Here is a 144,179-nt window from a genome sequence, read left to right as displayed (position 1 = left end):
GTTAGTCTAACTAAACCAAGCCTGATTTCTTATGGAGAATCTGTGAGATACATATGTAGTGCTCTGGGTTTGAATTTTGTAACACTTTTCTTCTTTGGGCATTTACATTAGCTATGGCCAAGTCTCTCATTCTCAGAGAACAAAGAGTTGATTGGAGAGTGGATGGCACACACACACATTGCATTCAGCCTACCAGGAGCTGCTGCAGAACTACTCCAACCTACATTAACTGCTACAATGCCTCTAAGATGAGTAAATATGGAGCATCTGGAGTGACTTTTGAAAGCATCATGTCCCACTTAAAAATACTGATTTACTGCTTCCTCCCAAAACAACATCCAAGCCTTGTTGTCCTTGGAGTATAGGAGTGTTTAAAACACATATCTGGGGTAAATTCAACTTGTAAAAATGTCTTGTACAATCAACTCAAATTGTCACCCATACTTGACAGATCAGAAATTACCTGCAATTATGCAAGTTTGGAAATTTTGGGCAACATCAGAGTATATTCTGAGTGACCATTTCTGCTCAATATCTCTGCACATCAGGTTGTGTATAAAAATCATCCATGTAATGGATGACCATTAGTTCTCTGACACAATAACAAGCCACCGAGCTATCAAAACTCATTGCTTTCTCTTAGCAAGGCAGCTTTAGGTCAGCAAAAGTAAATGCAGGGAGGTGAATTTGTGAAAGGTTTTCTTTCCAGTTGTAGGTAAATGGTTCTGGTAATAGACAGCCAGCTGTGGTAGTACCTCAAAAATTTTGAGATAACCCACCACACAATTTATATTCTGAAACGCATTAACTTCTGAACATGGCTCAAGAAGGTTCTCAGCTCTCCCCGTACTGCCCATGAAGGGTAAATGGCAGCACTCACCCAGAAAGCTGAACACTTGTGGGGCACAGCCACACTCATGCATTGGGGCTATAACAGGCTGCATCTGGGCTTACTTGACTGGTTACTGGAGGGGAAGGCATGGGGCAGCTCTGAGCCTTGACCAGCAAACAGCTGATTTGGAGGCTTTGGTTGTGCTGCTAAGGCTTGGAAACGGGAGGGGTTGATTGGAAGTGGTAAGTGATTTACATGGATGTCATGGTCATGAACCCATGGTGGGTAATGGGAAAATTATACTGTTTTAGAGAGGGGTGCTAATGACTGAGATCTCTTTGTGAGGGGGAAAACTTGCAATAATGGCTTAGCCTGTTGAAGCAATGATTTCAGTGTTTCTGTGTTTGGCAGAATGAAGGAAGTGCATTCATCATGAATGTCAACAGGCAAGTGCGAATCATCAAAAGCTGGAAGGTTCATCCCCTGGAACAGAGATATCCAGAAGTGAATGCTATTACATTAACTAATGGCAGTCAGCCAGGCAAGAAAAACTAGTTAATGTAAAAGGTTCTGTGACGACAGTCAATGTAGTACTGGTACGGAAGTGTAGGCTTAGTTTTTAGTAAGATATTGTCTTGGCCGTGGTAGGAATAGAGAGTATGACATCAGTTCCTGCTTTTTGGTGCCACTTTGTATAATGCTTACACAGTGTTTCAGATTAGGTGGACTGATTGAATTCCTGTGAAGGAAGGCTTATTTTCTGGTGTTGGATGATGAATCTTGGTTGACATTTTTGTTATTTAATTTTAGTTGTGAAGAATGCCAGAGTAACAATGAGGGGGGGGGGGGGGGAAATGTTTGTGAAGTGCAGGCAGTGGTAGGCAAAGTGTCCAGATATTGTCTTCTGTGTTTTATCTCTCTGCTCTGGAAGCTGTTTTAGAGCTTGAAAGATAGTGCAGTCTCCATAATCATTGCTAATCCAAGAATCCAGTATGTTAAAAAATGTTATTTATGCCATGAAATTGTTTCAAAGATTAAAATGTCTTATGTGCCAGCACAGCAAGTTTCCCTCGAGGTTCAGTTAGGACTGGATTTAAATGGCCTTGAGTCCAGCTAATTGCAGGCCAGTTAGCTTTAACCATGCTGAATCTGGAAAATTGCCTCTTTCAGGAAGTAACCAGATTCATGCCTAGAAAACCCCATTTGTATTCTGCTCTGGGGGGTGGGTATAAATCTTTAGTATTCTCATTAATCTTTTAAGCTGGTGAACATAAACATCTGGAAGCTTGCACTTTCAGAGTTCTGTAACAACATCTCCAACTGGTTATTTCACTTCTTTTGTCTATAATATTGCCCTTTTCACTCCCTGTGTATTATTCATATCTTAAATTTAATCACCAACCCACTAAAGTTAAAATCACTCTACACCTGAAATATAAACACCATCACACTGAAGTTGAGAATGCATTATGCCTTATACATAATTACCGTTATGCTGAGGTAAGGTTCCCACCTTTTTTTGTGAAGCCACAAAAGATTTTTCTGGTTATCGGTGCCTTTTCATACCTGCGTAACAAATGCAACCTTTTGCAGTTCTTCTTCTTGTACCTTTTCAGAGGAAACTCTCCCACACAGAGAGAGTTTTCACATTTCCTGCTCAGTCTTCATGGCATCTAGGGCTGTGCTGCCTCCAACTGCTAAAATCACTCTGGGTGTCCTTCACATTCCCCAGCAGAAGCACTGTTGTGCTTTCTTATGTTAGGCAGGGAATATCTCCAGCAACGAACCAATACAGTGTCCTGCTTTTCTTGAGCCAGCTCATCCTGGCTGGCAGCTCTTGTCTGCATTTGCTCCCCAGACAATTCAGTGATTTCAGTGGTGAACAAAGACTCTACTATAGGTTGTTGGCTGAGTATTTCTACAGAGAGCTCTTCTGTATTGTTGGGGTGCATGTTATAACAGAGTTCCCAAGAGATGGAACAGTGTACAGTGGCAGAGTTGCAGTGTGCCAGTGTTTGCATGAAAAAGGATTGAAGCATCCTTGTTAGAGGGGCACTGTGTCAATAAAGCTGGTCTAGTAGTTTGGACTTTTTGTTGAATTGCTTGATCTTACCTGAAAGTCTGTAGACCAGTTGAATTCTTATTCTGTCTTCGATTTCTGCAGATGTTTGCTGTTGGTTACCCATCTTTTATGTATGTTTTCTGAGCAGTATCATTCCTTTTTTGCTCTTGGTTCTCAGGTCTGTTCAAGACACTAGCTGAGCATCAGCTTTCCTTCAGGATGTCTTTGAATAGTGTAGTTTATTACTGACATATATTAGCCGACTATCTTGAGTTCTGATGTTGCCTCCCTACATTTCTTTCACAGCAATGAATTTTGGGAGGATGAAGATTGCAGGATCATGCTTCTAGTATATTTTGTCACATCACATAATAAAACCCTGGTTCTGAGGGGAAAAATAACTTAACACTTCAGACACATAGTAATCACATTTAAGGGTCCTAAAAGGTACTTATTTGCAATATTTACTCAGTGTATATCCAATCAGTATCTAACGTCTTCAGATGATGGAACAGAATTGTGTACTTTGAACATTTCTTAATTTAAACTTTTTCATGGAAAGCAGAAACAAGTTACACAATGCAAAAATTAAAATGAACTTACGTCTATTAAACAGTATTTAGTATGGAGTATTATTCCCAGTATTTTCTCATGCTTTATATGAAGGTAATATGTACACTTAGTGCTTTTTACAGAAAGCTGAACTTTTCTCTGACCTTTGAAGTACCTGGGTTCAACAGTGCATAAATGGAGTGAGAAAAAATTATTTGAATTTGTTGTCTGGAAATAATTAAAAACAGTAATGTAGTTCTAATGCTGCCTTTGTTACAGGAATCACAGCGGTGAGTGTTACATCTCACCTTATGTTATCTTCAAGAAGCCTTTCATGCTTATGTATTTAATTATCTAGCTTTCTTTTAATGTATTTGTCAAGCAATCTTAAATATATTATTGCAATACCATATCTGTAATAGTATCTCCACATAAACAAATGTGCTTTTTAACTACAGCATTGAGAACTCCCTCTGGTAGGATTCCCAAACTGCTCTGCAGGTTGCTGGCTACAGCAGACTACCAAAACAAATTTCTTACCATGATCAAGGTCAGAACCAGGTCAGTCATTCACAGAATATTACATCTCTGTTTGGAAGCAGGAAGCATTTGATATTTGATTTCCCTATGTGCCATTCTTTGATGGATTTTCCTTTTCTTTCCTGCAGAGGGAAGGATCTGTTATGTTAAAACTGTTATGTGTATTTACATATAATGACTGATATATATTTAATACTGATAGTGTCCTGGAAAACCATTAAGGAAATGCATCTTCTGGATCCGCAAAAACATGTAATAGGCATTCTGCTGGAGTCTAAGGTAATTCTTTATGAAAAATATGTTCACATGAGGACAACGGTCATAGTGACTTACTTTGACATCAGGTATTTCAGTAAAGTCTCAATCCCGAAATAGACTTCTGCAATGATTTAGGAGTGTTCAAAGAGAGGAATGCTGCTATCACTGTAGCTGTAGCTTGTCTAATTTTGTTAGGCTAATTTGTAAGGGTAAGTCAGAGCTTTCCATTGTCTGTATGTGTACATATTTACAGCTATGGAAAGTGAGCCCCAGAATACTGGGGCTTAAAACTGAGCAATGTGTATGCGTGTATGCAACCCTTAAACCTTGGGTTCTAGAGTTTTGATAACACAAATAACAAAGTTTACTGAGACTCTAGGATTTGTATTTTTCATTTCATGGTCTTCTCACTTTTTTTTTTTTTTTTTTTTACTTTATAGTTGATAAAATGTTTATTTTGCATAGTTCTGTGATTTGGGATTGTTTTGCATGGATTCAACTACTTGCTTCAATTCCTCCCTCCCCAGCTCTTTAATACTAGGGTTGTAAGGGACTTCTGATGTAAAGAAAATCTGAAAACCTGAATGTGTTACATATATTCAATATGAAAGGGGGTACTTGGTATTCTGTGAGTGTTGTGATGAAATGAAGAAAAACTTTTGGTTTTAAGAGCTCAGAATAGAGTAAAAACCCGCTTAACTGAAATTGAATAACTTCCCTGACCTTGTCACATATAACAATGTGCTGTAGAAAGCCAAAGATGGTAGCAAAACATTTCATTGAACTTAGCAATGATAAACAAAGCTGTGGTAGGTCACATTCCTACTGTAGTGCAAGAGCCCTCCCTCATGCTGTCATGGAGCATGACAAGCATGACCAACGGCCAAGGGAAACTAAGACCAAAGAACATGGAATTTTATCATGTGCATAAGTGCTTAATTTTACTTGCAGACCTGTATGTTGCTCAGATATACCTGATGCACTAAGTACCTGAATACATAGGAGCATTTAGTTTGAGGTACTTAGGACCCATGCTTGGCAGCTCTTCAAGCTCTATAACCATAGCAATGGAGTATATTCACCTGAAAACAATAGTTGAAAATTTTCTGTGTGATAAAGTAGATTAAAAGTGTCAGGTTTTTTTTCAGTATAACGCTAAGGAAGTTTAGGTATCTTATCTGGTATCTTATCTGGTTTGCAAGCACCACATAATAGTAAAAAGTTTGCAAGGATGGATAACTGTTTATAGTTACTCAATGTGTAAGTAGAAGTTAAAGTATAATGGGAAGTTTCCATAACCACACACATTTTCACCTCACATGAGGTGATGGTAGGCACTGCTCAATTCTGCATTAGTATGCCCTATATCTAATGTAATACCTGTTCATGTGCACACAATAAGAAAGAAAAATAGTTTTCTTGTCATTCCTGATACAGACATCTAGAATGAAATAAAATAATCCAGATACCACAGATAAGTTTAAAAACAGTGCAATGATATGCTCATTTTTTGCCTTCAAGTCTAAAACTTTAGACTTCGCAAGATTCAGTTTAAGCATTTGCAGTCACTTAAAGTAGCAAAAGCAAAACCACAAGAAAACAAACACAGGGAAGCTTGCAGAAATGTGTATTTGAATCAAAGTTTCTTATTCTGTACTAATTTGATCTGTCACTTCTGATGAAAGATGGTGTATAGAAGCGTCTGGATAAGTGGAAAGTAGCTTGGAAAATATAAGTTCCCCTATCTTGCTAAGTGGGGTAAGGGAATGAATACAGATTGCATGCAAGAAAGGGGTGTGTGTAGGCAGGACATAGTAGGGAAGTGGTAGCTGGGTAATTCTGTGACTACGTCTGTAAGGGCCACAGAAGGAAGGCAACCTCACCTCCATAAATTACTCTGCATGTGTTTTTATGTGCATGTTTGCAAGGACATCTTAAATGCAAAAGCTTCCAAAATAACAAGATCTCTTTGACTATTTTTGGTTTAGACCTGGCTCAAAGCACTCAAAGCAAAGGGTAGTCAGGGTAGGCTGCAAGTTGCATGTACTCAAGAGAAGCTGTAGCACACTCATGTTTCAGACTTAGTTTCATGTTTCCCTGGACAGTACTAGGAATGAACCAAATGGTACCCAAGCTACTGTAAGTCATGTCATAGTTGATGTATTAGAGAGTAGCCAAATATGTCTCTGTTGCTTGTTCTTTCTGATCTGGCTTTGTTGTTTTTGGTTATGTGAGTAGACATACCAAAAATTCTTCTACTAGTTTGATGAAGTATGTAATCCAATGGTAAATTGTACTTATTTTGGCATTTGTCTCGTTATTCAAGATAGATGAAGACTAAAATGTGAAGTAAATCCTAATATAAAGTGGCTGTGATGGATGGTTGGCTTTCTTTTATTGTTGCTTATAGTCCTTTAACTGCTTGTCATTAAGGACTAAGATGGTAGAAGTGTGAAAATGCCTTGGAAGTTTTTAGGGCTCATTACCTTCATAGTTTCTTAGCTTCCAGTGTCCTGGGAAGATGTTAAAAATCTTTGTTCTTAGAAAAGTTAAAAACCTAATTTTAAGTAATTTCTTTGCAATCAGTTTTGCAGTTTACTAAGAAGCTGAGGTTGAATTGAGGGGTGCCAGACAATGTGCATAGCTATCTCTGGACAGTGAGTCTAACATTTACTTCTGCAAGTCTTTCTCTAGAATGGAGACTGTCATTCTCACAGTTATAACTGTGATTATCATTGCTTGCAATCAAAGTCTGAGAAGGTAGAGACTTAGTTCTGTTGAGGAAACCTGTAGGTGCTGGATTAGTGCAATAAATACAGTGGTCTTTCATCCAAACAGCCTCACTTACTGAAAAAAGAAACACATAGATGCACATAATGTACCTTTTTGGTTTCTTCTCTCCAATTATGCTAACAAGCTTCATGCTGAGAGAGGATTAGGGATGGTGGACAATCAAAGGCAATGCTTTCTTCTTGGTAAAAAGGTGTGAAAAGATATAGGCACTAGAGCTGGAGTTATTAGGTGTACCTGCAGGAGGCCATATGACTAAGGCCACAAGAGAGTGAAGAATTGAAAATGCTTAGTCACTATTCTAAGCTCTTCAATGACATCTTTAACACCTTTTGATTCGAAAGGAAAAGCCACAATGCAAATATTCCCCTGGCAGGTTCTGCTTAGTGTTTGTGGCTCAGCGGGGCTGTGACACCTGGCTGAGTAAAATTCCCAGTGGGAGACCTGCACTCACCCTGCCAGCACTGAAGGGTACGGCACCTGCAGGAGCTCAGAAGGCAAAGCTGAAGATTAAAGAGGCAGGAAGGTCCTATGGAATAAGCCCTCTACCAATTTTATTATGTATTCCATAGTGTAAAAGGAGTGAAATAAAAGGAAAAATCAAAAGAATTGTGTAAGCCCCTCTAATACTTCTACTATTAACAGTACTGTTGCTTCTTTGGAGCATTTCAAATAGCCAAAGCAAGATGGTCAGAAAAGACAAAATTTCTTGTTCAATTGCATTATGAATCAATTACGAATTTTTAAAAGGAAATGTATAGATGCTCTGGCTGCCTTGGTCTTTTATTTGGCCTTTCCTGAAAATATTTCACTCTAATTTCAATAAGTGAAATTTAAAAATTGGATCAATTTTATTTCTGCTTTGTTGATGGCTGTTTATTATCCCTTTTAAATGTATTCCTAACTTATGTGTGCAGCAGTTATTCTGGAAAACCTGAATTATATCTCAGCTGCTCTGTGACTATATGTAGTATTGATGCTTGCCTGTGAAACCCACTGGTCGCCAATTGAACTAATCATAAAATACTATGTCAACATCTCCCTGCATCACGGATATATATTAAGTTACATTCCACACAGACAATGTGAAATGCAAATAATGTAACTTAGAAATGGGTATCTAACACAAATGTTATTAATGTACCTCCCAAAGACTGCTCAGAGGCAAAGGTGACCACAGGGGTGGAGGTAGCTGGTTACAGGCTGCCTTCTCTAACATCTGTGTAAATAGTGGAGTGGTGGCCCCTTGAAGTTGCAAGGGCTGCAGTTTCAAATATTAAACTACAAAAAAAAAAAAAAAAAAGGCTGCTTGTGACTGTACTAAAGAAATTGCCTCTAGTATCTTTTCTTTTTTCTTTTTGGCTGCTGTTATTAAGAAAAATATCAGAAGACCACCAAGGAAGAAAGGAGCAGGAAAAGGACACAAGCATAATGAATGCCAAGATTTAATTGACACAGTAGCAGCTCATACTGCCTGTTCTCTTTGTGGAGATGTTATCCTTCATATGTTGATAACACTAATCTAAAGAACTATATTGAACTGACTCATACCTCTCTCCCCAATATTCTAGAAATAAAACATTTCTAAAAAAATAAAATAAAATTCCCTAAAGCCAAATATCCTGAATGTTCAACCACCTAAGCAGAATGTTTACAATAAATTTTGATCTGTAGGAGAGAGAGTTATCATTTAAGGCTATTTAAGTGAGAATGCAGGTATGAGGCTGTGTTAAAATTTGTCTTGTTTTAGTGCTTGAAGGATGAATGCAAAGAAAATGTGGTTGTGTATAGATGTAGTCTGCCATTTATATACAAAGATAAGGTAATAGGCTGGAAATCACCAGTTCTAAATTTCAACATTTCCATTTTATTTTCAGTAGATAGAAATGTCTGCACAGTATGTGGTCTTATGACCAGTCCAAATGCACAAATATCAGTAGTAACAAAATTAGAAAACTTAAGAACTGTTTGCCACTGCAGTCGGTCACATCAGCTTAAGATCAATGCCAACTTCTGATTATAATTAATCTAGGAGAAAACTGCATTTTACAGCAGAAATGTTAATGAATTTGGATAATGTGATATAAGAAAACAGTAGATTGTATCGGAACTTGTTTGCTGCGCATCAGAAGTACTGCAGCATTATTTTAGAAGCTCCCTTAAGTGAGAAGGCTCTGTAGTACACTGGAAATTTCTGTAAGGCAATTGTTCTTTCAAATAATGTCCAGGGAAAAACTCTAGAACTCTTTATCATTGTGGCGAAAGTCCTCTGCAAGTAGTTTAAGTTCACAGACAGTATTTTGAATATTTACCCTTTTCATTCCTAGTTTTCACTTTTTTCCTAAAATCTTATATTTCAGGGCAAGCTGTGTTTAAGTTCCAGTCTTGTCTGAAGCCTAGATTTTCCCATTGGAAGTGGGGAGTGGGAGGGAAGGAATGCAGGGACAGTAGAGAAGGTAGGGTACGGAATTGCTAATACCTCAGGGGTATGGTAATTTACTTGGTTAGTGAAGAAGTTGAGTTGAGTTTTAACAATGGGAGCTAGAAAGGCAAAAAATAAGAAAGTTCAAAACCAAGCAGATACAGGTATTTTATGATCAGCATACAGTTCTTCTGTATACAGTTCCTGTAAGTTCCTATAGAGTTCTTATAGGTGATGGTCTTCCCTATGACAATGTCAATGTTATAGTTTGTGTAAACAAACTGAACCCAAAACCCCAGAGATCTATTTTTTGATCTCTAATCTTGTCTTTTGGCAAATGAGGATTGATGAGGCTAACTACTTAATTTCAAGAACGTAGTTTCCAAAATAAATCCAATGCTTTTCTTTAAAAAATATTTATATTCCATATATTCTTTAATGTGGCCTCTCAGAGGAGGCCTGTGTAGTGCAGTACAGTGAAGATGTATGTGAGGAAGCTCTGAGCAGACATGTGGGATGACTTAAGTACATCTTCTGTATGGCAATATTGCCTCTGGATCCTGAACCAGATCATTTAACACTGCACCTTTCACAGCTGTCCTCTTTCTATTTCCTCAGGAAAAACATTTGAATCAAGCCTCACTGTAACTGAAAGAGTTGAGAGGTACATATGCAACTGAAAGAATGTCAGCAACAATGTATGCATGCTTGAAGATTTTGATTGACAAGCTGGCAGAAGATTGGTCAGAAATATGTAACTGAATTTTAGTGGAATATGTTTAAGACAGAGTAGGTGTGGACTTAATGCTGAAATGACTTATTGCTTAACATTAGCAGGACAGCTTTGCTTTTTGTTTCATTGTTTGGTAGCTCTGACTTAGTGAAGCAGCTCCTGATTAGGTGATGTTTTTCAGATGAAGGTTTTCAGGCCAAACTCAGAATGCTTCAGGTACATAGCTCAGATGTAGACATTCAAGTGAAGCAGTGTAAGATGTGAAATGAAATCCCTTTGTACTCAGGAGGGAGTTAGTCTAACCTAACTATTATGGCCATTGCATGAAAACTGGGTGACTTTTTTTTTTTGGAGGATACTGCTACTGGAAAGGTAATAGTGATTGCTGTGGTACGTGCTGGGCTCAGTGGTCTCCTGATGTGGTTCAGGACACAGGACGAGGAACACTAACCTGGACACTAAATGGGAGTAGAGATGCCTACTGGCCAGTTCTGGGTGCTTTAATGCAAAAGTATGTGCAAACCCAGGCAGAAATGTTGTGTGGGTGTCCGAAAATACCAGAGTAGTCTGTAGAATAGGCCGCTGGCCGAATTGCTGACTTGAGCTGAGCCAGTACAGGGACCTGGCAGCTGGTTTGTGCTCCCACCTCAGAGAAGAACTGGGGACACAGCACAGAAGTGCTCTGCCATTATTGCATGCCTCTTCCCAATGGCTTCCCAACACGTAAGAGGATTTTTTCCTCCTCACTCATGCAGCAGCTGCAGAAAGCTGGTACTAGATGAACTGCCTGCTTTCAGCTGAAGTTAGCGCAATATTTTCACAGTGGTACACTACTTTATTGACTAGAACATATGTATATTTTTATTGTATCAGAATTTACAATTTCCCAACATTATTTTAATTGGAAGTTAATGATGTATGGCTCTTCTAGTAACTAAATGAATATTTGAACTACTGCAAGTTGCTTTAATAATTGTTCAGCTAATCATTTAAATTATCAAAGATCTTTACTTGTGCAATGTCATATAAATGGTAAGAATTAAAAATTAATCAACTTGATTTACGTAACTAAAAGCTGCAATCTAATGGATATTGTTAAATAAGAAGACAGCAGTAATTATGCCAAAAAAAAAAAAAAAATTGTTCCTGTAGTTTGAACGATTATAGCAATTTCCACCGGGGGATTTTGCAGTCAGGTTCCAGTTCTGGGCAACAGTGATTAATATAATGGTTATTAATGAGAATCCATTTTTGTACATGGAAGGGTGCTTCAGTGTTCCAAAAGCAATGTGGTTAGCATATTAATTATAAAAGATAGCGTTGGACTGGTGACTAAGTAACTATATTGATTTTTTTTCCTCGTTTTCTGTGATGTGAAAGGTCAATTAGCCTTATAGAAACAATGGAGTCTTTCACAGCAGGAACCATCATTTCTCTGTGCTGACATCTTTTTAACCATGTACAAAGTTCATTAAATGTGCAAAGGTAGTAATGTTAAAAGGAAGAAAGTGATTGGGTCAGAGGTCACAAACCGTGGCAAGCTGACAGCCTCTTGTGGATTACGCTACGGGAGCTAAGTAATAGTGAGAATTGCCTTTCAGGTTGCCCACTGGGACCAAGGGGAATGATGTCATAAGCAGCTAATACTATCGGGTTAATTAAAAGGAATATTGACAGCAGCTTTGTTTGTCTTTGGCTTTGAATAGGATGCTGTTAACCAAGCATTTTATCGGGTTACATAACATTAGTGAATTTGTCTTGAATAACAGATTACCAAATCTTAAAATCTACTGTGTTCCAGTAAGCAAGTATTGAACGGAGCATGTCTGACACTTGTACAGCCTTCTATTTCACTGTGTCCCTCTATATGGTATGTTGTCAGATGTAACCCATTCAAGTCATTTTCCTTTCCACTGAAGCTGGCTCTCCCAGGTGTTAATGTCCAGACATTTTCACAGGAAGGTTACAAGCAGCTAAAGCTCTGCTTCCTGAGATATCATGGCTTGCTAAATATAACTGGAGTGCCCACTATCCTCCTGTTCATTTACTCAAGCATTTATAACACTTTTAAATTCTAGTCACTGTCTCATTTAAAACCATAAGAATCAAAGCATGGAAGGTAAAACAAATTCCAGTGTTGAGGACAACAGGTATTTAAATTTAAAACTTGATTTGTTATTGTTCTAATGCTGGCAGAAGAGCTGAGCAAAGTATTCTTGATCATCTTGGTGAAATTAATAACTTAATAAGCAGCACATCTGCTGAGATTTAAAAATTGTCACTGTTGCATGAAAATGGCAGGCTTTCATACTATACATTCAAGAAAATAATCCTACATTTTTAGAAGTTTTTAAAGTGTTTTTCTTCACTGAAATGCGGAGAACATTAATTATATCCTAGATGTAACTAATTTGCTTGTAGTCTTCATCTCAACACGTCAGGGTTTTTACTTCTCCATGCTAAAAAGAAAAGTTGATGTGAAGTCTCCTTGTAGCAATGCATCTGATTGCTTCGAATTTTGTATGATCGTTCTTTGATTTTAAAATGAGCTCAGAGCTGGCTGTGCAGTGAAGATGTACAGGTAGACTTCAAAGCTGACTTTCTTCTTCCATTTTCTGTTCTGACACTAATGTCCCTTTGGTTTGTTTTGCAGAAGCCTACAGTAACACAGCCTGAATTATCTGACAATGCTAGCAAAAAATGGAAGCAGAAATATAATTACTCTTCTCCTTTCATATCTTGGTTGATAAACGGTGAAGATGAAATCATTCCTTGCATGTACAAGAGAAGCACTTATGAACTGTATTTACATCAGAAAATTGTAAAAGCATGTGTTATTGTGATATAACCAGATTGCTATGAAATAGGGATTTCTACCTTTTAAAAACTGCTATGACTGCAAGAGAGCTGGGAGTGTAGGAGACTTTTGAAGGAATTGTACATCCACAGATTATTAGAACCCCCTGTTTATGCTTTTTAAAGGTTGGATGGCTTAAGTTCAAGAAGGAACAAATTTGACACCTGACAGAAGCTAACCTTCTAATAAAGAAAATGATCTTGCCTTTCTGTGCTTCTTCAATTAAATAGCTATGCAGTTGTAGACATCTGTTTTGGTACATTTATACTGTAGGGAGGGTGCACATTCTGCACATAAAGTTCAATTCATTAATGACAGCCATCTCACTTGCAGTTAACTCTTCTCCAATATCTTTTTGTAGCAGTGTAGATTAAATCTTTCACTGCACTACAGATAAGATCATGTATCAGATAACCATTGTCTTGCATGCTTTGAATGGATGGAATCTTACAGGAATGCCCTGCAATAACTGTTTTGTGCTGTTTGTATTCTTAGGAAGTTAAACCTCTCATCTCAGAGGAAGTGCCCAAGCTTTTCAGAGTTAAGGTTTACTGCACAGCACCCTGTCAGGTACAGAAATTCTGCCATTCAGTGTCTCACGCAGGGATTTGGGCAGAGTCTTGCCCAATGTTTTACAGTGGTATGGTAGAATAGATATCTCAGGGCAGGGCCCGCTGTTTAGTATCCTAATTGCTAATTCACTGTTGCAGGAAGAATGGCCTAAAACACGACAGACACTAATATGGTCAGATCATGCTCTCTCCTTATTACCCAAAAAGCCTGACTTTTATAGCAAACTTAACAGGGGCAGATAGTGTCTCACACAAGATTATTGGTCAAAAGCACTCAGACAAACAACTGCAAGAAAACAACCCCTTTGTGATTAGCAGTCATGTAGATCCCGTCCTTGAAGCCAGCTGCTGGCAACAATATTTTTCTGAATTCCTCAGTCGGGCGATGTGGGCATACTGTCATGGGAACTTTTCGTAGTCATCCTGGTAGCTTGGTTTGCTCAGCTGCAGCAAGTCATGGGATCTTTGCTGTTTCAAAAATCCCTCAACAATTCACCTGTTCTTTTATGAGGTGTGGGTGCTATATTGGTTGAGGTAGGGCCATCAAGCAATAAAACTTCCTGCTTCTATAAAAGCTAATAATAAGTAATATCTCTACTGATAACTCTCTTATCAGTAGAGAGCTCAACAGATATAAAGAAGGTGAGATGGAAAAGCAGCTTCTGTTCACATATACTGTCTCTGAGGTAAAGCAATATATGCAAGTTCAGTCAATGAGCACTGCACTCTAGAGAGAGAACTTGACACTTGTATTCACATCTTTCACAGTTCTTTTCTGCAAGTGACAACTTTTGACACCACTACCTGTGTGTGAAGGGTACTGATGGCCAGAGTAATACACAGTTACTGTCCTGGTAGTGTAAGGCTGGCACTTGAAGCATGTATAACCCCTCTAATGAAATAGCTCCATGGGTTTGCACTCCAAGCTTACGTGATCTAATTTGAAGGCAAGTGAGTCATACCTAGTACCTAAGCATGAGCCCTCATCATTAGTGTGCCTGTTATCCAGTGTTGTGTAGCATATCTGCAGGGGTGCAATCTTGCCTCTGGGTGTCCCTGATATTTGTGGTTACTGATTAGTTGCTGCCACAAATTCTTCCTGATAAATTCCACATATAGAGGCTAGAGCCTGCAGTAGTCTGTCGTGATGCACTGGAAGTGTATAACCTGTAGTTTCATCAGCATTACTGATTTGTATGCTTTCCTATGCTACTTTTTAAAGTTATATGTCTGACTTGTTGACCGAGATTTATGTACAAAAGCAGCATTGCCCAAACTTTACCTGCAGCACGGGTTATATTTAAAAGCTGCTGCTGTTTACAAAGCATGCTTTTGTCTCTACAGTGGATTTACACATGAATATCAAGTTGGCAGAAAGAGCAATGGGGTGCAAAGGATTATAAAGCTAATCAGATTAATTCACCTCCTCTTGTACTGATTACAAATGAAGTATATTTTCATACTTGTACTCTGAAACGATCAAAAGGTTTTGTCCTAATGCATGTTAATTTGCTACAAAAAGGGTGGACCTATGAGCTTGGTTGAGCACAGACCTCTGTGAGTTAGCACCACATGTATTCCTAACGTATGGGCATAAGCCAGTTCAAAACCATGAGCTATAGCTGCCAGTCAGATGTCCCAGTGTGCCTATGCAGTGCTCTTGCTTCCAAAAAAGCTTTGGTCTCACAAGTCACCCTCCTGAGCCATGGGGATCTCTGTGCTAGCACTTCAGTGGAGATCAGGAGTGAGGACCTGAAACAACTCTCCCAATTGTCCTGTTGTGTTGGAGCACATCAGCTGGATTCCTGGCAGGTGAAATGCTTAAATATAAGTCACATTTAAGTCTGATATATATCTGATATCTGTCAGGAAGACCACTTTGACATCCCATGGCAGCCTGACTTTCAAATAGTTTGCAGATTTATAGCCTTCAGCAACTGTGTGGATTCTGTGAGGGGATGTAGAGCTCCTATGCCCTGTTTGTTATTCCCTGCCATATTTTTGATGTTCTTTGAGAACAGCAGCTTTTACTCCTTTCTCTTCTGCAAAGACTTCTTGATCATGTAAGCTAAAGTTACCACAAATTTTCTGGAGGCTGTCTGCTTTATATCTCAAATATTTTATTCTATTTTAAAAAGTGTTTTTGGAGCAAATGCCTCTTGAGTAGAAAGCGCTGTTACTGAGAATGCGCTTCAATGGGAAGGTGCAAAAATTTAAACAATCTTAAAACAATCTTCTAGTATGTCAGATGTTTGCTTCCCTATGCATCTTTCTGTTGTCATTCAGGCTGATGTCACTGTTTCTTCACTCACAACTGCCTTATTTCAATGTTATATGAGAAATGAAGCAATTATGCAAACCTCCTACCCACTCTATTACAATGTCATGTGCTTGAGGACAAATGAACTCATTTATTTGGGAGAGATGACATCCCAACAGATGTGCATGGCTGGTGTTACCTTTTCAATAAAAGATAATGGTGTAAGAATGAAAGAAAACTTAGTAAGTACTATTTCTTTAAACTTCTGTTTTAGAGATGCTTTCCTGAGTAGAGACCTTATTGCAGAATGGCATTTCATCATCCAAACTTTCTTATTGAAGGTGGAAGGATTAAATAATGTATTTGAAGTTATTCCTGTGCCTCATGGTCACAAGCCTCTCCTTCAGTAAGCTATTTGGTGCCAATTATTCACAGTGATCAGTTATACCTACTGGGTTTTATTACTCTCAGACTTCTCTTGGTTCTTAATTGTTCAATAGAATATGAACTAAAGTGTGTTGTTTCTTTGACAAGCAGACTGTTTATTTTCCTATGCTTCAGAAAAGAAAAAAAAAAAAAAAAGTTGTTACGTAAGTTATGTCTATTCTTTATTTCGTTTCAAAAAGAATTTTGAACTGTCTGCAATAGCGAATCAAAGTCCTGATTTCTAATCTGATAAATTGATCTGCTGAATGTCTATATTCAAGCTTACTCTACTAGTTTGTATGGCTGTCTAATAGAGTCATAAAAGTTACAAAATCAAGTAACAAAAGTACATGCAGTGATAACCCAATAATGCCAGAAGTGCCCTTTGTCCACCATTATGAAAAATAATACCAGAAAATGGAGATTTTGAGCTTCTAGAATGCCAGACTTAATTGCAAATTTTTAGGAATTTTATTTTCTATCTTTAAATCTGAAAATTAGAACACTATTAATTACTTCCAGATAATTAGCCCTACATACCAAGGCAAACTCCCAGGCCATTCCCCTTGATTCAGTGTCCTGACTACAAGCAAGGCTGTTACTTAGAAGAAATGACTAACTTCTGGACTGAACTGCCCACAGGGACAGTTTTTCTCTAATCCCCATTATTTAATGTTGGCTTATATTCCACAGCATGATGTTAAGCAACTAAGATATATCATCGGCGGCAGGAACATCCCAGACCTGAAAAGCAAATTATTTAGGTATGTTTTCCACAACTTATCAATTTGCACTTCAATGAAAAAAAATAAATAAAAAAATTCTGCAACAAGTTCCTTTCAAATGTATATTGTGCTGCAGCATAACAGTTCTATAGGAAGCAAACTTACTCTTATTAAAGTCAGGCTTCATCTAATAGCTTTGACATACTTTAGCATGGAAAAAAAGTTATATACAAATGTCCTCAGCCTTTTGGAAAGGCTGTGACCTGCATGATACTTAAAAGTCCACAGGAGTATATAGGAATGAACACAGCAGTTGTTCTCTCATACTATGTTATTACAAAGAGAACTGGGGGTCAAATTGCATGAATGATAAATGGAAGGTGCTTGAAATGAGTTGGTTCTTTTTTGAACATTATACATTGACCTTGGCAGTTTTGACAATTACATCCATCATTTCTAAGAATCCATTCCAGAACACCCGTCTGTTCTCTAATGTGGCCAAGTAAACAGGATTTGTGAGTATATGAATCAAAGACTGATCTCCTGTGCCTATACACTGATTAACAGTTGGTTTCTTAGTGCAACTTTTTCATTCTATGAATTATGTGAAGATCATAATTCACCATGTCACACCTGTAGACAAGCATGTTGGAATGCTTTAAACTTTACTCACAAGTTCTCAGTAGGATCGATAGTTGACCTATGAGTTTGATAAGCAAAATGGAATAAAAACATTAAGAAGCACATTGTATAGAGTAAAAATGATGTTTCAATGCCTTGGTGTTCCTCATAGCAACAGAACTTGATGAAGACAAAAGATGGGACAAATGGGTGGAAAAACTTAGCTGCCATTGAGCATCAACATTCCCAGACTTGTAAAGTGAAAAGCTTTTCTGTTAGGAATTTACAGCTTATCCATCTCAGACTGACTGTGCAAACAGGTTCTGTAATCTTAAAAGAAGTAACAAGGCATGCTTATAAGTGCACTGCTAAATAGGGAGGTACTCCTGAGTAATGTTTTTTTCAGATCACTTCAATTCATTTGAAAGTCATTAAGCTGAATCAATGAAGCTGGCATGCAGCTTAGCATTACTGTAATACACAAAATCATCTCTTATGCATGCTGTATGTCTTTCAGTGTTTTACTACATTTCTTTAACAAAAAAATGGAAAGTGATGCAAGCCTTCCTTGAAGAAATGAAGGCTGAGATAACAGAACTTGCTCAGAGTAGAAATGGATGCAGATTAAGATTGAAGTCCCCACAGCAGTAACAACCAAGGCTTTGTCTGCTTGGAAAGGAACCAAGTAGGAGCCATCCACACATGAAACAGTAATGTCAAAACCTGCATCCACAGAGTTCATATAAGGGGATTCAGTTATAGTGTTAACTGTAAAATAGAGCTTTATCTCAACTTTTAATTCTTCTTTTCAGAGTACATGGCAAATCTGATGCTAAGGAGAGCACCAAGAAATAGGTGGATTGTTTGAGAGGGTTCTAAGATTTAAGCTTTGCTAAAAAGTTTTAACTTCTGTAATCTTTGGGTAATTACGTAAAAAATAATATTTAGTCTTTACAAAATGATTCAGAATTGGAATGTATTAAGAGAATAAAATCTTTACTCTGTGAAAACTCAATTTTACCTGCTATTCTTTCCTGTTTATTTCAGTAGGATTGCTTGTGCTTCTGTAAAGCATATTTGTGAGTCTACAAAAGAACCAGGCTTAAAATGCCTATAGAAAATGTTCTTGTTTGGGATACAAACCATAGAAATTTAAAATGTGAACAGTACGATGCCAATAAAATAACTTTTGTCCACTGATATCTTTGATTTGTGCTCATCCAGGTTATCTGTAGGTGTGTATTACTTTTAAAAACTGAAAATTTTGCTTTTTAAAACAAAGCAATTTTCTCAGTTGATTCTTATTTTAAGGTGGAACGTGCACTTAAAACTGAGTATTTAACTTCCTTCAGGGACACAATCTGACATAAAACTTAGTGACTCATGTCAAATATATTAAAGCATTCAGAATTGCCTTAATCAAAGTCAATTCAGAGCTTTCTTGCTGTTGTGGTTTAATCTGGCCAGCAGCTAAACACCACACAGCCGTTCACTCACCCTTCCCCCTCCCTCTCAAGGATGGGGAGAGAAACAGGAAAGTGAAGCCTGTGAGTTGAGTTAAAGACAGTTTATTAAGATAGGAAAACAATAATAATAATAACAATAATAACAACAACAATAATGATGATGATAGTACAACTACTAATAATACGTACAAACAAGTGATGCACAATGCAATTGCTCACCACCCACTGACCGATGCCTAGCCTAACCCCGAGCAGTCCGGCCCCCTCCCCCCAGCTAGCCACCCCTATATATTGTTTAGCATGACGTCAGATGGTATGGAATACCCCTTTGGCCAGTTTGGGTCAGCTGTTCTGGGTCTGTCCCCTCCCAGATCTTGCTGCACCCCCAGCCTGCCCATTGGCAGGACAGGGTGAGAATCTGAAATATCCTTTGCTTGGTGTAAGCACTGCTCTGCAACAATTAAAACATCGGGGTGTTATCAGCACTCTTCTCATCCTAAGCCAAAACATAGCACCGTACCAGCTACTAGGAAGAAAATTAACTGTCCTAACTGAAACCAGGATACTTCCACACTCATGGTACCAGCACAGAACTCTGTGAGGTCTTAGAGCTGAGCATCTGCTGTGAGTGGCTCTTGAACCACTCATATCTCAGATTCAGTAAGAAGTATTTCCAATCTCCATTTTTTCTTTGTATTGCTGTTCTCTTTTCATGTTGCTGTGAGAATGTCATACCTCACACAAAGATGTGGTATTTCAAATTGAGTCACTTATTAGCCCATGTGATCTCTTAATAGCTATGAATAGCAACATAACATTTCCTTGCCTACAGTTTAGGCTGGCTAATACAGATGCTGCCATTGGTACATGAACCTATTTTGGTTTTTGGTTCCCTATCTATCTTTGTGTATTACAATACTCTTTTTTTCCACACTTGTATGATGTGCCCTGAAGAAAAAAAAATTAAAAAAAAAAAAAAGCTACATGTAAGCACCCATGAGAGCAAGTTCTGGTATTAATTTCATGTATAGGAAATGACAATCTACTGTTATTAAGGTAAATGTCACAGTGCAGTAAACATTACCTTTAACCAAGTCCTCCAAGCTGTCCACCAGTTTGGTGCTTAACATATCATTATGAGGGAAAAATGGATTTCAGCTACACTTCAACGAAGACTGCATTGTATTCCTGTTTTTTTCAGTTTGTTTTAAATCAGTTCTGTAAATTTAACTTTTTATAGAAACTGCCTCAAGTTTCTAGAGAGAAACATTCTAGAGCAAGTTACTTGAAATATTATTTATTAGTTTTCCAGAACTGTGCTTCCTAATAGCAGCCAGCCTCCTGTCCTCCCTCTCCATTTCAACAACAAAAAAACCCACCACCAAAATAACCCACCCCTACCCTGGTCATGTGAAATGCAAGTCCTCACCTAAATCAATAGGATTCATTTATGTTCATATTTTCCTGGATATTTTGTCTTATGATATAAATATATTTGAAACAGTTCTTCTCCAGTGGTTTGTCTGACACTTGATCTCTTCAACCTCGAGTTACCAGTGACTGCATTAAAGCATTTTTAAAAAATTGTACGTTTTCTGCTGTGGGATGTTGAACTATCATGCATTCTTTCCATTCCTCTCTTGGGAAATAACTAGTAACATCTTAAAACATGAACAGCTAACATCACTGTCTGTGGAAAAAACAGCTTGCATGGTATGTCCCTGAAAATCACAGGACAGGTTTGAAGAGTCAGAATTTTCCATGCTACTCTGTATCATGAACAGAACTTTCCAGTTATATATTGCCTTGGGGCAACTTGAAGGAAGTATGCAAAAAAGTGACTTTCTACATAAAATCATCTTGTCTACCTCTTGAGGAAGAGAACTAGAAAAGAAGAATGGTTATTAAAATATTTTAAAGGCTTCTTGTTATTCTTTTCCTGTGGGGGGAGGGAAGGGACAAGAATAAAGATTAGGATTAATGAACTGCTCTTCTGTTGGAGCAGAAGGTTGCCTCTCACATAATCTGATCAGGTAGAACTCTTTCATACTGGGCCGTGACCCAGGAATTTTCTTTTTCACACATGGTTCCCAATGTCTTTAACTGCTGCAGTTTCAAAACAAAATTGGTAATGTTTATACTCAGAAGGTTAAAGTATATCGCTTTGGCTCTTGAGTATATCAACAACTGATACAGCACTTGCAGTTTACTCTAAGGTAGAACCAAAGGTGAGCAGGAAAATACACAGACCAAGGAAAAAGAAAATCTTCCTAACCTGACTGGTAATACCACAAGTGTACCTTCATACCTTACAGATGGTGGGAAGTAGCAATGGTTTTCCTTTCCACTCCTCCTGTGGCACTAAATGAACTATAAAATGACTCAAGTGGTTATGTGGCACAGAATTAGAGATTGCAGCAGGTGGTATCACAGGTGTGTGCTTAATCCCTGTTGACGCACTCTGTAGCTCAGAGATGGAGGGATGAAGATTCCCTGACTGCTGGTAAGAATAAGGGCAGGAGGAGTCAGATTAATAGCTCTTGCTCAAGACATGAGCCTATTATAGGGGATTATTATTAGTGGAATTAGGCATCTTGTAACAGACCATGGTTCCTCTTGAGTATTGTGTGACATAGGAGGCATCTCCTGATGTGTTAAATGAAGGTCTGTGGTGTTCCCTTTCAGCCCTCCCAATAAATGCAAAATGGTCAAATTTGTGTTGTGTCCCTCCCTCTCCCTGGACCAACAGAGGGATTGCTTCAGCAATTTGCTTACAGCTGGCTAATGCAAGCACAAAAATGTTCAAGCTGTGATGAGCTCTGTATTGTTGATGCTGTTGGTCAGAAGACGAACTCCTCTCCAACCTACTGACAGAGCTGTTGAATTTGGATTGTAAGGTTCCCGATTGGGAGCATCAGATGTTGGTGCATGAAGGACATGCATGGAGTCCTCCTACCAGATGGGATGCTTTGCTAATCAGTTAAATCTACTTTAGCTGATCTTTTCATAGCATGGACAGAAAACAGATTTTTGAGTTCATTTGAGTGGGATGGGAATATCTAGCAGCCGAATGCAGACTTTGCTTTAGAGTGCAATGGTTTAACTGCAAGGAGATATAAATTAATTCCCCTTATAAAGGCAAATGTATCTGTTTAATACAAGTGTATGTATCTTTTTTTTTTGTAAGGATTGTTCTCACATGTCTGCCTAGGTGAGCAACAACCAGATATAAATTCATTGCAGTTGGGTGTAAATAACTCTTACCTCTGTATGTTAAACTTTTAGTGATGGCTTCCAGGAAAATCTAAGTCTTTGAAAGACTACAATAATGCCCTGGTTTCAGCTGGGGTACTGTTAATTTTCATCTAGGTAGCCAGTATGGTTCTGTGTTTTGGGTTTAGGATGAGAGTAGTGCTGATGACACACTGATGGTTTAGTTGTCACAGATCAGTAACAACCAGTAACTATATTTGCAGAGGATATTAATATCATACAAGATAGGAATGGTAGCTCTGTTTTGTACAAATAAACTTTCAGTGGTGTAATGAAAGCAAGAGGAGAATAGCTCCCATGTGAATGACAGAAGTGTCGGAATTATGCCCCAAATCAAGAAGGAGGTATGTAACTGTGGCTGAGGAAGAAGTCAGGTGAACAAAAGACACATGTGAAGGTCAGCCCCTAAAAGCTCAATTGTGATGAAGCTCAATTGAGATGAAGTACAAAAGGATGGAGAAACATGAATTTCCTGTATCCATCAAAGGGAAAATCTGCTGTGAAAAAGGGTTTTAAATCTGCAGGCAGTTTTGGATAAGGAATGTCTGTTTTTCTTCTGTGGTCACCTATAGCTGCTGCACTGCTTCTGTTCAGTGTGCTTGCCTGTGTATGGGGCTGTACGAGGCTCTTGGGGTTGGGGTGAGCTGTGGCACAGCTGAGCTCCTGGAAAGTCCTGCAGTTTGGTGACTTCTGAGGCACTGAACAGGGTACTAGGTACTTAGCTACTTCTTGGCTGGGGCTGGGGATATCATCCTTACCTCCTCTGTGTGCCTACCCCATACTGCGTGGATGCAAAAAGAACGGAGAAAATGCCCAAAAACATATGTTAAAACATGTTTTAGGATTGAAATTTAAGTAGAGTCTGGGCATTTTAATCTCTAGGTCTGAGTGTTTGTAGCTTTACCTAGAGCCTGATTTATATAGATAAGCAATATGTGCTTATAAGTAGTCTGTTTTAAATGGATTGTGCTTTATTAAATGATGTAGTCTTGATCCATGCAGAAACCTAATAATAGGTAGAAACATTATGCACTTTAATCCAGTCTGCATAAATCAGGCCACATGAATGACGTTCTGTGCATTGAACACAGTGCATCACAGGGTGTTACATTAGTCACAACCAATCTCCAAAGGATGAATTTTAAACCCTGAATATCTGCATGAACTTAGTAACATCAGTACCTCTTCACTAATAATGAAGAATGGTAGTATCTCTTATAAATTGGACAATGTATCTTTAAGGGCAACTCTGCACAATTGACACATATATAAGTGCAGAAGGGCATGAATTTTTTGTTTGTCTTCTGAACTGGATGCAGATCTAGTCCAGCTTGAGGACATCTTGTCGTGCTAGTATGGCATAATGCTGAAGCATGCCAACTTAAAAACAGCAGTTACTGAGTTTGGTGCAGCCTGGTGATAATGTGGTTACTTGCATCTGGACAGGTGCAGACTGCGAGCATAGCTTGCAGAAGCTGAGCTCTGCCTCTACATCACAGTGTTTTAATTTTACATCAACACTTGCAGAGCCTTTTCCCTCTGCCTATAAAGAAGCACCTAATAAAGGTGGTACTTTTATTTTTGCTCTTTTTTATCTCTTTACTTCTCAAACCATGTAGTTGCTAAAAGATACAGTTCAGGTCAAAAGCTGAGAAAAGATGTTTCTTGTAATTTGTTTGATTATAGATGATCCGCTTGTGATGGTATATTTTTTAGTGAATAAAATAAAGGGACCTGCAAGTCATAGTCTCTCTTTTAATTGGTTTGAATTTTCTTCCTCTTTAGTTACTAAGGTCAAATTTCTCTTCTCAGTTTTCCTGGTTTGTAGAGTGGATGTTGTGAGGAAATGAACTAAAGAGGAAATGTGAATAGTAGTATATTTTTGTTTGTTTGTTTTGGTAGCACTTTATATCCTTCAAGGGAGTATGTAAGCATTTATTAATGAGTAGCAATCTTTCTAATTAAAAATTATCGATTTGTTGCTTCCTAGTCAATGGGAATTGGGTTTGCAGACAAGAACAGGAAGAGTTTTAGATATAGGGAATCTTTTTTTAAAAAAAAAAAAAAAAAAAAGGCAGATTCAGTAGAGATGTCTTGACATTCTTGACTTTATCTAATGCTGGTAACTTAGTTAAAATCATGTCTATGCTGAAGTGTTCATATATACATGACTAAAGTAATATTGGATCAACTCCTGATTGCCACTAGCCAAATATCTTCGGTATTAGGCTCGATATAGATCAACGGTTTTGGTATTTGGTGTCTCAGACTGGGTTTCATATTAGCAATTACCATCCTGGTACTTTCAGAACTGCATAGCTAAAAACTACCTTACCCCTGTGTGACCTACAACCACAATAGTGTCAATGGTTCTGAAAAACACCAGCTGATTTTGATGAAACCTTGGGTGAAATTTTGCCTGTGTACACTCCAGCTCCAGGTCAGTCACTGGGTAGACATCCGAATTAAGCTAACATGTATATAACTCTTGTTTAAGAAAGAATGAATGGTTTTGTGTAAAAAGGGCAGGCCTGATTTCCCATTCAATCTATGCATATACAGTCTGCTTTTTAATGTCTATTGTGTTTGTGTGCCTATATGATAATGACTCAATACAACATATGGGTGTTACTTTTTTATTGAATATATATTACTTGCATATGCATAGGGCTGGATTGTGCTAAATCCTATGCATAAAAGATCACTTCATAACTTTCACATCCCTTGGTAAGAGGCATAAAAAGGAATGTGAAGTGGATTATCTTTTTTTTTTTTTTTTTTTTAGAAATGTCTAGAGGCTTAATGTGTGGAGACAATTTACTGTCATATGTACAGCTATTGCAACATGAAGAAAATTCTTTGCCTATTGAATGGCACACCTTACATTAACAGAATAGTTTTCATACTTTTATGATGATACCTAACAACACAGAGTGTGAAGGGAAGCATAAACCATTACTTTTTTCTATTAACTCATTTTAAATGTTAGAGTAGCTGGAGCATTAAAATACACAAGGGGCATCTCCCTGCACAAGGATTTTCTAAAATTTGCAGGAAGAGGCAGGTTTTATCTGTGCCACTCTGGATTTGGTGAATGTTGTACGGTTTCCCATGTTACCTGAGGCACAGTGGTACTGACAGCAGGAAACAAAATTTTAGACTGCCTGAGCTGGATTTTAGATGTAGCATTTTTTGTAGATAAGTTTAAAAACACATTGGTCCAAGCCCCTGCACTGCCACTGGTCAGGGATTAGTACTGTGATGTGTTAAGCATTCTCATGCCAATGTAGCCCTGATAATTTGATATTCAATTTGATATTCCCTTTTGAAAAGAACAGCTTTTGGTCACTTTAGACTTTATGTACCCACTAGGTAGTGCTCTTTTGTTTTGTTTTGTTTTTTACTTGGCATCTATACATGATTTAACTACTGATTTCCAAATATATGGCATATCTAGAGCCTAAGTATATTTGAGCAGTCTGTTTGCACAGTAAGCAATAATTGCATAAGCAATATTTTCCAACAAGCTGCATGCCTAAGCTTTAAATGGCAACTTTCAAGAGTGGTCTTGCTATTGCTTATAGTACAAGATATAAGAATCCGTATACAGTTACCTTAGGTTAATAGCATATTTTACTGCGATGCTTAATCCCTTCAGTTTAAAATAGTGATTTGCTTTCAACCTGTGTGCACTGAAGACATTTTTGTCGGGGGTAGCTACTCAGCTTCTGCATTTTTGCATACCCTTCCTAAGCTAGATGATGACATGAAATTAATAATTTAGTCAGAAACCACTGTTGTAACAGTACGTGCATGACTCAAAAACAAATTCCAGGCAGGTTTCCTCTTTCAGTGAAGCAGTCAGTTACCATGGTGATGGGAAGTGTATAAGAACTAGAAGAGAGAGAATAATGTATGACTTCAAAGTACAACCCTTCCCACCAAAAATGTCACTGCTCCCCATTCCCTGGCAATTCCTCTATATTGAATAGTATATGCAAGGACATTGAACAAGTCCTAAAAAAGTTTATGCAAAAGCACAGAGATTAGCCCTATTTTCTATTAAGCCAAGTTTTGGTGTCATTTGTGTTTTCTAAATTCTTCCAGTGCGTTGGAAAGTCTTCTGCCAAAAACAACTATCTTTATTCAGAAATCAAATTACTGTAATACAGTGCTTGCTGAATTATAATATTACATTGCTCAGAAGAATAGTATAATTAATATACAAACAGAAAAGCACATGCCAAAAAGAAACAATATAGTTTTTGTTTTGGTACTATATTGTTCCAACTCTGTGATCCAAGCATTAGCTAAATAGAAGAGTTAATGATAAAACTATGAAGAGTTAATATTTAATCTTAAATTTTATGCTAAAATGTATTATTTGAAGGCCAATTTCTGTCCTGACTCTCATCTACAATAATGTCAGAGGGGAAGCAACATCATGCAAGTCAGGGTAGAGATTGCCCCCAAGAGAGAGGCTTTCAACAAAAAGCCAAGTAGGCCCGGAGCCCCACAAGAAATAGAGAAATGTCTGTGTACAAACGGTGGTGCCTGTAGGCAGTGGTAGGCATGCAATTGCATTCACATCTAGAAAATAAGCCATGGGCTCTCGGAAAGGTGGTATAAGGGTAGAGTACTTACGCTCTCTTCCGCTTTAATTCCTACCAGTAGTGGGAACAGATGGTGCATTACATCTCCTCCCCAAAACAAACCACCATCTGCACTCCCACCCACCAATTTCAGCATTGCAAAAGAGGCAGAGACCTTGGAACAGAGCTCTTTCATGCTGATTTTTTGTTGTTTTACTTCCGTTGAAATGATTTGCATAACTCTAATGGAACAGATAGTTGGTGCTAGAAAATAATCATGTTGTCTTCAAGAGAGGGAAGAAGAAGTCTCAAGGGATGTTTGGAAGAGCATATTGAAGATGGATCCAATTCTAGAAAATGAAGTAGTCAAGAAGGCTAAGTTCAAAACTGTCTTGATGGAGCAGATATCACCAAGTAACCTATGTGGGGGAAAACACATTTTTATAAATCAAGCAATTTCCCTTGAGGGCACTTTTTAAAGACATGCACGAGAACACCAAAGAAGTCAAAACCATTCACCCACTCCTCCATATAGAGGTATCTCAGACTCTAAAAGAAATTCCCAAACTGAATAGATATGTACTCCTTTCAAACTCAAGAAATTATACTGACCACAACCACTCTGACTAGGTTAGAAGTCAACTGAGTCAAAGCTCATTAAAATTGATGTGCATATACCAAAATGAAATTATGAAACTTTGATATGACCCCAAGTGAGCACCTAGACTTCATTGTAAACAAAGATATTATACATGTACACATATTGCAGCGTTTGGGCAAAGCAAAAATGGTTTTGAAGAATATCTTTCATGTTCTGTTATGCTCAGAGTTGGAATTTTTTACTTCAGAAGTCTTTATTGCCCAGAACTATTTAGTTTTAAGGAATTTCTCATGGTTTATGTTCTTTCCATATATATCAATGTTTTCTGGTCAACTTGTCCTCTATATTTCTGGTTTTTTATGTGTTTGTGTGACACCAGGTGACAAGAAGTACAATAGTAGCAATAGTAGATGATTCATAAACAAATATTACAGGAAATGCCTAGAAAATAATTAGCAAGTTAGTTTTGTGGTTTTCTTTCTTCCGTTCTTGCTCTCTTTCTCTCTTGCTCTCTTTCTTTTTTGACCTTTATGCAGCTGCAAAGTCAAAATAAACATCAGAGGAACACTTGTCCTGTGTATGACAATAAGGTGCAGATAAGTTACTGGCTATTTATCAAGAAACTAATCATCCTCCTTGTTAATGTTTTCATATTGTTTTGTTTAGTGAAGCTGGTTTAGATGAATGTAAAAGATACCTGGGTTATGTTGCACAGTTCTGGGTTGTACAATGGGTGTAGAGCACCCTCTACTTTCTTTTGATCAAATAACACTACTGGGCTTGAAGAAGAGGGTGTGTAGGGGGAACATAGATGCTGTTTTTCTGCAGATTTTTGTACTGAAATCAGAAGAAAGAATTTGTCTATAAGGTTCATTAACTGTTGGCCTCTGCTGGCAGTAACCCATGTTATAGAGGCCACCGTTGTGACATCCTCAAAAGAACTCCCTGAAGGAGGCAAAGTCTAGAAGGAGAATATCTACTCTGAGGTTTCCCACCTTCCCTGAACTATATCTGCAGAGCCACCCCAGGAGGGGAGAATGTGGCTTTGAAAAATAACACCTTTGTTATTCCAAGTGTTAGAGATGAAGCAGAGTTTTCAGATGGCCCCAAGGTTTTTGCACCCTTCACCAAACACAGATGGAAACTGGACTCTTTGAACTGCTTTGAAAATCTGTTACCGTGCATTGCTGTGGGGCCTGTGAAGCAGCCATTGCTAACTTCTGTCTGCCTGCAATTTTTATGGCCATGTGATGACAACGGATTACATAGCTTCATTTTAGCAGCAGACAGCCTTTATATGTAAAAATGAAAAACAGAATAAAACAAAAATCCCAATAATTCTTTGCTCAAGGCAAAACCTTAATAGACATTGAGGTAGCATTTCAATGAATGAGGTGAATTTTGAAGTTAAAATGCAAGCAGTTTAGAAATCAGAATTTTATCTTAGGCAATAGTTGCAAAACCTTTATAACATTATGATCTTAGTACGTTGGAATCCAGAAAATAAAGATTATCCCTTATTTCTCTATTTAGAAATCTATTGGAATTACAGTATATAGTACCATGACTGTTCCTTGTGGTGTACCTGTAATTTACATGGAATTATTATGGAGGTGCTGAAAAAAAGTCAATTGTCAATTCATATAATGAAAACTTCTTTGACTCATCTGAATTGTTGTTGATGGTGAATAGCATAGTTTTCTATAAGAAAACATGTTCTCTAAGATTTCTGTTCCATCTTATTCATTATTCAGACCATTATTAATGTATGTGTTTATTTCAACTGCTCTTGGTTTATTAGAAAAGCTAGAGCTTTTTTTTCCCTGTCATTATTCAATATATTGAATTTAACTAGCAATAGATTGTCTTGTATTTTCATCTTTTTTATTCCAACAGTATTTAGTTTGCATGTTAGTGAATAAAAACAATCTATTTTTCATAGATATAAAGCAATTATCTCATTTTTCCAATTTGTATAGCATGACTGATTTCAGATGTATGAATCAGGAGATGCACCATGCTATAAACTTCATCCACTTTTCATGAGCATAATTACTTTGGGCAAATTCAACAGCATGCAATACAGCTGAATTAACTGACCGACAGAGAGACACAAACCTAGGCTATAGACAGTTGTATTCTTATCCATTATAGATATAAAACTTAGGTGCATCAGCTTTGCTAGTGGAGCAGCTAGCAAAAGGAGACAAAAGTGTGATGTTTTCTACATATTCTGCCTTTGTTGCCCAGGCAAAGGTCTTCGGCACTGCAGTGGGCACAGGATCATCTAGGCTGCACTTCCTCCTCCTTCAGGCTAAGGTCTTCGTCTCTGGATACTCATCTCTTTGTTAAGGCATGAGAATCAGCTTTCCATGAGCCGCGATCCTTTCTGAAACTTGATTTAATGATCTGATATTCTGTCTGGAAGGTGAATCTACCCAGAAAAAGAGACTACTGCTTTGCAGATTCTCTGTAAATTCCTCATCCCAGAGATGACCAAGGCTTTCCCTTCTCTCCACCAAAGACTCCCACCTGATGCTCCTTCCCCAGGAACTGGTACTTGCTCTGACCAGTAAGAGAGGCCAGTTTGGGTCTGCTACATTTCTAGGTGGCATTGTTTATTTTGAAATAAGTTGGTAGTGATGGCAAGTGCTGGGAGGCACAAAGGAATGTAATGCAACTTCCAAGAACCAAGGTTGGTTCAGCAGTCCTATGGCTAATTTCCAACTCATCACTGAAGTGACGGAATTGATCTACCCATTACCACAGCAAGGCAGTAGAGTTCGCTATAAAATTTCTCTGCTCTGTGTAACATATATATTATATTATAATATATATAGCATATATATTATATATAATATAGCTAAAAGAACAAAAGTGTGTTCTGCATATATTGCCACTGCATATATACTCATGAAATGAAACTTTATTCCAACTCGAGGAATTTTAATTACAAGCCTCATTGTCATAGCTGCATCTTACATGGAAAACAGCTTACAACAGACATATCATGTTTTAGAATTTTCCCTTTAGAATTATTTTTTTCTTTAATTTATATGATACTATACAAAAGAAAATTTTGTGATGAGATGAAAAATAATTAACATGCAAGTTATTCTCTTTCACTTGCTGATAAAGACAGGAAGAGTTTAAGATGAAGTGGGTCAGCTGGTAGCATGAGGTGTGGAGACACTGGGTCAGTGAGGGCAATTATAATCTTGTAGCAAATCTATAGTACTTGCTTGCCATTAGTCCTGCTGAAATTTCTTTATCTGCTAATTGAAATATTTTTTTCTACTTCAGTGAAAAGCACAAATCATTTTAACTCTGAAGAAAACTCAGGATTTTAATGTTTAATCATAAGTTTAAACCAATACTGGAAACATAAGGGATCGTACTTCCTTTATTAGAGGTGCTAAAAAAGAATATAAATTTTCTGTATATTTTACTAGAGACATGTAATCCTCAACAGAATTCTGATTGCTAATTTAAAAAGCTACGTTATCTAAGATGCATTCAAAGAAAATTTTCTGGCTCGCTTTTTTTTTTTAAACATTTCCTTAAAGAGTAAGGGTCACTAACTGATGCCAATAAAATCAATGAAGCTGTGTTAACAGTATTTGGAACGAGAACAAATACACAGGCAATTACGTCAACCCTTTCTTTTTTCTGTAGATTTTTTTTTGTACGCATTTTAAGTCTTATAGGAAATATTCTTAAGAGCTTGTTCATCAAGCATGAGGTAGATTTTGATCAGAAATTGGATCTTAGTCCTGAGACCTTCCCAGAGAGAACCTCTCAAAAGCAACAAAAGATTGAATAAATTTTCATTATACTACTAAAGTGTGTGGTAAAGTATTTGGAGTTCCTCTAGACTGGCTAGACTCAGATGTTCAAGATCAGTGCAGAGTCCAGTAGGAGGAAAACAGTGAACAGTTAGCAGGACTGTTGCTGAGTTTGCAACTGGATGAAATTTTCATAGGCTTCAAATGTAATCCTTGTAGGTGTAGTGGTGAGGGGTGGAGGTTGACAGGGTAGCATCCTGTGCAAGTGAGCGTGCACCAGTGGGCTGTCTTATTATGAAGTGTGTCAAGTTTTGTAGATGTACGTCCCCATATCAGTGGCTGTATTGAGAGAGATCTGAGTCTCAGCACTCAATTACCCCTGTACTTCCTACTGCTGATGTAGGCTGTCTGCAAATCCTGCTACAGGCACAGATCCCTGTTATGTTGCTAATACAATCGAATTATCTGCTCAGAGAAAAGTGATATTACACTGGAGATATTCACTCTTCTTTCTATGGCCAAATCCTTTTGTAGCTATGTAGCAATGAAAGATCACTTCATAAGCTTTTCCTTCTCTGAACTGCATGCATGCTAGTCCTGCTCGCCTTTGCAGTATAACTGCATTGGTCATGTCTAAATAGTAGATCAACTGATCTTTTCTCTCAGCAAATTACGCTCCTATACTTCAAGCAGGAAAAGTTACCTGACATTTTGCACTTTGGGTCTGTAAACATTGCAGCATACTCTGTGACAGGGGCAGACCTATCTTCTTCTTCAGCTCAGCTTGCCAGCATTTCTTTTTTTTTTTCTTTTTTTTTTTTCTTATAGCAGAGAATTATCTATGATACTTTGAAAGAGATTTTGGGCTAATAAAAGGTCACACTAAGGCAACTTGGCTAGTATTAAGTGCAAGCTGCTGAGCTGGATGGCTTGACTACAAAGGGACAAATGGAGGAGGCTTAGTTTAATAAGCTAATTGTATCTTATTAATGCACATAACTGCAATTCCTTTTCCATCATGAATATCTCATTCAGAGTAAGTTGATCTTGGTTACTGTAGCTTTGTTCTCCTCTTGGGCCTCAGCACAGAAATTGGAACATACAAAATGTAATATGCTTCAGACTGTATGCACTGACCCTTGGTTGACTCATGAACTTTCGGTGTCTTCCTGTATATGGGCCATGGTGTCTGCCCAAAGCAGACTGCTGTGCAGAAGACCATTGCCTTCTACCTCTTCCTTCACCCCAGAGGCAGGGATGGATTCTTTCCTTTGTACTATCTGCAAAGTGGCCCCAATTCTTAGTTGTAGCAAGAAGTCTGTGAGCACCTCTGTGGGATGTCTTCATTCATTGGCAGGAGTGGGGCTCATGCATCAGCCTGGCACTGTGTCAATCACTGGGCAAGAGAAGTCTCCACTAATCATTTCTCTTGAGTAGTTTGAAAGTATTTGGTATTTCTGCATTTGTATTTACCAAAACTATTTGGTACTGACTGCTGCTGCTAAAAGTGTACAGCTAAATGCTACTCATAAAATATTTTACTAGTCTGTAGGTATGTAACATGCCTATGCAGATACCTAATGTGGCATACACTTCAGATACATGCTAAATATATGCCCGAGGGGAGCCAGGAAATAACTGGAGGGGAGCAGGTAGTGTTTTTTTGACTTCTTCAGCTTTAAATGCAATGGGAAAGAAATTCCACTTTTTCAAAGGAAGTTATGAAATACTGTGTTCTATATTGTTATTTTCATGGAGAAACATTCATTTTGCATTGATAGATGACGAATAGTGACATTTGCCTCTTGGAGGTTTTCTGACACATAAGAGACAGTAGAACTGGTGGAAGCAGATTCAAGTCTCTTCTAACACTTTCTAATCAGTGAGCAAAATTCCCTGCAGTAAACGGCCAGTGGTGTAACATTTGGGGTAAAACTCTTTAGTATGTCTCTGTGCAAGATTTGGACATGGTCAAGAAATACTTTTTAGTACATGGATGGCAACTCCCCATTTTATGGTTTATCAACTTCTGCTGAACATGGCACAGCCATGTAAAACACTTTCACAGCATATAAAACACTTTCTGTACTTGCAGATGTCTGTGCTTTGGCTTCTCACCACTGAGTTAATCAGTTATTAACAAGTTAAAAGACTAGAATAAATGTTAGATCCTGATGCCTTATATAATCAGTCATGTAAATACAAATTCTCTGGGATTCTGCACTGTGGGGATGGGAAAGACATGAAAGCCTTAGCAACAATGAACTTGCTGGCTCCTTAGTAATCTACAGTGCTGTGTATGTAGAAGGTAATGAAAATTGTATTGGATACAATTTAAGAAAAAACAACCTATTTATAATTTTTAAAAAAAGAGGGTTATGCCATTCTGAAAATAAGTGTTTGTGAAACAAGTTTCTAAAAGGAACTCTGGTATTATAAATAAAACTACTAAACTGCTAAGCAACTTATTTTAGTAGTCGTAAAGAAAAAAAAACTCACCTAATTAAATTTAGGCAGCACACTGGTCAACCAAAATCATCAGGGAAGAGCAATAAGAAAAATCTTGTGAGCAGCTGTAATCAATCTGTACAGCCTAACCTGAATGTTTGTGGGGGGAAACAATGCAGAAATTACATAAATCTTCATTTCTTTCATATATTTTATATCTCTTAAAATGAAGGAAATCTCCTCGCTCATAAGGTTTTTCAAGGAGGAACGTTGGGTGAATAGAAGCTGAATCTATAGAAACTGAATCTATTGTGTGTCCTTTTGTGGCCTTACAGTCTTTACTTCCTATTTTTTTCCTTTTTTTTTTTTTCATACTGCAATTGTAGTTCAGCATCTCATTTTTCATAATTTTGATATTGAATATGCAGTTATTCCTTTGATGCACTCTTCTCTTGGAGTGCTACATCCTCAGCTGGTTGGAGCTGTTTAGCTCCTGTTGTTCCATCATATTCAGCTTTGTTTATTCACATCAGTATAGGATCAGGGCCTGGATCTTTTTTTTTATTTTTTATTTTTTTTAAATATGAACTTTAATGTTCTTAAATGTTTTGGCATATATTAATGCTAAAGGTCACCTGGCTGATTTTGTTATTTCTTTGCAACAACCCTTTGAAGAGTGTTAATTAATTGTAATCATTTTAGTTAATAAATTTCAGGGGATCATGAGCCTATTTTACATGCAGGAATTGTTTACTTTCAGGCAGTTCACAGAAGAAGTCAAAATTGCCTTAGGTTAATTGTTTCTTTATTGCAAGAGATTGTTTTGTATGTATGACACTGGTTTTATATGACTGAAGCTATGGGAAGAGTATGGCTTCCTGATACACAAGTTGGAGAAAAATGTTCTTTAACAATTGCTGAAATGGATTAACATTTCAGAAGGTTTAAAGTTTCCTCCCAGAACAAAAATTCAAAGATACAGAGAGTGTGAATGGGACTCTTATGGATTCAACTTTTCTAAAAACTCTTTTTTTTTTTTTTTTTATTGAAGAAAAGAAATAAATTGGAAAACAGGAACCTTCTACACCTTGATTTTTCTAACATTCAAGGATGCTTCACTTGTGCAACATACTACCCTTCCAATCCATATAGTAACTTTCAAAATTGGCAGATGTTCAGATATATTAAGCACTGAAATTCTGAGGGGAAACAGAAAAGGCTCCTGACAGAAGTATTGCTGGCTCACTAAGGGGCATGCTATTAGTGGAAAATGAGAGGGAAGGTAGTTAATGTGAATCCCAGATTTCTGGTAGAAAGAAAAAAAAACATAAGTATCAATAAAATGAAATTACCCGGGTAAAAAATCTTCACTTGTGGGTGAAATAGGATAAATACTGTGAGAGAGGGGGACTGCAAATTAAAGTCAGTTGAGCATAAATTTGACCAGATAATTGGAAACTCCACAGATGGAAGCAGGCGAAGGGAGAGAGAGGAGCAGCATTCACTTCAAAAAATGAGTAGAAATAAAGAGTACGCGCTGCCATGGAGGCAAGGAGGTACGTTTACAGGGGGTGCAATTTTTCATGCACCTTCCCTGCACCTGGGACTGCTGAAAAGGGGTAGTGTAGCTGCTAAGCCCACTAGCTGGCAGAAGCTGGGCACATAGGCCTGTGCCCTCCACTCTACCTGCATGTTCCCACTTTGAGGCATGGGGGTTGTTTGGCTTCCAGTTCAATACTACTTGTATGTGAGGGTTTTAATGGTCGAGAGGAGTGAAAGCAGCAGTGATTAGTCTGGTGAAGCTCATGTCGAGCCTTCAATGTTGTCCTTCCCTGCACGAGGCTTGGAGGGGGGGAATGGTTGTACCTGGGACTCATCCTGATCCATTTTCTCTTGGGCCAAACACCACTTCAGTCCCTTGGCTCAGAAGGGAAAATACATGGAGCAGGATTTGCAGGAAAAAAATATATATATATAAAAATTGTGCTCTGTGGAAAAAAATTAAACTGTTTTCGGTATGCTAACTTCCAGAAAGAAACAGGAGTTACAGCAAACTATAGCATGTTCCTTCTGAATTTGTCTGCCTCAAAAAATCTCAGGTGCCTGACTCATTTTATATACCTTTCTGGCAAGAAATTTGAGAACAATATAATTGTCAGTATGATAAATGAGAAGGCAAAATACTGTTCAGTAGTAGAGGACACCGGGTGTTATTATGGCCTATTGTTGCTATGAATAGAACCACCCAGACACCAATTAACATCTCATTGCTATGATTACTTGCTACAATATCTATTCCACTAATCAAACTTGCACCTTTTTAGTCCATATTTTGATTTCAAAAAGTTATACTAAGAACAGATTACATTTGTCTCAAATGCAAATAAATGTGAAGCTTAAGAAGCTAATTAAGCTTATAACCACTGAGAATAACATTAAAAAGAAAATTAAATTGCTTGGTTTGGAGGAAAACGTTTTAGGAAACATTTGTTGAATAAACATAAAAGAAGTTCTCTTAATGTACTCTTATGCAAATAGTGTTCTGTTTATATTTTTCCATATGTCAATCATATATAACTCATAATTTTTCCTTCACTGAAAGTTCTTCTTTATAGGAATATTTACTGTCAAGTATACAATATGTATTAAGTATGAAAGCTATATGACAGCAATCTGCCCAAACTTTCTGAGATATTCCTTTTCTCTCTCTCTCTCTCTCTCTCTCTCTTTTTTTAGTGGTCATAAAAAGTACCAGATTGAAAGCCCTGGAGGAAGGAAGTTTCTGCTTATGTATAGCACAAACATCAATAATGCAGAATTTTTGGGGCTGGGCTCCATCTTATGATGTGCTGTGTGGCATTGCTAGTCTAATAGTCTAATGCACCTGCATCTATTAGATCTGATGGATCTAATGCATCCATCATCTATCGAAAGTCGATGAGAAATCAAGGGTAGTTAAGCAGACTGGTAAGTGTTTTGGTGGGTCATGTTGCTCAGTGCCTTGAAAAGCTGAGCCCATGCCGCAATGCCTCAGCTGTGGGACTTCCCACTGGGAGCAGTCCTGGCTGGTGCAGGTGTCCTCTCTGCAATTCCAGAGAGGACGAGGCTGGGGAAAGCCTCCCTTCTTGGTGCCTACATACTGGTTTAAGATTTGTAAGCAGCAGAGTTGTTTACAGGGTGTCATGGCAATACAACTGTAGCTCTGACTTGTCCTGTAGGGTCTGGGTGTCCTGGATGAGCTGTGTGGTGGCCCTACCCTACCCTACCCTACCCTACCCTACCCTACCCTACCCTACCCTACCCTACCCTACCCTACCCTACCCTACCCTCTACTGGCAAGAGCTTAGTTCCTCTGAGCTGGACATGATGAATATAGGGAGGAGAATATTGTGATGGAAGTGATGGGTATGATGACATTACTGAGGCCTTGGAATTAGTATTTTGTTAATCCTTAACACTTTAGCTTGCTGGTGTTCAGATAGCATCACTTTCATTTCAAGGGTTTCAATTACAACTACAATATTTTGAATTTTGAAATGTGCCCCTGATGATCCATCACATTTTTTTTAAAGCTTTGGACATGGAAGAGCAGTGCTGAACTTGGATCTTGGATTTAGATATAATTTTTTTATAAAGCAGCTGACAGGTTTGCTGTATTAGTGTTTATAATACTTATTGACATCCCATGATACCTTTCCATAGCTGAGCAGAGTTTAGATTGACTCTGGGGTGTTAGTACTTGATGAAGGTAATCTGTTTTCTTGGCTGAAGCTCACAAACAAAGCAGTTAAATCCCCATTACAAATGGCTAAACAGGGACCCATTAAACTTCTTATAGGCCTGTCTGATTTCTATAGCCCCTGAAACATTTATAAAGGGCACTGTTAAAAATTTACAGAACCTTGAGATAGTTTCTTAAGCAAAGCTACTCTGTATATATTACCTGAAATATACAGTCTTCCTTTAAAGAATAAAATAAAAGTCAGTAATTTTTTTTCCTATACCCTTTGACCTACAGTAGCTGTTTAGACTTTTCATTCTTTATTTTCAAAGTTTCATAGAAAAATAAGTGTTACAGGTAGGAAAGACCAATTCATACTGAAGCTATCGTAGGAAGCACTGGGATTGGAAATTAATAATCAAACTGTCTTTGTTAATGTCTATTTCCATTATTACTTCTCCAATCACCCTTTTTATATAGAAGTCACTCTGGAAATTGTTGGCACCAAATTTATGATGAATATGGTAATACTGGATGTTTCATGCTAATGAGAATTCTCATATTAAGAAATATAAGACATTATTTTAATGATTCTACTGGCATCAAACCATGGAAGCCACAAAGTTACTTTTTATTGAGTAAATCCCTGCAGGCCTAAAATAATTGTGTGAAAACTGTTTTTTATTTTATTTTTCTTCCAGTAAAAGACAACCCCAAAATGAAATTATACTTTTCACTGTTTTGGCTGATGTTTTGCAATGATAATACCAGGTATTTGCAAAACTCAAAAGAAAGAAAATGTTTAGCACAGTGCTGGATTGGGGAGGTTGAATGAGGCCTCCCAATGCATGGCAATAAAGAGGTGATAATTAGAAGAAGGGAAAAAAAAAAAAAAAAGCCTTCATTAGGCCACAGATTATTTGAGTTGCATGGGCAAACTGTCAAATTGAGCTCACCAGGGATGACAGTATTTGTGAGACAGCCTGTACCTTAGTGTGTGGGGATAGTGGCATTTGTTTGCATAATGCAGACGTGGGACTGGGAAGGGAGAGGGGATGTCCAAGAACTGAAAAGCACTATTGTCTGGTTTGATTCATTATATTCTTGTTCTGATCATCCTTTCTAAGAGATTAATCTTCTGCTCAAGTAATAAAAAATAAAAAAAATAAAGTTAAAAAAAAAAGAGAGAGAGAGAGATTCTGTCTTCCTAAATATAGGAGGTGATGCAGAAGGGTAGGAAATAATAAAACCATTCTGTGTATATATTTTCTAGTTCCTGTGAATTTTGGTAATTTGCAGATGGTGACTTGTAAGTTTATCCACCAAATGTGAAGGATGGTTTTATAGACCACAGTATGTATTCTAAGACACCTCTAAAATGTCCAGAAAATTGGAATCTTTAGGAACTGTTTTTCTCCCTCACTGACCACTGTTGTTGCAAGGAACAGTAATAAAGAAGTTAATATGATAGTGTGGTTTTTATTTATATGGATTCTGAAAATATATATTAAGCCATCTATACCATCTGCTCCACCAGGGTCAAAGCTGCAGCTGTGCAAGCTTTAGGAGTAAGTGCTGTAGAATTCATATTTTATGTGGGATGAATTTGGTGTTTAAAGTAGCCTTTAAACAAGCAAGTCTTTCACAAAATTCAAGGATGCAACTGACACTTGTGAGTATATTCCTTCTTGTGAGTTTTTAGTTGAAAAATAACAGACCTCTTTGCCAGGTGTCTTAAGCAAGTTATTAAAAAATTCCCATCTGATCCCAGCTGAGATGTTAAAGTGGCTTGTTTACTTTTACAGTATGTAAGGGAACTACTGGTCCAAATAGCCAACTTAATATCCATCATCACTTAATAAGGCAGTCTTCCATTTGAACAATTTCTACCTGCCCAGCTCCAGAATATAGATCAACTAAAAACACATCCCTGTGCTGGATTCCTTTCTCTTCTTTTTGTGCTGATGTTTGTCAGTTTCTTGTTAGCTAAGTGCAAGACATTAAGGAATTATACAAGCCCTTATGGTACTTGTATGTGTTCCAGGTACTTTTTTCAGCCCTGTATCCTTTTCAAGTCAGACAAAGGACATGAAGTATAGGAAATTAGCAGCAGCAAAAAAGATCTCTTTTGGATACCCATGTCCCAGGATATTTAGGATGTCCCTAGGATGTCCTGAAAGAATCATCCTTGTTGCTAAACAGTTTGTTTTGAATCTTGGCTGTTTTTAATCTTTGTAGATAAAATGTGGCACAAGTTAAAGATTGCAGAACTTCACACAAATATTTGGTCCATTTTTATACTGTCTTGGCTGGCTAGTTTCCTAGAAGATCACATTCTCATGTTGCAATTACTTTCACATCCTTATTGATCCCAAATGCTTTTTTACTAGAAGTAATTTTAACTATGAGTATTTATGATCCTGTGCATCACAGCTGTATGATGCCGTATAATCATAAAAGCACATCTTCAGAATATGACAGAGTTGCATGTAAAATTACCAGGGATAATCTTCCACTTTCCCACAGACTTTGTAGTCTCTTCACTCCTAGATATCACCAAGTATGTCAGTACTTACATACATGACAGCCTATGCTTGAAGACAATTGTGAAAACAGGACTGAAAATACATGTAAAATTCAGAAATACTGCTGAAGGAGAGCAGGGAAAAGTAAACCTCACATACCACAGTCCTACTGTTCTGTCTGTTTAGCAGTTATGCCAAGTGCCAGCATGACATGCCAGAATGTTTCAATCATCAATTTATTATCATTATTACTAAATAAAGAATTTTAAATCCATGGCTGGCACCACTTCTTGAAATGCCATCTTACTAGCATATCTGATGAAGTGCTATTTGTTTGATACTTGCAGGTCATGCTTAGATTAACTTTTCTGGGAGCTGAGTTTGCCCTTTGGAGCATTATATTGGTACTGGTATTAGTTTGGAATAAGCAACTCAAGTCCTCTATGCATTCTTCTGCAAATCAAATTATCTACTACATAATTGTGAAAGCAACAGCAGACAAAAAAACAACTTGTCTGAAGAAAGAAAGTCATAAAGAAGGGTAGTAGTAAGAACTCAAGTTATGGCATTTCATACATCAGTGGAAGAGAGGAATGCAAATCTGGAGTCTGACCACAAGCACTGTTTAGTAAAAATGCAGTTGTAATTGCACTTGCTACAGGTCTGTCCTGCTCTTTTCCTCTTTGCTGAAAGTCTGACTGCAAGAGGTGCTCCTTGTTATGAGAAGTTATTTAAGGGCCACACGAGGCCTGCTGTAAAACCCCTCAGTTAATGGGAGGTGGTATTTTCTCCAGACACAAGTATGTCTCTAGTCCAGTGCCAATGAAGTAATGAAGATGTGTCAATTTAGGCGTTAAAAGCTGAGGATGTTCTATGGAGTCTGCTTCATGTGCAAGGCAGATTGTTTCAGAGTTCAATCCATTTTTAAAATGTCACGTCAAAAATTAGTTTTTAAAAAACAAGTGTTTGCAGGAATATGGTACAATTACAGCAACGCTTTTGGGAAAACTTCTGTACCTCTGCAAGGGAATTTCACAAGAACTGACAACGCTGTCCCAGAAGGTCATTTAGTAGTTTTGTCTTCCTGCTCAGGAGGAGGAGACAGCAGCTCAAATACTTGTCTTCCTGTTTAGGTTAGGGGCTAAATTGATAGTTCTTAATGTTTATTGTATTGCAACCTCTGAGTGGACAAAAATGGGTGTAATTGCTTTCTGTCCCATAGGACAGAAAATCCTGGGCCTGATTCAGAGTAGGAATATCTCTGCGATGTCATGGCCTTGGATATGCCCATCGAATGGCTGGGATTCCTTCTATGTCTGTTTGGCAAAGGTTGTTCTTCAACCTCCTTACAAAGCAAGAAAATCGTTTCCTACTAGTTCTTTCATTCACATTGCTCTTTTTCAATAGAAAAACATTGACAACAAGTTTCTACAAAATAGTTCTGACTAATGTGCTCATACACTTGGGGAAAGGAGAGAACAGAGTACTCAGTGGTCACCTTGCTTAACTTGTTACTGGAAGTTGTCGAAGGTAGCGTTGTGGGAATACTTATATAAAGCATTGTGTAAGTTATCCTGAATCTCTTGGTCATGCCTGCAGTGTTCCAGAATATATCTCAAGTATCTTAAACTGTTTATTTTCACTTCCATACCTTGATGATATTGTTAGATACTGTGGGAGTTTTGTGGGGGTTGTGGGTTCATCTTGCTGTGAATTCAGAGAAGCCACACTAAGCCTGATATGGCTACTGAATGAGTTGGGCTGGCTGTCCACCTCTGCCCAGGCCTCCAGGGAACTTGGTGGGCAGGTGCAAGACACCTTGTTGTTTCACGAGCCAGTGCCAAGGGCCAATGTTGCTGAGTGAGGTTTAACACGTGCTTGCCCAACCTTGAGTGTACTCAGTATTTATTTCCCTGTTTTTTCCTTTAGCTCAGACTATCCCTGCTTACCATTACCCCAGATAATGGACAAGTGTTTCATTTTTGTGGATATGATTGACTACTTCTTTTCCATTCTCTTGGGTTCTCTAAATATTTCAGAAGCTCTCAGAAGTAGGAGCAGACTTCCCATTTCCAAAATCATGACTGCAGGCTCTGTGAAGCAATGTCTCTTTCTCGTCATAAGGTATCTACTTGTATGAGAAATGTGTGGTTTTGGCAGGTGCTAAATATTACTGCTTAAATCTGTTACAAGGAAGCACAATTTTCTGTAACTTAATTTCCTAAGCCTAATGAACCTAGTAAAGTTCCTCTGATGTCTTCCCAAGTTAATATGATAAATCTAATTTATTTGGGGAAAAAAAAAAAAAGAAAAAAAGAAAAAAAAAAAAAAAGACAAATTTCCTCTTAATTGGATTAACCTAGAAGAAAAAAATGTATTGTTATGGAAATCTGTGACTAATAATTTCTGGGTTTAGCTCCATTCATTTACTAGCCTACAATTGCTATTTTTGTTTGCTATAATTTAACTAGAAAGAGTTGACTGCTGCATATATGTATTTGAAAAGTTTCATAGATGATACTGAATTACTTTCTTGTAATGAAATGTCACAGAAGATTTTCTATCCTACATGATTATTTGTATACTTACTGGATATTATATTCACCCATTGATTTTCTTGACATGTTATTGGTATTTTGTGAACAACACTAATAAGTAGATGATGTATTTTCATAAGCAGTAATATGTTCAAAGTAATTTTGCAATGTTTGGAAAATTGAATCACTGAGAAGTTCCATCAAAAGCTAAAACAAAACCATGACTGGGAGCAGGTCCTGGAAAAGTTCAGTAGCAAGACCAAAACATGAGTTTGTCTATGTATCCTACTTTGATATTTTGTGAATAGGGTATAAGAGAGATATATAGATAAGAGGGACACGATTATGTTTTGTTCTGGAATGCAATTCATACTCTTCATGGCATCATCTATGCTCCTGCTTTCCTGACGCCTGTTTATTACATGTGGAGAATTATGATATAAAGAGTGGAGCCAAACCTCTGAAAAATATATTACAAGGGCCAATAATGAGTGCAAATCCATGTATGACCTTTAGAGCATTCATGCAGCTGTCTCCACCCTCTGATGTGGCTTGCGCTGGAGGAATCCTACTGATACCTAGCATTTCAAAATGACTATGTATATCAAAAGGATAGGACTGGATTCTTTTGTTTGTACATCTCTACTGATTTCAGAATTGCTCAGAAGAAAATATGATTTTAAAACCATATGCCAAAGATCTTTCTAACATTCTTATATTTTAAAGTGACAGCTAGTGATGTCTGATAATATTTGTAAATGGTCCAGAGTTTTCCTGCTTTTTTTTTTTTTTTTTTTTTTTTTTTACCCTGACGTTTATATCTTTTTCAGCACAACAGCAGTTGTATGAAAAATAGACAATGAGCTGCAATAGTAAGGTCAACAGTTTTAGTATTAAAATCAGTTTACAGTATGTTTGCTTGAAGTGCACATAAATTCAAAGAGGCAATAAGTATAAACAGAATTGCTGATTTCTTGGATGCACTCCAATATAATTATAGCTATTCACCCTTGTGACTATTTGTGTGTGTAGCTTAAAGCTATTTGCCTGCCCTAAGGTACAGTAGCAGTATTTTTATACATCTTTGTATCTGATTGAAATGCAAAACTCAGTAAACCTGGCAAGGAAGCTAACAAGCTTAAAGAAATGTATGAGTAAAATTAACCAACAGATTGACTGTGCATTTTTGACATTTGTTAGCAGCACCACCCAGTTCTTGGTGCAGGTACCTCTCATTTGCTTCAGTTTTGAAACTGTGAGATATCCCTAAAGGATTTGTCACCAAAATAGTGTACTTCTAATAGGCAATTATGAAAAAAAAAAATCATCATCAATCACATTTATTGCAAACATCTCATAAAACAGTAAAACATTTGTGGCTATGGAAGGCAACTATGTTGCCATGTAAAATACTAAGATTTGCATATAAAGAACAGCAGGCAGCAAACAAGTATCTTTCCCTTTCTTATTCCATTTATACAAATGCCTTTGATGCAATGCATATATTTAATTTATATCAAAATGTTATAGCTGCAACACCTGAGTGATATTAACTGTCATTAGGTCTGGGAAGAAAGCAACATGACGGTAGCTGATAATGCTGCTGTCTTCAGGTAGGGTCCATCAGGCATGTTGCACGTTGTCACAGTCTGTTTGTCACCAAGGAGGCAAGGTTTTGTCTCAAGCTGATGTGCACCTGTCAGGGATGGGTTTTTTATTATTATTATTTTGCTTGTTCCCTCCCCCTGTGTCTTTTTTTTTTTTTTCACCAAGCATCATTCATGTCAGGACTTTGTTTTCAAGCTAATTTGGGGATAGTGGGACTCTGTGTTGTTTCCATGTGAATAAGAATAAAATGTAGTTGCTTGGAAAGACACAGCTCTTTTTGGGGAGGTGGGGAAGGGGGAAGCGCATGGCAGCTGTCTGTCAATACTGAGATTTGCTAATCTCCCCTTTAATCATATGTCCTCTTGCTCAGCAAATGCTCGGAAATCATTTTCTTGAAACTTTTTTAATAGCACAGAGTGTGTCTACTGTGGGGCTGTTTGATACGAAATGACTACTAAAATGTGAGATTATTTGTGTGTCAGAGTTGGTAACAACTGTGTTTATCTGGCTTTTTCCACAAGCCTGAAGATAAAATGAAGCAGGCAGCATGGCAGAGAAAAGAGAAATGAATGACATCACATTGTACAAATCTGTGGGATTTTTTGACATTTGACTTTCAACTATCATTTTAAAAATTCTGCCTTCTATTTACTTGTCAGAACTGGATTTAATTCTTATATCCTACAAGGAATTCGCTATTTTAAGATATTGATATAACAAATTGCTGAATGTTTTAGAGATTGATTCTTGCTGACCAAAATGGGCTTTCAGATTGGAAGTCTTTTTTTTTCTAGAAAACACCTGCTGAGATAGAAGTCTGACTGCTACACAAAGGAAATACATGGTTTGTTTAGTCTGCTTCTATCTAGCAATTTGCAGATGCTATCAGAAATTGCATTTTTTTAATGAAAATTACCTAAACATTTGGCAAAGACCTTTGGTTTAAATGGACTGAGTGGCCAGTGTCAGGCCAGTATTAGCATACTGATTGGTTGTTACTTCTGTCAGTCTTTCTGCAAAATTATGACAGGCCACACAGCAGGGAGCAAATGATCATTAATACTTCATCCTCTGGGACACAATAAACTGCCATTCACTTGCATACAAATAAAATACATAAAGCTTGTCAGACAAGATGACAGAAAAAGGTGCTTTTTCAAAATGATTTTATACTACAGTGGGATGTGATCATTTAAGATGTTTTTGTATTGTGCAGTATATGATCTTGGCAGCAGAATCTTTGAGTTTTTTCCATGTTAAAACAATAGTGATTAGTTCTTTTTCCCAATGTTTATTTTTGTTCATTAGAAGACAATAAGATTTTGAGCACTGTTCTCAGCTGTACAGTGGAAAGTTAACACTAAATCTTGCAGGCAGCAATGTTCCTGCTATTTAACCCAATCCCCCAAATTATGCATGTGCTTGTGCATGCTCTGTATAGGTGCATGCAAAGTCAAATTCCAAAACATACCAATTAGAACAAAGATTTCCAAACCAGAAGGGAAAAAACAAAAACAAACAAACAAACGAAAAATAACAAAACAAAACAGAAAAACTGTTCTAAACTTGAATATACAGTTTCCACATTTTCAGTAGTGGAGGAAAAAAAGTGTTATATTGTGTTATCCTTTTGGTAAGGTCAGAAAGAGCCTAGAATTTGAGGTATTTGTTTAGCCAGTGCTTCCAGTAATGCTTTTTCTGTTCTGGGAAGTGCACTGAGAAAGATAATTACTGATTTATGAGGAGATTTTGCATGTTCTGCCTATAGCGTTTTCTGTTTTGTTGTTTTTTGATGCATCTAGCAATGAATTATTAGGTGGTTATTGCATTGGAAGGTCTGTGTAGGGAAAGGGGCATAGGATTGCTTAACCGGGCAGTGTGGAGCCTGATAATCTCACGATATTGGCAAGTAATTCCTTCCACATTTACTATAAAAGCAAGTTTTCTGACAAACTCTTAGTGTTTTAACCCATTTTACTACTTCAGTCTCCCATGAGATATTTATGGGATACACTGAATATCACTTTGTGCAAGCATACGGTTGAAATATTTCAATTTCATTAAAAATACATTTTTTAAGGAAGCAAAAGATGTTTTATCAAATATTTTGACTGAATTCTGCAGGTACAGCGCTTTGTATCATACTACTGGATCCCATCTACAAAACTTCAAAGTCATACTTGCTTTCATACTTCAGTTCCAAGGCCTGTTAAGAAATTTGGACTTCTCCTTTGTCAAAATTGATTCTGAATTAATGCTTTCAGAGTTTGGCTTGGATTTTTTCTTCTCCTGGCCTTGATGGCAAGAAAGAGTATTACTAATGAATGTTCTCTCTTGACTGAGCTAGAAGAATCACTGGGAGTTTCACAAGAAAGCTTAGCAGATCCATCAATGTTCTCTTCTTGGGTTTCTGCCACTTCCATGTCCCTGTTAGTGTTATAATGTCGTCTACTTTAAAGACCCAATATGGCAAAGCATTGATGAATGAGAGTGAATGTTAGTAACTGAGAAACAAGCATAGGTGCCACTGAAAGTGTTGGTGAGGAATCTGCCAATATAATGTAAGAAGAAAAAATATAAGTGTTGAATCCATGTCACTGGTATTCTTGCATGTATGGTTGGGCAGAGAAGGAAAAGAAAAACAAACAAACAAACAAACAAAATAAAAATACTTGTACAACTTCTCTAAACCCCTTCTCTAAACCCTGGATTAAATTCAGATAATGGAACAGCAAAACTAAACAGCATTCTGGAAATATAGGTGGAGGAGTCTGGCTGTGATGGAATGTTTTGTTTGTTTGTTTGTTTATTTGTTTGTTTCCCCTTTAATGTTGATGCATTAAACACTTGTGGTTTATTGTATTTCTGTTATTTAGGAAATGCCTACTGATTTCAGGCCTGAATAGGAAAGTAAACCTCTTGTTTTGGCAGAAGATTATCTTTATTAAAGACTTAAAAAAAATAGTTATATATATATTTTCAGTTGGTTGGTTGGTTTGGTTTTAATGTACTAAAGCTTATCTTTACATTAAAGGGAATACTCCACAGGACAAACCATGAGACTGAGAGCATACTGGATACAGTAATGGCTACCTTGAATTCTGTATGATATATTGTTAAATATTGTGGTTCACATTGCTCGGGAATTGTGAAACCCAGTGATGAAATATTTTTTTGTTTTGTTTTGGCATAGTACTTTCCCTTCACCTTCCTTCTGGTCCTATCCCTTATGGTTTGTGCATGCAGAAGCATAAAAGTTAGGACTGATTAGCTGGCATTGGCATTGCAAAATCCCGAGAAAAATACTACTGTTAATAAGAATTGTGCATATAACCCCCTGCTAACTGCAATGACAATTCACTCCTCTGACTCTGTTAAACATTACAAAAAATAAATAAACCTGATAGCTCAATAATAAATAACTCTTCAAGACACGTTTTAAAAACTTTAAAATGCAATAACCTAAATCCTCAGCTAGATTGAATCCAACTCTCTCCACTGAGTTCAGGGCAGCTAAACTGATTTACAGTGGCTGGGGAATTAGCCTGTCGTGACTCAAACTGTAAAGTGTGCAAAGGTTTTGAGAAATTCAGTTGGAACACAGGCGGAAATGAATATGGGGGTTTCAAATGTTAAAACAAAGCATTGGTTCATAAAAAATAATACAAAATACTTAAACTACTGTTTGAAAATCCTTAACTTACCACTGCATATGTTCCAGTAATTTGTTCAGCCATGCATTGTGCTGTATTCGCTAAAGGAAGAAAACTTCTCATGAGAATGTTTTAAATGTCACTGAGGTTCAGTGTGGATCAGGGTGCAGGTGGCTCTACAAAGGCTTTGCTGAGGGGATGTTTATACAGTTGCTGCTGATGGATGATATTGATTGGGTAGGCAACTAATAAAACAAACCACCTCACTTTCATCTTTGTTCCTTCAGTACATAGAAAAGTGGTTTTAATTATTCACATAATCCATTTTAATGTTGTTTTTCTTTTGTTGTTCTTTGTTTGTTTGTTTCTTTTTTTAACTGTCATCCACCCACTGTCTTACAAGCAAGTCCTATTTATGTTTTTTGATTATTGAACAAAACTTGCAAGGGGGCATACGAGTGAGTACAGATAACAAATTTTTGAGAACAGGAGAGTTGGTGCTGCATTGCTGCTAAGGTGAGCAGATGTCTCCATGTAATAAGACCGTTTAAGTCAGCTTCAGGATGACAACACTTGACAGTGCTGTCATGGACTCAGCAAAGAGAGCACAACCTGTAAACACCACAGTTTGAAAGGCAGCACATGCCGATGCCTGTAAACCAAGCATTCCAGAGCATCCAAGGATCCACGCTGGAAGCAAGTACCATGCAGAGTGTGCCCTACCCCTGTACCATTGTGCTGTGACTGGAAGCAGATGTGGGATTGCTTGGCATCAGGAAAATTAGAGCTGCCTTTTGAGCACCTTGGACTTCAAGTCCTGTTTTTCCACTAATTACTTTTTGCCTGAAAATCAGAGTGCTGGGATAAGTCTTTTTGTTTACTGTGCTCTTGCCAAGCTCCTCTTAAAACAAGTGTTGTAAGTTTTTGTAATAATCTACCTCAAAGGGAGGGCATATGGATCTAAACAACTGCAAGTATTTGTTTTTAGATGTAAAAACCATGATACTCTAAAAATACAAGTCGCAAAGAAGTACAAGCAAAGCATTTGGTGGCAATACGTAAATCCGAGATGCTGTAAAATGTTGGCACCATAAAGCTGACCCAAACAGTCAGAAGAAAGTAAGAATATGACTTGGTTAGAAGACAGAGGGTGGATGAGATTAAAAATAAAATGAAATAAGATAAAATGAATTATGTGAATAATTAAATCTACTTTTCTATGTACTTGCACAGCAAGTAAAATGAGAAAGTATAGATGGGAGAGTTCCACAGCCAACTATTAGAAGAGATTGTTTGGAGAAAGAGCTGTAGTGAAGTGACCTTTTTTTTTCCTTCCTTTCTTTTTGAGATATTCCATTTTCCTTGAAGCTAATTTTAACTTTAAAACATCTGTGATTATTTTCTTTTTAAATCAAGTTGGGCTGTATGGGGAAGGGAGGCAGAGAAATGAGCCCAAAGGCTGTGAGGTGGGATCCCTCCCACTGCACAGGCTGCTGGTGGGCACAGTTCCAGAGGGAATCACTGATGGATGGCAGCAAAAGCTGCCTCACCATCTCTGTGACAAATATGGAAGTGAAAGAATAAGAGTACAGCTTTTCAAAACCTTATTTTATGTTTTCTTCATATTTAGCAGTCCAATCTTGAATGCAAGTACCAGTTTTGTGTATTACTTTTATGCTTTTGTTTCCTCTAACATCAGCCTGTCTCTCAGAAGTAATAATTTGAATGTGGAAGAAAAAGTTGAGCTGATTACAGAGGATGCATATTCCCCATCCCCAGTAAAATAAACTAGGAATCCATGTAAATGAGGCATACAGTTTATAATGAATTGGGCTGATCGCGATGATGTGTTTGAGTGTCTCTCTCAAAGTTCATTAACTTAATGTAATATACAGTGGCAAGAATGATACCTATGATTACTCCAATTAAAATGATAGTTTTGTGCTTTTCTGCGCTGCAAGTTAGTGCTGTGAGAACGTGAAACACCTCATAAATGCTACCCAGCTGCAAAAGTGACAAAGTGAGTCTGCCAGCTTTTTCTAGCAGCATTGGGAATAACAGGCATGGTAGTGGCTAGATTCTGTCATTGCTGAAAACTGTCAGTTCACCAAGCATGGTAAAACCAAGGCACTACGTCTGTAATAACATTGCTCAATAAGTCATTAAAATACACTAAGGAAAATGTGAAAACATATACTTTTAAATTGAAATAAAAAATAAACAGAATTAAAAGCATGGTGTGTGGATACCACTACAAGGAGGCTGTAAGCAAGGCTCACCGTCCTGCTCAAAAGAAGTGCAGGATTAAAGCTGTGCTCTGTTTTGAGCTCACTGCTTATTAATAAAGAGTGGATGGTAACTGAAGAGATGAAGAGACTGTATTGTGTGACACCACAGAGTTCTGCATGTGTGATGTTCCTTCTGAAGCCATAATAACCATTTGATTTCTGACCCTGAGGTGAATTTTGTATACTCATATGCATGAAGGAGGTGAAAGGATATGAGATATGCCCTTCTTTCCACACTGTGTTTTTAAAGGTGACATAATTGAGGTATAAATAAAATAACAAAGAAAGCTTTTTCATATATACATTACTATTTCAAACTGCCAACAGTCGTCTTCCCACTTGCTGGTATTTTAGAGTCCTGAATTTTAAATGGCACAGCTTTCCTTTACCATCTCCTATAAAATGCATTCAACAGAGAATGCAACTTAAGGGAAATCAGGTCTATAATCAGGTCCTAGGAACTTTGCTGGAGTTTCCTGCTCATTTCCTATTTGTTCTGTGACAATAAAGAATACAGAGCCCTAAAATTGGCCCTTAGCAATACACGAGGCCATATCCTTTCCCCAAAATTAAAATGAGGACCTTGTGCATGGTAGTTGCTTAAAGTGTCTGCCATTATGTGGAATGCCAAGATGCCATCCCCTGCTGTTTTCTATTCAGATGAATGGGAAACCTATGGATAAATTACCACTTGCAGCGTGTGATAGCGGACATTGTAAGCAGCTGTCACTATAGTTCTGTAATTATGCAAGTATTTTTCCAATATTATACAATTAGATGGCCCCATCTCTCTTTCTTTCTCTTTATAATGTTTTTGTGTCTTGATAATGTTTTTAAGTGCTCTTTGTCAAGAGCACTGAACTCTCTCCTTGTTCTATCAGTTACATCTCAGTGCAGTACAGCCAACACTTTGCTGATGGTCCTGGAGCTGGCACTCTTCCTGTACAAGGGGTTGTCTTCTGCTGCATTTACAGTACTATCTCACTTTTTTTTTTCTTTTTTTTTCTTTTTTTTCTTTTTTTTCTCACTGTGAGATAGTGAAAATCATCTGTCAGTAAGCAGTCACACCTTACCTTTGTTAGGGATATCAGGCAGTGTTGGTTGTTAGACAGATGCCGCTGGCTTAGAGCATTTGGTGGCCTAAATGTGATGTGGGAGATAGACCAAAAAGTGGCAGTACCTCCTGCAACACTCTGAGGGGACTTTGTACTACAAGGATGGGAGAGAAACTGGATGGTATGACACAAAGCCAGCTTTCTTAAAAGTAAAAAATAGAGTTCGGTTTTCAGCTATTAGCAAATTTTTAGTTTGTTCCTCAAAGTTGTTCAGGAAGTTATGTTTTACTACAGAATGCTACCTCTTTTATTATCATCTCTTGTTCCTTTCCTTAGGATGCCTATAATTAATGGTGAGATCATGAATACTAAAAAAAAAAAAAAAAATACATTTTCCCAAAGATTGTTAGTAAGAGTGGCTATTTTTTTTTTTTTTTTTTTTTTTTTTGCCACCTTTATTGTCATTTTACAATTTAGTATTTTTGATTTTGCCCATTTATCATGCATGGTGTTTCTGCAAGTCTATTTGAACATCAAACTGTGGAGATCTGAGGCCACACAGCGTATCAAATCTCATCCTCAACAGGTGGTCTCCTTTCTGAAGGGGTCTAAATATTTATTGTTTAATCATCCTAAAAAATCTGCTGATTTCATTTTCATCCTATATCTTTTAACCTAAAGAAACTCTGTTACATCAGAAGGGGATTTGTTCTTCGAGGCAATCAATCTTTTTTCTAATAAGACTAAAGTTTAAAATAATTTTAGATTCAACACCAAGGTTGCTAATTAGTGCCTGTTATTTTTATTTTTGTTTTACCTAAATTTGGGCTAAGTCACAATGAATATTTTATTTGAAAGGCTTCCTTCTTGCTGCCTTAAAGAAAATTCCCATAAACAAAAATTATGAGCCAATTTTGAAATTGCCTTTAATTCTGCTGTTTACAAGATCCTCAAACCCTGTCTCTTCAGTAAGCATGCAAAGATTATTAAGCTGGGCTCCTGAAGCAGCTGTACCAATTAACACGTTAACCCTCTCTATGCATTGACATGGCACCTGGCTGTGTGCTATATGCTAGTCAGCTCGAGTGCAGGCTCACAAGGGTTTTACTGAAACCACCGCTTTTACTGACCTGTGCTCATGGTGCCAGTTGCCCAGACATATGAGAAGCGAACAGGGATACTGATGTTCTAAATCACTGCACTTATAGGGACAAACATGTACCTCTGCCCAAAGCCTCCTGGGCAGTTGCACCTACAGCATGTCCTGCAGTGAGCCCCTGGGACTTCTGCTGGCTGTGGTGGGTATCACAGGAGCCAGGAGGCTGGCTGCAGTATGGTGGCAAAGCCAAATTAATGTGGCTGGGCATTGCAGAATGCAGGTTCTCCCACTTGTGTTTGATGTGCTGCATGAAGGCACAGGTGGATCAGGGCCATCCTGCTCTCTCCCATCACTGCTGCAGGTGCGTTTGTTCTCAAGTCAACAGCAAGTGAGGGAACACTGTCATGCTGTCATGTTATCTTTCTCATCTCTTTCCATAGGTTAATCCCTTGCTAACTTTGTAAATGTACTCAACAACTCATTTTGGGGGGGGCACATTACAGATTTATCTACATATTTCAGGGTACATAAATGGATCTAAAATAAGTTGCAGGTAATAAAACAGGATATGCAGTTTTTCTTTTGGATGTCTGGAAATGTTGACAAGGCAGAGTTTGTAGAATATCATTTTCTGCCTTTATTTCTTGAGCTTGTGCAAATATAGGACTTTTGAGAGCCTGATGAATCTTGATAACAGAGCATCATTCTAAATTGATAAATGAGAAGTACGAACCATGGTAACATAATGCCCCCTATGGTTTGCAAGGGAGTATGTACAACAGCATTATGAGGAATATTCCCTACATACTTTCCTTCAGTTAAATCACAATTACATATTATGCTCCTCAGCTACAGAGGGAAAAATAGCTGGCTGGATTTTCTTAATAAAGAGGTTAGATGCTGCTAATTTAGATGCTCTGAATCTCCTCCTCCTTTCTGGAGATTCAAAGCAATTGGGATCAAAAATGTTTTTAAGTACAGTAATTGCAGAACCAGTAGCAGCTGGGTGAATACATTTATGTACTGGACTGGGGTCTGAAGGAGGAGGTCACCTAAGGAAAACCAAACACCTGCCCCAGAGGGGAGAGGGTGCTCTGTAGTTGAGTAAACGGCCACTTGATGGCAACATTTTACCACGCATAAGTAAAGCCAGCAGAATTTGACAGTAGAAACTATAAACCTGGAGGGAAAAACAAACAAACAAACAAACAAAAAACACAGGCAAACAACAAAAAGACCGTATGTTTCCTCGAGACCCAGTTAAAAAAAAAAAAAAAAAAAAAAAAAGACTCCATATATTAATTCAGCACTGTTTTCCCACAGCCTTTGCAAATAGTAGCTTTTTATCCACCACATCTTGTACATGCCGTGACTGTAAGCACATTTATGTGTTCCCTCGTTAGAAGATTTCATTTAGCAAGTTAGTGTCTCCTTCAGCATGGCAACCCTTTTAAGCAGAAGAGGGCATAATATATTCTTGAGTTTGCAGAGTAGTAAGTTGCCTCAGCAGCAAGAGATACAGAAGATAATGAATAAATAATGATAGGACATTTTTCTGGTAAATTAGCTGTTTTCCATTCAGAGTTCTTTTCTTCTGGCTCCCCACATCCAGTCTAAATGCAAGTCTTCCCCCTTTGACCTCTCAGTTTCTTTGATTCCCTGGTCACAATAAGAGCAAAAGCAATGCTGCACTCGGGAGGGGAGCAGACATGTCAGATCTGTTGTGATCTGAAAGTATGGGCAAAGCCATCCGACCTGTGAGAAACACGTACATAAGTGTGCCATGGAACTGTGAAGGCAATGAGCAGGGACAACCAGCTGATCCAAGACCTGCAGCTCATCAGTTCCCTTGGATGCCTACAAAGTTCCTTTTGAACCTTCCTAGAGTACAAATGAAACTGATCCTTGTACAGTGGTGAACCAGCAGCAATTGGGATTCACCCACCAGTATCAATGGATGCACAGATACAATACAAACACAAACTGGCTAGTTCACATCCCCAGGGGGCTGAAGAGCATGTGTGTGGAAGTGGGTTATTCACGCAGGGTAGAAGTAATGTGGTTGCGGAGATGAGATGTCTCCTAAACCCAAAGTTTTGGGATTATGTCATGGATCAGTTGGTGATTCCAGATTTAATTCTTATAATGGCATTCCTCTGTTGCAATAGCTACTGGAGACATCATGTTTGTTTCAAATATTTGTCTTTGCAATCTGGGGATTGGGTAGGAAAGAAAGATAAAGGACAAAGAAGGAATGACAAAGAAGGAATGACTTGTTCTGTTTTGCATTTTGTCAAAACATAATGAAAATTATTTTGGTCCTCTGCTTTTAAGCTGAAATTCAGGTAGCAAACTGTAGTTGGACTGATTTAGCAGTATGTATATTTAGAACTTAAATAAATAAATAAATAAATGTCACCAATAGTCTATGGTATTAATCCTCTTGCTACCTCTCAGTTCCAGTGTGTGTCTGGAGTGGGGAGTGCCTCCTCTCCCTCCCCGCTCTTGCAACAGCCAGTTTATTTGTTGAACTGGGACTGAAAACACAATTTACTGCTAAATTTGCAATAACAATTACCATTAAGTGCATGGTAATTGTTATTCCAGCTACTGGTCCATGGGCATATATACAGTTAATATTTAAAATCCTCAAAAAGACTTATTCAGAAGGTTTGTGAAAAATGAGGCAGTTTTTCCTCCCATAATGTCCAGACCTCAAATGAGTTATGTTGTCAATGGGAGCTCAAGAGGTTATATAGTTTTCCATAATCTATAAAGCTTCTTCAGAATCATGTCATTAGCTTTCCTGTGGTAGCGCACAGCAGAGCTAATAATGCAATTATGGTTCATGTAGTTAAACTATGCTATTGATATTTTTTTTTCCCAGGAAGCCTTCATTTCTAGCAATTCTAATCATCTTCATTGTACAGCTGTATGGTTTCCATGTTTCACTATGAGGGAAATAAAATTGCAAATAAATAACATATTTCCTAATGTCTCTGTAAATGCCAGATTTAGTAACCATTAACCAAGTGTTGGAGTCTATAAAATGTATAATTTTTTGTCTTAAAAAAAAAAATAGAAAAGACCATATTCATGTCCCAGTCACTAGAATAAACTGTTATGCTGGAGTAAATGAGAGCAGAATTTCATCCAATATTTGGTTAATTCTCATTTGCTGAAAGTATAATTCATTATATTTCCAGGTTGTGTTATCCAACTTTTCCAGTATCCACTGTATTTAAAATGTAAGTGTTAAAGTAAATTAGTATGGTTATCACATGAAAATGGCATGTGTAAAAAGTTGTCTTTTAAATTCCCATTCTTTGGAACAAATCTGAAGAGTGGAGTCTTTTACCAGATATGCAATAAATGTGAGACCTGGCACTTATAGAAATGTGTTTTTTATTATTATTATTATTATTATTATTATTATTATTATTATTATTATTATTATTATTATTATTATTATTTTATTATTTTATTATTTTATTATTATTATTTTATTATTTTATTAAAGGAATGGTGCCATCTGTGCCAATCCCCACCATAGCAAAAATCTCAGTCCTGAGAAATTGGAACCCTCATTCAAAACTACAGCAAGTAGTGAAGAAGTTCACTGCCTCCATGGTCTCTGTCTTCCATGTTTAAGGTTGCTACAGGAAGAGAAAACAACAATGATGAGCCTCTGAAAGGACTGCCCTGTTTTCTTGATGTAAATTTTGTCTGTGTTAACTGTTATGTTTCTTCTTGAGTAAACTATCAAAGACGTTACAAAGCCTTTAGAAAAAGACAATGATAATAGGGTGTTAATCATTTTTTCCGAGGAAAGAACTCCTTTAACGTTCTGGGACATGAATGTGTTGAAACTAAACACAAACAATGCTTGCTATGAGGTGGCTGAGGAAAAACTCCAGATACAAGAGTAACCTGCGAACTAGGCTTCCTCAGGGGACTGCATGGAGATGGAAGGGAGCTGAAAATGCCATTACAAAAATAAAGTAAACATAGCCATTCTTTTGAAAAGTTGTTGTCTGTTATAACGAACTCTCCATGCTCTGACTCTCGGTCATTCCCCTGTGTGCGGCAGCAGCAGAGCAGCACCAGGTGTCGTGGTTCCGCTCGAGTGGGCAGCCGAGCTCCACCACAGCCGCTCTCTCACTCCCCCTCCTCAAAGAGGAATGGGGAGAAAATATGTGAAAGGGGCTCAAGGATTGAGATAAGGACGAGAAAATCACGCAATAATTAGTGTAACGGGCAAACCAGACTCAGCATAAGAAGACAGATAGTAAGATTTATTGCTCATTACTAACAAGCTAGAGAAGTGAGAAACAAAGGAAAGAAACCAAAAGCACCTCCCCCCCCATCCACCCTCTTCCACCTCCTCCCCCCAAGCGGCGCAGGGGAACGGGGGAATGGGGGTTATGGTCAGTCTACAGCACTTCTTCTCTGCCACTCCTTCTCGGTCACTCTCGTCCCCTGTGCTGTGGGGTCCCACCCACGGGATGCAGTCCTTGACGAACTGATCCAGCGTGGGCTTCCCACAGGCAGCAGCTCTTCCAGAACTGCTCCAGATATGGGTCCGTACCACGGGGTCCATCCCTCAGGAGCAAACTGCTCCAACCTGGCTCCCCTACGGGCAGCAGCTCCTGCCAGGTCACCTGCTCCTGCGTGGTCTCCTCTCCACGGGCTACAGGTCCGGCCCGGAATCTGCTCCGGCAGGGGTCTTCCACAGGCGGCAGCCTCCGTCGGTGCAGGGCCACCTGCTCCACCGTGGTCTCCTCCACGGGCTGCAGCGTGAAACCCTGCTCCACCGTGGTACTCCATGGGCTGCAGGGGGACATCCTGCTTCACCATGGTCCTCACCACAGGCCGCAGGGGACTTCTGCTCCGGCGCCTGGAGCACCTCTCCCCCTCCTTCTACACTGACCTTGGCGCCTGCAAGGCTGTTTCTCACTCCCTTGACTCTCCCGGCTGCTGTGTGTCGCAGCGTTTTTTTCCCTGTCTTAAATATGCTCTCAAAGAGGCGCAAAACAACATCGCTTATTGGCTCAGATCTGGAAAACAACGGGGCCCTTCCCAAACATGGGGCGGCTTCTAGATCTTTCTCACAGAAACCACCCCTATGACCCCCTGCTACCAAAACCTTGCCACGTAAACCAGGTTGTCACTGGGGATCCCATGAAGAGTATGTAGGAACTGAGGCAGCTCAAGACAAACCCAAGGCAATTGAGACAGAGAAAGAGCAGGAACAACTTTAAGGGTCTGAGCACCTTGTTACGGGCATGGAGCTGTTCCTTCCATGATGGCCTGAAGAGAGGTGCAGTGACAGAACTGGCAGTTGTACTAGTGAAGTTCATGTGTTTTCCCTTATTTTTCAATTGCTCAACTTTTTCTACATGTTCTATTTATTAATGCTATTTTATTTTTTTTCAGTAACTGTTGTTACTTTTGTTGTTCAGTAAAGTACAGAAAATATTCAACCTGTCAGTCTGAAATCTTTAAAGCCAAATTGTACATGCATATCTTCCTACTGGCCTCTCACTCTGGTTTGCTTGCAGATGGTGCTAGGTCAAAGAAACAGGCTGTGTCTGTATAGGACAAGTGGTTCTGAAACAATGAGCATCAATTTCATCTATGTAGAAGTTTTCTTCTTAGCTTATTTTGCTATAGCTTATTTTGCTAACCTAAACCATTGCCAGCTTGCTAATATTTTCTTCTCTCTTCTTTTCTTACATAATGAGGAATTTGCAAAATTCCTGGTAATTATTTAAAGTACAAATCTGTCACTTCTGGCAACTCTAGAACAAATTCAAAAAATTTTCTGTGATTTTTCACCAGTGAATGAACTATGATACAAGGAGAGATGAACAAGAAACAAATTTGGGAAAAAAAAAAAAAAAAAAAAAAAAAAAAAAAAAAAAAAAAAAAAAAGATTCTGCTCTCCAGATCTAGTGCTGCTTTGAGCAGACTAGAAAAATGTGACTTGACCAGTAGTGTATCAGCCAATTGGTGAGCACTGAATAGTTCAGGTAAACCAAGGTACACAACACATTCTGAGAAGCTAGTGTTCCAGATATGTTCCTAGATTTTTACCTGACACAATGGGATGCTCGTGAAAAACAGCAGTGCATAAGGATTTTTAAAAATCCATGTGTTATCCCATGGGTTGTCAGTTTTAATAGTAGTAAACAGTATGGAAAATAAAATTAGCTGGTATCCTCTAAGAATTATTTTTCTTGGTAAGCAAGCCACTGTCATCCCTTCAATAAGTAGCATGTAACAAAATAAATGCAAAAACAAAATATTTTCAAATTTTAAAATATGTGGAATAGTTCTGCTATAGCACTGGGTAAAATTTCTATATCTTGCTGCTAAATGGAGAAAGCAAATTGGAATGAGATCCTTAATTCCTTTTATTTTACTTATTTTACGGGTTGAAAAACTTTTTTAGAATTAAGCTCATCTAAAACTTATTATTCTTTCAGTATGCTAATTAATAGAGCAGGATCATGGATCTGTTAATTAAAATAAGATACCTCGGGGAAACTGAAATTAATTTTGATGTCCTAATAGAGTTACCATTATGTCATCAAATCTTGTGGTTATCTTATCCATTTCTCTTCTTTCTCCCTCCCCCCTCCCCCTAATTTAGTTTAGTTTAGTTAGTTAGTTGGAAGTTGGAATTAGAATATTGAATAGTGACTTCCAAAAATGCAGAGGAGATCAACTGATAATTTTGATTTGACCTTCATAGGGCTGCCAGGACTGTTCACCTAATAAACATCTAATGTGCTCTAAAGGAGCACGAAACTGTTCACCTCTAGGTCACTGGGTCTGTGCTTCCAGATGTTAATTTTTGAACAATCACTCCAGCTGCCTCACGGAGTCATGAAGCAATGCTGGTTTGTATGACAAATGGAACTAGAAAACCCAACCATCAGGCAATCATCTTAATGACTGCCAAAATTTACTGCACCTTAATGAAATGTCTTTCCTGGCTAGAAAGTGTCATATGATGGCAAATACTGTGGTCAGCTGGGTGTGGCTGTGTTAGTGATGTAGTTCAGTCAATGTTTTTAAGGCAAACTCCTGGTCATCGCCACAAAAAAGCATCCAAAATATACACAGTGTTTTCTGATAACAACAGTTCTGATTTTACCTAATGAATTTTCAAAGCTAGTGAAGAAACTATGAGTGATTAAGCTGTGGAAAAGCAGCATCTACATTAAGACATATGGTATCTTTCTCTATGGACCCACCTGGTTGACTGAGACTCTTCAGGAGGGACGTGTGTGTTTTGTCTCTGCGCTGTCTGAGACGATGATGTCATAGTCCGTGGACATGTTTCCTACAGGCTGCAGTACTCTGTGTAATATATACCCATTAATTGTAAAGGTGATTGTGTCAGCTTATGACAAACATAGGGATAGATCTCTGCGTTTCTGGAGAAGAGGTGGTTATAGAAAAGAGTTGTCCGTTCTTTTACGTCAAATACTGATAACAAGTGCAAGAAAAACAATTGTTGAAATATTAAATATAAGCAAATGGTTGGCTTGAAATGCACAGTGTCAGAACTACAATAGTGTAAATGCGTGGCAGTCTAATGAACTGAAAGCTTCTGAACATTTCTTATTAACATGGGATGTAGTATGAAAGCAACATTTTTTGTACAACAGAAACAATTACTTTGTGATAAATACCATATACACCTGTGCTAACTGCAGGACAGAAACAGGTAAATAATGATCTAAGGGGAACCATTACCTGATCCAACGCCTCTTCTAGTAAAATCAAACACAAATAATTAGATATAAAGACATTAAAAGCTAAATATACTATATTTCCTTTTTGATAAGCAAATTTTAAAGAAAAAAAATAGGAAGGCTTCTAGACCTAAATTCCTCCAGCCAAGCAGTGCTTGCCTGATCTCAAAGACTCTTTGATTTTAATAGATCTACCAAGGTGCTAACTTGCAACTTCCAATGATTTGTTCATCAATCTTTATAAACTTTACAGAATGGGATGGAGCAAATCTGTTTTTCAGTTAAAGGGAATGCACATACAGTCACTCAGTTTTTGTTACACACAAATTATTAATACCTGCAAATATGTAAGGTGTCCAGCACCTTAATACAGAGGAAGGGAGCAGGCTCAGTGTTAGTGTTCAGTCCTAGTAGTGAAGCAAATATAGGCAGCAAGCCCTGAAGCCTTCAACAAGGGGCAAAGGTTCCCAGCTCACAAACGTTCCCAGCTCAGTGTCTTGGCAGAATTTGGGTGCTGCAGTTCTAAGTCCTTAAAAGTTATCTAGAATTAGTAATATATAACTATTCGTCATAACTAATATATACATATATTATACTATATATATACATAATTATACATATAATTATATCATAGAATCATAGAATATCCTGAGTTGGAAGGGACCCTTAAGGATCATCAAGTCCAACTCTTGACACCACACAGGTCTACCCAAAAGTTCAGACCATGTGACTAAGTGCACAGTCCAATCTCTTAAATTCAGACAGGCTCGGTGCAGTGACCACTTCCCTGGGGAGCCTGTTCCAGTGTGCAACCACTCTCTCAGTGAAGAACCCCCTCCTGATGTCAAGCCTAAATTTCCCCTGCCTCAGCTTAACCCCGTTCCCGCGGGTCCTGTTACTGGTGTTAATGGAGAAAAGGTCTCCTGCCTCTCAACACCCCCTTACAAGGAAGTTGTAGACTGCGATGAGGTCTCCCCTCAGCCTCCTCTTCTCCAGGCTGAACAGGCCCAGTGCCCTCAGCTGTTCCTCGTACGTCTTCCCCTCCAGGCCTTTCACCATCTTCGTAGCCCTCCTCTGGACACTCTCCAACTGTTTCATGTCCTTTTTATACTGTGGTGCCCAGAACTGCACACAGTACTCGAGGTGAGGCCTCACCAGCGCAGAGTAGAGCGGGACAATCACCTCCCTCGACCTACTAGCGATGCCGTGCTTGATGCACCCCAGGACACGGTTGGCCCTCCTGGCTGCCAGGGCACACTGCTGGCTCGTATTCAACTTGCTGTCTACCACGACCCCCAGATCCCTCTCTTCTAGGCTGCTCTCCAGCGTCTCATCGCCCAGTCTGTATGTGCAGCCAGGGTTTCCCCGTCCCAGGTGCAGGACCCGGCACTTGCTCTTATTGAACTTCATGCGGTTGATGATCTCCCAGCTCTCCAACCTATCCAGATCCCTCTGCAAGGCCTTTCCACCCTCATTCGAGTCCACAACTCCTCCAAGTTTGGTGTCATCAGCAAACTTGCTCAAAATACCTTCTATTCCTACATCCAGATCATTTATAAAAATATTGAAAAGTACCGGCCCTAAAGTGGAGCCTTGAGGGACCCCACTGGTGACCGCCCGCCAGCCTGACACAGCCCCATTTACCATAACCCTTTGGGCCCTGCCCGTTAGCTAATTGCTCACCCATCGTATGATGTTTTTATTTAGCTGTATGGTGGACATTTTGTCCAGTAGGATCCTATGGGAAACCGTATCAAAAGCCTTGCTGAAGTCCAAAAAAATCACATCATCTGGTTTCCCTTGGTCCACCATACGGGTGATCTTATCATAAAAGGAAATCAGGTTAGTTAGGCAGGACCTACCCTTCACAAACCCATGCTGGCTGGGACCAATGACTGCTTTGTCCCCCAGGTGCGCCTCACTAAGTTCGAGAACCATCTTCTCCATGATTTTACCAGGCACTGACGTGAGACTGACAGGCCTGTAATTGCTAGGGTCTTCTTTCTGACCCTTCTTGAAAATCGGCACAACATTTGCCAGCTTCCAGTCTACTGGGACCTCTCCAAATTCCCAGGATCGTTGAAAAATAATTGAGAGAGGTTCCACGATGACATCCGCCAGCTCTTTCAGCACCCGGGGATGAATCCCATCCTGACCCATGGACTTGTAGGGATCCAGGTGGAGTAGCAAATCCCGCACACATTCAGGGTCGGTTGGGAGTTTGTCATCCCCACCGTCCCGGTCCTCCAGCTCAGGGCACCCTGGGTCCCGAAGCCCATCATCGGCATTGAAGACAGAGGCAAAGAAGGCGTTAAGCGTCTCTGCTTTGCCTATGTCATTGCCTGTGAGGAGACCTTCCCTATCAAGGAGCAGCCCTATGTATTCTTTAGTTCTCCTTTTTCCATTCACATATCTAAAAAAACTCTTTTTATTTTCTCTCACAGTCACAGCCAGCTTCAACTCTAGGTGTGCTTTAGCCACACGAATTTTCTCCCTACAAACACGAACAGCATCCCTGTATTCTTTCCATGTCACCCGGCCCTCCTTCCAGTAGCGAAACACTCTCTGTTTCCGCCTAATCTCCATTAGAATGTTCCTGGTCAGCCAGGCAGGCCTCCTGCCCCGCCTGCCTGACTTGCGATATTTAGGAATTGCCTGATCTTGTGCTTCTAGGAGGCATCGCTTAAAGAATGACCAGCACTGGTGGACATCGAGGCCTTCAAGAGCAGTTTCCCAGGGGACCTTGCTGACTAGTTCCCTGAGCAGCCTGAAGTCCGCTTTCCCCATATCTAGGGATGAGGTTTTGGTGGCACTTTTCCTTCTGTCACCGTAAATTTTGAACTCAACCACTTCATGGTCGCTATGACCGAGGCGGCCACCAATCACCACATCTCCCACCAGACCCTCTCTGTTTTCTAGCAACAGGTCTAGGAGGGCACCTTTCCTAGTTGGCTATTATATTATATATATATTGTATTATATATAATATATAATTGTACTACAATATTTTATATTATATATATTATATTATAACTATATATATAGTTATATTATATATAACTATTAATTATAACTAATAGCTATATTTAATTCTTTAAATGTTCCTCCCTTGTTTGTAGTTTTTCTCTATGTATTTTTAAATAGCACCAAAGGATGCTTGCGTTTGTGGATAAATATGATTAAGTCTTCTGTTGCTCCAGTCCTTAGTGAGGCTGCCTTAAATCACAGCTGGAGCAGTTTTTGACCAATATGTGAGTACTTAATAAAAAGATAAATTGAGATTGAATAAACTGTTAAATACATAATTTTAATTGTAAAGACCTATCTCAGTGCAAAACTTGTTTTCAATTCCTGCAGAAATATCTTGATGTAATCTACTAAAATGATTGTTTCAGAAAAAAAATAAAATAATAATAATAATAATAATGTGGTAAGAGGGGACATTGTGAAAGATATGGAAATTTGTACAAGAAATGGAAAAACATAAAACGCACTTCAAGCCACACTTTGTATCTTTCTATTACCTGTTTACTGCAATTTTGTAAATAATGCCAGGAAATTAGTTCTTTGGGGCAGAACTGCTTCAGGGAAATGTTTATTTCATGAGCAGCAGAACAATGAAGCCTGGTCCTTGCCTGCACGTGGACCTGCCCGTGGCACCATGGCAGCTCTAACTTCTAGAGGGAGCTCATGCTCTGGAAGGAACCTCTGCAGCTCCTCCTTGTGCCCGTGCTGGGGCAGCCCAGCCACCCTGTTGCCCTCCTGCCTGCTGCCTGGCACCGGGATCTGGCTGCAACTGGCTGCGGTGGGCAAAGTAGAGGGCTCCCTGGGCTGGGCTGCCCCAGGCCCTTACAAGAACGGGTTGTGGATGGCAAGGACTAGCCAGAGAGCTGTTTGGAGTTCTCACAAAATGCTCTGCAAATGTTTGAAACCTATTCCTTCAGCATCTATCTCTAAGTGTGTGTTTTGCCTGTTTTAGGCACGTTTTTCTTACTGCACCACACTTACTTTATGTGTTGACAGAAGCTTTTTTGTTGGTGGTGGTGGTGGTGGTGGTGGTTTGTGTTTTTTTTTTTGGTTTTCTGGGAGGTGAAGCAAGTCTTTTTTCATTTTCAAAGCTGGGTTAGTACTGTATCTGAGTTGCTTTTTGAAATTTTCTATCCATCGTTTTCAAAGTTATGTTTACGATATTTTCCCAGAGCTTTCCCTCTCCTTTTCTTCTTCAGAAATCTTGTTTAAGCTTTGTGTCTGCTCCCCAGGTTAGATCCTCGCTCAGAAGAAGCATATCTTTGACAAGGAGAAAGGAAGCAAAAACTTTTAGTCATTCCTAATCTTTCTTTCCAGTGATGTCAAATTTCTTCCCAGTCTGGAGGGATTTCTTTAGTGAGGCATTTTTCAGTAGCCAAATTCCTTTGTCAGTGGGCTGCCTTCTCCCTTCACGCCGTGTTTCCGGGGGTGAGCCCAGCCAGGACCAGCTGGGTAGGGCTGCACTGCCCAGTGACTTCCCAAATGTGCAATGACAAAATGCGGGGAGGTTTTGCACAGCCAGATTTTCACATGTTCCACTGGGAGACCTGTGGGATTTGAATTTACTAATACAGTCAATAAAAAATAGGTTCAGTGTTTTATTATTATTATTATTATTATTATTATTATTATTATTATTATTAGGAAGGTTTTTCTGTATTCTTCCTTCATAGATTCTTCCTTGTCCATATCTTCCTCAGCTGTACCCTCTAGACTTAAATCTGCTCGGATGTGCCCCTACAGAACATTTCAAACCGATAGGACCTGCAGTAACAGGATAGAAAATGGTCCCCAGCACCTCACCCTACTCCTCTGCACCCTCTGCTCAGGCTCTGCCATTTTTGCAGCCATGCATCATATCTGTCTGTGGCTCACAGGTGCGTGATCTCCATGACGACTTGGGCACTTGAAGTAGAAATATGAGCTGGTAAGTCAAGGTTACTTTCCATCCTCCTCCCTTCCGCTCAGTGCAATGCTGGTAATTACGTGTGATACTTTTTGGACTGGGCTGTGCTCATCCAGAGGAGAGTACAGACAGCGAGCTTTAATTCATCTATACAGTTTGAACACCTCACAGGGATCAGCAACGGAGCCCCACATGTCAAGGGGCTGTGGAGGGGCTGGCACAGGGTCGTTTCCTGGGGCTCAGTGATGTCCCTTGCAGGGGACACTGATGTGGAGCACAGAGAGAAAGCCCAGGGAGCTCCCCCGGCTCTGAGTACCAGGTTTGTTGACTGAGGGCCATCAGTAGGGAAATGCAGGTAATTAGCTCCTTTGTCCTTGCTGGATAACAGCAGAGGATACCAGCAGAAACAGAAACATAAATATTGAATTATAAAAACAGAATTTATATAGTCATGGAATGTATACATACATTATAAAGTGGAATTTCAGGTCTAAAGCATTCAGTTACCCAGTGGGTACATTGAAGTTTTGTCTCTGTATGCACAAAACACTTCCTCTTTCCATTGATGCAAATAACTTGAAATGAATAATGTTTTTCTTGTTTGTTAGCATCATCTCCCCCTGTTGTCCATCGACATGAAATGCAGTGTTCTGAAACATGAGAAAGGCAATACATTTCCTCCAGTTCTTTGTAAGCTGATACGAAGTAGACAGACACCTTCTGAAGTTTTGTGCATGCTGTGCTCTTTTTTTCTTTGCTGCAACAAGAAAAGTCTTTCCTTTTAACCTGGCTTACTTTGAAGAAGTAACTCAGGAAGCTTCATGGCCTCTCAAGGTAAGTGCATCTATAGTCTGTATTTTTAGATCATGTTTACAGAAAACTACAGTCTTGTTTCCAGCAATCAGCAGTCTGATGAAATGAGAGTTTCAGGCTAAAATCACAGCAGCCAAAGTATGGTTGTTTTGGCTTCCTTTAATTTGTCAGCATTCAAGAGGCTCCTAAGGAGACTAAAATCTATACTGGAATGTTATTTGAATAATATATGTTACAAAATGTTAGTATCTGCATTCAGTCAGAAAATGGTGTGTTCATGTGTTTGTTTTTAAACCTGTCAGTATAGGCTGTATGGAAAGACATGTATTGATCCAAGATTAAAACAGATTTTTGCACTATTCTTTCCTATTCCACTTTGAAAATACAAAATCTGCAAATGCTTTTCACTTTCAAAACTGCCCAGAGTAATATAGGAAAAATAAATATCTGAAGGAGAACTGAATTTAACCAGATTACTTCTATCTGGGTTCATTTTTGTCATGTATTGTCTTTGAGCTGCAGCCCATTGGGTATTCAGGGCTACAGATAAACACTATATGATCAGATATATAGTAGTATGCTGATCTAACAAGCCATCAAAATTCATTTTTTCTATTCTGACAAATACTAAAACTAAGCAGAAAGATACAAATCTGTTTTTTCTTAATGTGAATGCAACCCCACAGAGGTCACCCTGGTGTGACGTATGGAGGCAGATGCTGGCCCAGGGAGATCCAGCAATGTCTGTGTGTTTGCCAAATGTTTACCACCCTCATTCCCCCCCTACAACATACTTAAGACATTCAGCATTTTCAGTGCTTGAATTTATACAGCAGCAAACAGATTTAAGGGCATTGTTGTACTATTGGAATATATGTTTTTCCCTGAGGAGTATACATTTTGCTTATTTTAAGCCATATAAAAGAGTTCTGGTTATGTGTTTTTTAATGTATAGCAATTAACAGAAGTAACAATATATTCATGTTGTGTAAAATAGTGCTCGTAATGAAGGAAGTTGATAATATGCTTCTATAGGAGCCAGTAGCTCCCTACATTATGATTGTACGGAATGTTCACTGTATCATATGGTAACTTTTAATTTCTCCCATATCGTAAATGAAATAGGAAAGAACCACAATAAATAAATAAAAAATAGACAAAGCCTCAGAGTAGCTTAGGTTGTCATCAACATATTTACTGCTCAATTTTTGCATAGCTTAAAATTTGACAGGTAGAACTGCAATTTGTTGTCTTTTTTCTCTTTATTATCCAAGAATAACACAAGCACTCGGCCACTTCACAGCATTTCATGTAACAACAAGAGTTATGGCAGTAACAGAACCCTGTGAGGTAAAATGATGCAGAAGAGCATATAAAATATTTATCACCCAGTTATACATTTTTAAAAGCCAGCTACAAATTCAAAAGGGTTGCTTCTTCCTGTGGCCTCAGACTTTGAAGGAAAGCAGTGGCTGCAAAGGCAAATTAAGATCAAAATATGATTAAACGATGAATCAGCCACACTGGGTTCAAATAAAGCTAAAGGATCTCATTTAAACCCACACCTGCAAAATAGATCTTCAGACCTAGAGCCCAAATTCCTTCTGGACTTCAGGCTTCATTGTGCCCAAATATTGTTATGCAGGAGATAAAAATGATCAGTCTGAAGACTGCTTTCTTGCTGAGGCACAGAGGCTCAGTTTAATATGAGGACTTTCAATGTACGTGCTGAGAGCTTCAGCTGGCTCTTGCTTGTTCCAGCAGAGCTAGTGTTACTGAAGGCTGTGGAAAGATGCTGATAGTGAAACCAATGGGAGTGCAGAATCAAATGGCAAAGGATCTTGCTGCATGGAGAGAGAAGATGCCTGTGTATATGAGCAGATGCATGCATGGAGGTGCCAGTAACAGTAAATGCTTACATTACCTCCAGCAGCACTGGTCAGGGTAAACAGCATTGTGTCCTAAAGGAAGGGTTTGCAACAGCAGACGAGAAAATGCAGCTTACCGGTATCTGATCTCCTGTTAAGATTAATGAATAATGCACTGGAAGAAGCTGTAGACTGTTCATACCACAGCGGTAACATGTAGCATGGAGAATCTGAGATCCCTGGAAATTTTATCTCTAATTAAAGAGAAAACATGCATGCCCTTAAGATGCTGGAAGGGAAGCCAGCCCTGACAGGTAGCTGGGTGGACATCAGCACAGAGGCAGCAGTGCCAAGCAGCCCATGCTCAGGAGCCCACGGCCACCCCATGTGTGAGCATGGCTCAGCTCCAGCCTTGTCCCAGCATCTCTGAGTTTAGTTTTATCTGAAGGGGTCTCAGTTTGCATGCTCCAAGACAGTTTTGTAGGGTGAACTGGAGTGCTGGAAGTGAGGGAGCATCAGGAGATTAGCTTCAGACCCTTGCTCTTCATCTGAACTAAAATGCTGATGTAATTCCAGGCAGAATGTGACACTAATGTCCCAGTTTGGATCTGAGCAGCTAGCTGCTGTTTGACACTGCTCATTTCTGATTTTTTTTTATTATTTTCTCCTCCTGCAGAATCTCAACAACAAACAACCACAGTCTTTAAGGATTACCTCCCTGGTTCTTCTGGCCTTCCTGAACAAGATAAGCCTGTTGAACCCACAAGCCTCTGGAAGCAAACATCACATGCTCATAACTTGCCACCTGGTCTGGAGTATCTGAATCAGGTCCTGGATATTTTCAAATGCTAAAACTGTTCTGTTTTCATCATAGACTGATAAATTTGGGGGGTGGGGGAGTGTTTTTTTTTTTTTTTTTTTTTTTTTTTTTCCTTGTGAAGAGGGAGTTGGAGAAGGGGAAGCTTTTTGGTTGTCTGATATTACTATGAAATAAGGAACATAGGACTAATAAGCTCTTCCTTCATTGCTGCCATTCATTTTTATGGAAAACCATTTGTTGTACAGTTCTCCTTGCCCCCCAAACACAATTTTCTTCTCTCTAGGACTTGCTTTTTCGTGATCATAACTTTTATCCCTCTCATTGTCCTGCCCAGATTCCTTCCAGCTCCTTAAGAGCTCACTTCCAGGGAAACCACTGCCAACCTCCGTCTGACCTCAAAACTAGTCTGGTTGATGAAAACAAGCAGTGTGCTGAAGGAACTGTCACATTCCATCCTTTTGGGAACATGCAGGTCTTCTGAGCAAATTCCTTGTGCCCACTGGGACAGTGTCCTCAAGGTTAGAGGGAGGGTCCTGGGAAAGCCATATCCCAAGGGGATGACTTGGTGAGTGAAAGCCTGAGCTGGTTTGGGCTGTGGGGCAGGAAAGGGCTAGTGCCAAAGACAGAAAATTGCATGGAAATGGAAGCTAAGGTCACAGGCAGGGGAGGGAAAGGGAAAGGGAATGGTAAAAACATCTTAGTCCTGGTGCTAAGTGTGCACCTGTTCACCTTGCTCTGTGAAACCACACAGCCCCTGGAGCTCAGATCAGTGGTGGTCTGCAGCTCCATAGCTTCATCAGGTGAGCTCCAAAAGTTTCACCTATTCCTGATTTTTTTTTGGAAGTCCACCCCTGGCTACTGCTTTGACACTGTCTCCAGTTTGCATTTCACAAATGGCTGGATCCTGTCACTCTTACATACATTGAGTAACGCTTCATGCATCCCAGCTGGTATGTCAGAGGGAAGAATCAGGCCCACAGTGTAGTCAGATGATGGTGATACACACACTTCTGTTGTATTTGTGTTTAGGTAGTGCTGAGAAATGTTTGTTTCACTTCAGGGCTCTATTTCAAATATGCTTGTCTGTAGCTTGATTTAGAAACAGAAACTGAATGCATTTTATATTTGAAACCTAAGCCACGTAGATAGCTAATGAAACCAGGAGATCCTTCAGAAATCATCTTCGAAGTGGCGTTATGATTTTCATTTCATGGTGCCTGTGCACAAAATGATGTGTTGTCAATTACAGAAGTGTTTGTTCACAGACTGTCGAGCTACATTTTTTAGTCAAAAAGTGATTATGATAGTAAATACTTGCCAGGTTACATATTCAGTCTTCTGCATGAACATGAATTACACCTCAGCTTTAGCCATACAATGTGGGCAAGCAAATTCTATTTCTCCATTTTATAGAAGCTTTACATCTGACACAAAGACAAAAGAGCAAGGAGCTGTCAGAACTATAACTAGAACTCAAGACTTCATTCATGCTTGTTCTCAAGCCAATAACCATGTGCCTGTGCTGCAGCCCTTCCTAATTATTCTCAATTTGCTCTGCTGTCTGAAGAGAGTAAAGAGGGTGTGCAATGCTGAGCCAGCCTGGCTTCCTGACACAACCTTGCTTGCCCCTGAGCAACCCACTGCAAGTTTTCTGTTAAGGATTTTCATTGTGTAAGAAAAAAAAAATACACCTGCTTGCTGGAGAGTGGCTGTAGAGTGTTAAGCAATCTTCACCGAGGTTCAGCTTCTCCAAGGTCAGGTCTGGCTGTTAATGTGGTCTGACAGCATCCCCTGGAGTAAGGGCTAGGGGACAGTAACAAAAAAACATAGCGATTGCACCTCTTTGTGTTGCACTGAAGATTTCTGCTCACCAGGATTTTTGTTACTGATTCAAGCTTTGAATCCAATCTGCTGGAATAAGGGAGGTCCAAGGATGACTTGTGGGTCCATGTCTGCTGTGTCACTGCCTGTGATGCTGCATTTGTGAGAGGATGCAGTCAGCCTGGCCCTCACTGTCGCCCCTGCTGGCCAGGGAAGCTGTGAAAGGAGAACTCTCCCTTCTCCCTCATTCTATGGATTCTACTTTTCTAGATTACCTTTTTTTTTTTTTTTTTTTTTTTTTTTTTTTTTTTAAGTAATCCAGTCTTCTGCTCCCTTGTATTTAGATCTATTTAGAGATTCAAACATCCCCTCCTCTGATTTATGCCACACCTAGTGTTTCCATGCGTTGCAGAATGTTTTGGTGCAGGATGATGCTCATACTTGCTGTGAGATCCCCACATTCTTATACAAAACAGGAACTCAGGAGCCAAGCATGTAGTGATGGGTGAGAGGAAAAGAAAATATCTGTCCTGTTAAAGCCGGAAAGAAGTATTTCCCTCTGGAAATACACACCTGAAGCCAGCCATGCTGTGGAGCAATGCACTTGGCTGTTCAAAGCTCTTCAGAGACTGACAAAGTAGTGCTTCTGCCCTGGTACACTGATACCATGCTTTCTGTAATTACCATTAAAGTGGCACCCTAAACACTTTTCTACAAAACAGGTTACCCCAAAACCATGATTGACTTCCAGATCACAGCCATAGTTCTTGGAATTGTGCAGTGTCCAACCCAAAGGTCGTTCCTTTGCCCAGAGCAGGAATAGATGGAAGAGACCTAAGATAAATTTTCCAAGAAGATCAATGTTGTGTTGTGCCACTATCCAGGCTTAACCAATTTTGTAAGAAGTTTCCTTGTTTAGATTTTGTTAGACTGATCAGATGTAAATTTAATACTGACAAAACTAAATTCTGACAATTAGCTGTGTATAAGGAATTTAAACACATCTGAGCTCAAGAGGACCGAGACCCATGTAAACCAAAGGGCTTTGGATGCTTTCAAATGAAGTGCAGAATTCTCTTAATCCACAAGTGTCCTAATAAAAGATGCATCAGAACGGCTGCCTTGCAGAAACAAGGCAAAACAAACAAGCCTAACAAGTGGTACTGCTGTGTTGTCTAAATATTGCCTCTGCCTGGGACACAACAAACTAATACACAGAGCAAAATCACTCAAAGCTTTTAACAATACAGGCTCATTATTCTTCTTTTCCCTTTGAAAATCTATCTGGAGGAAAGGAATACATATTAAAATCAATACTAAAATATTAAAATAGCTCTGCCATCTTTAACCTGTTTATTCATTTTTCATCAGCAGAGCTCTGTATTAACTTCCCATGAGCTCTAAGGTTTCTCATATCTCATGAAATCTAAATGACAAACAGCGAATATTATTGGGAGAAGATTTTTAAGTCCAAATATTTTTTATTATTTCTGGCATGTGCATTCCAGAGATTAACGAAAGGGATACAGAAGTTTCTCTCTTACAAGTTTTTCTTTGCTGCCTGCACTAGCTGCAGGAGATGACTGGAATTGATAAATGGCTGCAACAGTTGGAATGTGTACCAGGTAAGATTTGTCAATTGTAAAATATACAAATGCCAGAGAACTGCGACATGCTGGTCTCAGAAGTCCATCACATGCTTTTTGACTTCAGCTGTGAGTAATGGCAAAACCCTGTGTCAGCTGTCTGATACCTACCAGGGTTTTGAGTAGAAGGAACTAGCAATGCCTAACATGTCAGGTAAAACATGCACAAAAAGTCACATAAAACTGGAAGGTGGGCTGAAATCAAGGTAGACTGAAATTAAGGTTTTGTAAGACTGGTGATTGTTTTCTAAGCCAGAGTATGGCAGAGGTACAATAAGCACAGAAAAGCTGTGTGTCATGGCAAAGAGTTTTTCTCCTGCATTTGTAATCATTTCACAGATGAGGACAGTTTCAGACAGTGAAGTGTAGGCTCTCCCAGCACTCACTACTTTGTTTTTTGTTTTTTGTTTTTTTTAAACAGCTGGACCGGATAATTATTCATCAGCAGGTGGAGCTCCTTGAAGGTATCGTGCAATACTTATCATGCTCTAATGGTGCTGGTACACAGGTATCTCCAGAAGGTTTTCAAGTCTTCTCCCCATCTTGCTGAAGTCATTGCAAAGTCTTCTGCTGACCTTGCGTCAGGTCTCTACTGTGGTGGTAGTACGGTGAAATGAGGAAAGAAGGATCACAAAGAGCCTCTGCCTCAGCCCTAAAACCCCTCTCTCAAAGTTATTAAAGATGAATTTTTTCCATGGATTGGAAGGATGGTTGTTGTCCTTAACAGCAATTAGCATATGACAAGTAAATAGATAAAGAAAGGTCAGGAAAAAAAAAATGAAGCATAATTTTATTTACATAGTTCCTCAAAATTTCAAAGTTTCAAGTTCTGCAAGTAAACAATTTTTTAAATGCATTTCTCCATCTTGAAATGTTTGTGGCCTGATTCTTGGGTATCTCCCAAGTTGTCACTGTGCAAGTTGTCACTGAAGTGGGATGGCCTCATATCATTATTCTTCACAGGTTAAAAAGAAGAAGCCAAAACCAAAACTCAGGACATGAATTCTGTTTTGTGATCTATACTTCAGTGTACAGCAAACCAAAGTCTTTGAAGTAAATGTTCTTTCAAAATACAGAGCTGACATTATTATATCATTATCATTGTACTTTGTGTAATTTCAAAACATTTTTTATACAGTCTCTGTTCATAGATTTTAGAATATATAAGGCAGAGAAGACTGAAGCTGTAAACTTGTATGCAAAGCTGAATTTGGTGAGTCTTGGCAGAGGCTACCTCTAATTCTAACATTACGGTACAGTAACACCTGACTTGTTTTGCTTTATTAGCCATACTTGGCACAGAAACCTGCAGCAAATATGAGATAAAAAACCATTTGGGACAAAGAGTTTACTTTGCAGTGGAAGAAAACGGTTGCTTTGATCGTAACTTGTGTTCGCCTATAAGGTCTTTCACCATAAGGATTGCTGATAACTCAGGCCAAGAAGTGATTACAGTGAATAGACCCTTGAGATGCAGCAGCTGCTGGTTCCCCTGCTTCCTGCAAGAGGTGAGTGCTGCCTAATTGCCTTTTGTCCGAGCATCTCACTGCATGTGCTCAGCATTAATTAAGCTTTGTGCAACCTCAGTGAGGATGGCAGGAAGGAATTCCCAGCCCCATCCCAGCCCCGGGCTGTGCGGAGAGCAGCTTCTGTTCTCACTTCTGCATGTGTCCAGGCAATATTACAAGTGAGAGGAGAATAAAAACCTTATACTGGCTACTGGGCTATGTTCTTACTTCTTTTAAAGACCATTCTTACAAACAGGCCTTAATTTAGAAGCAATTATTGTAGAAAAACAAACAAACAAACAAACAAACAAAAAAGGCTTCTTTGAGCGAAAAATACAGAATCAGATTTTTTCATTCCATTTTTGTCTTCTTCTCATGCATCTTTCTTATTTTATTAAAGTGTTTTATAGCATGACTCACCTACCTATTTTATTGGTGCTGCATCAGGATTTTAGAAAAAAAGGTCCTTGGGTAGCACAATTACTTCATGAAAAAGCCTGTAGGATACTCGCTGATTATAATACTTTTGCATTACATTGTATTACTTTTCTCAAATCTTACATCGGTGTTAGCTTCTGGTGCAGCTTTTGAGGTTTGCATTGTTCACTGTATATAAAAACATATATATATATATATATATATATATATATATATATATATATAAAAACACCATTAGACAGCCATTAGATATCCAGTTCATGATTCAGTAAAATTATACATAATTACGTTCAGTAAAAAAATATTTTGCAGTTATCTAAATGATACAGTATTATGGAAAAATACACTAATATAAGACCAGTTTATAAGATATTGCTTTGTTTTGTTTGATAGCTAGAAGTGCAGTCCCCCCCAGGTACAATAGCTGGGTATGTTGTACAGAACTGGGACCCTTTTCTGCCTAAGTTTACTATACAGAATGAAAGCAAAGAAGATGTCCTAAAAATAATTGGCCCGTATGCAACCTGTGGCTGTTTTGAAGATGTTGAGTTTGAGGTATGTTACTTACGAGTGGTAAGAATTTTAGTTACTGCTTTGAATGAATTTCTCACTTGAAAATCCTATTATTCTACCCTTAAAAATATTAAATACGCTAAAATAATTTGGGAACATAATTACAATGATGTATATCGGAGTTCCTGACTTCTACGTGCAGATTCCTGCAGGTGTTTTCTGAACAGGAGTGACAATTCTGCATCCATTTAACATCATTTGTCAGGAGAAAAGTAATTCTGAAGAGCTGTTGAAATATTTAGAGGGAGATTTATGAGATGAGAGGGAGAATGGGAGATGATTGAAGAAACCATGGACTGAGGTTTCTGATGTGAACAAAGCTCTTTCTCTTAGTTAAAGATTCATAAGAGTACTTCTGTGTTCTTCAGAAGAGTTCAGTAGGGAATGTCCCAAATTTCAGTATAGTCTGAGAAACTTGAAGATGGCTGCACAATCAAGAACATATCTGTTGGTTGTGGGGGACAGTGGTCCACAGCAGTGATACTACTGTGACTTGGAGCACATCAGAAACACAAAATGGGGGAAAAAAATCTGTTATAAAAGAAGAATTGGTATAAATTTTCACAATTACTTTCATCCACTTTTCCATCAGCTCTGAAGATGCTGATATCTCCAAATGTGTAAGAGAGACCCTTTGTTGAGTGCCATTCCTAAAAGTAAATCCGACACTAATAGAGTATTTCAATGACAAGAGCAGCCTGGCAACTATGGCATACTCTGCATAGTGGGGCAGTCATTAATTCTGTTAGGATATAATAAGTGCGTATTAGATTTCGTTACTTTTTTTTTTTTTTTCCCTATCTTTCATTGGTGCAGGTAAAAGTTCTCAATGAAATGTCAACCATTGGCAAAATTTCCAAGTACTGGTCTGGATTTGTAAACAATGTCTTTACCAACACTGCCAACTTTGGGATCCAGGTCCCAGTAGATCTTGATGTGAAAATCAAGGCAGTGATGATTGGTGCATGTTTTCTCATTGTAAGTATGAAAAATCAAGAGGTAGTTTCATGGAACTGGACAGCCTGCGGGAACAAAGGGACCCTTGCTGTCAGCTGTGATCATACAAAGGCATACATGCAGTGAAAAGTCAAACCACTGCCTGGAGGATAGCAGTTCACTGGAAAGCTTTTATTTTTTATTTTTTATTTTTCATCCCATTTTTAGTTTTTCTATTTTTGTAATATTTTGTTCACTAAACTTTTAAAATAGTATTCTATGTGTAGTTCAATATCTTGCATGACAGGATCAAATATCAAATGTAGCAAACTTCCCCAAGCTTCTTATCTGCTGTGTTTGTATGATCCATAACAAAGGTTATGGTAGCTCTGGTGGTAATTTAAAACACTGAGCCCAGTTCTTAAGTTCCAGGGGAAAATCAACCATCTAAAAATTAACTGTTCAAACCTGGTCCCCAGCTGGGACTCCTTGGTGGGGAGGGAGGCAGCTGCCTCTTCAATAACTCTGTTGAGTGTTTTGCATGTATAATATTCAGGTCATATGATTTCTCCTAAAAATAAAAAAAAAATCTCTTGTGAAATTAATTGTAAGAAAAGAATTACATATGAAAAAGAGAATACTGTTATTTTCTTAATGCTTGCTGCTTTTGTCAACTTTAACATATTAAGAGTAGCATGCAATGGTATCAGTCACCTTCAATATATACATCAGAAAACACAAAAGGACAAAAGTATGTAAATTATTCACTAGAAAGTCTTTGCTTTAAAACATCAACAGCTCAGATATTTAGTTTTTATTAGGTTAGAAATGTAACTTGTGGTACTTAAGATTTTTGGATTGTCCTCTGAAACTCTGGTTGCTCAGTGGCAAAACAATATAAGTTGATTGACTGACCTAGTTACTTTATGTAATAAAAGCCTACAAATATGACTTTTCATATTAATTGTTGTATTTTTGTACCTTCCTTACAATCACAGTTTGTTTATTTGTAGGACTTAATGTTCTTTGAAAACTCTCTGGATGGATTATAACAGGATGACAGAAACAATAAAATATGCAGAATGTGTTTCAGTAAGTAAAAATGAACATAAATTGATCTTCTTGCTTTGAAGACTTATATGTTAGATACTTTCTAATTCTTTTTCATTTTCTTCCAGAAATCCCTTGAGCTTTGGACATTATTTTGAACTGCACAAATCCTTGTTCCATACAGGAAAAGAAAGGGAGCTAATGATGCTGTTTATTAAAATATCTCTCATGTAAATAATAATTTTGCCATGTATGCATTGTAGCTAAACATATACTTTTCCCACAGAGCACTGTTGCTTTGGAACAGTGCTATTTTCTTTCCCTTTTGATGTTTCTGCATGGGAAATCATGAAAGATTAGACGAAGACTTGCAGCATCACTGATGAAAGTCTGTGTTTAAAGAACCCTTTGATGCTCTGTGAGTTATGCTACCAGTTACTAACCACATCAAGGTGTGTTGTGTGGGTTTTGCTTTTGCTTTTCATAATTTTAGAAGTAATTTTCTGATTTGTAATTTAATTAATAGCAACAAACTGAGTTTGAGAGCAACAAATATAAAGACATCACCCAATGTGAACTTCAAGATGGTATCTATTTAAGTAAGTTGAAAAAAAAAAAGAGAAATGATGTTTGCTAGTAATTTAATTTTACGGCGAAGATTTATTTAATGAGCAGCACCCAGAAATTAGTCTTCCAACACTAGAGTGGGGAACAAAAATTTCATTCAGAAAATCTGGATTTTCACTTCCTATACTGAAGGTAGGAAATAAGGTTTGAGAGAGAGTCATCCCCTATGTGCTAGAGGTGCACGAACCACTTAACATTTGAACTATTTGATTCTGAAGGAATCAGAAGGATTCCTTCAGATTCTGAAGTCTGAAAGATTCTTGTTCCCATGAACAAAATTTTTTTTTTTGTCCTCTTTATAATATCTGGTGGTAGATAACTTCTCATTCAGCCTTACCTGAGGCCACTCTAGAGCAAAATGCCTTCCAGGGACAGAATTATTCTTTCCCTTTGGCAAAGGACTATACAACAGCAGCTTTTTCTATTTCAGGTAAGTTTTAAATAGCTGTTCATTCCTGCAGTCACACCTCATAATATTGTTCCTAATCATTCACACCAACAGGCTTTTACTAATACAGGCATCCTGTCTAGGAACATCCATGATACACATAAAATATACACAGTAACATTTTTGTTGCAAAGTATTTGCTGTGCAAGGTTGCTTATGTCTCTCTTAAAAAATACAATGAGTCCTTCAAGAAGCAGAACAGCACCATAAAATACTGGTGGTAAAACCAAATGCTGTCATAATCACCAGTCAGGTTCACAAGGAGAAGATTTTACAAATCCCCTGGAATGCAGGATTTTGTAGCGTGAACTGGTAATTCAGTTCTTGTAAATAACCAAACACACCAACGGAAGGGAGAGGAGATGATGAATTATTCATAAAAATGAAACAGAGCTAAATTTATCAGGTGATTAATTCTCAACAAATATTTAGACTAATTTTAATTTAACGTTCATGGATATGAATTCAAACACAGTGAAGCCAGGAAGCAGCAACTAATATTCCCATAGAGAAATTAGCTCAGGAACGCTTATAGATTTAAACAGTATGTTTTAGATTATATACCAGACTTGGGTATTTATACAGAATCACATATGTCTTGAAAATAATTGTGGTTAACAAGCTCTGACAATCATCATTATTTGTTAACCGTTTTGTTACCAGCTCTCACTATAATTCCTAGCAGCACACCAGGCTAGAGCCATCCACAGTGGTGAGCTCCAGGGAAGCACTGCCATCTCCCCTCCCGGTACATTTACGTGTTCTCTACCTATGGGTTTAGTGGGCAAGACGCTCCCTCCTGTGGAAATTTATAGTTTTGCAGAGAGGTACAGATGACATGCCAATTTGCTCTTCTCACTAGTTACACACTGGTGTAATTCTAGTAAATTCAGTCCTTTTGCTGCTGACTTAATCTAATGCAGACTGAGGAAAAGAGCAATATTACTGTTTTAATTTATCCCTTTAAATCACCTTGCTACCTTAGACAGAAGTAACTGTACTGTAGCAACAGTGTTGGGTCTCATGTAACACCATGTTCTTGTACTGGTGGTGTGTGTAGCTGAACTCAGGGCCTGGTGAGAGCAGCTGGTCCTGGGTTATCAGCCACTCTTCTTCCAGTTTCCAGCCCTCTGATGACCCTTAGCAGCCAAAGACATCTTTAAACAAATGTGTTCAGTCCCCACTGAAGTCAATACAAAACAAGGTTGTCTTTACCTGCAGGTCTGAATTTGGCCATGAGTATCCACATATGCCCTGTAGGTGAATTATGCATACTTTTATATATTTTTATATATTGTAACCAGATGATGGTACTGTATTTCTTGTTCTTAGTGACATTGCTGCTGGTCTTGTATGTTAATACACATTATTTTTCTTTTTCTTTAAAAAAAAAAAAGAAAAGAAAAAGAAAAAGGTAACATGTGTAGGAATGTATGAATGTCCCTGTTTACAGCCAGGGACAGCTTTTGAGACATACAGAAACAGGCTAAGCCCCTGGATAAAACAAAGCAGAGGGGCTGGGGCAGCTCTTGCTGGCTAGGAGAACTTCCTCAGCAGTCTGCTTGACTTTGGTCCTAACTTCAGCATCCTGGTATAAATCTAGTGCCAATGCCAGCAGTTTTTCAACTGGAAGTTCCTTCACTTAAACTACAGTTGCCATGGGAGAGCAGGAATTCATGCTGCCAAAAGATGAAATCCTAAGTGATATTACGAAAGAAAAGTTAACGTACTACAAACATTTTCTAAGTAATAAGAATGTTCTACTAACGTTCTTATTAACACCAATGCATTTCATGTGATGGAAGCTACATGAACTCTTTACAAAACCTCCATTTCACAATTCCCCAATGCCATGAGTGGCACTCCAAAAATTTGGTATTCCCCCAAAGGAGAACAGATACTGTCTAAAGCAGAGTCATGTCCTGAACATCTAGAAAGAAACATGTTTATTCTAATGAAAGAGAAATTTTACTTAATTCAGCCAAGCGACTACTTTCCCATTTGATAGCTAGCTGTGGATCTGGGTAGTACATAATTCTTGTGTGCAGTAGGTGGCAGCAACAGTTCATTATTGGAATATTTAGCTACAAGTGTACCCGGGACACTGGTTAAAAGATCAACATGCTTTTAACCTCTAATTGATTTCCAAACTTAAATGGAGGATTTTTTCTTTGTTGCCTGATATTAAACCTTTGGCATAAGATGCTTGATTGTCTTTATTGCCCCAAATTTACAGATGAGTCATGGTGACATATTTTGTGACATCTGGTAGATGCACACGCAGAATCCAGTCTACCTTAAAGAGGGTTCTTTTGGTCAATCCAAAATCTATTCTGTACCTGGGTCATCTCTACAACTTCCACAGGTGGAGAGGGGAGAAGCTGCAGTCCCAAGGCACTCCCCACCTTCTGCAGAAACAAAGTGATGTGTCTAAAGGAAACTGCTTTGTGGTGGGGTCCCTAGAAGTGTGGGGAAGTTTTCTATTAGTGAAATTTGTCCATGTGTCGTATTATCATGGTCTATCACCATGTGCTGTAAAGATGGAAACCCTTGGTACTGCCACAACCCCAGGTGACACCAGTAACCTGGGAGGGAGCTGCTTTGTTGATGGAAAGAATGGCAACACAGAATCTCTGCAGGCTCTGAGATCTTTGGTTATCTAATAATTTGCGGTATATGAAAGTGCTTTTCTTTGAATTACTGTGATGCATATATTGAAAAACATCTTTGTAATTATTTATTTTAGAATTAGACAAACCTAGAAATGATGCAAAATAATCATTTTCTAATGGAGCTAAGTGGTAGCTCTCATTAGGAAAACCAAAATGCAACTTCTTCCTATTAACAGTCTTCTTCTTTGTATTGCTTTCCTTCAATTAGAATGATATATTCTCTGTTAGAATGACACATACTAGTTTAATTCAAATATCAGCTCTAGGTTTTTAAATGGTCTAGGTTTAAACCTAGAGGTTAAAGAAGTTTAAACCTAGAGGTTAAGCTCTAGGTTTTTAATATTTCTCTTCCTTAAAAGTATCTCCATGGTGGGGGTAAGGACTTTAGATCCTTAGGAAAAGTTACCCCATATTCTGTGAGAAGAGATTTGTTATTTTTTCTGGAATCCAAGATACTTTGCTAAACCTGATTCCTCTTAAGAATAGCTTCCTTAATGCCAAATCATTGTTGAGGTCCTCTGTTAGCAATTGCTGTGAGATGGACTTGTTTATTTGCCACTATTTTGTTCCTTCACTCTTCTTAAATGAAGCTAACAAAACAAGCCAAGACAGATACAATTTTCTGCTTTCTTTTCTGTATTTGTTAGGGTGCATTTGTAAGCACAGTACTAACCTCTTACAAAATAAAGGTCAGCTGGACAGACTGACACATGCCCAGTGACTGTACCCAAAAATGTGTACATTCCTTTGGAATGGACGTTCAAGAGGAAACTCTTGGCACTGCAAAGAGGAGGTCTGCAGGTGACTTCATTGTTGTGCATCTCCTGGGTTGCCATTGAAAATTCATCTCAATTCACAATTAAGTCTTATATTCCAGTCTCTTTGCAAAAATGGTAAAAGAGACTTCTCACCCTCATTCTCTTCCATTTTCTTCTTACTTGAGTTATCCTCAAATAACTATGTAATAAAAGACGTCATCAAGACCACCTGAGTTCTCACATGACATCCTAACTGGGAGGAAGGTTGCTGCTCACCTGTCGGACCTTATTGACTGTGCTTGCTAGTAAACATTGACAGGCTAGACTTAGTGTGCAAGAAAGCACAATGGCATTATGTAAAAGCAGAGGACAGAAGTGCAGGGAGCCACAGGGTGGCCCCACGAGAATGTCGCTGCCACCCAGCTGGCCCCAGGTCGAGGCTTCCCTTCCGCCTGCATTTTGGGAACACGAGACTGGAAAATATGGATGCCCTCACCACAAATGATCCATCCTTAACTTTCTGTTGGTCAGTTATAGCACGACTAATAGTGCTTTTATTCCAGTAAATGGCAGTTATTGAGGGGAAAAAAAATCCCACAAGTCATTTCAACAGGACATGTTAGCTCAATGCATGTTTCCACCCTCAGATATTACTGGCAGGGCCTTTTTACTCCATGCTGACCACATCAGGTAAGTGCTCTACTTACAGCACAGTTGTTTTGTATTAAAATAAAAACCCCAAGGTACCACTGGTAGCCATTGCTCTACACAGAAATACTCCTTTCTAGCTAGAAATGAACCTGGATACCTTTGTGTTTTCTTTTCTTTGTCTTTTGTTTGTTTGTTTGTTTCAGGTGAGAAAGAAAATGTTGGTGTGTATATGGTAAGTTTCAGTGTTGCTACATAAGTATTTTCCCAGTTGTTCATGAATTGCTCACAGAATCTTGGGGAATTTTTTGATAATTCTAATAAATGTGTTACCTTTCTACCCATGTCTCATTTTATGCCCAATGAAGAATTATATTTTGCCATCAGGAATCATTTTGTGCAGCCATCTTTAATGATTATGCCCCTGATATAAGGGCTATAAAGGACTGAAATAAGAAATGCAGGCTGGGATCAAACTAAGGATCATTTCTAGAAATGCTTCATATGCTGCATTGTGAGAAACACTCTGTAGCCAATAACTTAGGCTCAGGCGAGGATCTCAGTGGAGTAGTAATTTATTCGCGATTGCAATAGCGGGCGCCCCACAAGCAGGAGAGCGCACCTACTAGTTCCAAAACACAGTTTATATACTTTTTGATGGCAGGACTTTCCCCTGTTTCCCCACTGAGTGAGTAATCCAGGTTCACAATCTATCTGATGCTTCACAGACAATGCACGGCCTTCAGTTGCTGGCCTGTTAAATTTCAAATTTCTTTTGACACTTTTACTGTTTAAAGTGGTAATATTCCTTCACTTATCTGACTTAACACCGTGATTTTCTCCCAATTGCTCTAAGGAGTCCGGTTGTCTGCATTTTACAAGGTTGTTTGTTGAGCTTTCTTATCACTGCAAGCATATCTCAATACCACATTCCTTCCTTCTAAACAATGTAACTCTGCAAAAACATTTATATTCCCACAATTCCCCCCTTTTCCTTTTTTTATAAACCGTTGATTTTTGCAAAAACTTTTTAAACTATTTTTATTTTTTTTTTAAGTGTAATTTGGTAAATATCTTCCTCTTCTTCACTTTCTTTCCTCTCCATTTCCTCTAATATCATCATTTTATCTGAGTAGGGTGGTGGATCCATGGTCATTTGTTTCAGAAATGTGGTTTCAATTAACCTCTGGACAAGTCCCCTTACACAGGGGATAATGCAACAACCAATGGCTGTCAAAACTCCTGCTACTATGATCAAGGATGTAAATATAGACATTACCATCCCTTTCCATTTACCAAACCAAGATTCCAACCATCCTGTGATGGAAGTGTCTGCTCCTGAATTTTCTGCCAATTCATTGGCAAGGGTGGTAAGCCCTTGCAATGCTCTTGTTACTGTGCCATCTGGGGCAGTATTGTTAGGGATGAAAATACAACAACGGTTGCCCAGCATCACGCATACACCACCCTTCTCCGCAAGCATCATATCTAATGCTATCCTGTTTTCCCAAGCCATTTTGCTGACAGCATCTAGTTGTTCAGTGATTTCTCTTATCGCATCCCTGCTATAATTGATGAATCTCTGCTGATTATAATAGATATAATTAATCCAATCCACATTTTTATTGATTGTTACCCACCAGAACAGTGACTCAAGCCCTGCAGCAATTTGATTTCTGGCTTTATGGTCATCTGGAACTCCTCTAGGTACCCCAATAGAATCTATGTACACTCTGTCATCAAATGATATTCCTAAGCCTCTTTTACTTCTTCTGGGTATTTGTGATGTTTCTCTTTCAAATGCCAGGGTGAAGGGTATAGCTAATTGAACAAGTGCACAAGTGCCTTCCCAATTAGATGGTAGGGTGGACCGTAAGATCTTCCCTCCACAGTACCACCAGAGATCTGCCCTGGGGATCTCTAGTCTTGAGCAGTTTCCCGTCAAGTCCTTGGTAGCACAAGGCAAATTCTCCCAGATGCCAGGTAGCACTCACACCCTGCCGTGAGAGGCAAGCTGTATGGTTACCTATAGCCGTAGAGAATGCAGGGGGAACTGCGATATTGCTATCACACAAGGAACAGCAAAGAGAGACTTACAGGCCTCATTTCCCCAGGCAGTCTTTTTTTGGTACAATGTAATCATACATTGCATCCCCTGGGAATCCTTGGTCCACCCCCATGGGAAGGGCACTATCTGGGCAATCGGTCATCCCGAGGCACAAGCATAGCAGCAGCTACGGTTGAGACTCTGGACGGTATATTTGACCCATTCTATCCAGGCATTCACATCCCCATACCCTGTTTGAATCTCAAATGTTTGAACTGCCACATTTCAGAGGGCCTCCTGTTTTCTCTCCTGTTTTCTCCTTCAGTTTCTCCCTTTCTCTGATGGCAATAGAGGATCGTTTCCATACAGCTATTCTCAGTCTGGCTGTTGGGTCTCTCCCAGTTATTTGTTCTCTCTGCTCAGTTGTCGTTGGGCATTTAAATCTCCACAAGCTAACACCTCACAAACATCAAACATGACGGCTTGTGGTACATAACCCTCTGTCACAGTCACCCATATTTTGATGGGGTATCCCGTTTTTGCTATTTTCTGGTCATGCCTTTTCCAAGTTGCCAATTGACCAAGGCCTTCTCTGAGGCCTAGAATCACTAAAAACAAAATTAGTAATCGATTTTTCCCTGTCATTATTTTTAAACCTTAGTTTTCCAAATAATTATCAATACAAAGAATAAGATGTACACTACTACTATAACAACCCCCCTCCTTGGGAGCACTGCAATTTGCTATAGGTCTGTTCTTTCTCTCAATCACAAGTTACAGTCGTTAGTTACCTGTGAAAATAAAAGGTTACTTTACACTTCTAAGCTCTTCTCCTTCTCAGAGTCCACTATGAGATTTTTCTCTTCAATTTCAACTTCCAACAAGTCTTTCGTAGGAACAGCTTCCCAGATACTAGCGTCGACAGATGCCTTCACTCGAGTATAGTGAGTCCAAACTTTTTCCACAGTTTTTATGGCTATTTCAGTGGTTAGTAATTGTCCTTCCCATTCAGGCCGGAGTTGACTCTTTCCAGGTCCAAATCAGGACCCGGTTTCCTGGGTGATGGTGGTGAATGGGGAATTCCAAAGGTGGAGTTTGAGCCAACAACCCACAGGTCCTGAGAGATGACAAAGAAGAGGACAACCCCAGAATACAGTTCTTAAGAAAACTCTCTTGTTTCGAATTGTGGTATCTCATCCCTTCTGCCCAGATAGGGCAATCTGAACAGCATCTCATATGGTGAAATTCCAATATCCTTTCTTGGTGCTGTTTGAACCTGTAGGAGTAAGCATTTTACCCAAGGAAGTTGGGTTTCTAACACTAATTTAGTTAATTGCTTCTTTAATGTCTGGTTCATTCTCTCCACCTTCCCAGAAGAGGAGGGGTGCCAGGGGCTGTGAAAATCCCACTCAATCTCTAAGGCCTGCTTTAGCACTTGCAGTAAAGCTTTACACCCATCCAGTCACGTGGTCAATTAGGACAAACAAGTAACTCAGTAAAGTTTACCTGTATACTTTGGAAAGGTCAAATCCCTGGCTCTTGTCCCCCTCTAGATGGGTTACAGAAGACCTTTTTATTTACCTTTTGACATATGGTACATCCTCTACATATGTGCTTCCCTAAAGTGTATATTCCTACACAGACATACTTTCTTAGCACAACATCACACATTGCTTGCACCTCCCAATGACTCTTCTGATGTAAAACAGTTAATATTTGCCTCATTATCACTTTATTCAGCATTTCTCTCCCATCAGGGAGTATCCATTTTCCTTCAGACTTCATTCCTTAAAAAAATCTTTCTTTTAAAACTTTTTAGTTCTTTCTTAATTTCTTAATTTTCAACAATTCCCTGAATCCTCTCTGCATTTATTCTGTTTTCCTTCAAACATTAGATGCCTTAAATACCTGACTTCTCTTTCTCCATATTGTAATTTATTTTTCAATACTCCCAAGCCCTACTTTCCCAGAAAGTTAGATAGCTTATTAGTAGCTTCCTTCACAACTGTTTTCTCCTGTCCTGACAATAAAAGATCATCCACATATTTGTAACAGTAACACCTCCTCAGGAGGTTGGAATTGCTCCAAAATCTGTTCTAGAACTTGCCCAAATAAATAGGTGGCCCTGTAAACCCCTGAGGTAAAACCGTCCATCTGTATTGTTGCTTCCGCAAAAACAACATTTATATTCCCACAGCATGCATTTTTAGAATTCAATTGAATGTTTCAAGCTTTTTTTTTTTATTACTACTTCTGAATACAATAGAAGAATTCAAAGTGACAAAATACTGTTTTATTTTAAAAAAAGTAATCCTATTTCCTTTCATTTTCAGGAGGGATTTTTTTACTATTATACAGACAGCTTGCTGAGTGTATAGAATAGAAGTGAAAAAAAATGTTTTTTGATTTTTTTTTCCACCTTTTGTCCTATCTCTAGTTTCATGTAGTTGTAGTATCTGAGTTGAGTATCTGGGAACTCGGTAAGAGCCACAAGTAATGCCTTCCCTAACCTTCAGCATTGCTCAGCACCAGGGCAGCAATACCCCACCTGGAACTGTAAGTTTTCCTCCAACACAGGGCTAGGGTTAGACAACATTAGTGTTTGTGATGCAAGGGGATTTTTAAAATGTATTTGAATCAAGAACCAGATGTGCACTTTAAACTCCTCAGAGCTTAGAACTGTTTTGTTCTGATATTTATTTTGTTCTGGAACATTTCCACTTAAAATAATTGAGCCCACCATGTGGGAATGGCATCACTCCAATGCCCTAACAGTGCAACAGATAGATAAAGACAACGAGTTTAGTGGGATGCAGAACAATCAGGTTATTAATTGAATTAATAATTTAGCAAATACACTAATACATTAAATGGTTGCCTATCGGACAGCTTTATCACAGTCCTTATCGCTGCAGACTGTCAAGGCCAGCAAGATAATGCACCAGAAAAGTGAAAGCCCAACAGGAACTTGTGGTGCACAGTGTCTTTCATCCTTGTGACATCCTTGTGACACCTGCGCTGTGGATGTTGTCCCAGCGAAGTCAATGCGGTACCACAGTTCGATTCCTTTGATTTCTTAATATAGTCTAATAGAAAATTAGAGACACCTTTTATTTTTGATGATCTGCACAACACATCATTCCCAATGCCCTCGATCCACATGGACATTTGTCATAATTGTACTATCAGACCTGTGCTCACATAATTAAAAGCACAGTGGTACTGTGCTTTAAGGAGACCTTGAACAGGTGTTTTCTTCTGGTTTTGCTAACTAACAGCAAGCAGCGTGTGACGGAGAAACCTTAACAATTCAGGAAAATAATGTGAGGCCAAGAGACCAGAAAAAAAAACAGGGCTTGGAAAACTGACTGCAGAGAGTAGTGCCTGTGTAAACAGACAGGGTGTGTCTTCTGGCACAAACTTTGTTCAGAAACAGAACAGCAGGCTGATAAGCTGACGTTAAACGTGCTGGTGTTACACCTAAAGTTGTCCCTGATCCATAAAAGCCTTTTGTAAGCTAAAATTGTTTGCTTTTAGCAGCAATAGTTGGAACCAGTGGCACGTAGCAATTTTACCTTGATTTTTTTTTTTTTCCAGCACAAAAAATTATCTCCTCCTATGGTCATATTCACACAACTTCCACACTCAGACCAGGTGTGAGACTGTTAGTATAAGAAGGTGTGGTTATATGGCTGGGGGGAAAAATAGGCATAGGTGTGACCTGACTTCATATTAACCTGCTTGCAAAAGCAGCCTCAAAATACTTTGTCTCAAGCGCTTTGAGTCCTTTGTTCAGTCTACTCTTGTAAGGACCAGATTTGGCTCATTTTAGGAACAATGCATTTTATAGTTGAGCTGTCACCACCATAAGACCATTGTCATGATGTCAGTGAAAGGTCAAATGATTGTGAAGTTAGGAAAGAGGAAGAACCTGACCCTGATGAATCACTGCAAAACTATAAGGTAACTTTCAGGAAAGAGTGAGGCTATCATGGGAACTGAACGGGAAGGAGGCGGAGGAGGGTGCAGGGAGAATAAAATATTCCTAGCAAGATAAATAAACTCTTTCAACTAAGTGTTCAGTTTAATCATGTCTGTATAAATCTAAGCTCATTGGAAAAAATATGGTGAACCTTCATTACAGAATAAATGTCTGCTTGGTGTGGTTAGTTTTCTAATGCACTGTTGATCTGTTCAAGCAATAATGCTCTGTTACTTTAGACTTCAGAATATCACTGAGAGAAGACGATAAAAGAAGGAAAAAATGTCTTAAGAAAACCTGCAGAAGTGGGTGTAGGCACTGGCTAAATTCCTCCAGATCTGAATATTGAAGGTCTGCCTAAAGAGTGTATTTGGTTCCAGAAATCTGCAGGGCCTACCTGCATGGACTTGTGGACTGGCTCATCCCACCTCACCCACAGAGACTGTAAGTCTCTGATGATGACAGCAAAATGCTGTCTCCAGCAGGAGAGGGGGGCCCCTTTCCTGCGTCAGGCTGCAGGGCACCAAACCTCCTCCAGCAGCACCTGCAGACCTCCTTGCAGCAGGAAGCACCAGTAGCTTTCTGCAGGGAGCTCCCAACAGAACCTGTCCTGGCACGGGCATGGAGGCTGCATTCAGACATGGTTAGGAGAGGGCATCTCCTCCATCACTGGCAGCCAGCAGCTCAATTATGTTCGACAGTTGAATCAGGAACTGGCTGGCAAATACAATTTATAATGCCATGTGAGAGACCAAGCCAGAGCTGTGAGTGACAAATCTGGCAATTTTGGTTCAAGAACTACTAGGGCTAAATTTGAATCCCATGAAAACTGCGCTCAGGATTTCTAACGAATGGTCCCGGCCTGAGAGTGAGTTTTCTGCTTTGATGAGCAATTTCTTCATGTGAAATTCTACTTCCAAGGCAATCTATATGAGGTAAGAGAGTTTATTGTAATTGACATTGGTATCTGGGACTTAACAGGCTTTATGTCTGATGTAAATCTGCTCCATTTGCCTTATGTATTTCCTTATTTCCCTTTCCAGCTTCCAGACCTCCCTGCACTTCCCAGCTTTCTGTGAGCAGCAGTGCCTGGTCCTGGGTTCTTAACTGACCTTAACTACAAGTTCATATCATAAACCCTTTCAGATCAAGTGGCCCTTCTATCTTTACAACTTAACTATCTTCTTAACAAATGAAGTCCTCAGTGACCTCAGTACATTCTTATCAGATGAATCACTTATGAAATAAATCTTTGACTTGGACTTTATTGGTTTTAATAACATCTTGTGCTTAGCCTGGTTATGCGTTTAGGTATTGCAACATTCATCCTTGGGTTGATAAAAAGAAGCAAGTGCCAGTGTATTTTACAGAGCAATCAGAAACCAACCCCATTCGTGGTTTCACCTTCCTTTAGGATCTCCCTGACAGAGATAAGGGTGCAAGGTTAAGGACAGTGATGTAAAGGGCATCATATTTTTCATAATACCGAATTCAAAAACAATGCAAGGATCCAAAAGACTAGTAACTGTAAATGAAAGCAGGTGTGGGCAGGGTGCTTTGAGATATTCTTTGCTGTGCTGGAACAGAGGTGGGCTGGGGAGTGAGGGGATTTGCACACAGCTGCCCCTTTGGGCCATTTCATGTAGCTTTCAAAAAAGGAGATAGACAACAATTCAAGGCCTCAGGTGTCCCAGCGTAACTGAGTGGCCACAATTCCATGCTTGTGCACCTTAGCAATGTCAGATCTGGAGGCATTTGGCCAGCATGGCCCCTGCACGCTCCTTGCAGGTGGTGGGGTCATGCTGCAGGGAGGGCAGTGAGCAGGGATATGGGCATTGCGTCGCAGCTGTGAGGTTGGAGGTTGCCTGGGACAAGGGTTAAATGACCTTGGCATGTGCAAAAAGCTTAAAACAACTCTGGACAATTTAAATTGCCTGGAAATTCAGAGCACACGCTTTAACATGTGGAGCTGCATTGCCTGCCTGCGGGGTGAGGCGTGGGGATCTGGCTGCAGCTGGCTTTCTTGATATATTACTTAAGCTTGTATTACTTATGCTTTTTAGGAAAAAATCATGACTATGAAAACAGTGCCCATAATATCTATTTGCAGTAAGAGTTTTTCTTTAGTGGAAAACAGGATTTACACAAGCTGCGTTTTAAATTTGTGGTATCCAAGTTAATCCTAAATGTTCCAAACTGTAATGGCGTATTTCTTTGTTGAGTTGTTCTTTTCCTCTCTATACCCTGGTTTCTTACTCTAAAGCAGCTTATACTGGTTTGTATTTCAGTGCTGACATTCAAAAATGTGTCTGACTGTCTGCAGTAAAACTTTATCAGCTCCTTCCTCAGCATAAGAAATGGGTTTGGCACAAAAACATTTAGTAGCTAAATCAAGTTTGTTGTATTGGAACTGCTGTTCCATTGTTGTTCCCCCCCCCCCCCCCCCCCCCCCCCCCCCCCCCGCCGTTAACCAACTTGAGAAAAGATGGATAACAATGGATGTCCATTCACTCTGGGAATTGCTTTTCCTGTTTAGATGATTATCAGTGCCAGCCTGAGGAAACATGCCGCAGGTCAGTAGGTGAGGACCAGACCACTGCTTTGTGTGATTTGGAATTCTTAAGCATAAAACCCTCTCATCAAGATGCTGATTTAACAAAAATACAACAATACTAATTCCATTTTCACCCATTTTGCTCCTCTAAGAAGAATGTAAAAGTAATTTGTTAAGACTACAGGCATGATGGCTAACCTGACATCACTAAATGAAATCAGATAAGTCAACAGTCCTGTTACCACAGACACAAATATTTAATACAGAGATAACGTGTTAGCTGCCTCTTCTGGCTTCATGAATACAGCTTTTATTATCTTAGGGAAGGCCTATTCATTGAGACAAAAAGAGAACACAACGGGGACTTGGGAGATGTCGGCTCATTTCTCTGCCTGTCAGCTGTTTTTGTGATGGGATCCATTTGCCCCAGTTCCACATCAAAGAAATAATAATAGCAATTTATCTATTAAAAAGAAAAAAAGTTTAGATTTAAACTGCCTTTTACTACATGTATGTCACCTCTGACACTAGTGGTTGTTGGGTATTGTTAGTCATGTATGTTGGGTATTATTAGTCAGGTTGTTGGGTATTAGTCATGTTTCATCGACATGGTTGATGTCTCATTGTCATGGTTGGGTAACACAGGATCCAACAAAGTACCAGAGAGACTGAAGCACTAGTAAGTGAGATTCTGAGCATGATGAACATATGCAACGTACATCAAAAATGGGGTCAAGAACCTGCAAATAGTGTTTCTTTTCAGTTAAGTGTGATAAACCTAAAGAGTAGTTTAATAGGAGCACAGTCCCCTTCTCACTTCTTTTGAAGCAATTCCAATCTCTGTCCCAAATGTTTAAGGCAATTATTAAATTTGCTAACTGGAACAAATAAAGAGGCTCTGTGTGATCACTGGCAGGCAAACACTGACTGCCAGTTGTGACACCAATGACTCCAGTTAGATATGAAAACAATTTGGGTATTATTTGATACCGCAAAGACTGATGATTTACATTGTGTTGTATGAAACACAGCATATTTCTTCTGCCCCTGCAGGTGATTAGGTTTCTTCCTACTGTTATAAATGAGGTCTGAATTCAATCTGAATTTTGTAATATTTATAAAACAAGTGTTTCTAAAAGGTATAAAAGATATAAAAAGGTATAAAAGGCATAAAAGGCAAGTAAACAGCGCTGGGTGTGCGGGGAGTCTACACTCTACCAACATGCACACACACACATCAAACATTCTAAATACATGTATACAGAACATCGCTTTACATAATAACCCAAGTATGCCTATACATACATACAATCAGGATAGGTAACCAAGTAAACAATCCTTTAAGTTCCATAACTTAACAGTCTCCATTTTCCATTCCTTTTGAACAATGTCTTGCTTTAAGTTGTCTCCTTGTCAAGGCCAATAGGCCTGGGTCAAAAGGCACGTCCAGGTCAGCAGGGAACAGCAAAAGCCTTTGATGGCTGTAGCAGCAGAGGGGCCCATGGCATAGCAGTCGGATCAGTAAAGGAGCCTGCAGCTCCCTCACTATCTGGCAAGCCACACGTTTGTGATTGTGGCTCCACATGGCTCTTTAAGGCCTCAGAGATTGCTCACCAGGTGCCAAGCAATCCCACTGCAACCTTGTCGTTTTTAGTTGCAGAGTCCCACACCTTGACCTCAGTTTGGTCCCATATTTCAGGTTCATAAACTGTCCAATTGTTAAGAAGGAGAATGAGCTGTAAGGCTACCAGGACAGTCTTTGTTCCTAAGGACGTATGATTCCCCATAATGCACAACTGCTTACCAGCGAGAGGCAGTTGTGTGCACAGGTCCACTTCTCTCAGCTCAAGCTTCTCTCCAGCTCTAGTGCCGCCTATTTCCAGTGACTTTCTGTACGAGCTTCTCTGAGCTGTTTGCTGAGTCTGGCCGAACCTATCTTCATGAGGCGATCAAAGTGCCTGTTCCCATCTTGGTCTCCATTCTCCCAGACTGTTCCTCTTCACTTCTTTTTCCTGCTTCTTTACTGATGTAACTTTATCGCGCTGCCTTTTTTTTTTTTTTTTTTCTTGAGGGCAGGCTCCCCTCTTATACCCTTCTCTCCACAGCAGTTCTTTTCAAAAACACTTTTCATTGGTCAAACAACTTTGAATGTAACAACAACAGCAAACACCCAGAAACATCCATGCCTTAACGGCTGGAGAACGAGAGAACCAGCTGGAGAACAAGAAACCCCAGACTGCATGGAGTCTCCTGAATCACCCTTCTTTGTTCCCTCTAAACTCTTTTACATTCCTGATGGCCTCTTCCTTAAGAGTCTAATGTTATCTCAATCATGGGGTTTTCCAAACCCCATGGCCACATTCCTAAATCTCCCCCTTCTTTATTAATACCAACCATTTTCTCGACACAAATTACTACTCCATATATAACACTACTGAAAAATGCCTGAGAGGAAGAGATACAGTGCTAACTCTACTCTCCTTGACAAGACAAAGATCATCATGTAAGAAATAATGTTCATACCTACATCGAACAGCCATGTTTGCTAGGCAATAGAATTTAAATTTCTGGGCTGAACTGAGCTAATTGCAATTATTTCATTTCCATTAGAAAAGAACACTAGTATAATACACTGTGAGAAACACTCCGTAGCCAATAACTTAGGCTCAGGCGAGGATCTCAGTGGAGTAGTAATTTATTCGCGATTGCAATGGCGGGCACCCCACAAGCAGGAGAGAGCGCATCTACTAGTTCCAAAACACAGTTTATATACCTTTTGATGGCAGGACCCTCCCCTGTTTCCCCACTGAGTGGGTAATCCAGGTTCACAATCTGATGCTTCACAAACAATGCATGGCCTTCAGTTGCCGGCCTGTTAAATTTTCTTATCACTGTAAGCATATCTCAGTACCACATTCCCTCCTTCTAAACAACGTAACTCTGCAAAAACAACATTTCTATTCCCACAATATCCCCCTTTTCTTTTTTTTTTATAAACTGTTGATTTTTGCAAAACCTTTCTCTAAGGTGTAATTTGGTAGTGATTCAAAGATCGAAGCCGAAATTCCTTTAAGTGGTATATTCTTTATTGCAGCGCTGGATGCACGGGGGATCTCTCCACCTATCGTGCATACCCAAAGCGGAAAGCAGTCTTGAATTTATACAATCAATCTATCAATATTCTACAAGCGCCTATACATATGCATTACCTATCCCCGCCTTCCCTCTCTTCTCATGCTAATTAGCCTTTTGGCACCTTGCGCCTGCGTAGAGCCTCCCAAGAATTGTGGGCAGGGGTCTTTGGGAGGAAGACCCCGAGTCTTCCTCACAGTGTACTTTTCACCTTTGGTCAGGAATCTGCTGAATTGGCACCTTTCTTAATTGCAAGAGCTGGTTGTTGCCACTTCTTCCGTTTGTTGTATCTTTATAATGAATTCCAATGTCCAGTTTTGAGATTTATAGTCCTTACGTTTGTTTCTCTGTCCGTCTGCCACTTCCTTATCATGAGTTCCAGTGTCTTGTTTCGAGATACACAGTCCATGTCTGGGGATTGTCCTTGCCTCCCCAATGCCTCCCCAATACCTCCTTAATCAATCCCCCCTTTTCTTTTCCCATGCAAATTCTTTTGCATCAGATACTTTCATTATTTACAGTAACACAACAAAGCAGGCATCTAAACAACATGCACACAAATATTCCTAACACTACTAATGTGATTAGAGCAATGAACACTTGTTTCAACCATTGGAAATTGGGCAACCAGGAGGTTAACTTATTCCATATTTCACTAAAACTCCATGAAAGATCATCTTTACTGATCTCATGTAGGACCCTTGTCTGCTTCCATATTTCTTCCAGGTCGGTAGAGATCCTTCCACTCTGATCTACATACATACAACAACTTGTATTTATTACTGTACAGACTCCCCCTTGAGCGGCCAGTAACAAGTCTAGGGCCATCCGATTTTGTAATACTACCTGTGATAAACTAGATATCTCTTCTTGTTGAGCCTTTATAGCATCCAGAGTTTTGTTTTCTAACTTCTCGATAATTGCAAAAATATTAACTATTGCCTTTTCCAGTTCACTCACTCCTAACCATGTGATAAACTATCGAACAAAACTATGAAAAGTGGTGTGTCTCTTTATCAATGGATTGTTAATTTTTTGTCTGATTCTCCAGATATGATTTCTCAAGTAACCTTGAGGCACTACATCATGTACTGTCATACTGGGGACTACTGCTCCAAGAGTGCAAGTTCCCTTCCAGTTCTCGGGCAAGACCTTACAGGCTGTATCATTGCATAGCCAATACCACCCTTTTCCTTCTGGAACTGGCCAGCTGGTTGAATTTGCCCAACTGCTAGTTGTACTAATATCAATTGTTTGATTACAAGATGTCTGATTTCCCACATAAGTAGTACCCGTATTTATACAATCCTGTTTTCCCATACCCCTAGGTGGGTTACACCTTTGTACACATACATAGTAAGATTCCAACGGCACAAAGCTACTAACTTCTAGTTCCAAAACTTCTTCATATTTTCGACCCCAAGATGTGTTTTCCCACAAATTAGTCCAAGGTAAGTTTGCAGGCAAGGGAATCCTGATTAACGATACACCCTTATTCCCATGCTGTGGCAGATGGGTGCATACCCAACAGTTCATCTTATTAATCACTTGAGATACAGTTTGTATTAAGGTCAGGTGTAAGTTCTCGTCCCAAGTTGCCCATCCCAAATCTGACAACCATATCCCCACAATCATTAGGATCTGGAAAAACGCAATTTTGCTGGTCCAATTGGGGTCGTGGTCCATATCCTCGCCAGGGCCTTCTTCACCCTTGAATCGTGGATCCAAGCTGCTTGCTCCTTAATCTTAATGGCGGTGTGTGTTGTCAGTAATACCTGGTATGGTCCCGTCCACTTTCCTTCCGTTTTTCCTCTAGGGGTTGTCCTGAAAAAGTCTTTATATATATAATCCCTGAGCTTAAAAGGGTGGATTGGTTGATCCAACCGTCTAGCCCAGGTCCTGAGAACAAATTTATGTACTTTATTTAATTATTTCTGAAGTTCAGTTATATATGCATATAAATATTCTAATCCTAACTGCGTTCGATCCTCTCCACTAAATAGAAATGGATACGGCCTTCCATATAAGATTTCAAAGGGACTCAAATTCCCTTTTATTCTAGGTTTAACTCAAATTCTAAGTAATGCTAAAGGGAGGGATTGAGGTCATGACAAATTAGATTCTTGTCCGATTTTAGCTATTTGTTGTTTAATTAAATGTTTCATTTTTTCTACCTGTCCACTTGCCTGCGGTCTATAAAGAGTATGCAGTTGTCTTTAGAATATCTTTAGAATCTTACTTATCTGTTGTACCACTTGCACACAAAAATGTGAAACTCTATCAGAAGACATTGCTACTAGAATCCCAAAGCATGGTATTATTTCATTTAACAAGACTTTAACCACTTCTTCTTGCTTTGTTTGTTTGACAGGGAAAGGCTTCAGGCCTTCCTGAAATCATGTCAGTCAGAACCAGTAAATAACAATACCCCCCTTTTCTAGGGAGTTCTGAAAAATCAATTTGCCACAGTTGCCCCGAATAATTTCCTTTACTGATTATTCCAAATTTTATTCTATTCTTGGTATTGGAGTTATTTTGTAAGCAAATGCTACATTGTTGAGTTACTTGTTTTATTGTTGATTATTATGTGGTTATCTTTTAAATATACTCGTCCATCTGGTTTCATTTTACCTTTCAAATCTTCAATTAATTTTAAGTCTTCTTTTGTATAATTTGGATATAGTTTGGATTTTACCGTCTGGTATCAAAGACAATGCCTTCACCTCAGTTATTTCAGCTGCCCGCTTAGCCTTTGCCAATCGATTTCCAATTTCAAAATCGGTGTTCCCCTTTTGGTGTCCCTGACAATGCATGATAGCTACCTTTTCTGGTTGTTTTACAGCCTCTAACAATTTTAAAATTTCTTCTTTCCAAATTGCTCCATGAGCATGTACCATGCCGAATGTATATTTAGAATCTGTCCAAATATTTATTTTCCTTCCTGCTGCTAGTTCCAGTGCTCGCATAAGAGCAATTGTCTCTGCTTTCTGGGTGGACGTTCCAGGGGTAATGGTTTGGACTTGATTACCTGTTGAGTGGTTGTAATGGCGTACCCTGCCTTACGTTGTCCTTGTTTCACAAAGCTGCTTTCATCAGTATACCAAGATTCGTCAGCATCTTCTAAAAGTTCTTCCTTAAGATCGGGTCGATTAGAATACACAGTCTCCATTGTTTCTATACAATCATGGGTTATGGGTTGATCCAGAGTTCCACTAAGGAAAGAAGCTGGATTTACGATGTTAATGACCACAATTCCCACATCATCTTGTTCATCAATTCTTGTTTAAGTTGTTTAAAGACTTTTTGTGCTTCTCCAGTCCAGACTAACTTTGACTGGTTAATCTTTATCAATTCACACAGAGGCTTTACCAATCGTCCATAATTATAAATCCAAAGGCAACACCAACCTGTCATTCCTAAAAAGGTTTGTAGCTCCTTTACCGTTTGAGGTTCTGGAGTCCGGCAAATGACTTCCTTATGTTCAGTTCCTAGTTCTCGTTGTCTTCCCGAAATTTCAAATCCCAGATAGGTCACACTTTGTTGAGCCAGCTGGACTTTCTGTCAAGAGACTTGATATCCATTTTAAACCCAGAAAATTAAGAAAACTTATAGTCCATTGAATACAGCTCCCTTTAGTCTCGGTAGCTATTAAGAGATCATCTACATATTGTAACAAAGCACCTTCAGTGTCCGGAGGCATCCATGTTTCGAGTTCCCTTGCTAATTGGTTTCCAAAAATAGTGGGGCTATTCTTGAATCCTTGAGGTAGTAATGTCCACGTAAGCTGCGTCTTTCTGCCTGAATTGGGATTTTCCCATTCAAAAGCAAATAGGTTTTGGCTTTCTGTGGCTAAGCCTAGGCAGAAGAAGGCGTCTTTTAAATCCAGTACGGTAAACCAGACTTGACTATTCTTTAATTTAGTCGGCAAAGTATAAGGGTTTGCCACTACTGGATGTATATCCTCAGTGATTTTACTTATGGCCCTCAAATCCTGAACTAACCTATAGCTTTTTTCATCTGCCTTTTTAATTGGCAATATGGGTGTATTGTATTCTGATTCACATTCAATCAATAATCCATACTGTAAAAATTTATCAATTATCTCTTTAATTCCTTTCCTATCTTCTATCCTCAAAGGATATTACTTAACCTTAACGGGTTTCTCTCCTGGCTTTAATTTAATAATTATTAAGGTCACATTTTTTGCTCTTCCAGGGACTTCGGTAGCCCAAACTCCTGGACATATTGATCTGTGATCTCTAAAGGTATTTCACTTTTAGGGTCAGTTTGTATTAGTGCCAAGCTTAACACATTTATTAGTTGTTCTTCTCCTATTCTTAATTTCATTTTCCCTTTTTCAACGACAATTTCTGCTCCTAATTGCTCTAATAAATCTCTACCTAAGAGTGCCCATGAGGAGTTAGGCGTATATAAAAATCTGTGTATGCCCCATTGTTTCCCTAACTTGTACTTCAAAGGTTCACAAAAATAAGCCTTTTCGGTTACACCTTGTCCTGGTTTCAGTTAGAATAGAGTTAATTTTTTTCCTAGTAGCTGGTAGAATGCTACGTTTTGGCTTAGGATGAGAAGAGTGTTGATAACACCCTGATGCTTCAACTGCTGCAGAGCAGTGCCCACACCAAGCCAAGGACATCTCAGCCCCTTGCTCTGTCCTGCCAACGGGCAGGCCGGGGGCGCAGTAAAAGCTGGGAGGGGACAGACCCGGGACAGGTGACCCAAACTAGCCAAAGGGGTATTCCATACCATCTGACGTCATGCTAAACAATATATAGGGGTGGCTAGCTGGGGGAGGGGGCCGGACTGCTCGGGGTTAGGCTGGGCATTGGTCAGCGGGTGGTGAGCAATTGCATTGTGCATCACTTGTTTGTACACATTATTAGTAGTGGTACTATTATCATCATTGTATTATTACTATTATTATTATTATTATTATTTTGTCTTATTAAACTGTCTTTATCTCAACTCACGGGCTTCACTTTCCATTTCTCTCCCCCGTCCCAGAGAGGGAGGGGGAGGGTGAGCGAATGGCTGCGTGGTGTTAGCTGCCAGCCGGGTTAAACCACAACACACTTTTTTACCCTAACATAATAATTCTGTGAAGGCATTAATGCTTGATTTAGAACTGAATACGTTGCCCCATATCAATAAGAAATTTCACTTCCATTCCTCCCCTAGCTTCATTATAATCAGTGGAGGATCCGCTAGGGTAGATTCCCCAGGTCCCTGTTATTCCTGTTGAAATCAGGGACCAATGATTACCCTAGAAAAAGGCTAGTCAATTTGTCCTCCGAAGCCAGGTCCAAACCGTTTTGTTTTATTTATTTATTTATTTATTTTCATTACATTTCAGAGTTGGTCCAAAAATTCCATAGGGGTTTCTTTTAGACCTTGTTGGAAGCATATTCTCAATTCCCAATTCATCCAGATTTTAGTATTTACTTAGCCGTTCATAATTTTAGGGATGATTAGGGTCTCAGTGGGGTCGGTCAGGGGAATGCAGTTGTCCACAGTTCCCTGAGCGGTCCCATCGGTAATCTGAGCTCGCACATGAACTCAGGTTGTTTTAAGAGTTAACTGTTTTTCTGTTTCCATAACAACTCTCTCTCTCGGACCCATCATGATCCATTTGCCCCAAAGGGCTAACACCCATGATTTTAAGATCTCTGCCTAGAGCAGAGGCAGAACTATTAACATTCCTACATCCTCTTTCCCTGCTCATTCAACTTCAAACACCTTTAACACTTTCAACAACCCTTTTAACACTTCCTTTATCTTTCTCCAGCCTCTACTTCTCTAATGCCAACATCAAAGGCTCAGTCAGGGGCCAACTTAATTCCGTACCTTTTCCCACCAAGATGCTGAAACAACATCAGTATACAACATTTCATCCTATTCTCCTTCTCAAAACCAACATTAACTGTAGCAAAACATTAGACTTTAAAGTTCCATTTAGAGGCCACTTTTCTCCACATTCCAGCTTATAAAGCGGCCACCATTGATTACAATATTTTATCAATGTTTTCCTGTTCACACTTCCACCGGCAGATCCTCCAATATCCTTCCAGTGACTCAAAACACATCCTAACGCACTTTTCTTTTAAAATTTCACTGCTTGTGTGCCCCCCCCATTTTCCAGTTCACACTTTCAGAATACACATATCACTTACAAAAATGTATCACAAAAACGTATCACTCACAAAATTACAGGCACGCAATATCTTTCAGTAGCGATGTCACAAAGCTACTATTACCAGCAATATTGCTAAAATCACAATAACAATAGTCAGAGTCAAATTCCACATGCGATAAGTCAGAAAACCGAACTGTGTAACACCGTAACGATATCTCTCTTATAACAATGCCACGAACCTACTATTACCACCAGAAAAATAGCCAAAATCACAGTAACAATAACCAGAGTTAAATACCATACTCCATGAGTCAGAAAACCGAAATAGACAACACAATTCCAGATGGACCTTAAAGCGAGCTCTTTCCTTAAGGTCCCCAAATATACTTATGGTGCTTACCACAAAGTATATACCAAACACTGCCTCGCAGAAGATCACCTTCTGACTTACAGACAGTTCCAGATACAGATGGACCTCAAGGTCCCCAGATATACTTGTGGTACTAACCACAAAGTATATACCAAACACTGTCCTGCAGAAGATCACCTTCCGACTTACTGGACAGTCCCAGATGACCGGTCTACCAGAAAACCAAACCAGAATAAAGAATATACTCACTTACAATGATGGGGTCCTTGTCTGCCTCCGCAGTGATCCGGTGAGTCGAGGAGTCCCTCCGGGAAATCCCGGGGGTACCCTAGGGAGTCCTGTCCCCAGCGGGTCCTGCGGACCGGCAGAGAGGTAGTCCCATCTGGGGTGCCAGATTGATTCAAAGATCGAAGCCGAAATTCCTTTAAGTGGTATATTCTTTATTGCAGCGCTGGATGCACGGGGGATCTCTCCACCTATCGTGCATACCCAAAGCGGAAAGCAGTCTTGAATTTATACAATCAATCTATCAATATTCTACAAGCGCCTATACATATGCATTACCTATCCCCGCCTTCCCTCGCTTCTCATGCTAATTAGCCTTTTGGCACCTTGCGCCTGCGTAGAGCCTTCCAAGAATTGTGGGCAGAGGTCTTTGGGACGTGGGCAGGGGTCTCTGGGAGGAAGACCCCGAGTCTTCCTCACAGTGTACTTTTCACCTTTGGTCAGGAATCTGCTGAATTGGCACCTTTCTTAATTGCAAGAGCTGGTTGTTGCCACTTCTTCCGTTTGTTGTATCTTTATAATGAATTCCAATGTCCAGTTTTGAGATTTATAGTCCTTACGTTTGTTTCTCTGTCCGTCTGCCACTTCCTTATCATGAGTTCCAGTGTCTTGTTTCGAGATATACAGTCCATGTCTGGGGATTGTCCTTGCCTCCCCAATGCCTCCCCAATACCTCCTTAATCAGTAGATTTCTTCTTCTTCTTTGCTTTCTTTGCTTTCCATCTCCTCATTATCTCCTTATCTGAGTAAGGTGGTAGCTCCATGGTCTTTTTCAGGCTGAAGTCTGAACAAGCACTTCTTGCCCTGGCACTGCTCATGTGTGGGGCTCTGGCTCAAGGAGTCAGAGCTGGGACAGGCAGGGGAGTTGCTCACCAAATGGATAGTGCTCCTTACTGCAGAGTTTTACTACAAGGTTGACTTTGCTGCAATCTGAAAAAGTTCTTTCAACTTTTCCAGATGTATGCAAGTTTTCAAATACTTAGCATTGACATCCTGGGCCAGCTCTGATGGTATCAGGGAGACTGAGCAGCTCCATCAGCACTGTTTTTGTAGCAAACCACACCATGGTGTGCATAGCACAGCTGTCTCAGGTCACACCACTGGAGCAGCACGGACTGGATCCCCCTTGGATGAACCAAAACCAAAAATCCTCTCCAGGAGCGCCATAATGCCCTCTGTCACGAAGGGGAGGTTCAGACTCTCTCAAGAGGCCCAGAGACAAGACGGTGGCTTGGAATGGAGATGTGCAGGCTGAGCAACCTCATGTTGCTGTACTTGAGGCCTAGCTGCCAACTGCTCCATAGCCACCTTAATGCCTTGGCTTGTATCTTCACACACTGCAAAAAATGCTTTTGAATCATATTACAAAAACTATGATTCAGATAAAAAGACTGGAATTTAAAGCACCTTCTACTTGTTGATACATATTAAGTATTTTTTAACTGAATTATCTGTGAGTAAAGGTCTATACACAGAAATTTTGTGTAAAGCTAACAGTCACTAAGAGGAAATGTCTGTTGTTTCAAAACTGTGTGAAAACTAATCTGAGAAGACTGGGATTTCATTAAGTGAAATACTTTGTATTTCAGTTAAAGGTCTTCCACTATTTCACTTGATGATAACAAGATTGCTTCCAGGCATTCAAGAAATTAAGTAAGCAATATGCTTTCTCAGCCTGATATATTTTTTCTAACTTTTTTGATAGCTATGTTTTGTAGGAGTGGTTTTTATTATTTTTATTATCTCATTATTTTTTACCTCCACCTGTACACACTATACATGTAATAATACCCAGTCTCCCAAATGACTTTCAACAATAAAAACAGTTTAGAAGATCCTAAAAGTCCCTAATACTTTTATTAAAATAATATTAAAAAAAAAAGTTCAATTTAAATTTATAATGTTCATCAAATGACCTGGGAATCAAAAACATTAAAGTAACTAGTAGGATATTTCAGTATTAGATTAAAAGCTTTGGAAAATATTTTGTTATTCTCTGTAACATGTTAGAAAAAAAATGGAATTTAAATAGTAAGATGTCATTAATATGTAAATAACAATCCATTACGGTAAAAACAGACTTACACATTTGTAAACAATAGGACTTCCATGTAAATCTTAAATGGCTTGTAAAGAAATGTCTCTGCAAGCTGATCCTCTGCAATATGTTTTACTAGTTTATCTGTAACACTGAAATATAACGTGATTATTGTTGATAAGCATTGCGTAAATCTACAATGACCCTTATAAAATTAGGCATTTCACTTAAATATATCTATGGTTTATCTAGGTGACATTTATGTTCACTGCACCTTTTAATAATCTTTAACCTGAAAATACTTGTAATATGTTTGGTGATAATGCAGCTTTTCCAGTAAAAAGCTGAGCTGTAAGTGAAGGATTTAACACTTCCCTGTCTCAGTCTGACCTGATCGACCAACAAATGGGACACTTTTGATGAAATATTTATATAGATAACATGTATAAAATAATTTTATAATATATAAAATATAAAAATTATATATAATATATATACACACATATATAGTATGGTAGGCCTTTGGGTCCCAAACTCCAGGTGCTCTTACGTGAGGGACCACCAGCAGCTCTCCTTCATCACTGATGGATGGGCTATTAACAGATTAAAGTCTGTGTGGCTCCACAGACTTTACATGGAAACAGGAAAGTACAGTAAATTTTGTTCCACCCACAAAATCTGTTCGTATACAGGCAGTTTTGAAGTTAAAGTGTTCTCTGTCTTTCTTGGCCTAATATAATACAGGCCCCCTTTCCTTACCATATTTCTCGCAATCATGTTCTGCGTCTGGAGTATGCATCATGAAGCTGCCTCTTTGTAAGGCTCATTTTTGGGTAAGCTATCCAGAGGTAAACGTTCTTGAAATAAAACAGCTTTAAAAAGAGACAAGAGACTTTTTATAAACTTTGGACCATTTCAGACTTAAAAACAGCGTTTCCTCAAGCATTATGAATCCATGGCACCATCCATTATTTCTCCAACTAGTGCCATTCTATTGGTAAATACTACAGTAGTGTCAGGCATTAGAATGAACCAAAGGCAAGGTAATATATAAATAAAATAAAAATAAATAAATAAATACAAATAAAATAAAATACAAACAAAACATATATATATATATATAATATATTTTCAGGAAACCCTTCAGAAATAGTTTTCAGTGTAGCCACTATTCAACTGTGTTAGTGATTTTTTTTTTTTTTCCCATTGTGATGTGTATTTACGAGACATCAGCTGTCTTTGCTGAGTATTTAGGTATTACTGGAAAATGCGTTGGCAGGACGTGATCTTGTTAACACCGTAGGAAGCCTAGGAGACGCTTTTTAGGCTTGGAGCTGACTGTGAGTAAGCATTCGATCCGCATGTAGAAGCCAACACCTACACAGAGCCAAGCCTCCTTAATTTCAGAGCACGTGTTGTTTGAGTTAAGCCCGGAGAGCTGCTGCCACCTTAAATATCTGCCTTCGCAAGAAAATCTTCTGGAACTGCAGCGGCGCTTCACTTCTATAAACACTGCCGTTCCGTTCCGCCGCCAGCAGAGCGCCGAGGCCAGGCGGGGGCTGCCCCTGACGCACGAGCGCGACACCGCGGCCAGGCCCTGCTCCCTCTCCGCCCCTGCCCGCCCCGGAGGCGGTGGCGCTCCCCGCCCGCTCCCGCCCCGCTGCGGGGGGCCGGGTAGGGCCGAGCAGGGTCGGGTGCTGCGCCGCGGCGACGAGGAGGGGAGCAGGGACTAGTGCGGGAGCGGGTGGGGTCTGCTGGGGAGGTGAGCGTGTGCCCACCGCGTGGGGTTTGTTCTAGGGGCTTCTGTAAGGTTTGTGGGCTTTTGCCATAGGGACGGGAATGGTCGGGGGGGACACGTTTGGCTATTCGGGGATCGCGCAATGAGTGACAAAATGCTTCTCTTTTGCGGTAGCTAGTTAGAGGTGGCGAAGCACCCCTCCTGCTCCCAAATTATGGGGAGGGGGTTTCGGAGACGTCTTGCTGATGGCCGCTTGGGCTCGGCTCGGCACGGCTCTGCCCCGCTGCTGGCGCCGCGGGCCGTTAGGATTGGGGTCCGCGAGGGCCAGGCTGCTCGCTGCGCCCTGCCTTCTGGACGGGCTGTTATGGTATCTTGAACGGGAAACAGCTTTTAATTCCATCACCCGGATGGTTTTTTTTAAGCATGCTGTGTTTCTGGAGTTGGGACTTAAATCCAGGGTATGGTTAGTCGGACATGGTGATCAAAAAAGTACCACAGAGCTACTTAGGGTGAACTAATGTGTGCTTTACAGGTATTCAGCATTCTGTTTTTCAAATCCTAAACCTTCTCAGAAAGGGCCTGTTTTGGTATTTAGGTGATGCTGTGCATGATGTCACTTGGGGGCTTGTGTTAGTGTGCTCGTGGCAGTATCTTACGCAGCAGGGTAAGAAATGAAAGTGGTGGTCATGAATGAAGCCGGTATTATTTTCCAGATAAAAAGCAGAAGCTCTGCAGTTAAGTGAATTAAGATGTCTCTAAATTAGTTGCAGCCTAGCTACAGACATTCATCAGGATAAGTGAGATTTGGAAAATGAGAAGCTGTGCGATGCAGTTCTTAAAACCAGAAAATGAACCATGGGTGTTCTTCTGTCCATTGAGAAGGAGCAAACAGTCTCAGGCTGTTCCCTTTTTATTGTTCTCTGAACTGGAACTGTTTTATTCTGATTTTGTTCAGAACCTTCATTTCCTTAGTTGCTTTTCTAGCAGGTTTTGGCTGACCCTTAGGTACTTGGGTTGAGACCTCCTGGGGAGGGAAAGCTGCTGTGTTCCGCATGTGGGTGCAGCTGAAGGCTGCTTCTGTGCCTGTTAGAGTAACGCTGCAGGAAAGGAAGGTTGGGTGTGTGCTGCCTTTGGGCTGTTGCAGCACTTTAGTGTGAGCTCTGAGAGCAGAGGGAAGAGCCTGGGAGCTCCCCAAGGGTGTGGACGAGGATGAACGGCACTGACCTAGACGGCGCAGCGCTTGAGGTATCGAGAGCGAGGCTTCCTGTGCCCCTGAGGCACATGTGGGGCTTGGGGCTGGTGTCCCTGCAGTGCACTGCTGTGGGCCCCCGAAGGAGCGGTCTGTTTGTGGGCTGGCTGGGCCCTGTCACTCACTTTTGACACTGAGGTGGTGGTGCTGGCTGTTCTGGGGGGGGTGGCTGGTAGCCAGGTGGTCCAGGGATGGCATTTCCTAAGGGCTGCTACTGGGGCAGCTGCTTTGTGAGAAGTGCTCTTGGTTTTCCTGCTACTTGCTTCCTGCCAGGGAGGTGGCTTCTGCTTTTGCCTGGATGAAGTTGAACCAAGAAACATAACTCCTCTGGCAGGGGGAGGATATTTATATCTCCTGTGAGGCCAGAGCTATAAGTTACAATGGGAATCTTAGCCAAAACAGGACAAAGCTTGAACAGAGTGGTGAGGCTTTTCCTGGCATGTGTTCCCTTCCCTAACCCAGGCCCAGAATAGCCCCAGCAGTGCTGGAGCCCCAGCCAGGTCCTCTCGTTGCCTGCCCTCCCATGGGGATGTGTGTGGGTGCCTCACGTGGTCCCATGGCATTTGAAGGACCCTTATAATCATAGCATAATTTAGGTTGGGAAGGCTTAAAGGTCATTTGGACCACCAGGTTCCTTCAGGCCTTTAGGCTTTTCAGGAAATGTATGCAAAGATACGCAGTTCCTGCTGCTGGGACATGAGCCAGGCTACTGCCTGCAGTGCATCTTGCTCTGGATTTATGTCCTGAATGCAGGTTGCTGCATGTGGCCAGCACAGCACAAGGGATTCATGCAGCTACTATTTTTGTTGGTATATTGGTATAAACCAGAAAATTCAGTGATGGGTATTTGCTGTAACTTTTAAGTCTGTGGAATTTTATCTCCATTACAAAGAATTAGCATTCTTCCTTCTTTTGTATTACCAACGTACTTTTACTTTTCTCTGCTCAGTAAATATGTTTCAGTGGTTGCTGCCTATATTTATTTAAAAACTGCTACTAGAGCTAGTACCACACAGCAGTATGTAAAGCTCTTTATTAAACCAAAATGAAGGCGTAGACTTTGAATCACAGATCTTACATTGCTCAGTGTAACTGAGGCAGCTAGGAACCAAGACATTTTTTTCAATGGAGCAATTGCCTTTTGCCTGTTGCTACATTTTCTTCACCAGTTAGGAATTTCCCTGTATGTAAGAAGGTTGCTGAACAACAAATTGTGTTATATAATGGCAGAGAAAAACGAATTTTTGTTCCTTTGGTACTTCATTTTTTTTGTTTGTTTGTTTCACAATCTTTTTAAACTAGTTGGATGAAAAGGAAGGTATGACTGACAGTGTTCTGTTAATCTTGGTGGCTGAATCAAAAGCCGTAGGAGTTGATAAAAAGCAATAGAAGAAAAGATCATGCTATTGAAAAAAATATCTCTTTAGCATCTTGTTAGATGAAATGGGGATTGAGCTCTGTAAAATCTTTATTGCTTTGCTATCTGTAGAGCACATTTCAACATTTTCTGAATCATATTGCACAAAGGAATGTATGTATGGCTGTAAAATAACTCATGATTCTGTCCCTATTTGCCATTTATGAAAGGGTTCAGTTGTAATTCTTAATGTTTCACTGAAATTCAAGTACATGGAATGTACTCACAGTGTAAACTGATAAACTGATCTTTTGCTAGTTAAAATAACAATTTTTTAAATCATCTTGAATTTGCGTATTCCTAAAAGCCGGAAGTTTTATCACCATATTTTAATATGGATGTAAATTAAACGTGTCACACTAGATTATCAACAGCAAGAACAAGGTTTAAGTTACATACTTTGAATGTGTTCTTTCAGGTTTTTTTCCTTTTTAGATTAGATGCATAATATCAAATAACTTCATATTACTGTTTTTTAAAACGTTATTCATACGAGACTAGAATCAAAATACATGTAACAGTGTGATGTTTTTGTTAGTAAGGTATGCTAGTACAGAAGAAAAAGTATATTAAAAAAACACTTTTAAAATTAATTATTAAACGACGAGGATGTGTGTAAGCTGTCAAGTGAGCTGGGTGCCATGTCATCCCACAACCATTCATCCTCTTGGATACAGGATGCTTCTGGGAGTCAGAAGCATGAAAGGAACTCTTTTCAGTTTCAGTTTAACTCCCAGCGTTGGATGAGCATGTTTGCTGGACTGAAATAATTGGATGAACTGTAGCAGACAAAATATATTACTAGGTTTTACTGTATTTTTTTTTTTTTTTTTTTTAAACTCTGGAGACCCTGGAAGAGTAGAAAGAAAAAGACAAACTTTTTCTGCTGGCATTCTGCTGTGGATACCCATTTGCCTGTGCAAGCCTACCTCTTATTATGTGTGGAGACAAAAATAAATAAATAAATTATATGTGATACTTGGTAGTACTGCTTCAAAAGTGGAATTGCATCAGCTGAGTAGGTGGCAGGTGTCACAGCTGCTTCAGGTTTTACCTAAGCAGGTTTTGTAGTCCACATCAATAATGAAACCAGTTGCCCTGAAATTACTGTTCCGTTTGTTCATATGAGTTGGCCAGTGGTTTTGGATAGTTGCACAATGTAGTCCTGCAGTCCAGTGAAATAACTGTACAACCTGATGCTTTCCGCTGAGTTGAGGATGATTTCAGGATACACAAAGCATGAATGCAGCAGGCAAAGATAATTCAGATTAATTTGTGGTAGAGGCTTAACCTAGAAGGAAACTGAGATATTTAAAGTTATGTTAGCTTGTATTTATAATTCATCTGTCCCATATAATTTAGACATGCAAATATCTTTGATCACTAATTTAATACTGCATAATACCACGCAAAAGTAATTCATTCAAAAATAATAAACATACATTTTGTTTTGCAGAGCAGTTATAAGCAGATCCACGGCAATGGAAGGTGAGTAAAATATAAACCAAATGTCGTCTTTTGTCATATCAAAGATAATAGGGTTTCTTCAGGAATGTTCAAGCAATATTAGCTTAGGTATAAGTTTGCCTATCTTATGATAGATGTTTGAATGATTTAAATTTTAAAATGGAATAATTTACAAAGTATATAGCTTACATTTTAAAATCTTAATTTCTGAGATTAAGTAAAAAATAAATAAATTAACCATATTGACATGCAGGCTACTTCTTCTTACAAGCTGACCTTGTTACTTAATCCATAACTCTGAGCCAGCTGGTGACGAATTAGCATGTTACAGGCTAGAAGAACTTGGGAGAAAATGTTTTATGTAGTGAAGAATGGCTCATTAACCAGTCTGTTCTGTACAGGAGTGCAGCCTGTCAGTTTGCTGCTAGTTCTTTGCATTAGAGCCTTCTTGTGAATATAAATGAACAAGGCCCTTCTGATCCAGACAGCAAGTGAGCTGACCCTGCTTGTCTGGGCTTTAGGTGACTTCCAGAGATTCCTTCCAGGCTGAAATGGTTCTGTGATAGCATGACATCAAGTGTAATGCCTGTCTGTTTTTCTGCACTTTAAGGGCCAGAACTCTTTTAAGTCATACTCTGCTTTAATACACATATTTTGCATAAAATATAAGCTTATTATATAGTTTTTGCTATTCAGAAAATAGCTTAATTTTTATGTATCTACTTTGAAGAAGGCAGCAGCTTGGGGATCTTTCCCCCTATGTGTAGGAGGAAATGAGCAATACTCAAAATATGTGTTGCATTCTTCTAGCACATAACCCTGCATCAGCACCTGGATTTGCAAATGTTGGCTATGCACAGGGAAATCAGGTCCCCTATGGCAACCCGCAGTATGCACCTGGGAATTTCCAGGGTATGTCGCTTGGCTACAGATCTGCTATTTTGTTAGGACATGGGGAGCAGGAGGTTTCACCAGAGCAGCCATCTTTGATTTACTTTTCTAATATTAATTCTGTAGAGTTTTTGGTAACTTCTATTTTGCTGAAAGTCTTACTCTTTTCTTGGTGTTATTGTGTGCTGAGCAGTGCCAGTAGCAGAAGTTTAAAATGCTGGATGTTCTTCCTCACAGGTCACCAGTTGGAGTTTGTTAGGGAGGTGTCACTGGTGCAAAGCAACCAATGTATGACAGCTTCTTGCTATTGATGAGGTTTTTTTTAAATTGAAGTGTTAGTTTATTTTTCTTCAGAAATCCAGAACTGAATAATTGTTATCCTTTCACAGTTCTCCTGGTCATGTGGATCCCATTCCTTTTTCCTACCCTTTTGCTGTACTTTGCACGTACACTTTCATTTCCTTTCCACTTTTTCTCTTATGTTCTGTATTCAAAACACAGCACTTGTAAATAGTTTCTCATGTCCTGGCATCTAACTGTCTTCTGAAGAACCAAATCACAATGAGCAACATCTAACAAGCTCTCAGAGCGTATGGTATGGATAAAGTGCAAAATGTTTTGCTTAGGTTTCTGCGTTGTATATAAGTTAAATCTTGTGTGTCTTGTAGCAAGGAAATCTGAGTTCTGCAAGTTCGCTAGACTTCAGCAAGGAATGAGCATGTGCTACCTGTACTACAAAGGTCAGGGGATCATATTTTTGTTCCAAATAATTGCGCACATACACTTACACAATGGTAGTCTGTGTGTGCAAGGCCTGTGCTCAGACGTACGAGGGAGTGTTACATAAGCGTGGTTCCTCACCAGAGGTGAGTGTTCCTGCTGGCTACAAGCTTTAAGCCGCTGTTCATCACCTGACTTATGGCCACAGCATCATCTTCCACATGTAATAGCCCATGTTTTGTAGTGTAGTATGAAACATTGGCGCTAAAGGTAAATCTATGAGTCAGCATCTCAAATTAGTTGTCTTTGTACAGCTCTACAAAAGTATTTGTGGTGGTTCCTACTTGTATTTTACTCGGAAGCACACAGAAACAAAATTCCTCTGCATCTGATTGAAGGTCTACTGGGTAGGGAAAATTTACAGTTCCTGTTTCATAACTTCCAGTATCAGCAGCATCAGCTGACCCAGCTGCAGGGGCCCTGGGCCGCTCCGTGCTGCGGGCGCCATCTGCAGGGCTGGGCGCTTACATGACGGGCCTGCTGCAGGAGTGCGGCTTGGAAAGCGCTGCCTTGGCCCTGGTAGGCCCTGGGGCTTTTTCCTTTGGTGTGCACCTCCTGCATGAGGGAGTTGTGAGTTTTGGGTGAGAATCCCCTGAATTCAACAAGCGGGAATGTACAGGTTTTCGATCCCACTCATTTAGTTTTAAGCTGGAGGTGAATTTTGCAGAAAGGACATTTCTTACCATGTAAGTAGAAGGTGTATTCTAGGAAAACTGTCTTAAAATTCGTCTGGTATTCATAAGTTGTCAACTGAGCAAATACTTTTCCTGTATTGTAATGTATTGTGTCATCTTTACTTATAAATAAATAGGATTATTTCTTTTTTTTTTGTGTGAATAAAATTTCTACTATATACAAGAGTAACATATTTGTTTATTTAACTTGTTTTTGTCTGGAGGGATTAGAACATCCCCGTCCATCATGAGTTTCTTGGGTCTGAGGATCTTCATGCTTCAGAAAAGTAAACAAGTCTTTTTGAAGATCCATGGTGCAGCAAGACCAAAGTTTCCTAACTGTATTTCTCCTTATGCTTAGGTGGTGCCGGAGCAGGGCCTTATGGTTTCCAGGCACAGCCCATGGGAGGCCCACCTGGTCTGGGTGGTCCACCCATCCAGAACCATCCCACTGCTAAGGACGGGACAATCTGGATGCCCATCCCTCCTCCTCTTCCCAACTGCCCTCCCGGGCTGGAATACCTCACACAGGTACCTGCGGCCTTCCTCCTTCCCCAGGGAACAGGTGGTCACCTGAGAAGCAGCCTACATCTGTGGGAAAGCTAAAGAACACACCTGCCTTTGTTGCATCTGTCTTTTGGGCTGCTAAGTAAGGCCTTTTTTAATGTGAGTAATGCACTTTTGAATGTGGAGGTGCCTGTTACGGCCAGAGTACATTGTGGGGTACCTGTGCTCCTTCCAAGTGAGATGCTGAAGGGCAGGGGGCTTGGATGTATTATACGTCTTTCCTGTTTCTAAAGCTACTGTTCATGAGAAGTAATGTGATTTGGCAAGGTGTTTAGAACAGATACGTATAATGTGGGTACCGGTAGCACCTTAGAGGTGCTTTCTTTTCTGTGTGATGCTTTCTCAGACACTAGTCAAGCTTCACAAACTTAGAGAATGTTCATTAGCAAAATGAGAGTTGCTCCCATGTTGCAGGATAAACTCTTGTACCGTAAAAGCATGGTTTGTCTTATTACTGGTACTTAATACCAATATATTGCCAGTTTTGCAAATTGCTCTAAAGGGGGGAAAAAAGCTTCCTGAGTTTCATTCAGAGCTGAGCTTCTGCTCTAAAATCTCTGAATTTCATGCTAGTGACTCCTGCTTTTCTCTGTACAAATTCACAGAATCACAGAATCTCTAGGTTGGAAGAGACCTCAAGATCATCGAGTCCAACCTCTGACCTAACACTAACAGTCCCCACTAAACCATATCCCTAAGTTCTACATCTAAACGTCTTTTGAAGACTTCCAGGGATGGTGACTCAACCACCTCCCTGGGCAGCCTGTTCCAATGTCTAACAACCCTTTCAGTAAAGAAATTCTTCCTAACATCTAACCTAAAACTCCCCTGGCGCAACTTTAGCCCATTCCCCCTCGTCCTGTCACCAGGCACATGGGAGAACAGGCCAACCCCCATCTCGCTAGAGCCTCCTTTAATATACTTATACAGAGTGATAAGGTCACCCCTGAGCCTCCTTTTCTCTAGGCTGAACAAGCCCAGCTCCTTCAGCCGCTCCTCGTAGGACTTGCTCTCCAGGCCCCTCACCAGCTTCGTCGCCCTTCTCTGGACCCGCTCAAGCACCTCGATGTCCTTCTTGTAGCGAGGGGCCCAGAACTGAACACAGTACTCGAGGTGCGGCCTCACCAGAGCCAAGTACAGGGGGACGATCACCTCCCTAGCCCTGCTGGTCACAGTGTTTCTGATACAAGCCAGGATGCCGTTGGCCTTCTTGGCCACCTGAGCACACTGCTGGCTCATATTCAGCCGACTGTCCACCATCACTCCCAGGTCCTTCTCTGCCTGGCAGCTCTCCAGCCATTCCTCTCCCAGCCTGTAGCTCTTCTTGGGGTTATTGCGCCCCAGGTGCAGGACCCGGCACTTGGCCTTGTTAAACTTCATACAGTTGACCTCAGCCCATCGGTGCAGCCTATCCAGATCCTCCTGCAGAGCCTTCCTACCCTCAAGCAGATCGACACACGCACCTAGCTTGGTGTCATCTGCAAACTTACTGAGGGTGCACTCAATGCCCTCATCCAGATCATTGATGAAGATATTAAAGAGGACCGGCCCCAGCACCGAGCCCTGGGGGACGCCACTAGTGACTGGCCTCCAACTGGACTTGGCTCCATTTACCACAACTCTCTGGGCCCGGCTATCCAGCCAGTTTCTAACCCAACGAAGCGTGCGCCAGTCCAAGCCAAGAGCAGCCAGTTTCTTGAGGAGAATGCTGTGGGAAACGGTGTCAAAAGCCTTGCTGAAGTCAAGGTAGACCACATCCACAGCCTTTCCCTCGTCCACCCAGCGCGTCACTTTGTCGTAGAAGGAGATCAGGTTCGTCAAGCAGGATCTGCCTTCCATAAACCCATGCTGACTGGGCCTGATCGCCTGCTTGCCCTTCAAGTGCCGCATGATGACTCCCAAGAGGATCTGCTCCATGAGCTTCCCTGGTACTGAGGTCAAACTGACCGGCCTGTAGTTCCCCGGGTCTGCCCTCCGGCCCTTCTTGTAGATGGGTGTCACGTTTGCTAGCCGCCAGTCAGCTGGGACCTCCCCCAATAGCCAGGACTGCTGATAAATGATGGATAGGGGCTTGGCCAGCTCCTCTGCCAGTTCTCTCAGTACCCTTGGGTGGATCCCATCCGGCCCCATCGACTTGTGCACATCCAAGTGCCGTAGCAGGTCACCAACCAGTTCTTCGTGGATGGTGAGGGCCACATCCTGCTCCCCGTCCCCTTCCACCAGTTCTGGGTACTGGGTATCCAGAGAGCAACCGGTTTTACCACTAAAGACTGAGGCAAAGAAGGCATTGAGCACCTCCGCCTTTTCCTCATCTCTTGTAACTAAGTTTCCCCCCGCATCCAGTAAAGGATGGAGATTCTCCTTAGTCCTCCTTTTTGTGTTGATGTATTTATAAAAGCGTTTTTTGTTATCTTTAACGGCAGTAGCCAGCTTGAGCTCCAGATGAGCTTTGGCCTTCCTAATTTTGTCCCTGCACAGCCTCGCTACATCCTTATAGTCCTCCCTAGTGGCCTGCCCAATTTTCCAAAGATTATAAACCCTCTTTTTCCTCCTAAGCTCAAGCCACAATTCTCTGTTGAGCCAGGCTGGTCGTCTTCCCCGCTGGCTCATCTTTGGGCACATGGGGATAGACCGCTCCTGTGCCATTAGGATTTGCCTCTTGAATAGCACCCAGCCTTCCTGAACCCCTCTGCCCTTCAGAACCGCCTCCCATGGGACTCCACCAACCAGTGTCCTGAGCAGCCTAAAGTCAGCCCTCCGAAAGTCCAATACAGTGGTTTTACTGGTTCCCTTCCTGGCCCCGCCAAGAATAGAGAACTCCACCATTTCGTGGTCACTCTGCCCAAGACTGTTCCCGACAATCACATCCTCCACCAGTCCTTCTCTGTTTGTGAAGAGAAGGTCTAGCAGGGCACCACCCCTGGTAGGTTCACTAATCAGCTGCGTCAGGAAGCTATCTTCCACTTTCTCCAGAAACCTCCTAGACTGCTTCCTCTGGGCTGTGTTGTGCTTCCAGGATATGTCTGGGAAGTTGAAGTCCCCCACGAGTACAAGCGCTGACGATTTCGCAACTTCTGTCAGCTGCCTGTAGAACTCCTCATCCGTCTCCTCATCCTGGTTCGGCGGTCTATAGCAGACCCCGACCAGGACACTAGCCTTGTTGTCCCTGCCGATCCTAACCCAAAGGGACTCGATCTTGTCATTCCTAGCCTCGAGTTCTACAACATCGAAAGACTCTCTAATATAGAGAGCCACACCGCCACCCCTTCCATGCTGCCTGTCCCTTCTGAAGAGCCTATAGCCAGGCATCGCAGCACTCCAGTCATGAGACTGGTCCCACCACGTTTCCGTGATGGCAACCAAGTCGTAGCCTGCCCGCTGCACGATGGCTTCCAGCTCCTCCTGTTTGTTACCCATGCTGCGTGCATTGGTGTAGATGCACTTCAGCTGGGCCTTTACCTTATCCTCCGGCCTTGCCACTGCTCCCCCTGGTACAGCCCCAACAGTCCTCGCTCCAGCCCCATCCCCCTTCTTACCTAGTTTAAAGCCCTATCAATGAGCCCCGCCAGCTCCTGGCCCAGGATCCTTTTTCCCCTAAAGGATAGGGACCCGTCTACGGCCACCAGACCAGGTGCTGAGTAAACTGCCCCATGGTCGAAAAACCCAAGATTTCTGCGTAGGCACCAGCCCCGGAGCCACGTGTTTAACAGGTGGGCTTTCGTTGTCCTCTCCGTACCCCTCCCTGTCAACGTAGGGACGGACGAAAAAACTACTTGCACTCCTGCTCCGTCCACTAACCGTCCCAGTCCCCTAAAGTCTCTTTTGATAGCCTTCAGGCTTCTGTTGTCAATGTCATCAGTGCCCGCCTGGATTATCAGGAGCGGATAATAATCAGAGGGGCGCACCAGGTTGGGGAGCTTCCTGGCCACGTCCCTGACCCTGGCCCCAGGGAGGCAGCAGACTTCCCTACGGGTAGGGTCAGGCCGACAAATAGGGCCCTCTGTCCCCCTAAGGACAGAGTCTCCCACGACAATCACCCTTCTTTCTTTCTTGGTGGAGGCAGTTCTGATGCATGGAGTCGACCTCCTCGCCCTAGGCATCCTCCTGGGAACACTTTCTATCTCTTCCTCAGCTACCGGTCTCTCAATCTCCAGGGCCTCAAACCTGTTTTGTAAGGGCACCTGGGAAGGTGGGGCCGGAGGGGGAGGGCATCGCCTGCCACGTCGCACAGGGACCTGTCTCCACTCCTCCTCAGCTCCCAGATCCCCTCCCTCAGCCCGACGGCGACAGGGCAAGGGGTCCACCCCCGTTAGGGGTGTCTCACCCCGGTACCTCTCCTTGATGCCCTGCAGGGAGTTGCTCCAGAAGTCAATCTCCCGCTCACACTCCCTGATGGCCCTCAGCCTCTCCACCTCCTCCTTGAGCTCCGCCACCATGCGGACCAGGTCATCCACCTGCTCACACCTCACACACGCAGCGTCTCTGCCTCCCGTTGATGGCAGCAGCAGGCTCTGACACTCCCTGCATCCGTTGACCTGAACCGCTGCATTCCTTAACAGGCAGTCGGTCTGGGTGTGTACCGACCTCCTGCAGAGCGCTAACTGCGCTCCACACCACACATCCCAGATAACTTCCTGACGTAGTTATCTGGGATGTGTGGTGTTCAAGGATTTGTTAGCCTCTGTAGCAATGCTGAGATACACTACGTCCTGAAAGGATCACAGGCACGTTCATCCTGTGTGCTTGTAACCAGACCAGCTTGGGTACAGCACCATCTTCTGTGATGCTCTGAAACACTGTTCTCCTCTACTGACAGAGGACAGGACAGGGAGGACGTGAGCCATGTCCACAGCTTTGCTAGTAGACAATCAGTCTCTAGGCAATGTATTGCTCCATAAATCTGCATTCTGAAAAAAAAACAACAATGCTTCTTAAAACTAGATTTCTCATATTAACTGTTTATTTTGTTTCATTTTTCAACCATGAACAGATTGACCAGATATTAATTCATCAGCAAACCGAACTTCTTGAGGGTAAGTGAAAAGTGTTTATCACAGAGAAAATATTTAAATCTAAGAGTCCCCAAAACTCTAAAGTATAGACTTTCTTTGATGCTACTTGTTTAAAATAGATCCTTTCATGGATTGCTCCCTCTCTCTTTCCTGCCTCTTATCTGTCTTAATTCCCACAGAACTTGTGGAGGAGAGGAGGGAAGAAGAAAACAGGAGGGTAGAAAAAGATTTTAAACTGGTTCTGTAGCTTAAAAGATACACAGCAATGCTGTGTATCTGCTGAGTAATCTTTGTAACCAGTTGTAGCTGAAATCACTAATCTCCCATGCTATTCATTCATGGTTGCAGCTTTCCTCTCTTTACTACTTAAAGATCTTTTTATGTCTCCTCTTGCCCCATCTAAGTCATTTGGCTGGCATGCTGCTCCAATTCCATTTCCAGGCAGTCTTGCTCTTCTAGTTTATTGAACTACTTTCCTTCTGCTCCTGTCATTCTGTTCACTTTAAGAATATCAAAGTTGTGTTATCAGTGTATTTCAAACAGAATAAATGAAATGGACCTTCCATCTTAGCGGACACCTAATGCTGCTGCTTTTGCTTTCCATAATATTTCAAGGGAACTTCTATTTGTTGGAGAAATTAATCAAAATTTCAGCCCTAGTTCTTGCTATTTTCTATTTGTGCTGCTTTAAATCTTGACTGTGAGGCCTTTTCGTGGCTTTCTCATTCTGAACATATTCATGCCCTCTGGATCCCTGTTCTTGCTTCACCACTAAACTTAAAATTGTTCCTAATTTTCACACCTTCAGCTCTTCCCTAGGAACCTTCCATGCTGCGTGACTTAGAGTGGCAGTGCTCGCTCTGGCAGTGGGTGCCCATGTCTGGTGGGAGGAGAGCTGATAGACATTTCTGTGTTCTTTCTATGTTGCCGTGTTCATGATGGCTTGTCCTCACTGAACTTCTCTGTGGGGCTGGCCTGCTTGAGGGCCCTTTGCCAGTAGCTGCCTCTGACAGACTCCAAATGAGACCTTCCCAAACAGTAGTGTAGAAGTAGCATGGTGGCTTTTCTTACTGTTTTTCACACAGACACACCTAACAAAACAGTTAATTCCTTACTATTTTTCAGTTTTACTGGGATTTGAATCAAACAACAAATATGAAATCAAGAATACGTTGGGGCAAAGGATATACTTTGCGGTAGAGGACACTGACTGCTGTACAAGGAACTTCTGTGGGCCATCACGACCTTTCACCATACGGGTTATGGACAATCTGGGTCGTGAGGTGATAACACTGCAGAGACCCCTGAGGTGTTCGCCAGGTTGTTTCCCCTGCTGCCTACAGGAGGTGAATTGTTCCCTCAGTATATGGGATGATTTTGTTTTTCATGTTAATAATTATGGGATGTTGCAACTTCTGAGGCTTCAAATCTGAGTTTACTCAGAGCTTTTACTGATGAGTTTGTAGTAGCTGCTTTCTGCGAGGTATTCACTGAATGCTTTCAGGATGTCCAGAGTATTTTCTTTACTAGACTTAAATCATTCCACTGCAGACATATAGCTTGTATGTTCTATAGCCTTAGGAGTATGCTTCTGCTTTCAGTGAGGGCAGAAGTTGCATTTGGATTTGCGGTTCTGTAGTTTTCATAAAACAATGCAGCTTCATTAGAATTTTTCACTGGATTGTTGTGGAAAAATAAACTGTGCTTGGTCTGTGGGTTAGTGTGGGTTTTTGTCTAACAAACATATCAAAGCATGAACTGCTTCACATGGGGGGATTTCTTTCTCCTGTGAAGTTAGAAATTCAAGCACCTCCAGGAACACCAGTTGGTTATGTTGTCCAGAACTGGCATCCCTGCCTACCCAAGTTCACTATTCAAGATGAGAGAAGAATGGATGTACTGAAAATTAGTGGCCCGTGTGTTGTCTGCAGCTGTTGTAAGGATGTTAATTTTGAGGTATGCAATGCAAAAATTGTTTGTGTATATCTTCTTTCAGATAATTTGACAATAGTTTGTTGCTTCACTTACTATCAGTCAGCTGTACTGTAGTATGTATTAAGTAAGGAGAACATAATATTTTAATGCTAATACAATAAATTCACTTCTCTAGATCATTCTAAGTAAGCCAGCTAAATTTCCAGAAATGGCATCTTATGGCAAATCATCAGTGATCTGTGATTGCACACAAGGAATCAGATGGATTTGTAATGGATATATTTAATGCAAAATCTTTTGAATCCATTATGTTAGTTCCTAGCAACAAAAAAAGTTATTTTCTGTATCAGCTGTTTATTAAAATGACCTTCTGCAACCACTCATTCAATCATGTAATAATAATTCAGTAACAAGTAAATGGACATTATTTATAGCTGAAACTTTAACTAGAATGAGTGAAGAATTACAACTTTCATTTAAAAATAAGGTATTGATGCATCAGTATTTTCATACAGATTAACTAGTAGACACTAGTCTACTGCATTGTTTAAAGTGATGTTGTGGATCACTGCTAAACCAAATCTAGTATGATTTTATTTTGTGGATTAGTCTTTCACGCTATTCAGAACACAGGGTACAATTTCAGGAAAAGTGTTAACCTCTGCTTTGGAACAGGAGAATGTAATTTGTTTGATTTTTCACTTGAGCCATTCCTGAGGTATGGGAGGAGAAACTAATTCACTCTCTTGGCTAAAAGACAACATTCCCAATGGAATGTGTGCATGCTTGCATGCAGTAGCTGTCCTCCAGTACTGTTAAAACATTGAACATTGCAGTCAGATTTAGAATTAGATATCTTAATTCAGACTGACTTTCTGATAGTCAGGGTTGTTTTTCTATACAAATGGCTGCATTCAGTGACTGCGTTAATTTAAATAACACAATTTAAAGCTTTCTGTTAGATCTATAATGAAAATAATTTGGGAATATTGTAAATGATGGAATTGTTGCTGTTTTTTTTTTTGTTTATTAAACCAGGTGAAGACTTTGGATGAGATTTCTACCATTGGGAAGATTTCTAAGCAGTGGATTGGATTTTTGAAAGAAGCATTTACAGACGCAGATAACTTTGGAGTTGCATTCCCAGTGGACCTTGATGTAAAAATTAAAGCAGTCATGATTGGTGCTTGCTTTCTTATTGTAAGTCTGTAGTTCACTAATCCTCGAATATGAACTGACTTCTTCGTCTGAGCATTCAAACTGTGCTTGGTAGAGTTTGACTCTGAGCTTTTCAAAGTGAGTGAGGGTTTGTTGTGGACTTCCTGTGCGTAAAGCTAACCCTGGAGGAAGTGCAACAAAGAAGCATTTCAGATAATCTTATTTTAGACTACATGAAGTGCTAACTGTATTTAAGAACGGCTTCATGTGTTAGGATTGAGAAATCCTATAAAAGGAAGACTACTTTACAGACTCTTTAGAGGTGAGCATGTTTATGTGGATGGTGAGACCAGAAAAGTGCAGATCAGCAATAGCCAAGAGACTCAACCAAAGCCAGAACAGTTCACTTCAAAAGTGCACTGTTTCCATGTTGGCAGGGCTCAAGAGGGAGAAGAAAGGTACATACACAGCATCTGCGTTTGGAAAATTCTCACCAGTTTTTACAGCCCAGCTCATGAACCAGGTTTTCTTTAGCTGTGTGTGTTCAGGTGCTATGATGTACGTGAAGAGTAGTGAGTACGAATGAGGACTCCAGGCACAGAAGATGTGCTTTTCCCCTTCCTCTCCTGTAAACTAAAGATAATGGCAATTATGATAGATTCCAGCTTGAGGTGAAATTGAAGAGACTGAGTCAGGCTGAAGGAAGACAGGATGGAAATCCTAAGGAAGTATAATTTACGTTAGTGATAATTTTAGTTTCCATCTAGTTTCCATCTGCATAGTTTCTGAATAGTTTCCATCTGCAGCTTTCACCACTTCTTTCTCTCTCTGTGGATATCATTTTACCTCTACATGACACCCAGGGATAGGGGCTGGAGAGGGGTACCCCCAGCTGCTTCTCATCATCCGAAGTTTCTGAGGGGAAGGCGCTTTGAATATCTTGCAAAATAACCACAAACTAAGAACCAGATTTTAAAAATGCTGATTTTGTTTGCTTTTTGTTTTCTTAGGATTTCATGTATTTTGAGCATTATTGGTGATAACCTGCAGCAAACAGGAGTGTGGAAGTGAAACCCAGAACTTTTTATTTAGAATGAAGGAAATAAACCACCCAGCTTTCCAGTGGGTTGCAGAGCTCCCGTGAGAGTATGAAAAATATATATCTTGTGCTTGTAATTATATTTCTATAAACTCTATAAAGAGCTTTATTTTCTAGATTCTGTTTTTGTAATCTAATCATATTATTTGTAGTATTAAAATAAGCACCCTTTGCCTGTACAGATAAATACTGTAGTGTATAACAATGTATAGTAACCTTTTTCCAAGAAATTTGGAATTGTTTATTAAAAATTTTTATTGTAATTCCTAAAAAAAACCAAAACAAAACAAAAAAAAAAACCTACTTTTTTTGTTCTATATTAATATAAGCATTCAGCCTAATAAAGAGGTCCTGACATAAGGAGTGTGAGAAACACTCCGTAGCCAATAACTTAGGCTCAGGCGAGGATCTCAGTGAAGTAGTAATTTATTCGCGATTGCAATGGCGGGCACCCCACAAGCAGGAGAGAGCGCATCTACTAGTTCCAAAACACAGTTTATATACCTTTTGATGGCAGGACCCTCCCCTGTTTCCCCACTGAGTGGGTAATCCAGGTTCATGATCTATCTGATGCTTCACAAACAATGCATGGCCTTCAGTTGCCGGCCTGTTAAATTTCAATTTTCTTTTGACATTTTTACTGCTTGAAGTGCTAATGTTTCTTCACTTATCTGACTTGACTTGACACCGTGATTTTCACCTAATTGTCCTAAGGAGTCTGGTTGTCTGCATTTTACAAGGTTGCCTGCTTTCTTATCACTGTAAGCATATCTCAGTACCACATTCCCTCCTTCTAAACAATGTAACTCTGCAAAAACAACATTTCTATTCCCACACACACATATATAGTATGGTAGGCCTTTGGGTCCCAAACTCCAGGTGTTCTTACATGAGGGACCACCAGCAGCTCTCCTTCATCACTGATGGGCTATTAACAGATTAAAGTCTGTGTGGCTCCACAGACTTTACATGGAAACAGGAAAGTACAGTAAATTTTGGTCCACCCACAAAATCTGTTCGTATACAGGCAGTTTTGAAGTTAAAGTGTTCTCTGTCTTTCTTGGCCTAATATAATACGGGCCCCCTTTCCTTACCATATTTCTCGCAATCATGTTCTGCGTCTGGAGTATGCATCATGAAGCTCATCAGAAAGAGACAAGAGACTTTTTATAAACTTTGGACCATTTCAGACTTAAAAACAGCATTTCCTCAAGCATTATGAATCCACGGCACCATCCATTATTTCTCCAACTAGTGCCATTCTATTGGTAAGTACTGCAGTAGTGTCAGGCATTAGAATGAACCAAAGGCAAGGTAATATATAAATAAAATAGAAATAAATAAATAAATACAAATAAAATAAAATACAAACAAAACCTATATATATATATCTCATATATTTTCAGGAAACCCTTCAGAAATAGTTTTCAGTGTAGCCACTATTCAACTGTGTTAGTGATTTTTTTTTTTTCCCATTGTGATGTGTATTTACGAGACATCAGCTGTCATTGCTGAGTATTTAGGTATTACTGGAAAATGCGTTGGCAGGACGTGATCTTGTTAACACCGTAGGAAGCCTAGGAGACGCTTTTTAGGCTTGGAGCTGACTGTGAGTAAGCATTCGATCCGCATGTAGAAGCCAACACCTACACAGAGCCAAGCCTCCTTAATTTCAGAGCACGTGTTGTTTGAGTTAAGCCCGGAGAGCTGCTGCCACCTTAAATATCTGCCTTCGCAAGAAAATCTTCTGGAACTGCAGCGGCGCTTCACTTCTATAAACACTGCCGTTCCGTTCCGCCGCCAGCAGAGCGCCGAGGCCAGGCGGGGGCTGCCCCTGACGCACGAGCGCGACACCGCGGCCAGGCCCTGCTCCCTCTCCGCCCCTGCCCGCCCCGGAGGCGGTGGCGCTCCCCGCCCGCTCCCGCCCCGCTGCGGGGGGCCGGGTAGGGCCGAGCAGGGTCGGGTGCTGCGCCGCGGCGACGAGGAGGGGAGCAGGGACTAGTGCGGGAGCGGGTGGGGTCTGCTGGGGAGGTGAGCGTGTGCCCACCGCGTGGGGTTTGTTCTAGGGGCTTCTGTAAGGTTTGTGGGCTTTTGCCATAGGGACGGGAATGGTCGGGGGGGGCACGTTTGGCTATTCGGGGATTGCGCAATGAGTGACAAAATGCTTCTGTAGCGGTAGCTAGTTAGAGGTGGCGAAGCACCCCTCCTGCTCCCAAATTATGGGGAGGGGGTTTCGGAGACGTCTTGCTGATGGCCGCTTGGGCGAGCTGCGGGTGGCAGGCGCGGCTCGGGCGGTGGTCGCGGGGGCTCGGCTCGGCACGGCTCTGCCCCGCTGCTGGCGCCGCGGGCCGTTAGGATTGGGGTCCGCGAGGGCCAGGCTGCTCACTGCGCCCTGCCTCCTGGACGGGCTGTTCCGGTATCTTGAACGGGAAACAGCTTTTAATTCCATCACCCGGATGTTTTTTTTTAAGCATGCTGTGTTTCTGGAGTTGGGACTTAAATCCAGGGTATGGTTAGTCGGACATGGTGATCAAAAAAGTACCACAGAGCTACTTAGGGTGAACTAATGTGTGCTTTACAGGTATTCAGCATTCTGTTTTTCAAATCCTAAACCTTCTCAGAAAGGGCCTGTTTTGGTATTTAGGTGATGCTGTGCATGATGTCACTTGGGGGCTTGTGTTAGTGTGCTCATGGCAGTATCTTACGCAGCAGGGTAAGAAATGAAAGTGGTGGTCATGAATGAAGCCGGTATTATTTTCCAGATAAAAAGCAGAAGCTCTGCAGTTAAGTGAATTAAGATGTCTCTAAATTAGTTGCAGCCTAGCTACAGACATTCATCAGGATAAGTGAGATTTGGAAAATGAGAAGCTGTGCGATGCAGTTCTTAAAACCAGAAAATGAACCATGGGTGTTCTTCTGTCCATTGAGAAGGAGCAAACAGTCTCAGGCTGTTCCCTTTTTATTGTTCTCTGAACTGGAACTGTTTTATTCTGATTTTGTTCAGAACCTTCATTTCCTTAGTTGCTTTTCTAGCAGGTTTTGGCTGACCCTTAGGTACTTGGGTTGAGACCTCCTGGGGAGGGAAAGCTGCTGTGTTCCGCATGTGGGTGCAGCTGAAGGCTGCTTCTGTGCCTGTTAGAGTAACGCTGCAGGAAAGGAAGGTTGGGTGTGTGCTGCCTTTGGGCTGTTGCAGCACTTTAGTGTGAGCTCTGAGAGCAGAGGGAAGAGCCTGGGAGCTCCCCAAGGGTGTGGATGAGGATGGATGGCACTGACCTAGATGGCGCAGCGCTTGAGGTATTGAGAGTGAGGCCTTCTGTGCCCCTTCATCTCGCAAGTGCTGAGGCACGTGTGGGGCTTGGGGCTGGTGTCCCTGCAGTGCACTGCTTTGGGCCCCCGAAGGAGCGGTCTGTTTGTGGGGTGGCTGGGCCCTGTCACTCACTTTTGACACTGAGGTGGTGGTGCTGGCTGTTCTGGGGGGGGCGGCTGGTAGCCAGGTGGTCCAGGGATGGCATTTCCTAAGGGCTGCTACTGGGGCAGCTGCTTTGTGAGAAGTGCTCTTGGTTTTCCTGCTACTTGCTTCCTGCCAGGGAGGTGGCTTCTGCTTTTGCCTGGATAAAGTTGAACCAAGAAACATAACTCCTCTGGCAGGGGGAGGATATTTATATATTTATATCTCCTGTGAGGCCAGAGCTATAAGTTACAATGGGAATCTTAGCCAAAACAGGACAAAGCTTGAACAGAGTGGTGAGGCTTTTCCTGGCATGTGTTCCCTTCCCTAACCCAGGCCCAGAATAGCCCCAGCAGTGCTGGAGCCCCAGCCAGGTCCTCTCGTTGCCTGCCCTCCCATGGGGATGTGTGTGGGTGCCTCACGTGGTCCCATGGCATTTGAAGGACCCTTATAATCATAGCATAATTTAGGTTGGGAAGGCTTAAAGGTCATTTGGACCACCAGGTTCCTTCAGGCCTTTAGGCTTTTCAGGAAATGTATGCAAAGATACGCAGTTCCTGCTGCTGGGACATGAGCCAGGCTACTGCCTGCAGTGCATCTTGCTCTGGATTTATGTCCTGAATGCAGGTTGCTGCATGTGGCCAGCACAGCACAAGGGATTCATGCAGCTACTATTTTTGTTGGTATATTGGTATAAACCAAAAAATTCAGTGATGGGTATTTGCTGTAACTTTTAAGTCTGTGGAATTTTATCTCCATTACAAAGAATTAGCATTCTTCCTTCTTTTGTATTACCAAAGTACTTTTACTTTTCTCTGCTCAGTAAATATGTTTCAGTGGTTGCTGCCTATATTTATTTAAAAACTGCTACTAGAGCTAGTACCACACAGCAGTATGTAAAGCTCTTTATTAAACCAAAATGAAGGTGTAGACTTTGAATCACAGATCTTACATTGCTCAGTGTAACTGAGGCAGCTAGGAACCAAGACATTTTTTTCAATGGAGCAATTGCCTTTTGCCTGTTGCTACATTTTCTTCACTAGTTAGGAATTTCCCTGTATGTAAGAAGGTTGCTGAACAATAAATTGTGTTATATAATGGCAGAGAAACGAATTTTTGTTCCTTTGGTACTTCATTTTTTTTGTTTGTTTGTTTCACAATCTTTTTAAACTAGTTGGATGAAAAGGAAGGTATGACTGACAGTGTTGTGTTAATCTTGGTGGCTGAATCAAAAGCCGTAGGAGTTGATAAAAAGCAATAGAAGAAAAGATCATGTTATTGAAAAAATATCTCTTTAGCATCTTGTTAGATGAAATGGGGATTGAGCTCTGTAAAATCTTTATTGCTTTGCTATCTGTAGAGCACATTTCAACATTTTCTGAATCATATTGCACAAAGGAATGTATGTATGGCTGTAAAATAACTCATGATTCTGTCCCTATTTGCCATTTATGAAAGGGTTCAGTTGTAATTCTTAATGTTTCACTGAAATTCAAGTACATGGAACGTCTCACAGTGTAAACTAATAAACTGATCTTTTGCTGGTTAAAATAACAATTTTTTAAATCATCTTGAATTTGCGTATTCCTACAAGCCAGAAGATTTGTCACCATATTTTAATATGGATGTAAATTAAACGTGCCATACTAGATTATCAACAGCAAGAACAAGGTTTAAGTTTCATACTTTGAATGTGTTCTTTCAGTTTTTTTTTCCTTCTTAGATTAGATGCATAATATCAAATAATTTCATATTACTATTTTTTTTTAAACCTTATTCATACGAGACTAGAATCAAAATACATGTAACAGTGTGATATTTTTGTTAGTAAGGTATGCTAGTACAGAAGAAAAAGTATATTAAAAAAGAACACTTTTAAAACTAATTATTAAACGACGAGGATGTGTGTAAGCTGGCAAGTGAGCTGGGTGCTATATCATCCCACAACCATTCATCCTCTTGGATACAGCTTTTGCTGTGGGAGTCAGAAACATGAAGGAACTCATTTCAGTTTAACTCCCAGCATTGGATGAGCATGTTTGCTGGACTGAAATAATTGGATGAACTGTAGCAGACAAAATATATTACTAGGTTTTACTGTTTGTTTTTTTTTTTTTGTTGTTGTTGTTTTTTTTTTTTTAACTCTAGAGACCCTGGAAGAGTAGAAGGAAAAAGACAAACAGCTGGCCCTTTTCCTCCTGGCATTCTGCTGTGGATACCCATTTGCCTGCGCAAGCCCACCTCTTATTATGTGTGGAGACAAAAATAAATAAATAAATCATATGTGATACTTGGTAGTACTGCTTCAAAAGTGGAATTGCATCAGCTGAGTAGGTGGCAGGTGTCACAGCTGCTTCAGGTTTTACCTAAGCAGGTTTTGTAGTCCACATCAATAATGAAACCAGTTGCCCTGAAATTACTGTTCCATTTGTTCATATGAGCTGCCCAGTGGTTTTGGATAGTTGCACAATGTAGTCCTGCAGTCCAGTGAAATAACTGTACAACCTGATGCTTTCCACTGAGTTGAGGATGATTTCAGGATACACAAAGCATGAATGCAGCAGGCAAAGATAATTCAGATTAATTTGTGGTAGAGGCTTAACCTAGAAGGAAACTGAGATATTTAAAGTTATTTTAGCTTGTATTTACAATTCGTCTGTCCCATATAATTTAGACATGCAAATACCTTTGATCACTAATTTAAGACTGCATAATACCATGCAAAAGTAATTCATTCAAAAATAATAAACGTATATTTTGTTTTGCAGAGCAGTTATAAGCAGATCCACGGCAATGGAAGGTGAGTAAAATATAAACCAAATGTCGTCTTTTGTCATATCAAAGGTAATAGGGTTTCTTCAGGGATGTTCAAGTAATATTAGCTTAGGTATAAGTTTGCCTATCTTATGATAGATGTTTGAATGATTTAAATTTTAAAATGGAATAATTTACAAAGTATATAGCTTACATTTTAAAATCTTAATTTCTGAGGTTAAGTAAAAAATAAATAAATTAACCATATTGACATGCAGGCTACTTCTTCTTACAAGCTGACCTTGTTACTTAATCCATAACTCTGAGTCAGCTGGTGACGAATTAGCATGTTACAGGCTAGAAGAACTTGGGAGAAAATGTTTTATGTAGTGAAGAATGGCTCATTAACCAGTCTGTTCTGTACAGGAGTACAGCCTGTCAGTTTGCTGCTAGTTCTTTGTGTTAAAGCCTTCTTGTGAATATAAATGAACAAGGCCCTTCTGATCCAGACAGCAAGTGAGCTGACCCTGCTTGGCTGGGCTTTAGGTGACTTCCAGAGATCCCTTCCAGGCTGAAATGGTTCTGTGATAGTATGACATCAAGTGTAATGCCTGTCTTTTTTCCTGCACTTTAAGGGCCAGAACTCTTTTAAGTCATACTCTGCTTTAATACACATATTTTGCATAAAATATAAACTTATTATATAGTTTTTGCTATTCAGAAAATAGCTTAATTTTTATGTATCTACTTTGAAGAAGGCGGCAGCTTGGGGATCTTTCCCCCTATGTGTAGGAGGAAATGAGCAATACTCAAAATATGTGTTGCATTCTTCTAGCATATAACCCTGCATCGGCACCTGGATTTGCAAACGTTGGCTATGCACAGGGAAATCAGGTCCCCTATGGCAACCCGCAGTATGCACCTGGGAATTTCCAAGGTAGGTTGCTTGGCTACAGATCTGCTATTTTGTTAGGACATAAGCATGGGAAGCAGGAAGTTTCACCAGAGCAACCATCTTTGATTTACTTTTCTGATATTAATTCTGTAGAGTTTCTGGTAAATTCTATTTTGCTGAAAGTCTTACTCTTTTCTTGGTGTTAGTGTGTGCTGAGCAGTGCCAGTAGCGGAAGTTTAAAATGCTGGATGTTCTTCCTCACAGGTCACCAGTTGGAGTTTGTTAGGGAGGTGTCACTGGTGCAAAACAACTAATGTATGACAGCTTCTTGCTATTGACGAGATTTTTTAAATTGAAATGTTAGTTTATTTTTCTTCAGAAATCCAGAACTGAATAATTGTTTTCCTTTCACAGTTCTTCTGGTCATGTGGATCCTGTTGCTTTTTCCTACCCTTTTGCTGTACTTTGCACATACCCTTTCATTTCCTTTCCACTTTTTCTATCTTATGTTCCATGTTCAAAACACAGCACTTGTAAATAGTTTCTCATGTCCTGGCATCTAACTGTCTTCTGAAGAACCAAATCACAATAAGCAGTATCTAACAAGCTCTCAGAGCGTATGTTATGGATAAAGTGCAAAATGTTTGGCTTAGGTTTCTGTGTTGTATATAAGTTAAATCTTGCGTGTCTTGTAGCAAGGAAATCTGAGTTCTGCAAGTTCGCTAGACTTCAGCAAGGAATGAGCATGTGCTACCTGTACTACAAAGGTCAGGGGATCATATTTTTGTTCCAAATAATTGCGCACATACACTTACACAATGGTAGTCTGTGTGTGCAAGGCCTGTGCTCAGACGTACGAGGGAGTGTTACATAAGCGTGGTTCCTCACCAGAGGTGAGTGTTCCTGCTGGCTACAAGCTTTAAGCCGCTGTTCATCACCTGACTTATGGCCACAGCATCATCTTCCACATGTAATAGCCCATGTTTTGTAGTGTAGTATGAAACATTGGCGCTAAAGGTAAATCTATGAGTCAGCATCTCAAATTAGTTGTCTTTGTACAGCTCTACAAAAGTATTTGTGGTGGTTCCTACTTGTATTTTACTCGGAAGCACACAGAAACAAAATTCCTCTGCATCTGATTGAAGGTCTACTGGGTAGGGAAAATTTACAGTTCCTGTTTCATAACTTCCAGTATCAGCAGCATCAGCTGACCCAGCTGCAGGGGCCCTGGGCCGCTCCGTGCTGCGGGCGCCATCTGCAGGGCTGGGCGCTTACATGACGGGCCTGCTGCAGGAGTGCGGCTTGGAAAGCGCTGCCTTGGCCCTGGTAGGCCCTGGGGCTTTTTCCTTTGGTGTGCACCTCCTGCATGAGGGAGTTGTGAGTTTTGGGTGAGAATCCCCTGAATTCAACAAGCGGGAATGTACAGGTTTTCGATCCCACTCATTTAGTTTTAAGCTGGAGGTGAATTTTGCAGAAAGGACATTTCTTACCATGTAAGTAGAAGGTGTATTCTAGGAAAACTGTCTTAAAATTCGTCTGGTATTCATAAGTTGTCAACTGAGCAAATACTTTTCCTGTATTGTAATGTATTGTGTCATCTTTACTTATAAATAAATAGGATTATTTCTTTTTTAATTTTTGTGTGAATAAAATTTCTACTATATACAAGAGTAACATATTTGTTTATTTAACTTGTTTTTGTCTGGAGGGATTAGAACATCCCCGTCCATCATGAGTTTCGTGGGTCTGAGGATCTTCATGCTTCAGAAAAGTAAACAAGTCTTTTTGAAGATCCATGGTGCAGCAAGACCAAAGTTTCCTAACTGTATTTCTCCTTATGCTTAGGTGGTGCCGGAGCAGGGCCTTATGGTTTCCAGGCACAGCCCATGGGAGGCCCACCTGGTCTGGGTGGTCTACCAATCCAGAACCAGCCCACTGCCAAGGACGGGACAATCTGGATGCCCATCCCTCCTCCTCTTCCCAACTGCCCTCCCGGGCTGGAATACCTCACACAGGTACCTGCGGCCTTCCTCCTTCCCCAGGGAACAGGTGGTCACCTGAGAAGCAGCCTACATCTGTGGGAAAGCTAAAGAACACACCTGCCTTTGTTGCATCTGTCTTTTGGGCTGCTAAGTAAGGCCTTTTTTAATGTGAGTAATGCACTTTTGAATGTGGAGGTGCCTGTTACGGCCAGAGTACATTTTGGAGTACCTGTGCTCCTTCCAAGTGAGATGCTGAAGGGCAGGGGGCTTGGATGTATTATACGTCTTTCCTGTTTCTAAAGCTACTGTTCATGAGAAGTAATGTGATTTGACAAGGTGTTTAGAACAGATACGTATAATGTGGGTACCGGTAGCACCTTAGAGGTGCTTTCTTTTCTGTGTGATGCTTTCTCAGACACTAGTCAAGCTTCACAAACTTAGAGAATGTTCATTAGCAAAATGAGAATTGCTCCCATGTTGCAGGATACACCCTTGTCCTGTAAAAGCATGGTTTGTCTTATCACTGGGACTTAATACCAATATATTACCAGTTTTGCAAATTGCTCTAAAGGGGGGAAAAAAAGCTTCCTGAGTTTCACTCAGAGCTGAGCTTCTGCTCTAAAATTTCTGAATTTCATGCTAGTGACTCCTGCTTCTCTCTGTATAAATTCCTGACGTAGCTATCTGGGATGTGTGGTGTTCAAGGATTTGTTAGCCTCTGTAGCAATGCTGAGATACACTACGTCCTGAAAGGAACACAGGCACGTTCGTCCTGTGTGCTTGTAACCAGACCAGCTTAGGTACAGCACCATCTTCTGTGGTGCTCTCAAACGCTGTTCTCCTCTACTGACAGAGGACAGGACAGGGAGGACGTGAGCCATGTCCACAGCTTTGCTAGTAGACGATCAGTCTCTAGGCAATGTATTGCTCCATAAATTTGCATTCTGAAAAAAACAACAATGCTTCTTAAAACTATATTTCTCATATTAACTGTTTATTGTTTCATTTTTCAACCATGAACAGATTGACCAGATATTAATTCATCAGCAAACTGAACTTCTTGAGAGTAAGTGAAAAGTGTTTATCACAGAGAAAATATTTAAATCTAAGAGTCCCCAAAACCCTTAGTTTAGACTTTCTTTGATGCTGCTTGTTTAAAATAGATCCTTTCATGGATTGTTCCCTCTCTCTTTCCTGCCTCTTATCTGTCTTAATTCCCACAGAACTTGTGGAGGAGAGGAGGGAAGAAGAAAACAGGAGGGTAGAAAAAGATTTTAAACTGGTTCTGTAGCTTAAAAGATACACAGCAATGCTGTGTATCTGCTGAGTAATCTTTGTAACCAGTTGTAGCTGAAATCACTGATTTCCCATGCTATTCATTCATGATTGCAGCTTTCCTCTCTTCACTACTTTTTATGTCTCCTCTTGCTCCATCTAATTCATTGGGCTGGCATGCTGCTCCAATTCCATTTCCAGGCAGTCTTGTTCTTCTAGTTTATTGAACTACTTTCCTTCTGCTCCTGTCATTCTGTTCACTTTAAGAATATCAAAGTTGTGTTATCAGTGTATTTCAAACAGAATAAATGAAATGGACCTTCCATCTCAGCGGACACCTAATGCTGCTGCTTTTGCTTTCCATAATATTTCAAGGGAACTTCTATTTGTTGGAGAAATTAATCAAAATTTCAGCCCTAGTTCTTGCTATTTTCTATTTGTGCTGCTTTAAATCTTGACTGTGAGGCCTTTTCGTGGCTTTCTCATTCTGAACATATTCATGCCCTCTGGATCCCTGTTCTTGCTTCACCACTAAACTTAAAATTGTTCCTAATTTTCACACCTTCAGCTCTTCCCTAGGAACCTTCCATGCTGCGTGACTTAGAGTGGCAGTGCTCGCTCTGGCAGTGGGTGCCCATGTCTGGTGGGAGGGGAGCTGATGGACATTTCTGTGCTCTTTCTATGTTGCCATGTTCATGATGGCTTGTCCTCACTGAACTTCTCTGTGGGGCTGGCCTGCTTGAGGGCCCTTTGCCAGTAGCTGCCTGACAGACTCCAAATGAGACCTTCCCAAACAGTAGTGTAGAAGTAGCATGGTGGCTTTTCTTACTGTTTTTCACACAGACACACCTAACAAAACAGTTAATTCCTTACTATTTTTCAGTTTTCCTTGGATTTGAATCAAACAACAAATATGAAATCAAGAATACGTTGGGGCAAAGGATATACTTTGCGGTAGAGGACACTGACTGCTGTACAAGGAACTTCTGTGGGCCATCACGACCTTTCACCATACGGGTTATGGACAATCTGGGTCATGAGGTGATAACACTGCAGAGACCCCTGAGGTGTTCGTCGTGTTGTTTCCCCTGCTGCTTACAGGAGGTGAGTTGTTCCCTCAGTATATGGGATGATTTTGTTTTTCATGTTAATAATTATGGGACGTTTCAACTTCTGAGGCCTCAAATCTGAATCTACTCAGAGCTTTTACTGATGAGTTTGTAGTAGCTGCTTTCTGCGAGGTATTCACTGAATGCTTTCAGGATGTCCAGAGTATTTTCTTTACTAGAATTAAATCTTTCCACTGCAGACATATAGCTTGTATGTTCTATAGCCTTAGGAGTATGTTTCTGCTTTCAGTGAGGGCAGAAGTTGCATTTGGATTTGTGGTTCTGTAGTTTTCTTAAAACAATTGCAGCTTCATTTGAAAGCTGGATTGTTGTGGAAAAATAAACTGTGCTTGGTTTGCGCGTTAGTGTGGGTTTTTGTCTAACAAACATATCAAAGCATGAACTGCTTCACATGGGGGGTTTCTTTCTCCTGTGAAGATAGAAATTCAAGCACCTCCAGGAACACCAGTTGGTTATGTTGTCCAGAACTGGCATCCCTGCCTACCCAAGTTCACTATTCAAGATGAGAGAAGAATGGATGTACTGAAAATTAGTGGCCCGTGTGTTGTCTGCAGCTGTTGTGAGGATGTTAATTTTGAGGTATGCAATGCAAAAATTGTTTGTGTATATCTTCTTTCAGATAGTTTGACAATAGTTTGTTGCTTCACTTACTATCAGTCAGCTGTATGTATTAAGTAAGGAGAACATAATATTTTAATGCTAATACAATAAATTCACTTCTCTAGATCATTCTAAGTAAGCCAGCTAAATTTCCGGAAATGGCATCTTATGGCCAATCATCAGTGATCTGATTTCTTGTGATTGCACACAAGGAATCAGATGGATTTGTAATGGATATATTTAAAGCAAAATCTTTTGAATCCATTACGTTAGTTCCTAACAACAAAAAAAGTTATTTTCTGTTGTATCAGCTGTTTATTAAAATGACCTTCTGCAACCACTCATTCAATCATGTAATAATAATTCAGTAACAAGTAAAGGGACATTATTTATAGCTGAAACTTTAACTAGAATGAGTGAAGAATTACAACTTCCGTTTAAAAATAAGGTATTGATGCATCAGTATTTTCATACAGATTAACTAGTAGACACTAGTCTACTGCATTGTTTAAAGTGATGTTGTGGATCACTGCTAAACCAAATCTAGTATGATTTTATTTTGGGGATTAGTCTTTCACGTGATTCAGAACACAGGGTACAATTTCAGGAAAAGTGTTAACCTCTGCTTTGGAACAGGAGAATGTAATTTGTTTGATTTTTTTTTTTTTTTTTCACTTGAGCCATTCCTGAGGTATGGGAGGAGAAACTAATTCACTCTCTTGGCTAAAAGACAACATTCCCAATGGAATGTGTGCGTGCTTGCATGCAGTAGCTGTCCTCCAGTACTGTTAAAACATTGAACATTGCAGTCAGATTTAGAATTAGATATCTTAATTCAGACTGACTTTCTGATAGTCAGGGTTGTTTTTCTATACAAATGGCTGCATTCAGTGACTGCATTAATTTAAGTAACACAATTTAAAGCTTTCTGTTAGATCTATAATGAAAATAATTTGGGAATATTGTAAATGATGGAATTGTTGCTGTTTTTTTTTTGTTTATTAAACCAGGTAAAGACTTTGGATGAGATTTCTACCATTGGGAAGATTTCTAAGCAGTGGACTGGATTTTTGAAAGAAGCGTTTACAGATGCAGATAACTTTGGAGTTGCATTCCCAATGGACCTTGATGTAAAAATTAAAGCAGTCATGATTGGCGCTTGCTTTCTTATTGTAAGTCTGTAGTTCACTAATCCTCGAATATGAACTGACTTCTTCGTCTGAGCATTCAAACTGTGCTTGGTAGAGTTTGATTCTGAGCTTTTCAAAGTGAGTGAGGGTTTGTTGTGGACTTCCTGTGCCTAAAGCTAACCCTGGAGGGAGTGCAACAAAGAAGCATTTCAGATAATAAGCTTATTTTATTATCACATGAAGTGATAACTGTATTTAAGAACAGCTTCATGTGTGTTAAAATTGAGAAATCCTATAAAAGGAAGACTGCTTTACAGACTCTTTAGAGATGAGCATGTTTATGTGGATGGTGAGACCAGAAAAGTGCAGATCAGCAATAGCCAAGAGACTCAACCAAAGCCAGAACAGTTCACTTCAAAAGTGCACTGTTTCCATGTTGGCAGGGCTCAAGAGGGAGAAGAAAGGTACATACACAGCATCTGCGTTTGGAAAATTCTCACCAGTTTTTACAGCCCAGCTCATGAACCAGGTTTTCTTTAGCTGTGTGTGTTCAGGTGCTATGATGTACGTGAAGAGTAGTGAGTACGAATGAGGACTCCAGGCACAGAATATGTGCTTTTCCCCTTCCTCTCCTGTAAACTAAAGATAATGGCATTTAAACTAAACTAAAGATAATAGACTTATCTTTAGACTATCTTAAAGATAGACTAAAGATAATAAACTAAAGATAAACTAAAGATAATAGATTCCAGCTTGAGGTGAAATTGAAGAGACTGAGTCAGGCTGAAGGAAGACAGGATGGAAATCCTAAGGAAGTATAATTTACGTTAGTGATAATTTTAGTTTCCATCTACATAGTTTCTGAATAGTTTCCATCTGCAGCTTTCACCACTTCTTTCTCTCTCTGTGGATATCCTTTTACCTCTACATGACACCCAGGGATAGAGGCTGGAGAGGGGTACCCCCAGCTGCTTCTCATCATCCAAAGTTTCTGAGGGGAGGGTGCTTTGAGTATCTTGCAAAATAACCACAAACTAAGAACCAGATTTTAAAAATACTGTTTTTGTTTGCTTTTTGTTTTCTTCTTAGGATTTCATGTTTTTTGAGCGTATTGGTGATAACCAGCAGCGAACAGGAGTGTGGCAGTGAAACCCAGAACTTTTTATTTAGAATGAAGGAAATAAACCACCCAGCTTTCCAGTGGGTTGCAGAGCTCCCGTGAGAATATGAAAAATGTATATCTTGTGCTTGTAATTATATTTGTATAAACTCTTTATAGAGCTTTATTGTCTAGCTTCTGTTTTTGTAATCTAATCATATTATTTGTAGTATTAAAATAAGCACCCTTTGCCTGTACAGATAAATACTGTAGTGTATAACAATATATAGTAACCTTTTTCCAATAAATTTGGAATTGTTTATTAAAAATTCTTATTGTAATTCCTAGAACAAAAAAGTAGTCTTTTTTTTATATTAATATAAGCAGTCAGCTTAATAAAGAGGTCCTGATCTTTTCCTATTGTTATAAATTGCTTAGTCCCAAAATAGGATTTTAATCAAAGTTTACAATTTATTAAAAGAATAGAGGTAAGCAAACAGTGCTGGGTGCGTTGGGAGTCTCCGCTCCACCTAGACACACACCAGTTATATCAAGTAGCTGATTTTTATGCTCCTAGGCTAATTCATATTCATTACTACTTCTGAGAAAAAACAGGTTATTATAATTAGCTTCCGGGATCCAAACCCTCCTACTGGAGCATGCGCATCCGTCTCCGGTGGTCTCTCTGGCTCTGGGGGTCTTTCATGCTGAAGGCTTGTAGTCTTCCTCTCAGTTTTTTTTTTTTTTTTTTTTTTGTCTTTCCCCTTTTGTACTCCTTGGCAGCATGTCAAAAGCTTACACAGTGTCCCCTGCAAGTTTTGTCTTCTAGCCATCCTTCAGCTTCTTTCTTTCTTCTCCTTAATCTCCTGGCCACCTGGCCAGATATCAGGGGCTTGCATAGTGTCCCCTTCAGAAGCCATAGCAGTTACTAGTTGTTAGCAGTTGTTCTGAAATCCCCAGACATCAGAGACTTCAAAGAAAGAACATACAAATACAAATAGCTCTCTATTGACACTTCAGGTGTTGTTAAAACATTCCTCACAGGCCATTCACAGGGACACTCCAGTCACATCTATAGCAGTGCTAAATCAACCACAAAGAAGGCAAAAAGGCTGTAACTGTTAGGAATAAGAGTTCAGAATAACAAAAGCAAATAGGCTCATGGATTTGAGGAATATTTCTGAAGATTTGATAAATTGACTATAATGAGGGGGAGAGTGGGACACTGGGAGGAAAGGGAAGAAACCACATCTGTGGAAGAATTAAATTGCCAGTGCAGGACCCAGAGACAGACAGAACTGCTCTCTATTGACACGAATTGTTAAAATATTCCTTTGCTAGGTACAAGAACTATAAACATTAACCATTCTGTTTTTCTTAGACTTGTGGTTATACAAGGGAATGTAAGACAGAAGGTCACATTCATCATACCATGCAGCCCTAGCACTGTTCCATACTGAAACGAATCAGATGAACATAAGTCACTGTGTCCTTCTTTGATAGTTTCAGCTTGGTGTTGATATTGTTTCCAGCTTATCAAGTATATACATTCGAAACAAAGTATTCAAAATGAACAGAGATATCAGAAATCATTGCAGAATTGTATTAATCTTATGATGAATCAGCTGTCAAATATGACTCATTTAGTGTAACAGTTCCCTAATTTTCCTTGGCTGTTTTAAAACTTACGATTTTGATTTTCAACAACAGAAGTTAGAGGAGACTGGAAACATAAATGCCTGTGGTTGCTTCTATTTAATGATCCTCTAGGAATTGCCTTGTGTGTTTTTTTTTCTTTTTTTCCCTGAGGCAAGGAAAAAGTAGCTTTCAGTTTCTTCAGTCACTTAGTCCATAGTTTCCACAGTTTGCAAGTCTTTAGATATGATGGTGCAGGAATAATAAACAGAACAATCCCACTTCAAAAGCAGATGCATGAAATGACACATTTATATCTTGTCATTTATAACTTTATTTAAAAGTGCAGGCAATGGAGAAGTCGCTGTTTCTTACCCCAACTTCACACAAGAATGTGTGCATAGCAGTTCTTGGGATCTAACTACAAGGACAGATTCTTGCCAGTATTTTGAGTTGTATTCTAATTTTGTTAAAGATTTCTTTTGTTCAGGATTTTCAATTTATTGATGGCTCCTGGCCAGTCAAAGAGCAGAGGAGTATCATTGCTGCTACGTACTGACTCTTAGATGTTCTAAGAATAGTATAAATCCATTATGACAATGTATATTGTTATGAAATTCTTTAAAATTGTCTTTTATGCCATTTTCAGGTTAACTTTTGCTGCTAACAACAAAATTCCTTGAATATAGTGGTCTTTGAGGATTGTTGGAGATAGGCTTTGGTTAATCAGTGCTGTTCTTAGGGAACAGTTGTGCCTTTTTTTGGCCTGAAAGCACCATCAGCCCAACCTGCATGCAAAATTAGACATAAACATTCATATACATCTCTGTAGAGCAGTAAGAGAAGAATTTGAGAATGGAAAGAGCTGCGAATGTCCAGCTTCACATCAAGATGTAGGAAAAATATGTATTGTAAGTAAGAAAGAAGTACGAGCTAAGCCTCCTAGATTTGCCAGAACTGCTGTAAGAACAGGGAAGAAATTCCATAATCTTGAGTCTTGAAGGCATGGAGAGACCCCTGGACTAGGGGAGCTTTCCATCACCTGGATAGTTCTGATACTAGGTTCCACAGCTCCGAATCTTTTGCCTTGTTTCAGTCTCTCATGACACTGAAAATATTGCATGAGAAGTCCTAACTGAAGCTACCATGGGATAACTCTTTAGTTAACCAAGTGGTATCTTACCACTGTCATAGTCATTTACCTTTTCCTAATCTATTTAGCCGAAAAATTGTTACTCCTTAAATTTTTCAAGAGCTGCTGGAAGCAGCTATATTCACTTGTGCATTTATGAAACTGGTTGTGCTAAGTACAGAACAGATCATTCTTTGAGCAGTCTTTTTTCATTCTGGAGAACCCATGACAGCTTTCATACTTAGTAAATAACCAGGCTCTAGAAATGCACACTTTTCATCCATTGGGCTTTAAGCAATACAATGACATCCCCATAGTCATAAATCCAGCCTTTGGAAAGCATGAGAAGTCCTTCAGCATGCTGCCTGTTATTCAATTCCACCTCAGTTAGATAAAACTGTTACATAAAACCTTTATAGAGTGAGATTTGCAGATGGATTTCTCTAGTGCTGTTGATGACCTTTCCATCTGCATCATCCCTCTATGGTTTTCATCTCCAGCTGTACAGGAGATGCAATTGCCTAATGAAACCCTAGGGTACATAGGGCATAATTTATACAATGTTTCTTGGTAAAAAATGTGTGATTAATTTCACTTTCCCAGAAACCAAAAGCAAGAAAAGAAAAACAAAAACCCTACCCCTTCCTTAGTCCCAAAGCAAAATTGCAAAACTGGTTTTCTGCTAATTGACGAGAGGATAATATTGCGAACTGGAGATGAGGAGTATCCTTGTTTTAAAGTATGTTATATTCCAGTTGGTGTCCTAAAGTTGTCTGTATTCCTGAATATGAATATGAATGTTAATGCTTTGTGACAGAAATACTTATGAAATTGTTGAATGCTAAAGATAAGTGGATGGTGCCAGGGTGGAAGTTGTAGAGTCAGGGGCTCACACATAAAGGAAGCTCTCATGATCAGAAGGAAATAAAGACTTCCTGCATGGAGGAGAAACTACGCAACAAGATGAAGAAGCCACTTCAGTCAAAAAAGCAATTGTGTAATGAGACCTGATCTTGGAATCAGTGATACGTTAGAGTGAGAGGTATTAAAGCAAAACAAAAGTAACAACTGGCCAGTGAAATAAAGAAAAAGCTACAGCCCTTCTGGGGTGGAGGGAAGAGGCCAGGTATCAGAGAGATCTGTTGTCTTAGATCAGTCTGTGTAAGGGCATGATTTCATGATACATGCTCATACGGTCTATGCTTATGTACTGGATCGGAACACTAGGATTCAAATGCATTACTCCACATGGTTCCCTTTTTTACATTTTGCCTCCAAACCTGAACAACAGTATGGAAATAGGGTTGTGGTGGAAGGCAGGCAGCTAAGTCTTTGCGTGGCCCTAAGCCTCAAGAGGCTGCTTCTGGATCTATGTGCTACTTGTATATCTTTTGGATGGCCACAGCTAATTTTTGTTGTATCCTAGAGAAGTCACAAACAAAAGCACCTGAAGTTTTTGTTGGGTTATTTGGCTATAAAGCTTCTTTTGGGAAGGTGTTGCTGTCTTTTATTCTCCTTATGGTCTCTTCCTCTTTTTCCGCTCCCATTCTCTCCTTTCTTGTTTTTTTTTTTTTTTTTTTTTTTTTTTCTGTTATGTCGTTTACTGTCAGTGAAGTAAAACAAAGCAAAGCTCTCTCCTAGGTGCCTCCTGCCTTCCCAGCACACAGAAAAATGATGGTGAATCTTTGGGCTTTTGTTTCCAAGTGTTTGGTTTCAAGTGTTTGGTTCTGAGTAGAAGAGAAGGTGAGGAAATTAAAAAAAAAAAAAAAAAAAAAGTGAAGAAGCCCCAAACCTCCATATAATATATAAAACGTGAGGTATCTCTATTTATCTATTTATTTCCTTAGGATTGCTCCCATCCCTGTTTCTGTGATCATTTTGAAGAAACCTGTGTATGATCTGCAAGAAAGACACCCATACAGGTTTTGTTCTGGAGATCCTGTACCCTGTGTTCAACAGAGATACTCGACAGATGGCTTGGTTTACCATTATTTTTTTTTAATCTGCATTTTATTTTTAGCACGGTGTTTTAAAAACAGCAAGGAGGGGGAAATGCCCAGAGGACATTGCAGGAGCAGCCACCGTGGTGCTGAGGCCTGTGTCCGGCTCCTCAGGCGCCATGCTGGGCTCTGCGGACGGTAGGTGGCATTGCGAGCGCAGAGATGGCGCCTGTGCCGCTGCGGCCTGCACCCTTAGCTTCCGTCAGCTGTCGCTAGCTGTCGTCCTGCTGTTTTCTGTGGAAGAACCGCAGATTACGCTATCTCCAAAGTATGTTTTCCCTACATGCGTGTGGAAAGCTAGATGGGCTTTCCCATCAAAGCTGCAAAATCCTGAGCCTCGATGCGGCTACGTGCTGCTAGGCAAATTAAAAAGTGCATGTGGAAGTACGCTAAACCATGACTGTTTAAGGAAACCCAGCCAATTACAGTGTAGTGCACTTGAAGTTGCATTACTTAGTAAATGAAAGAAATTGGAATTGGATTATGATTTCTGACATGATTTACTGCAGAATGAGAAAGTTATTAATGTATCCCAGGAACGACCATGAAAGCACACAGGCTGGTTTCATTGCTTATTAAATTATGAAATCATCAGTGGTTATGTGTGCTTTAAGGGAGCCACTACCATGCAGTGCCAAAGTAAAACATGAACTAAACACCTCTTAAGCTGCAAATACGAAATCAATACAGCAATTTATTTATTTTTTTTTTTCCTGGGGATTAGCACTTCAGTAATTTCATAGTGAAATTCAACGAAAGCTTTCACTATCAGATAAACTCATGCCATATTTGCTAACAGAAATATGCACTGGTCAAGTTCTTATCTTTTCAAAAAGATGTAATGAGGTATAAACATCAATTAAATATATTTGACCTCAAAATCCTATTGAGCTCAGAAAAGTCAAAGCCAACTAAGTGTCCGGTCCAGAGGGCACCTAGCATCATGGATGAATCTCCGTCCTTAGCTCAGATCCAGCCACACCAGTGGCATAGATTAGGAGAGTCTTGGTTGATAAACATTTAGATTCTAATAAGATTAGAATCTGACTATATGACTAATGTAAAAATACAATATGCCTGCTGGCAATAGAAAAGATACGAGAGAATTATGATAAAAGTAACAGGGCTTGAAATCTCACCATAATCGAGCTGCAGTCTGGAGTGGTTAAGAAAACGTAATGAGTGCTTTCTCTGAAGACATGCTTTGGTGCTACCTGATTACAGGTATGTAGAAAATTGTCACACTTTCTGAAACTTCATCCCCTCCCTGAGACCATCACCGTCCTCTCCACCAGCAATACCCACCTGCTGTTCATACTAACTAAAGTATTTTCATCCAGGAGGAGGAATATGGCATACATATGGAGGAATATGCATACATATACATATGTGGCCAGGCCACAACAACTGGTGCTACCTGTCCTTTTTCCTGCTGAGGCTGTACTGATAAAACATTTGCAAATGCCTTCCTACAAACTCCCACGAAATGCCAGTAATAGTTGGTGACTTCTAACAGGCGGTCAGCATGGTATCAACAGTTCAGTCTGCTGAGGACCAAAATCATAGAATATCCCGAGTTGTAAGGGACCCATAAGGATCATCAAGTCCAACTCCTGGCACCACACAGGTCTACCCAAAATTTTAGACCATGTGACCAAGTGCACAGTCCAATCGCTTTTAAAATTCAGACAGGCTCGGTGCAGTGCCTACTTCCCTGGGGAGCCTGTTCCAGTGTGCAACCACCCTCTTGGTGAAGAACCTCTTCCTGATGTCCAGCCTAAACCTCCCCTGCCTCAGCTTAACACCGTACCCACAGGTCCTATCACTGGTGATTAAGGAGAATGGGTCCCCTGCCTCTCCACTCCCCCTCGCGAGGAAGTTGTTGACAGCGATGAGGTTAAAATTGGCAGCCTCCTCTTCTCCAGGCTGAACAGGCCCAGTGCCTTCAACTGCTCCTCATACGTCTTCCCCTCTAGGCCCTTCACCATCTTCGTCGCCCTCCTCTGGACACTCTCCAACAGTTTAATGTCCTTTTTGTAGTGTGGTGCCCAGAACTACACACAGTACTCAAGGTGAGGCAGCACCAGCGCAGAGTAGAGCAGGACAAGCACAGAATAGAGCAGGACAATCACCTCCTTTGACTGACTAGCGATGCCATGCTTGATGCACCCCAGGATACGGTTTGCCCTCCTGGCTGCCAGGGCACACTGCTGGTTCATATTCAACTTGCTGTCAACCACAACCCCACTCTGTGGGGCTGCTCTCCAGCGTTTCATCACCTGGTCTGTATATATTGCCAGGGTTGCCCCATCCCAGGTGCAGGATACTTGGTCTTGTTAAACTTCATGTGGTTGGTGATCGCCCAGCTCTCCAATCTGTCCAGATATCTCTGCAAGGTCTTTCCACCCTCACCCCAGTCCACAGCTCCTCCAAGTCTGGTGTCGTCAGCAAATTTGCTCAAAACACCTTCTAGTCCTACAACCAAATCATTTATAAAATCATGGAAGAGGACTGGCCCTAAAATGGAGCCTTGAGGGACTCCACTAGTGACCATCCGCCAGCCAGATGTGGCCCCATTTACCACAACCCTTTGAGCCCTGCCTGTCAGCCAATTGCTCACCCATCGTATGATGTTTTTGATTAGCTGTATGCTGGACATTTTGTCCAGTAGGATCCTATGGGAAACCATGCCAAAAGCTTTGCTGAAGTCCAAAAAGATCACATCAGGTGATTTCCCTTGATCAACTATATGGGTGATCTTATCATAAAAGGAAATCAAATTTGTTAGGCAGGATCTACCCCTCATGAACCCATGTTGGCAGGGACCAATGACAGCATTGTCCCCCAGGTGTGCCTCAATAACTTCAAGAATCATCTTCTCCATAATTTTACCAGGCACTGATGTGAGACTGACAGGCCTGTAATTGCTAGGGTCTTCTTTCTTGCCCTTCTTGAAAATTGGCACAACATTTGCCAGCTTCCAGTCTACTGGGACCTCTTCAGATTCCCAAGATTGTTCAAAAATAATTGAGAGAGATCCCACAATGACATCAGCCAACACTTTAAGCACCCTGGGATGGACCCCATCTGGACCCATGGACTTGTATGAATCCAAGTGGAACAGCAAATCCCACACACATTCAGGGTCAGTTGGGAGTTTGTCATTCCCACCATCATGGTCTTCCTGCTCAGGTGCTGCTTGACTTCCGATGTTTTGGAATCACCTGATCTTGTGCTTTTAGGAGGCAGTGCTTAAAGATTGACCAGCACTGATGGACGCCAATGCCTTCAAAAGCAGTTTCCCAAGGGACCTTGCTGACTATTTCCCTGAGCAGCCTGAAGTCTGCTTTCCCCATATCCAGGGCTGAAGTTTTGGTGGCAGTTTTCCTTCTGTCACCATAAATTCTAAACTCAAACACTTCATGGTCACTATGATGGAGACAGCCACCAATTGCCACGTCTCCCACAAGACCTTCTTTGTTCTCCAGCAACAGATCTAGGAGGGCACCTTTTGTAGTTAGCTCCCTTAGCAACTGCACCAAGTTATCATCTAGGTGCTTTATGAACCTTCTGGACTTGCTCGTGACTTGCTTGTCTCTAGTATGTATGTAAGAGGAATGTATTGAGTGTGACATTCAGGTTAGAACAAGTCATCAAGTGTCTCTTGCAAAGACCTACATTTTTTTCCCCTAAAAAGAAAGAAATAAGAGCGACCAAGTAGAATTATGACGTTGCTACACTCCTGTTAATCCAGCATTTTGTGGTTACGGTATTAATATTTTCAGGTATCATGAAATTCTCTAGATAACGATACTTGAGTTAATGATTGCATCAGATGTAGTTAGACAGTGGCCTCTTCCTTGGAGATCCCTGTGCCTGTAGAGCAGTAACTGAGCTAAATCCCATTAGTCCCTTGCTAGTGACTGAGCAGATGGCTAGTGCAAAGGGGTACTTTTGTTTGAAACTTTTGGTATGCAATTCCTGGGTGATTTTTAGTGGAAGATTAAGAGTTTATTCCATAAGTTTAAAATCTGTAGAAGGCATTCATGGGAACCATCCTCTTTAAAGCTGTATTTGCATTCCCTATTACCACTGAAAAGGCACAGGACTCCCTGTAGCATTGCTTCCAGGTGCAGAATTGGGGCACCTGGAGAGGAGCAAGGTGCTGTGCAGCGTGGCTGTAGTTCCTGCTGCCCAGTGATGCATGCTGTACCCCAAGTGACTTGTCATGGACAGACATCTCTGGCACAGCATACGTGGAGGAGCAACCCTTATTTGCTAGTACCTGTTTTCTGAGTCTTTGCTGAATGCCAAATATTTTTCAGTGGGTTAAGAGAAGACCATGTCACAGAGAGATGCTGCAGCCTTCCTGTCATCCATCCATCATCTAAATTAGGTGTTTCTCAAATGTTTACTCACTGAACTATCAAAGCTTTTGTCTGCCCAGACATGCTTTCTGGTTATGGAGGACCAAACTGATGGGAATCACAGACTGTGGTCTGTGTGGAGTGAGAAGTAGATGGACAAACTTGGAATCAATCTCTTCCATAATGACAGACTGATAGATCACATCCTTTTTCTTCTACAACACAAAGAGGCAAAAAGGAAAGGAATGACCTAATTTAGTCATTGAGATGTATGGTGTGACAGAAGAGTTTTTCTAAAAATGCACATAAAATGTAAATCCATCTTTCCTGTAATTGCCTGGACAGCAGCTGATTTCTGTGACTCACTTCAGAGAAATTCCTTGAGAAACAGGTTAGGCTTTCTTTGGGACAAAAAGAAAAAGAGTAAATTATATAAATGGTGATTGTAAAGCTAATCCCTGCCTAGTATTCCCTGTCTGTACCATATCAGAAGCAATCAGAGCCAGTAAAATTTTGGTTTTAGTAAATTCACTGTCAAAGAGTACATGCTCTCACAAGCA

The 144,179-nt window shown here is 40.0% G+C and overlaps 3 protein-coding genes across 12 annotated transcripts; all 3 read left to right on the top strand.

The window, feature by feature from the left end:
* Positions 1-65,635: 65,635 nt before the first annotated feature.
* PLSCR5 (phospholipid scramblase family member 5) lies at positions 65,636-77,056 on the top strand. The gene is made up of 8 exons (XM_021274709.4): positions 65,636-65,834; positions 68,358-68,509; positions 72,390-72,432; positions 73,256-73,476; positions 74,308-74,469; positions 75,304-75,465; positions 76,437-76,515; positions 76,602-77,056. Exons 1-7 carry the CDS (start codon positions 65,822-65,824, stop codon positions 76,473-76,475), a joined length of 792 nt encoding a protein of 263 aa, XP_021130384.1. The 5' UTR covers positions 65,636-65,821; the 3' UTR covers positions 76,476-76,515; positions 76,602-77,056.
* A 4,425-nt stretch (positions 77,057-81,481) lies between these two features.
* LOC113845139 (phospholipid scramblase 2-like) lies at positions 81,482-120,290 on the top strand. The gene is given in 10 exon segments (XM_027468269.3): positions 81,482-81,668; positions 108,046-108,077; positions 108,867-108,968; positions 110,763-110,932; positions 115,959-116,001; positions 117,106-117,326; positions 117,775-117,936; positions 118,954-119,115; positions 120,084-120,104; positions 120,106-120,290. Coding segments are annotated over 10 exon segments (1,026 nt in total). The 5' UTR covers positions 81,482-81,594; the 3' UTR covers positions 120,145-120,290.
* A 1,772-nt stretch (positions 120,291-122,062) lies between these two features.
* On the top strand, positions 122,063-134,826 carry LOC113845140 (phospholipid scramblase 1). Of its 10 annotated transcripts, none has more exons than XM_072042550.1 (10): positions 122,146-122,203; positions 125,769-125,871; positions 126,389-126,420; positions 127,210-127,311; positions 129,115-129,284; positions 130,275-130,317; positions 131,410-131,630; positions 132,074-132,235; positions 133,267-133,428; positions 134,476-134,826. In XM_072042550.1, exons 3-10 carry the CDS (start codon positions 126,414-126,416, stop codon positions 134,533-134,535), a joined length of 927 nt encoding a protein of 308 aa, XP_071898651.1. In that variant the 5' UTR covers positions 122,146-122,203; positions 125,769-125,871; positions 126,389-126,413; the 3' UTR covers positions 134,536-134,826. The 10 variants fall into 10 exon arrangements, with proteins under 10 accessions (XP_027324075.1, XP_027324073.1, XP_027324080.1 ...); XM_072042548.1 differs by lacking the exon at positions 122,146-122,203 and adding an exon at positions 122,780-123,466 and having other exon boundaries at positions 126,394-126,420; XM_027468272.3 differs by lacking the exon at positions 125,769-125,871 and having other exon boundaries at positions 122,070-122,203.
* Positions 134,827-144,179: the final 9,353 nt, after the last annotated feature.

The sequence above is a fragment of the Anas platyrhynchos genome, chromosome 9, assembly GCF_047663525.1.
Source record: "Anas platyrhynchos isolate ZD024472 breed Pekin duck chromosome 9, IASCAAS_PekinDuck_T2T, whole genome shotgun sequence".
NCBI lineage: Eukaryota > Metazoa > Chordata > Aves > Anseriformes > Anatidae > Anas > Anas platyrhynchos.
Note: the sequence above shows the minus strand (reverse complement) of the source record. Positions and strands in the feature narration are given on the sequence as shown.

Bases quoted from the DNA above. Each gene is read 5' to 3' on its own strand.
- PLSCR5 (XM_021274709.4), top strand. The intron at 68,510-72,389 runs GTCCTGGATATT...TTTTTTAAACAG, and splicing joins GTCTGGAGTATCTGAATCAG to CTGGACCGGATAATTATTCA. The intron at 74,470-75,303 runs GTATGTTACTTA...TCATTGGTGCAG, and splicing joins TTGAAGATGTTGAGTTTGAG to GTAAAAGTTCTCAATGAAAT.
- LOC113845140 (XM_072042548.1), top strand. From the start codon at position 123,425: ATGAGGATGGATGGCACTGACCTAGATGGCGCAGCGCTTGAG. The intron at 127,312-129,114 runs GTAGGTTGCTTG...CCTTATGCTTAG, and splicing joins TGCACCTGGGAATTTCCAAG to GTGGTGCCGGAGCAGGGCCT. The intron at 131,631-132,073 runs GTGAGTTGTTCC...TCTCCTGTGAAG, and splicing joins TCCCCTGCTGCTTACAGGAG to ATAGAAATTCAAGCACCTCC.